The sequence below is a fragment of the Oncorhynchus kisutch genome, linkage group LG22 (genome assembly GCF_002021735.2).
Source record: "Oncorhynchus kisutch isolate 150728-3 linkage group LG22, Okis_V2, whole genome shotgun sequence".
NCBI classification, from domain to species: Eukaryota; Metazoa; Chordata; class Actinopteri; order Salmoniformes; family Salmonidae; genus Oncorhynchus; species Oncorhynchus kisutch.
The window spans coordinates 37,573,693-37,710,864 of NC_034195.2; the positions used below are offsets into that span (position 1 = coordinate 37,573,693).

At 42.5% G+C, this 137,172-nt stretch overlaps 4 protein-coding genes and 1 long non-coding RNA gene across 21 annotated transcripts; 4 read left to right on the top strand and 1 right to left on the bottom strand.

Annotated features, from left to right (window-relative positions):
* Window positions 1-356: 356 nt before the first annotated feature.
* Window positions 357-29,023, bottom strand: slc17a8 (solute carrier family 17 member 8). Its single transcript, XM_020455798.2, has 12 exons — window positions 28,379-29,023; window positions 18,983-19,235; window positions 17,265-17,383; window positions 15,992-16,106; window positions 15,658-15,745; window positions 13,347-13,433; window positions 7,854-7,996; window positions 6,156-6,305; window positions 2,121-2,253; window positions 1,674-1,784; window positions 1,134-1,261; window positions 357-841 (listed from the first exon to the last, which is right to left on the bottom strand). Exons 1-12 carry the CDS (start codon window positions 28,477-28,479, stop codon window positions 500-502), a joined length of 1,770 nt encoding a protein of 589 aa, XP_020311387.1. The 5' UTR covers window positions 28,480-29,023; the 3' UTR covers window positions 357-499.
* LOC116356269 (uncharacterized) lies at window positions 15,630-17,655 on the top strand. The gene is made up of 2 exons (XR_004204753.1): window positions 15,630-15,733; window positions 17,224-17,655. It is a non-coding gene; the product is annotated as an uncharacterized LOC116356269 (long non-coding RNA).
* A 7,647-nt stretch (window positions 29,024-36,670) lies between the features above and the next one.
* On the top strand, window positions 36,671-69,692 carry bmal2 (basic helix-loop-helix ARNT like 2). Of its 3 annotated transcripts, none has more exons than XM_020455792.2 (16): window positions 36,671-37,071; window positions 52,485-52,611; window positions 53,077-53,130; window positions 53,239-53,280; window positions 57,815-57,972; window positions 58,364-58,536; window positions 60,264-60,381; window positions 61,063-61,212; window positions 61,545-61,794; window positions 62,137-62,243; window positions 62,724-62,874; window positions 63,030-63,100; window positions 63,208-63,322; window positions 64,409-64,499; window positions 64,582-64,693; window positions 64,965-69,692. In XM_020455792.2, exons 1-16 carry the CDS (start codon window positions 37,014-37,016, stop codon window positions 65,120-65,122), a joined length of 1,935 nt encoding a protein of 644 aa, XP_020311381.1. In that variant the 5' UTR covers window positions 36,671-37,013; the 3' UTR covers window positions 65,123-69,692. The 3 variants fall into 3 exon arrangements, with proteins under 3 accessions (XP_020311381.1, XP_020311383.1, XP_031657497.1); XM_020455794.2 differs by having other exon boundaries at window positions 36,672-37,071; window positions 52,534-52,611; XM_031801637.1 differs by having other exon boundaries at window positions 36,674-37,071; window positions 53,239-53,329.
* A 2,912-nt stretch (window positions 69,693-72,604) lies between these two features.
* Window positions 72,605-129,114, top strand: ppfibp1b (PPFIA binding protein 1b). Of its 15 annotated transcripts, none has more exons than XM_031801642.1 (28): window positions 72,605-72,692; window positions 99,772-99,856; window positions 101,027-101,238; window positions 103,969-104,058; window positions 107,645-107,758; window positions 107,903-108,022; window positions 108,891-108,983; window positions 109,268-109,360; window positions 110,573-110,690; window positions 111,054-111,098; window positions 112,114-112,175; window positions 112,273-112,354; window positions 112,695-112,840; window positions 113,253-113,365; window positions 113,888-113,944; window positions 114,080-114,140; window positions 116,230-116,428; window positions 120,874-121,033; window positions 121,497-121,634; window positions 122,048-122,198; window positions 122,686-122,797; window positions 123,028-123,116; window positions 123,573-123,695; window positions 123,954-124,079; window positions 124,279-124,467; window positions 124,655-124,819; window positions 125,184-125,249; window positions 127,750-129,114. In XM_031801642.1, the coding sequence occupies exons 2-28, from the start codon at window positions 99,793-99,795 to the stop codon at window positions 127,831-127,833; spliced, it is 3,072 nt and encodes a 1,023-aa protein (XP_031657502.1). In that variant the 5' UTR covers window positions 72,605-72,692; window positions 99,772-99,792; the 3' UTR covers window positions 127,834-129,114. The 15 variants fall into 15 exon arrangements, with proteins under 15 accessions (XP_031657502.1, XP_031657503.1, XP_020311439.1 ...); XM_031801643.1 differs by having other exon boundaries at window positions 72,618-72,658; XM_020455850.2 differs by lacking the exon at window positions 72,605-72,692 and adding an exon at window positions 73,186-73,327.
* A 1,839-nt stretch (window positions 129,115-130,953) lies between these two features.
* Window positions 130,954-135,034, top strand: LOC109866992 (rab15 effector protein-like). The gene is made up of 3 exons (XM_020455912.2): window positions 130,954-130,959; window positions 131,380-131,629; window positions 134,626-135,034. The coding sequence occupies exons 1-3, from the start codon at window positions 130,954-130,956 to the stop codon at window positions 135,021-135,023; spliced, it is 654 nt and encodes a 217-aa protein (XP_020311501.1). The 3' UTR covers window positions 135,024-135,034.
* Window positions 135,035-137,172: the final 2,138 nt, after the last annotated feature.

The window sequence follows — 137,172 nt, forward strand, 5'->3', positions numbered from 1 at the left end:
GGACGTTGACGTGAAGGGGAAGTCCTGCAGTGCTGCTCAAGTGACTGTGCCACCCTATTCCCTGTAGTAGTAGTGCACAGTGAATAGGGGGTCAATAGAGATACTTTTGTGTCCTGGTTCTATAACCTTTTCCAGAAGTGGGCATTTGCACACTCCATGTCATGGATATAAAAGCATAGGATTGGTGTAAGCAATGACTGGAGGGAGTTTCCACCAGAGGAGACATGTGGGTGGAGCTATAGGAGGACAGGTTCATTGTAGGAGTTGGAATGGAATAAATGGAAAGGTATCAAACACATAAAATATATGGAAACCACATGTTTGACTTCGTACCATTCATTGCATTCCAGCCATTACAATGAACCCATCCTCCTATAGCTCCTCCCATTAAGCCTCCTCTGGTCTCCTCAGGCTTTCTATGTGAGAAAGTGTGCAAGTGCACACTCCAGGAAAAATTTGGAGAATCTATACAGCCAATGCCCCTGATTATTAGGGCGCATCACTGAAACTGCTCCTGGTAGTTCCCATTCCCGTGGTGCGAGTTCCCATCATCCTTATCCTCCTGCATGGTGACTCCTCTGTTCTTCTTCCAGCCCTGTTTGCGACCCGATGAGTTCTCTGTGGTTCCATAGCTTTTCTTGGGTACCATGGCAATCTCGCTGTTGAGCTCTGTCTCTTCGGCCAGCTCATCCTCGTCGATAATACCGACCTTATCTTCGCTGGTGCTCTCTTGTTCTGCCCATTCCTGCTTGTCGCCTGAGGCGAAGATAGCATAGAAGATGACCCCTGTGTAGTGCACCATGGCGGCTATCACAAACACGTTCTGCCACTCTAGACGGGTCTACAGGGAAGGGGACAGACATGAGTCAGTGACCAAACTGTCACACACATACTGTAACTTTTTGATGTAACATTTATTATGAGTGACAATGTTGTAAAATAAGTATGTCATAGTCTAGTGCACCAGTCATGTTACTTACATACAATATCCATATTAGGAGGTCCCTTAGGGGGAGTTTTGTCTGACAACTGAGGGACTTCCTAATATGGATGCTGAAGACTTATCCTTGCAAATTTTGCTCATCTCATTGACAGCTGTTAGAATGTATCTGTAATGTTGAATGTTACAATACCTTGTGTTTAGTCAGTGCTCCAACAATAAGGGGGCACACCATTCCAGACAGTGTGCCAACACCATTGGAGATGCCCATTAGGATACTGGCATAGCGAGGAGCAATGTCCAGGTGGTTTACATTGAACCCTGAGGATGCCATAACAAGTACAATATAGAATAAATTGTTTACCCCACTGTAGAAGCATATTTGGGAAAAGCGCTACATGAATCCCAGGTATTATTTATTATTAGATATTGAATACCATACACTATTGATGCTGTCTCTTATTGTCTCTTAATTTGAATTAATAAATAACAATTTAGCCAAACAGTAAAGTAATGCAACAAGTCAGGAGGAAAACCCTAAATATTTGTCTTACTCCTGTATGGGGCAAGTAAGAATAAGAGAAGGATAAAACCCCATACTCAACATTTATTCATGGGCTCAGGACTTTACAACAGAAACACACAAATAACGATGTTTGGAACTTAATTTGACTGAATACGGCATTCCTACATTATAAATACATTTAAATGGTGCTGAACTGAAGCTTTATACCTGAGATGGCAAAGCCACTGAAGCCCACAGCTAGCACCAGGAAGGATATGGCAACCCCACGTGTGTGACTGAACCCCACCACCAGCAGCAGAGTCGCCTCCATTCCAAAACCTGCAGGGGTCACAGGGCAAGGTCAAAGGCCACCTTACCAAATCCTGATTGGGATGCAATGCTTTACTAGCTTTATCAGACCTGATACAGTACCATATCCAGCAAACAGTGAACATTCCTACAGCGTTAGGTAACATTCCAAGGAAGTCTCAATTTTGTTTTCAGCTGAAGTCAGAGATAATATTCCACAAATGTTTTCAAAATGTCAACATTAGGAGAAGGAAATACTATAATTGTTGTAAAAAAGTATGGAGTCACGTTGTATCAGTGCTAGTTTTATGCCCTACCTAAGTACAATGTAAGGGAAATTAAGTCATTCTGTCCTAGGTACTATACCTCCGCAGTTCATGATTTTCCGGACGTTTGTTGTTGACATGATTTTACGACTGCGTAGGAAGTCGGCTAGCTGGCCACCGATGGGCACTACAATGGTCATCACCATGTGAGGCACAGCAGACAGGAGCCCCACCTGTGAGGAGGAACAAGACAACACCCAGAAATAATGGTAAGAGCATCATGCTAGAGGATGAGTTGATTATTTTTATTGGCTGTGTAATGCTAACTCAAAAAACTAAATGTGCACTCCTTGTGCATTATCTACCAAGAGAATTCTCTTTGATTATTATCACAGCCGTGTATATCCCCCCCAAGCAGACACCTCGATGGCCCTGAAAGAACTTCATTCGACTCTAGGTGAACTGGAAACCACATATCCTGAGGATGCATTTATTGTAGCTAGGGATTTTAACAAGGCTAATCTGAAAACAAGGCTCCCTAAATTTTATCAGCATATTGAATGTGCGACCTGGGCTGGTAACATTCTGGATCATTGCTACTCTAACTTCCGCGACGCATACAAAGCCCTCCCTCACCCTCATATTCGGCAAATCTGACCATGACTCCATTTTGTTGCTCCCAGCCTATAGACAGAAACTAAAACAGGAAACGCCCGTGCTCAGGTCTGTTCAACGCTGGTCTGACCAATCTGATTCCACGCTTCAAGATTGCTTCGATCACGTGGCTGGGATATGTTCTGGATAGCATCGGACAACAACATTGATGTATACGCTGATTCGGTGAGCGAGTTTATTAGCAAGTGCATCGGTGATGTTGTACTCACGGTGATTATTAAAACCTTCCCCAACCAGAAACCGTGGATTGATGGCAGCATTCGCACAAAACTGAAACCGCGAACCACTGCTTTTAATCATGGCAAGGTGACCAGAAACATGACCAAATACAAACAGTGTAGCTATTCCCTCCGCAAGGCAATCAAACAAGCTAAGCGTCAGTAAAGAGACAAAGTAGAGTCGCAATTAAACGGCTCAGACACGAGACGTATGTGGCAGGGTCTACAGTCAATCACGGATAACAAAAAGAAAACCAGCCCCGTCGCGGACACCGATGTCTTGCTCCCAGACAAACTAAACAAGTTCTTTGCTCGCTTTGAGGACAATACAGTGCCACTGACACAGCCTGCTACCAAAACGTGCAGACTCTCCTTCACCGCAGCCAACGTGAGTAAAACATTTAAACGCGTTAACCCTCGCAAGGCTGCCGGCCCAGACGGCATCCCTAACCGCGTCCTCAGAGCATGCACAGACCAGCTGGCTGGTGTGTTTATGGACATATTCAATCAATCCCTATCCCAGTCTGCTGTGCTTCAAGAGGGCCACCATTGTTCCTGTTCCCAAGAAAGCTAAGGTAACTGAGCTAAACGACTATCGCCCCGTAGCACTCACTTCTGTCATTATGAAGTGCTTTGAGAGACTAGTCAAGGATCATATCACCTCCACCCTACATGACACCCTAGACCCACTCCAATTTCCAATTTGTCGTCCACAGATGACACAATCACAATCACACTGCACACTGCCCTATCCCATCTGGACAAGAGGAATACCTATGTAAGAATGCTGTTCATCGATTACAGCTCATCATTTAACACCATAGTGCCCTCCAAACTCGTCATTAAGCTCGAGACCCTGTGTCTCGACCCCGCCCTGTGCAACTGGGTCCTGAACTTTCGGACGGGACGCCCCCAGGTGGTGAGAGAAGGAAACAACATCTACACCCCGCTGATCCTCAACACTGGGGCCCCACAAGGGTGCGTTCTCAGCCCTCTTCTGTACTCCCTGTTCACCCATGACTGTTCATGCACGCCTCCAACTCAATCATCAAGTTTGCAGACAACCCTACAGTGGTAGGCTTGATTACCAACAACGACGAGACAGCCTACAGGAAGGAGGTGAGGGCCCTCGGAGTGTGGTGTCAGGAAAATAACCTCACACTCAACGTCAACAAAACAAAGGAGGTGATCGTGGACTTCAGGAATCAGCACAGGGAGCATCCCCCTATCCACATCGACGGGACAGTAGTGGAGAAGGTGGAAAGTTTTAAGTTCCTCTGCGTACACATCACGGAAAAACTGAAATGGTCCATCCACACAGACAGCGTAGTGAAGAAAGCTGAAGAAATTTGGCTTGTCACCAAAAACACTCACAAACTTTTACAGGTGCACAATCGAGAGCATCCTGTTGGGCTGTATCACCACCTGGTACGGCAACTGCTCTGCCCACAACCGTAAGGCTCTCCAGAGGGTAGTGAAGTCTGCACAATGCATCACCGGGGGCAAACTACCTGCCCTCCAGTACACCTACAGCACCCGATGTCACAGGAAGGCCAAAAAAATAATCAAGGACAACAACCACTCGAGCCACTGCCTGTTCACCCCGAAATCATCCAGAAGGCGAGGCCAGTACAGCTGCATCAAAGCTGGGACCCGAGAGACTGAAAAACAGCTTCTATCTCAAGGCCATCAGACTGTTAAACAGCCATCACTAACATTGAGTGGCTGCTGCCAACATATTGACTCATATCTCTAGCCACTTTAATAATTAGAAATTGGATGAAATAAATTAATCACTAGTCACTTTAAACAATGCCACTTTATATAATGTTTACATACCCTACATTACTCATCTCATATGTATATACTGTACTCTATACCATCTACTGCATCTTGCCTATGCCGTTCGGCCATCGCTCATCCATATATTTATATGTACATATTCTTATTCATTCCTTTACACTTGTGTATAAGGTAGTTGTTGTGAAATTGTTAGATTACTTGTTAGATATTACTGCATGGTCGGAACTAGAAGCACAAGCATTTCGCTACACTTGCATTAACATCTGCTAACCATGTGTATGTGACCAATAAAAATTTATTTGATTTATTAATATTATGTTCAGTGTCATGCCAAACATTTCTCTAACATACTGTACTTTCTTTCATGTAAAACATAATCTAGATGTTGAAAATGATGATCCATTTGAGTCTGATGATAATTGATTCCACTTGTACAAGTACTGTATACAATGTGTTGTCCCATTTGCTGAGCTCTTTCAACGTTTATAGGCACCTTTACCGTTTTTTACAATCCATGATCTTGGCTGTCTAACTAATGACAGAGTCGGAGCAGGTCTCTTTGCTGATGAAGCGTTTAACTTTGAATGTGAGTTTGCACGACCTCAGCTCAGCCTGTCAGAAAACCACCCATAATAGATTAGTTTAACTTCTTGATGCACCCATCCCGTTAGCGGGATCAGTTACGTCAACATTCGCTGAATTGCAGCGAGACAAATTCAAATTAAATTCTTAAAAATATTTCATTTTCATGAAATCACAAGTGCAATATAGAAAAACACAGCTTAGCTTGTTGTTAATATGCCTGGCGTGTCAGATTTCAATAAAGCTTTTAGACGAAAGCATACCAAGCGTTTATGTAAGAACATCTCTCTCAGTAGACAAAATATTACAAACAGCTAGCAGCCAAGTAGATTGGTCACGAAAGTCAGAAAAGCAATAAATTAAATCGCTTACCTTTGATGATCTTCAGATGTTTGCACTCACGAAACTCCTAGTTACACAATAAATGTTCCTTTTGTTCCATAAAGATTATTTTATATCCAAAATACCTCCATTTGTTTGGCGCTGTATGTTCAGAAATCCACAGGCTGCAATATCAGTTCTGTTATACTCACAGACAATATTTTGACAGTTTTGGAAACTTTAGAGTGTTTTCTATCATAATCTGACAATTATATGCATATTCTAGATTCTGGGCCTGAGAAATAGGCAGTTAAATTTGGGTACGTTTTTCATCCAAAAATCAAAATACTGCCCCCTACACTCAACAGGTTTTAACAGAGAGACGCAACAATAACGCAATAAAAAACAGGCACATGGACTGCTGGTCAGAATTGCCATTATGTCCAATTCGCCCCTGATTGTGGTCTCATTTTTCATGGACAAAAAATTGCATAGAGACTTAGATCTTTACCACACAGAGTGACTGTGAAACCAACCTTGCCGATGGAGAAGCCAAACACCTCCTCAAAGTAGGCTGGCTGGCTGATGAGGAGCAGATAGAAGGTCCAGCTACGGCAGAAGTTAGCCACGATGATGGCATAGACAGGCATGGAGGTGAAGAAACGGCGCCATGGAGTCTTGAATTTCTGTGTTGGGCCAGAGAAGAGGGACCTGATCTCACTGACTCATGGCTCAATTTCATAGGTCAATTTCAGGGGTCAACCTGGGTTATGTTTTCATTTGTCACCAATTTCAAGGGTCAACTGCACTCAAATGGGTAGGCTGTGCATTACTGTTGTTAAACCTGCTTATGTCTCCATTTATGTTTTCATTTGTCAAGCTTGATAATATCTTATATGGGTGTCATAAAACTTCTCTAAGTACAGTACTTACAAGAACAGAATATTTGAAATAACATAAATGTTATATCTATACTGAACAAAAATATCAACATGCAACAATTTGAAAGACGTTACTGAGTTACAATTCATATAAGGATATCAATCAATTTAAATTAATCAATTAGGATCTAATCTATGGATTTCACATGACTGGAAATACAGATTTGTACATTATCTGTTGGTCACAGATACCTTAAAAAAACTAGGAGCGTAGGTCAGAAAACCAGTCAGTACCTGGTGTGACCACCATTTGCCTCATGCAGCGCAACACATCTCCTTCTCATAGAATTGTTTAGGCTGTTGATTGTGGCCTGTGGAAAATTGTCCCACTACTCTTCAATGGCTGTGCGAAGTTGCTGGATATTGGCGGAAACTGGAACACGCTGATGTACACCTCAATCTAGAGCATCCCAAACATGATCAATGGGTGAAATGTCTGGTGAATATGCAGGCCATTGGAGGAACTGGGACATTTTCAGCTTCCATGAATTGTGTACAGATCCTTGCAACATGGGGCATTGCATTATCATGCTGAAAGATGAGGTGATGGCGGCAGATGAATGTCACGACAATGGGGCTCAGGATCTCATCACGGGATCTCGTATCTCTGTGCATTCAAATTGCCATTGCTAAAATGCAATCATGTCTGTTGTCCATAGCTTATGTCTGCCCATACCATAACCCCACTGCCACCATGGGGCACTCTGTTCACAACATTGCCATCAGCAAACCACTCGTACACATCACGTCATACATGTGATCTGCGGTTATGAGGCCGGTTGGACGTACTGCTAAAATGAATTTACATTTTTCTATTTTTCTTTAAAACGTTGCTTCCAACGTCCTTTTAGAGAAAAATAGAAAAATGTAAATTCAATTATCTGGCAACAGCTCTGGTGGACTTTCCTGCAGTCAGCATGCCAATTGCATGCTTCCTCAAAACTTGAGACATCTGTGACATTGTGTTGTGTGACAAACTGCACATTTCAGAGTGGCCTTTTATTGTCCCCAGCACAAGGTGCACCTGTGTATTGATCATGTTGTTCATTCAAGGTATGCCACACCTGTCAGGTGGATGGATTATCTTGGCAAATTAGAAATGCTCAATAACAATAATGTAAACAAATATGTGCCGGAATTTGAGATAAATTAGCTTTTTTGCAGTTGGAAAATTTCGTGGATCTTTTATTTCAGCTCACACAACACTTTACATGTGGTATTTATATATATTTTTCAGTGTATGATACTCTATACTAATGCATCTGACCACAGCCAGATCGAGCAGAGGCATACCTCAGTGGCGCTCAATATTTTGACACCCACGCCAATGGTGGTCTCTATGTAGATCCTCTCCTCATCGCTTATAGTGGGGTGGGCGGCTGGGCTCCCATAGGCAAGCAGGAGCCAGAAGATGTACCATATAATCCCAAATACACCTGAATGCATATAAATAAAAAATACAGGTTATCATCAATTCTCATATCGTGATATGGATCTAACAAAAAATAGTCTGTGTAACTGACAATTAACCTGTAAGTCTATGTGGTTGTTTTTTGTTTGAATCATTATCGTAGCAACACACCTTTGGAGTGAAGGCAATCCCGTGCTTTGTTAGCTAAATGTTCATGTCTTCGGGTGTAGTTCGTAAAGGTTGAAGTGTGTATGTTAGGATGGTAACGTTATAATAATTAAGGATGAAGAGTGAATTCATGCCAGGAATAATAAGTATGAAACTTTTGATTTCCTCACTTCTGTAATAAGCAGCCAATGAGGTATTTTTCCTTTATTCATGTGTTTAATTTGATACTGTTATAGCGCTAAACTGTTTATGTTGGTAAGCACTTCAGAGTTATACCAAGTCACTCGTAAAACAAGGTTGTAAGAGTGTGCTTAACTGTATTTTTTATTTACTTTATAGTTCTCACGAAAGGTGATAATTGTGACTAAAACTACAGAATAAAGCCGGCAGTTAAAATCAAGGAACGGTTGTGCTCGTGTTTACTGGAGGGAGCTACAGTCTGTTTTCAACAGATTTACAGATTATTTTTCATATTGTAAATGTGAAGAATTTATGGGCGGTTTCCTGGGCACTGTCTAATCATAGTCCTGAACTAAAAAGCATAGTCCTGGACTAAAAAGCATAGTCCTGGACTAAAAAGCATAGTCCTGAACTAAAGAGGGAACACCTCATTCATTGGCTCATCTCTCCTGCTGACATGAATGGAATTATATGATCCCTCCTTATCCACCCCACCAGAAATAGAAATCCTGAAAGTCCTGTAAATTTGGTGAAAGCCTATGTTCTATCAGTGGGTCAAATATAAAAATTCCCCATGATTTAACTTCTAAGTGGTCTATCTGTAAAAATCTGGAAATTGTGTAGATACACGTCATAGCTACATCATTCTCATCACTGGAGATGAGGGATAATACATTTCATAACACTTTTAAAACAGTTACCTGCACTCCATATCGCCAAATTAGCCAATATATGGTATAGGCATACTTGTGTAGAACACATCCATCCGTTATATTGCATAGATGTGCTCAATTTAAACAGTGTACCAAATTATTCAACTCCCCTTCTCCTTCAAGTACTGTACCATATTTCGCTTTGCGCTCTATGTCTGTGTGGAAACAGAGATGTTACAGAAAGGAGAGGGTAATCCCATTGGACAATGAATGGAGAAACGTCCCACCGTACTGACTGTCGACCCATCACATTCATGTTGTCATGCTGCATCACGCGACTGTTAAACTAATCGTCACACAATCCCTTCTCAAAGTCAGGGTATGAGTCGAGAAACCTGCCTATTTTCCGCGAAGGTACGTAATGTCACGATTCCAAAGCTGTATGATATTACAGAGAACAAGTTAATTATCTCAATTCATGGAAAATATTTGCAATGCTGTACTTCTTGTTCACGAAAAACATGCTAATGTTCAGTTTTTGAGCTAGCACCCAATTGATTCCCATTCACTCCTTGAAGGAGAGCTTTCCTTGTCCCAGAATCGCTCAGAATGCATTGCGCGGCCCATTGGCGACGCATGGGCAATGTACACAATGGGCTAATACGATTCTACTGTAGTTTCCCATCTCCTTCAAAGTATCTCTGCGGGAAAGAAACGTACTCTGCTCTCGCTCTGGTCAGAGACGAACTGCAAGTTGGACTCAGTGAGATAGACTCCTAAATTGATTTAGCATTTTTTGTGCTGATTTTACAGGTCGCTAGCTACTTCACATGCTGATAATGACTTTGGTATTATTGTGTGTAGCTTTGTTTTATACCTAGCTAGCTACCCAGCTGCAATAGATTTCCAAAAACAATTTTCACATATTTCACAAGCTTGTTATAACGACACAATGAAACATTTGTTCACAAAATATTGTTTTCACACATTAGTGTTATTTAACACTGTTAATCATAGGAATTAGTGGTTTGGGGTGGATTATCCCTTTAACCCATAGGAAGTCCCACACAGTTGACAACTTTAAAATGATGAAAGCCTTCAGTGGCGTTGCCCATGCTAAACAGGCTTCGTGACAAGTGCGCCCTCTATCCATCTCTATGTAAGTGATACACCAAATCCGTAAACATGGGCACCCTCATAGATATCATCCTAACTAACTCGCCCTCCAAATACACCTCTGCTGTTTTCAATCAAGATCTCAGCGATCACTGCCTCATTGCCTGCATCCAAAATGGGTCTGCAATCAAACGACCACCCGTCATCACTGTCAAACGCTCCCTAAAACACTTCTGCGAGCAGGCCTTTCTAATCGACCTGGCCGGGGTATCCTGGAATGACATTGACCTCATCCCGTCAGTAGAGGATGCCTTGTTATTCTTTAAAAGTGCCTTCTTCACCATCTTAAATAAGCATTCCCCATTCAAAGAATTTAGAACTAAGAATAGATATAGTCCTTGGTTCACTCCAGACCTGTCTGCCCTTGACCAGCACAAAAACATCCTGTGGCGTTCTGCATTAGCATCGAATAGCCCCCGTGATATGCAACTTTTCAGGGAAGTTAGGAATAAATATACACAAGCAGTTAGGAAAGCTAAGGCTAGCTTTTTCAAACAGAAATTTGCATCCTGTAGTACAAACTCAAAAAGGTTGTGGGACACTGTAAAGTCCATGGAGAATAAGAGCACCTCCTCCCAGCTGCCCACTGCTCTGAGGCTAGGAAACACTGTTACCACCGATAAATCCAATATAATTGAGAATTTCAATAAGCATTTCTCTATGGCTGGTCATGCTTTCCACCTGGCTACCCCTACCCCGGTCAACTGCCCGGCACCCTCCACAGCAACCTGCCCAAGCCCCCACCATTTTCCTTCACCCAAATCCCGATAGCTGATGTTCTGAAAGAGCTGCAAAATCTGGACCCCTACAAATCAGCCGGGCTAGACAATCTGGACCCTCTCTTTCTAAAATTATCTGCCAAGATTTTTGCAACCCCTATTATTAACCTGTTGAACCTCTCTTTCATATCTTCTGAGATTCCCAAAGATTGTAAAGCTGCCACAGTCATCCCCCTCTTCAAAGGGGGTGACACTCTAGACCCAAACTGCTACAGACCTATATCTATCCTACCCTGTCTTTCTAAGGTCTTCGAAAGCCAAGTTAACAAACAGATTACCGACCATTTTGAATCCCACCGTACCTTCTCCGCTATGCAATCAGGATTCAGAGCTGGTCGTGGGTGCACCTCAACCACGCTCAAGGTTCTAAACGATATCATAACCGCCATCGATAAGAGACATTACTGTGCAGCCGTATTCATTGACCTGGCCAAGGCATTCGACTCTGTCAATCACCACATTCTTATCGGCAGACTAAACAGCCTTGGTTTCTCAAATGATTGCCTCTCCTGGTTTACCAACTACTGGTGATTCTCTGATCCACCTCTACGCAGACGACACCATTCTGTATACTTCTGGCCCCTCTTTGGACACTGTGTTAACTAACTTCCAGATGAGCTTCAATGCCATACAACTCTCCTTCCGTGGCCTCTAACTAATCTTAAATGCAAGTAAAACTGAATGCATGCTATTCAATCGATCACTGCCCACCCTTCCAGCATCACTACTCTGGACGGCTCTGACTTAGAATACGTGGACAACTACAAATACCTAGGTGTCTGGTTAGACTGTGAACTCTCCTTCCAGACTCACATTAAGCATCTCCAATACCAAATTAAATCTAGAACCGGCTTCCTATATCGCAACAAAGCATCCTTCACTCATGCTGCCAAACATACCCTCGTAAAACTGACCATCTAACCGATCCTCGACTTCGGCGATGTCATCTATAAAATAGCCTCCAACACTCTACTCAACAAATTGGATGCAGTCTATGACAGTGCCATCCGTTTTGTCACCCCAGCCCCATATACTACCCACCATTGCGACCTGTACGCTCTCGTTGGTTGGCCCTCGCTTCATACTCATCGCCAAACCCACTGGCTACAGCTTATCTACAAGTCTCTGCTAGGTAAAGCCCCGCCTTATCTCAGCTCACTGGTCACCATAGCAGCACCCACTCATAGCACGCGCTCCAGCAGGTATATCTCACTGGTCACCCCCAAAGCCAATTCCTCCTTTGGTCGCCTTTCCTTCGAGTTCTCTGCTGCCAATGACTGGAACGAACTGCAAAAATCACTAAAGCTGGAGACACATATCTCCCTCATTAGCTTTAAGCACCAGCTGTCAGAGCAGCTCACAGATCACTGCACCTATACATAGCCCATCTGTAAACAGCCCATCTATCTACCTCATCCCCATACTGCATTTATTTATTTATCTTGCTCCTTTGCACCCCAGTATCTCTACTTGCACTTTCATCTTCTGCACATCTACCATTCCAGTGTTTTTAATGCTATATTGTAATGACTTCGCCACCATGGCCTATTTATTGCCTTAACTCCCTTATCTTACCTCATTTACACTCACTCTATATAGACTTTTTGTTTTCTTTTATGTACTCTATTATTGACTGTATGTTTTGTTTATTCCATGTGTAACTCTGTGTTGTTGTATGTGTCAAATTGCTACGCTTAATCTTGGCCAGGTCGCAGTTGCAAATGAGAACTTGTTCTCAACTAGCCTACCTGGTTAAATAAAGGTGAAATAAAAAAATATGGCAAACTAATTAGAACTGGGCCTTGACCTATTCTAGACCTCAATGATTTTTTATTATTCAAACGAAATGAAAGATTAATTAGGTAGCAATCCCAGACAGGAAAACATTAATTTCAGTCAATTAATCATATGATTAGATCACAACAGAGCTACAGAAGTGATATTGAAATGCAGCAGGCACAAAGAGTCTTATGAGATTGTGCATATATCTTAATCAAATAACAGTTTAGATCAAATGGACAAAACTGATGAAGCAAAACAGAGAACAACCTGAGACTGGTGTAAAACTGACAAATGCCACCTAGTGTAATACATGGAATGCTGCTCAAATGGGAATCACCCACCCACTTTATCATAGTTAGGCCTGGTCTTGTGAATGCTGAAGTCATGTACTATAAGTAATTTGACAGTTTTCCCCCTATCGCTAGTTGGATCATAGACATCTCCCGTCTTACAAAGATTACTATCTTTGGTAATGACATCCATCTGGAGTATCTGAAATTTAGGTGATTGCATTTCAAAGATTGTTCATACCAAAACTCAATATGAAATTCTTGTTCTGCATACCTGTATGAAATAATTGTAAATCACAGCTATTCAATTTAACAATTTGCCTTTATATTGAGTTTTTGTATCTTACCATAGATATAGAAGACCGAGGGCCATCCAACAAACTGAACCAGGACTCCTGCTAAAGGCATGGCAATCACAGCACCTGCATAGGAACCTGGAAACAAGGAAAGGGAAATATGACCATGCCACTGTTGTAGTGCTGTTCTGTCTGGTGTGTAATGGGACTCCATCTAAAGGAAACCCCAATAAAATTATTAAATAGTGATGCCAAGGTATCACAATGATCCGGAGGTAGGTGAAAACACTTTGACTATTAGATTATTATCAGTCTGCTGCCTCTCAGCAACTCTTCTTCAACACAGGACTAGAAAAACATCTCTTAGAAAAAAGGGTCCCAAAAGGGTTCTGTGGCTGTCCCCATAGGAGACCCCTCTGTGGATAGGGTTCTACATGGAATCCAAAAGGGTTCTACCTAGAATCAAAAGGGGTTCTTCAAAGTGTCCTTCTATGAGGACAGCCAAATAATAACAATAATTATAAATAGCACCTTTTTTTCTAAGAGTGTAGAAAAGTATTCCATGTCTCATAGGTCATCTTGGTAAGCGTAAAGATGCAACAGCAACCATATTGGACTCATCAAATTAGGACTCATTGAAACTGTCCTTGGGAGAGGATGTTTTAATGTATATTCTATTATCTGATGGCCTTATAAACACTCTCGATTTGTAGAAACCCGGGAGCATGATTGTGCTTTTGGACAGTAGGCAATATGACACTTCATTTGGGTTGAATGGGAGAGGACCTCCTTCAGAGTGAGCAGGTGAAGCGCGTGAGGGCAGTCTTTCATTCAGTGGTGATGTCAAGAGGGTTTGGAAGCGCCGGTTGTCATGGCACCAGTTTATTCTGAAAGATGGCTGTTTTAATGCATTTTCATGGGGAACAACAGCCGACATCTGCAAAACAAAACAACCTTCCCAGTCCATATTTTCAGCCATTTTACCACAATGCTAAGCATCTCTAGACAGAGAACAATGATATATCTATTCAATGGATTCAGTTAAAGGCCCAGTGCAGCCAAAAACGTGGTTTTCAGTGTTTTGTATGCACTGAGTATACAAAACATGCTCTTTCCATGGCTTACACTGACCAGGTGAATCCAGGTGAAAGCTATGATCCCTTATTGATGTCACTTGTTAAATCCACTTACAGTATATCAGTGTAGATCAGTGGAGGCTGTAGAAGGAAGGATGGCTCATAATAATGGCTGGAACGGAGAAATTGGAATGGCATTGAACAAATGGAAACCAATTAAGATGCCACCAACCTCCTGTGGTGTAGATGAAGAGGAGGAGACAGATTAAATAAGGATTTGTAAGTATTGAAACAATTGAGACATGGATTATGTATGTGTGCCATTCAGAGGGTGAATGGGCAAGGCAAAAATATTTAAGTGCCTTTGAATGGGGTATGGTAGTAGGTGCCAGGCACACTGGTTTGTATTAAGAACTGCAACGCTGCTGGGTTTTTCACGCTCAACAGTTTCCTGCGTGTATCATGAATGGTCCACCACCCCTTGTAGAGTCAACGCCCCGACAAATTAGGCATTCAAATGTAACTAGTACTTTTGGGTGTCAGGGAAAACTTATGGAGTAAAAAGTACATTATTTTCTTTAGGGATGTAGTGAAGTAAGAATTGTCCAAAATATAAATAGGAAAGTACAGATACCCCCCAAAAACGACTCAAGTAGTACTTTAAAGTATTTTTACTTATGTACTTTACACCACTGGAAAAGACCGCCTGAAATTTAAGCTGGTTTTGGTGGGATGGAGGTTTTGACCTGCCTGTGGACATCACCAGACGGCTATTTTGTTAATAGACCAATAAGAGAGTTCCAAACCTCTGCCATTAACCGCTAGTTTTCAGTTTTCCCTCCCCACTCAGACCACTCCGAGACAGTCTGAGCAAAATTCTTGCTTGAATTGCTCTTTACTAAAAATCTATTTTTTAAAATATTTTTTATCATTTTAATTGAAAACCATCACAAGCTAAATACTTGTTACTCAGAAATGATTTGATATTGAGATAAAAATGGATGCATTAGGCCTTTAAACTAATAGGGTTGACTGTGGTTATGGGTTCAACAGAAAGGCAGGCAGGGTATTTTTGAATATCCATTTGATTTACTGAATGAATTACATTTTTTCTTCTACCACATCTTTTCACATGAAAGTTTTGCTATTGTGGAAAATCATCAGCACAATTTCATGAAGCTCAATTGGATTGGAAGAAAAACAGTTGAATGGAAAGAAATTCAATTAACTTTATTTGACTCAAACATTGCACCTTTATTAAGCTTTTCAATTTTCATATCACTTACCACAGAATGAGGTGGTGGCCAGTCGACTTCTCTCCAGGGGAGGGGCCCATTTGGCCCACATCCCATGGCATGCAGGGTAGGTAACACCCTGTACAAGAAACATTATATGGTATCATTATTCTGAAAAATCAACATGAGTAAAGAGATACAGATAAACTTGTGTCTCTGTACTGTCTAGATATGTACTGTATATGAGCTTGGTCAAATGATCAGTCATTATGACGACGACTGTTGACACCTTCAATTGGGCTACATTTAGTAGATTTGGTGAGATTTTGGCTTAGATTCGACCTGAAAGTGTCAATGAAATCTGTCAACACTGAAGACGACTCACCTCCACCAAGCCTTGCAGGATGCGGACTAACATGACACAGCCGTAGTGCCTTCTGGCTGCTGAAGGGATGAACATATTCAGTATGGACGTGAGAAAAATGGCCGCCCCAAACACTCTGTGGAAACATTACATTATAGTGTGACTAGGTTGTAGACAACAATGGCGTAAAAAATGGTAGCATTGCACATTCTTTCAATAATGCATACCACATTACATATGAGCTGAGAATGTAACATAACAGCTACTTAGAGCATTATAAAAGCTTGATGGAACATTCACCAATTGCGACATACAACAACCAAGTCAACAACAACCCATCACATACTGTCATGGTTTGTACTGCTGTAGACTTAAATGTTATAAACAGTCACAGTTGAACCAATGTGAGCACCAAAGACTACCGCCATTAACTCAACACCAATCATCAATGTTCCTGAATTAGTCAGTCCCTCCCAGGTCTCCCCTATGCTCGACTCTAGCCGTTCTAGGAGAATACGGTGTGATCTCTGGCACTACAAGACTAGTTCTCCCCTAACCTGCCCTTCTGGCAGGTGCCAGCTTAAAATGACCAATCCAACATCACACAATATGACAGATCTAATATATCTGCCTTTGAAGGACAGACAGAGATCCCATACGATAATGCTTCATTACCATTGCTCCCCTCTTTCCTCACTCCACCCCTCCCTTTTCCAAAACCGGGTGTAAGTGACACTTGTAATATTCCAGTGGCTGGCGTCTCAGGGAGAAATCAGAGGCAGGATCTTTCATTATTAACTCTGTCAATGGCGTGTCCTCTTTTCCTGTGAAACTTTTATTACAGGACTGCTATCGGCCCCATCAGATCTGCACGCTCACCACACACACGCACACCAGACGGCTTTACCCCTGGCTGCTTTAACCCTTACCTAACACACACACACGTGCACACACACCAGTTTAACCCTTACCACCCACACAAATACTACATGCCTTTTTCACTTAGGCTCTTAAAACGTTTCTCTTATAGCTCTGACTCCACACACTGACTAACAATTCCAAATACACTATCTTTCTGTTCTAAACCTCACCACACACATTGACTGACTGCCTATTTCAGACACCCAATCTGTCTGTTCCTGCCCTCAGCACAAGTATCCATTCCAAACCCACCCGAGTCACCTATTTAACCCTCTGTAGTCCACCCACAAACCTGTTCTATCAAAATACCTTACATTTCCCTTTAATTTCAGAGTCTCAAGGAAGGAGATCATTAGCAGTGGGAAGGCCTAACCTGTTGGCGGCCAGCTTGTTGGAGATGAAGCCTCCAGGGATCTGTGTGACGATGTAACCCCAGAAGAAGGAGCCATGGATCAGTCCCACAGTCTCTGGGTCCCAGTTGAATTGAGCTGGCTGGGGAACAGAGTAATATAATATAGGGTATTTAACTGGTTACGAGTTCTTTCACAGAAAAAAAAGTGTCTGTGTGTGTTGGTGCGTGAGTGTGTGTGCGTGCATGCGTGTGAGTGTGTGTGTGTCGGGTGCTATTGTGTTGTTAGAGATTGAAAATAGAGCCAGAGGACTGTTTGGGTGATTCTGCTGTCCTTCAGAACAACGCTTGAACTTTTCCATCCGAATATCAGCTGTTGAATTACAATGCTACTATAATAAAACATAAAACAACATTCAAGGCTTTGTTCATCTCCTATCTTGTTCCCCTGTTTCAGGAATGGATGATTAATGGAGTTAATTGAGAGGATTAAACTCAAAGATTTTGATATGGAATCTAATTTGGTATTCTGACCTACATTGACGACTGGCTAACAGGTGATGCTAGATTAATCATTGATTATTGACTATTGTCGTCTAAGAAGCCTATTTCACATGCCCATTCACTACTATGGAGTGATATAAAAAAGGTATGTTTGCAAAATTCATTCACTGGCACTGCTGGCACTGATATCATTCTGTGGCGAAGCCACACTAAGCTCGTCTCTCCACTGGTGCACTCTCCAAATTCACACCAATTGATCTAACGCATTGTTTTTGTATTGAAAATGTTTTCTCAAGTTAAACAACATATTTCTTAAATCTATATTCAATATAATCTTACAATAATCGCTATCGTTACATTACTTCATTCCATTGCTGTTTTTTTGCAACATTGTAGACAGCTACCCACTGAGCACAGATGTCAATTCAACGTCTATTCCACATTGGTTCATCGTAATTTCATTGAAATGATGTGGAAACAACGTTGATTCAACTAGTGTGTTTCCTATCTGTTTCATTATGAGGCTGCAGATAGCCAAGCAGTTAGAGCATTGGGCCAGAAACCTAAAGGTCGCTGGTTTGAATACCCGAGCCGACGAGGTGCAAAAGTTGTTGTTGCTTCTGAATATGGAAGTTTGAACTTTGTAAGTAGGCCTTGGAACCACAGCTCCACCTATGAACCTATGCTGCTTCATTGCCCTTATAACTGCTATCCTACAAGGTTCCTATGATACACACCCCATAATGCACAAATAATGCACTATGGATTATTTTTTAAATCATTTTTGGTACATTTACCCCCTTTACTCCCCAATTTGTAGTTACAGTCTTGTCCCAACTCTCCTACGGACTCAGGAGAGATGAAGGTCAAGAGCCATGTGTTCTCCAAAACACGACCCTGCCAAGCCACACTGCTTCTTGACACTCTGCTTGCTTAACCAGCCGCACCAATGTGTCGGAGGAAACACCATCCAACTGGCGACCGGGGTCAGCTTGCAGATGACCGGTCCACCACAAGGAGTCACTAGAGTGCGATGGGACAAGGAAATCCCGGCCGGCCAAACCCTCCCATAACCCGGACGACGCTGGGCCAATTGTGCACCGCCTCTTGGGTCTCCCGGTCATGGGCGGCTGTGACACAGCCTGGGATCAAACCCGGGTCTGTAGTGACGCCACTAGGGAAGCCCCTATGGATCATTTATTTATTTTATGTCAGTGATTTCCGTCTTTCTCTCTCACCTGGAGTACAGGTGTCCCATTGATGTAGACTGTGTTGTTGTTGACCATCTCCACAATGGCCACCCCCAGGTTGCAACGAATGCCAAAGGAGATGCAGAAGCCCAGTCCGCTGAGAATGGCGATGATGTAGCGCTTGGGCAGGCCGCAGCAACCACAGTCAAACAGAGGGGCATTGTGGCGAGGAGCCACCGGTTGCCCGTCCTCCGTGAGCTCCATCTGGTCATCCTCGTCCACATTGGTCCCATCAATTTTTCTGTAACACAAAACATGGGAGTTGAGAAAACAATCAACGTTCCTACAAAGTTCCACAGGATGACATTGGTAAGTGTTTAATGGATGACATTGTCATACTACGCTACACAGGCCTACTACAATCAAGTATGGTGTATACAAAAAGTATTTGTATACCTGATACCCTTGAATGACACTTTACATGAAATCTACTATGATATTTAAAACAGTCTTTAAAAGACAGGAAGGAGAGGAGACTGCCCACTACCCATGAGAGTTACAAGGTGAACTCAGCATGCCATTCTGAAAAGGTCCCTGTGCATCTGATATTTGGCACATTCCCCCTCACCCTCCTCCCCACTTCTGTACACCTGTTCCACTACCCAGCGTCTCTCTCTGCCCTCATCCCGCAGCGAGCAGGAATTGCTTTCATCTGGCCGCTTCAGATCTCCACCTGAGTACCTCTATCTGGGAAGAAATGAATATGGGGGTCTTGTTTTTTATCATGCAGTTGGTCTCCCTAGCACATACAGCCATTGTTATTGAATGGTATGTCCTAAGTATATATATATATATATGTTTTCAATCCCCTTCATATGGACAGCTGTCGTGATACACAGGCAAATACGGTCAGTGTTTGAAGCGTCATCCCATCCATCACAAACAAACTGAATGTGAACAGTATCAGCCTCTTTGTGTTACATTGGGGTGGAGTTCATTTGCACAGCACAAACCCAATGGATGACAGTGTAATAGATATTCTCAACACACCTCCAGGCAGTTTACAGACAGAGTGTTTGATGGAGAAGTGGGCAAAAAGGAGAGTCTTGCAAACTCGTATCCAATCTTTTAAGACACCGTGAAAAAAATCCCTTGTTTGCTACAATTGTTATGTTAAGGGACAGGAAACTGCCCTATAGAGAAGCTGTTGAGGCTTTATTTGCTACCTTTGACCCAACCCATTGAAATGTGTGAGTGAAGCATCTTATCAACTGTCTTCAGCCATAGTGTCCATTGACAGACTGAGTCAGCCATTTTAGAATTTGCACCATAATCAGGTTCCCGAAGTAGCGCATGAGAGTATAGAGCGCTAATTTTATCTGCTGCAGAACCGGTAAAGTGCACCTTAAAAGCACTTAAAAACATTAAAAGTGTTAAAGCTAGGCTTGTAAAGGAAGGGTATATTACCTGAAACTTTTGAAGTTTACCAGTAAACTACCAGAAGCTTTTTAACTTTCAAGGAATATATAGAATTTGATCAGATGACATCTAGTGGCTTTTTTTTGGGTACTTCAATTTATAAGAGGTGTCTGTAATTATCTCTGGCAATCTGTGTGGCCTTCTGATTTTAAAATAAATAAAAAATAAACCTGTATTTAATGTTTAATATGAGGATTTCAACACATTCTATTGTTTTTTACACACTTATTTATTTTTACTATGTCAAAATGTCTTTGTTGTAAATGTTTTGGGGCCAAACTGGTGGCAGTTGTGAAATAAGACAAGAGTTGGAAGAGTTGCAGAGTTAACTGAAAATAATGCCATTGTTGATAGGATGCTTTTTCATTAATTAGGCTATTTTCTCTTGAACCATATGGTCTATATACTAGAAACTCATAGACAATATGGACAGTTGGACACAGATACAAAAAATGAATACTATATATTAATATTTTCTTTTTCAATGATAAATGACCAGAATTGACATAGATTGCCATAGATGACCATAGATTGTTAATTACCATTCTTCCATTAACTTTGGTAAATTACCAGTAGCTTTGCAACCCTAGTCAAAGCATTAGCGGTAGCAAAACATAGAACAACCACAAATGCAATATACAGTGCATTCTGAAAGTATTCAGACCCCTTGACTTTTTCCACATTTTGTTATGTTACAGCCTTATTCTAAAATTTATTAAATTGTTTTCTCCCCCTCATCAATCTACACACAATACCCCATAATGACAAAGCAATAACAGGTTTAGACATGTTTGCAAATTGATAAAAAATACAAAAATTAAATATACATTTACATAAGTATTCAGACCCTTTACTCAGTACTGTGGTTCAATTCCGGGCACTGGCTGGGCCACTCAAGAACATTCAGAGATTTGTCCCAAAGCCAGTCCTGCGTTGTCTTGGCCGTGTGCTTATGGTCGTTGTCCTGTGGGAAGGTGAATGTGGAGCAGGTTTTCATGAAGGATCTCTCTGTACATTTCTCCGTCCATCCTTCCCTCGATCTTGACTAGTCCTCCCAGTCCCTGCTACTGAAAAACATCACCACAGCATGATGCTGCCACCACCATGCTTCACGGTAGGAATTGTGCCAGGTTTTCTCCAGATGTGACGCTTGGCATTCAAGCCAAAGAGTTCAATCTTGGTTTCATCAGACAAGAAAATATTGCTTCTCATTGTCTGAGGGTGCCTTTTCGCAAACTCCAAATGGGCTTTCATGTGCCTTTTACTGGGGAGTGGCTTCCGTCTGGCCACTGTACCATAAAGGCCTGATTGGTGTGGGGCTGCAGAGATGGTTGTCCTTCTGGAAGGTTCTCCCATCTCCACAGAGGAACTCTGGAACTCTGTCAGAGTGACCATTGGGTTCTTGGTCACCTCCCTGACCAAGGTCCTTCTCCACCAATTGCTCAGTTTGGCCGTGCGGCGAGCTCTAGGAGTCTTGGTGGTTCCAAACTTCTTCCATTTAAGAATGATGGAGACCATTGTGTTCTTGGGGACCTTCAATTCTGTAGACATATTTTGGTACCTTTCCCCAGATCTGTGCCTCGACACAATCCCGTCTTGGAGCTCTACGGACAATTCCTTCAACCTGCATTTGGGACAGTGCACTGCGGCAGGTAGCCTAGTGGTTAGAGCGTTGGGACAGTAACCGAAAGGTTGCTAGATCAAGTCCCTGAGCTGACAAGGTAGAAATCTGTCATTCTGCCCTTGAACAAGGCAGTTAACCCACTGCTCCTAGCCTGTCATTGTAAATAATAATTTGTTCTTAACTGACTTGCCTAGTTAAATAAAATATATATAGACAGGTGTGTGCCTTTCCAAATCATGTCCACTCATTTGAATTTACCACAGATGGACTCCAATCATGTTGTAGAAACATCTTAAGGATCATCAATGGAAACTCATTTTCAAGTCTCATAGCAAAGGGTCTGAATACTTATGCAAATAAGGTATTTCTGTTTTTTTTTTATTAGACCTGTGCAAACATTTCTAAAACCCTGGCCTGAAAGTAGTAGCCACTTCAAAGTAGCCACCTTTTGCCTTGATGACAGCTTTGCACACTCTTGGCATTCTCTCAACCAGCTTCAACTGGAATGCTTTTCCAATATTCTTGAAAGAGTTCCCACATATGCTGATAACTTGTTGGCTGCTTTTCCTTCATTATGCTGTCCAACTCATCCCCTACCATCTCAATTGGGTTGAGGTCGGGTGATTGTGGAAGCCATGTCATCTGATGCAGCACTCCATCGCTCTCCTTCTTGGTCAAATAGCCATTACACAGCCTGAAGGCATGTTGGGTCATTGTCCTGTTGATAAACAAATGACGGTCCCACTAAGCATAAACCAGATGGGATGGCGTATTGCTGCAAAATACAGTTGTAACCATGCTGGTTCAGTGTGCCTTGAATTCTAAATAAATCACAGACATTGTCAAGAGCAAAGCAGAACCACCATCACACCTTCTCCTCCATCCTTCACGGTGGGAACCAGACATGCGGAGATCATCCGTTCACCTACTCTGCGCCTCACAAAGACACAGCGGCTGAAACATAAAATCTCAAATTTGGACTCATCAGACCAAAGGACAGATTTCCACCAGTCGGATGTCCATTGTTAGTGTTTCTTGGCTGAAGCAAGTCTCTTCTTCTTATTGCTGATCTTTATTAGTGGTTTCTTTGCAGCAATTCGATCATGAAAGCCTGATTCACACAGTCTCCTCTGAACAGTTGATGTTGAGATGTATCTGTTACTTGAACTCTGTGAAGCATTTATTTTGGCTGCAATTGGAGGTGCAGTTAACTCTAATTAACTTATCCTTCCTGTGGAGTTCCTCATGAGGGCCAGTTTCATCATAGCCCTTGATGGTTTTTGCGACTGCACTTGAAGAAGCATTCAAAGTTCTTGAAATTTTCCTCTTTGACTGACCTTCATGTCTTAAAGTAATGATAGGCTGTTGTTTCTCTTTGCTTATTTGAGCTGTTCTTGCCATAATATGGACGTGGTCTTTTATCAAATAGGGCTATCTTCTGTATACCACACCTACCTTGTCACAACACAACTGATTGTCTCAAACATATTAAGAAGGAAAGAAAGACATTCCACAAGTTAACTTTTAAGAATGCACACCTGTTTATTTAAATGCATTCCAGGTGACTACCTCATGTAGCTGGTTGAGAGAATGCCAAGAGTGTGCAAAGCTGTCATCAAGGCAAAGGGTGGCAAATGTGATGAATCTCAAACATAAAATATATTTTGATTTGTTTAACACTTTTTTGGTTACTTCCTGATTCCATATGTGTTATTTCATAGTTTTGATGTATTCACTATTATTATACAATGTAGACAATAGTACAAATAAAGAAAAACCCTTGAATGAGTAGGTGTGTTTAATCTTTTGACTGGTACTGTGTATATATATATAGTTTTTTTCTAGTCCCCTGCTGTCAAAGATGCTGGGCTCCATTCCTACTCCCATGCACTCTTTAGAGGTCTATAGTATGTACACTATCCAGTCCTCTATTCATTTACAAGTCTTTCATGTCCAAGAACACCTTTATCAGGAGTTGCTTGAAAGGCCCACATTCGTAAATGAACAAAAGCCTGTTTTCTCCCATTAGCTATTAGCAAGCAGAATCTAACTCATCCCTGCCTCCCACAGCCACCCTTGTCTTTCCCCAACTCAACCCTGTCATCCCCAGCCCCTATCCATCTTCCCCAACTCACCCCTGTCATCCCCAGCCCCTATCCATCTTCCCCAACTCACCCCTGTCATCCCCAGCCCCTATCCATCTTCCACAACTCACCTCTTACAGAACATGACATTATTTATTTTGGAACACTTTACATGTGAACACGTTTTCACATGTGTAGTTTCGTGTTATCACATGTTGCTTTGCATGTTGTCACATGTAAAGATCTTGTGAAAATCATCCATTTTTTTCCGTAAGGGACCCCTGCTTTCTCCATCCCTCATCCCTATTTCCCAGCTCACAGATTGTGCGCTCTTTTATCTAAAATAGACTGGACAAATGCTATGAGAATGGTTGATCATTATCAGAAGGAGGAAATGATGCTTGGCTCGCCTCAACACTAATAAAATAGTATTAGTGCCTTTTTAATAAAGTAGTTTCTATCCTCTAAGTAGACCAAATTGATCTCTGATCTACCGAGTGGATAAAAAACATGGAGATAATTATGCCTCAACAGAGAATTGAAAACAATCTCTCTTTCTCAAGAGCTTGTTTTCAATTTCATCATTTTGGTCAAAGCTGCAGTGGCAAGTGGCAACATCAAAAAAAAGGCCAACTGTAACCTATATTGTACTTTCTGACATTCAACTGACATATCATGTCAACTGATGGTATAATAAACAAAGTTGCTTTCCTTGTCAATCTCCTTGTCTTTTAAAGACAAAGAGTATGGATCCCTGTTTAAAATTGATCTGTAAAATCACAAGAACAACATTTAATTGATAATTGTCTTGATAAATCCAAAGTGATTTATTGTTTTCCAGTCAGATGAAAGTTAAGTGTGACATCATCCTGTCTGCATGAGGTCCAGGATGTCATTATGTCTATCCAGTGGTGGAAAAGGTTCCCAATTGTCATACTTGAGTAAAAGTAAAGATACCTTAATAGAAAATGACTCAAGTAAAAGTGAAAGTCACTCAGTAAAATATTACTTTGGTAAAGTCTAAAAGTATCTGGTTTTAAATATACTTTAGTATCAAAACTAAAAGTAAATGCAATAAATCCCTTAAAATTAAATATATTACGTAAACCAGACTGCACAATTTCTTTTCATTTACAGATGGCCAGAAGCACACTCCAACACTCAGACATCATTTACAAATTAAGCATTTGTGTTTAGTGAGTCTGCCAGGTTAGAGGCAGTAGGGATGACTACGTGTTCTCTTGATAAGTACATTCAACCTTTTTCCTGTTCTGAAAAGCTTTCGAAATGAAACAAGTACTTTTGGGTATCAGAGAAAATGTATGAGAGTAAAAAGTACATATTTGCTTCAGGAATGTAGTGAAGTAAAAGTAGTAAAAAAAAAGAATAATTGGAAAGTACAGTCCCCCCCCCCCAAAAAAAAAGACTTATGGAAAAATTATGGGTTCAACAAGGGTTCTCCTAAGATCCTCAAAGTTCTTCGAAAGACCGTAGATTTTCGCACTGAAAATTGCCACAAAAGGTTATTCCAAGAACCCCATACGAGGTGGGGTTCATCGAGGAACCTCCTTAGTTGGTGGGGGGTTCTTTCAGGAACCTAACTGCCCAACTGAAACATTTGGATTTGAAAGGACCGCAGGTGCAGGCACTTAACTGAAATATTTAAAGATCTTCTCAATTTAAGGTAAGGTTTGTCCCTTGTATGATCTAAATTGATATTTTTTTACGATGATACATCAATCTTTTCATATTTGTGCAAATCTTTCTAAAACAGTAAATGAACACAATTCAATGGATATCAATCAAATAGGTAAGAATATGAAGGCTATAAGAATATGTTGTAGGCTAGCTGTATTGGGTGAAGATAACTGAACTGCTTTTGTGTCTGTGTCTGCAGGTATACAGACGAGGAGGCATACAAAGGTATGTCAATTGGTAAGTATGTTATGCAGATCACGTTTACCATCTTCCTCTCTTACCTCTTCAATGAATATCCCATAAGCCTCTACATTATGGACAAGGTATGTGTATGAAAACCATTATCAAAACAGTTTTTTTAATTCACGTTCACCACAAAAATTAAGGTATGAATACTGTTGTGCGCATGTTTTGTTAATCATCTGTATAATTACTATTTTTTGGATTCACAGACTTCGCCCTCCCTAAACCTCTGATGAATATAACAGGAAACCTGTTCGATCACCATGCACTGAAAAATCCTTCTGGCTATGGGTACGGAGAACATCAACACATTAACATCAACACGCCAGAAGAGCATGTACCCATTGGACTTGGGGCTCTGCTGGGAGTTTACTTCATATTTAGATTTCTTAATTCTGCATTGCCGTTAATATAAACACTGACAACTCAAATATTGTGTTATTGTTATGCATATTCATATTTTTGTAAATAATAATAGGGGAGGGGGGGTAGTTTAAAAAAATGAACCCCAAAAATGTTATTCAAAAGGTTATTCGAGTTATTTAAAGGGTTTTTCAAATATGTTATAGTGGTTCCCCCCCCCCCCCCCAGTTTCAATTTGAAGAACCCCTCAAGGATACTCCAGAAACCTTTTCTTTTTAAAGTGTAGTACTTTTACTTACTTTACACCACTGTGTCTATGAAGTTCTATGACTGTTGAGTTGTCACTCAGGTCATACAGAACAGAGGCTGTGTGTTTTATTGTTCAATGTCATTATCTCACAACCTTTTTTGTACCATGGACAGCTGATATTTAAAGAAGCTATTACGAATGTGCTTAAACAGTGTCAGTTAACAGACTGGTCAGCAACTGCAACATTCTAGAGAGACCCTATTGAGAGAACCATGTCATTCCGTGTGATTTTTGTTTTTCAGACAATAAATGACGTCTCATGGGAAAAATTATTTTGCTTTGGTATGATTTTTTTTTTTTTACCATTTAGCGCAGTTGTTTGGTAGGAAATACCTGGTCATTTCTGTACTGTGTCAAATGAAGTGTTAAGTTAATTATTGAATGGAATCATTTTCAAGATGCTCACTTTATAGTCAGGCTATAATTGATTCATAAGGAAAAATTGAAAGAGTGATTAACTGGATCCATAATATATAACTCAATAAATAATGCAGTCTGTCCCAGAGCAATCTGGAATACCCTCTTGAAAAAACAAACAGGTTCCATCTGAAAATGAGATTTAGCCTAATGATTCATTCGGCTCATGCTTAATTCCTCTTTTCCTCTCTTGGTCTCTCTGGATTCACATTTCTATAGTTTCATCTGCTAGTATTGATTTTAGCAGTTTGGTGGAATAGAATTTTCCCACAGCATGGATCCTTGTAGACTTTAATAAAGCACTTCATTCAGCATTTTCCCAGTGTTTGTAAAGTGTTTCAAATTAAACTGATGTAAATGTATGACATGAAATAGAAAGATACAATTGGATACAATTAGAATGAAAACAAATTTTCAGTGTTCTGATATTACAATCCTTATATACTGTACATGATAACTGCTTGTTGGATAAATATGTCCAGTTCACCTTCTTTATACAATTTCATATAGTAGATTCTGAAATAATCAATCAAATGTTCACACTGTTTGGCTTCCTCTTGATCTATTTCATACTGCACAGTGAACATTCTGGCTCTCAACATGCAAAATTCCCTTTCACAGGAAATTGCCCACTTACTTGGTTTATCTATTTTAAGACAACAATCTACCTCATACGTGGAAGTTCCATATTCATCATCCTCCCCTTGTGAAATTTGTATCAGATATGAAATATGTATCATAATGTCTTAAAATAAAACCTTTGATTACATCACTGGGAATGCCTGGCAAGAAAAATAATCAAATATTTAGTTATCTCTGGGATCTCTGGGTACAGTACATGGTGAGCTTCATGTTCTGCCTCTAAGGTTCTTCAACCCTCCTGTCCCCACCACTGGCTTTGTTCATAGATTTAAGAATTTTGACCAAATTATCTACGTTTGGGATTATAGGACCACAATTGTTTAACAGTGTATATACAGATTTTTATATGAAGAACCTAAAATACAATAAGATAACTAAGATACAATACCTACAAGTACTCCAAAATATTATCTTACAACTCACTTATGTGAAATTATTGGATCTATTGCTATAAGTAGATATCAAACCCGCACTGTGCCGTGCTTTCACCCCATTGAGTCACACACATCTCTCAGTCAGAGAGTAGGGATTCACACCTATACAATCACAGATCCCCCATAATTTCCAGACACTCCCAGACTCACCTCTGCAGGTTCCCCAGACTGTCTCCTACTGTATTCTTCACCTCCTCCTTCCCTGGTTTCAGAACCCGCTCCTTCAGCCCCGAAAACCCCCCAAAAGGCATCCTCTTCTGTTTCTCCCTATCCTGTTCCCTCTCTTTATTTCACAGGAGTATGTCTCTCCCCCTATTTCTTGCACACTTTGCTCTGAAAAAGACAAAAAAGATCTGCTAGATGTGGTTGCTCATCTTTCCTGAGTTCTTATGCACCATGGGGCTGGCTCCGCCTTTGTGTGGTTCCACGGGTCCCTCAGACTTCCTCAGATGTGAGATGGGCTTGTGCTGTCTGCCTCTCTCTGGCGTGACCAGGGGATCAGACTGGGAAACAAGGGGATGGTGGGCACAGTGAAGAATGACTAGGTGGAGGTGGAGGGTGTTCTTGTTGAGGCTAAGGGTGTGCAGATGTACACCTCAAGGTCCAAGGCACCAGATAGAACTCCTAGCATGGAATGGGTCACGTCACCTTCAGGGGGTTCAGTGGCAAGAGAGATACATGGAGGGAGGGAGAGAGAGAGAGTGAAAGAGTACAATCCACCACCTCAGTATCTTCGCATGGTGAGCTTTGTGTGGGTGCAGTAGGAGTGAACAGCCCCCTTTGCTTTCCTCGCCTTCTGATAGCTCCACCAGATGTTGCGTGGAGGGGCTGGGGTACCTGTCTGCCTCCCCTCCTAAAGTCCACCCACTGTTCACTCATTAGCTCCCAGCCCTCTAGCCCCACATCCTCAGCCAACCATGTTCATCTGATACCAACCTAGTGGATGAATGATTAAATATTGACAAGCTGCATTCAAAGAGAGACAAGAGTACCATGGCTGCTGTGGTGTAACATAAGACTCAACTATAATCATGTTCCCGGTACACCACTCCCCATTCTTTGGCAGCTTTTCCATAGGACTATCATTTGGATTATCTGTCAGCAGCAACAGAGCTAGCTACCGGTGAGCTATTCAGACAGAGATACTGTAGCTAGCTATCGCCAGTGTCATACTGCTCTGCTGGTATACACTTACCTGCATGTGCATCTATTCAGTCACACCAAATGACACCTTTATGGGGGTTTCCATAACTTCATGCTTATTTAACTGGTACAGGCCCCACCAGCCCACCTTTTTCCAGTGTGACTCTCTGTATTTGCCGGGTCATTAAATATGCATGCGGATATTGAGATTTAAAAATGTATCGGTGGTGCACCGAGCTCTAGACTCTGTTTTACTAACGGGTTGCACCAGAGTGACGGCTTGGGGCAGTGCTGCGCGCACGCGCGTGTCTCTGTGTGTGTTGTGAAAATGCCCTGCACCCACTTTTTCTGCAAGGACCCACTATCCAGACCCTCCAATTCGGTGGAAAGAACATTTAGTCGAAGAGGAAATGAGGGAATTCTGGATTTTGTTTCCTTGAGGTGGAGATGATGCTCTAGGAGTGTAATTCAGTATGGAGTTATCTGGGATGACATGATGATATGTTGGTTGTGGTTTCATATGATGGGTCATTGATAGGGCCATAAAACTAGGGCCTGGTGTGTTGTCTCACATCAGATAGAGCAACGACTCTTCATGTTTGCATTAATGTTCATTTGATATGCGTCACATTAAAATGATGCCCCCTGTCGGAGACAATGGGGTCCGGAGTGTACATTCAACTCCGTTGGGGTTCTTCTCTTTACACTTTCAGGAAAAGCCGTGCCTACCATCTAGTGGTTAGAAGGAGGTACAGGCCTAGACCATATCTATAATGAACTGATTGCTAAGTCTATAACCCCTTTATAGAAGGTGCATAATTTAAAGTGGTTCTCTAACCAATATTGCTTCACCTCTTCTTTGTTAATAATTCCAGAGAGAAAAGAGTGTGTCTATCTATTTAATTTTGATAGTATGTCTGCCTATTTCCACGTTAAAGCCTCAGCCCTCCATACAAGATACCTTAAGTTTAAATCCATCAAAACTTGCGCTGGATGAATGTGGAGGGCATTGGAGCTGTCGATGGTGGGTCATGGACAGCCATAGCTAGAACAATGCCTCACTGTTGAACAGGAGCGTGTCTAGTAATATTCTAATGGGGGGACCAAGAACCAGTCATGGGTGGCCATGGAAATTCTGAAAATTGTATCAGAAATAGCATACAAAGGTGGCCAATAATCTTTCAGGAGGGGCTGGTGCCACCACGGCCCCCCTTCTGTACTGCTGTTGAGTACATAGCTGTATACAGTAGAATAGATCACAAGCTGTAGGCAGTTGTCACTAGTTACCACAGCTACAAAGTCAAGATGGGCTATATTATAATACATTTATGAAAACAAAAATCAGCTTTTTGGACTTAATTTAAGGTTAGGCAAAAGGTTAGCAGTGTGGTTAAGGTTAGGGTTAGGTTTAAAATCAGATAGGCGGGGTTTATGACTTTGTGGCTGTGGTAGTGACGACTGCTGTAGGCTACGTTGACTCTCACAGCTCCGTGAAATCTGCGGCATTAAGCGACATTAATGGGTCTAAATGAGCAAAAAGCTTCAAAATAAAAGTTCTCAGCTTACTTGAACACAAGATAACAAATCGTGGTGTTTGAATGTTAAATGACGAGACAGAAGCATTGATGCGAGTAACCAGTCTTGTTCAGTACATCACAATACATCCGGGTATCTCAAGCACACCGGGAAAACACATGAGTTGCAGTAATGAACATTTACCAACAGATGGCATCACTGTGCCATCTTACATCCATAACATCTTCCCTTTAATAAAATAGGACAGGAGGTGTCAATTCACTAACAAAACAAACCTAGTAATAATTTCCAACATGAACAGTTTAGTATTTTTTTTCCTTTTTTTTTTCTCAGGTAACAACAACACATTTTGATATTCTCTTCACTTCTATCTCTGTCTGTCAACAATCCCTGATGGGAAACCTACAGATTAAGTATTTTTGGTGGCTGGGACAGACGCCCGCAGCGTGAAAAGACAGGGGGCTTGTCTGCGAGGACTGCGGGTTCCCGCACAGGCGTGTCACCTGACTGTCTAAGGGGAGTATTGATGGGCGAAGGAGCGGCAGACCTGTGATCCCCTGGCTCTTCGCCCAGTGCCTCAGGCCCCATGTGACTTGCTGGGGGTCCGTATTTTGTCATGCGACCCCTTTGACCATCAGGGTTGTGAGTAGGTGCTGGCTCAGCAATCCGAAGGTCAACCCTGTTACGACGGTACAGTGATCCATTCACTTAGACCAAGTAGGAGCATGGTGCCACTTTCTGTTCACAGGATCCGAGTCTCCAGAGGCCCGTCCGGTCCCCTGGTAGTGGCTTCATTTGCACCGTTTCACCCACCCTGAGCTCAGGTAAGTCTTTTGCTGATTTGTCATAGATGAACTTGGAGACCTGTCTTCTGTGACGTAGCTTCACCAGCACGTCTGTCACCACACATGGCTCCAGAAGAGTGCTGGCTACTGGCAGAGCTGCTTTTAAGCTATCCATACCTTCTGTCTAGGGTATTGCGCCACTGCAGGATTGCTTTCCAGGCATCTTTTCCCTCTCGCAGAGCCTTTTTACAGAGGTTCTTTGCGATTTTTACTGCGGACTCCACCTTCGCATTAGCTTTTGGGTGTCGTGGTGATGAAGTGACGTGCTCGAATTCCCATCATGCAGCGAATTTTTTGATAGTTTTTGATCGTTGTCTCTGCTGAGAGGTCGGGGAGGAGGTCAATCTCCCAAAAGTCTGAGTAATGATCGACTACCAGCAGAAAGTCTTTGCCACTCTGCTGGAACAGATCTAGACTTACTATCTGCCAGGGGCACATCGGTAGCTCATGGGACATCATCGTCTCTCTCTGTTGCTCAATGGCATATTCATTGCAGATTGTGCATTTACTGACATAGTCTTTGATTTCACTCTGCATTCCTGGCCAATACAGTGTGTCACATGCTTGTCTGTAACAGGCCTCACCTCCTATGTGACTTGAGTGCACTCGCGCCAACATCTCAGGGCGCAGAGACCGGGGAATAACAACTCTCTGACACTTGAATATTACTCCGTTTTGAACACTGAGCTCCTCTTTGACTGGCCAATATTCTCTGACGGCTAAAGCAGTTTCTTCCTTGCAGTCGGGCCAGCCCATCAGAATCACAGACCTCAATGTCTGGAGTTGCTCGTCCCTGTCTGTGTGCTGTCTGATTTGTATAAGGCGCTGATCCGTAACATTGAGGTAGTCAGCCTGGTTGATGTGTTCAACATCCACTTGCTCTGTTTGTAAGCTGCACAATGCTTGTTGTTCATGCATGGAGCGTGTGTGAGTGCCTGATGCAGTAGCCCTGCTGAGCATGTCACTCACATACGTCTCTGGCCCTGGCTTACACACCACCTTGAGGTTGTAGTTTTGTAGGGCCAGTAGCATGCTCTGCAGTCGTTTTGGGGCATTCAGAAGAGGCTTGCTGAATATAGCAATAAGTGGCTTGTGATCTGTCTCTGCGGTAATATTGTGGCACCCGTACAGGTAGTGGTGGAAGCGTTGGCATGCAAACACAATGCTGAGGCACTCCTTCTCTATCTGGGCATAGTTCTGCTCTGTTGGGGTGAGTGCCTTAGAGGCGAATGCCACAGGCTGGCCCTCCTGCATGAGGCAACAGCTAAGTCCATACTGGCTTGAGTCACTCTGAATCGTGACAGGTTTTGACACATTGTAGTATCGCAGTACAGGTGTCTGGGTGACCAGTTATTTTATTTCCCTCACCGCTGCGTCATGTTTTGGGAGGCAATGCCAGATGGTGTCCTTGTCCATGAGCCTCCTTAGTGGCTCACACACTTCAGAGAGCCGCGGTAGGAATTTGGCCAGGTAGGTGACGAATCCGACAAAGCGCTGCACTCCCTTCACGTCAGATGGGTGGGGCATTACCAAGACAACCTTCACTTTATCAGGATCCGCCTTCAATCCGGTGGAGGACAAGATGTGCCCATGAAAGCGGACCTCTGGCACTTTAAATTGAAGCTTTTTTATGCTTAGCCTTAGCTTGACCTGTCTGCATCTGACCATCAGGGCCAGCAGCTTGGCATCATGGTCACATTCTGCCTCCTCATCACTGTCCCCACAGCCCACTACGAGGATGTCATCTACTATGGGTTCCACGCCGCTGAGTCCCATCAACAGCTCATGCTGTTTCTGCTGATACACCTCTGGAGCCACGGAGCCACCAAACGGAAGCTTCAACCAGTTCTTCCTGCCTCATGGTGTCCAAAAGGTGGTCATGCAACTGCTGGGCTCATAGAGCTTGGGAGCTTGTAAAGAACATCCTCCAACGTGGGCATAATGTAATGTCGCAGAGCCCGGTTGAGGTGTTTAGGATCAATGCATATCTGTAGCTTGTCTGGTTTCTTGACGATAACCATATTACTTATCCAGTCTGTAGGCTCGGTGACGGATATGATGTGGCCATCTGCTTTGTATTTGTCAAGCTGAGCCTTCGTAGCTGCTTTCATGGCCACTGGTACATTGCGGGGTACACACTGGACAGGCTGGATTGCTGCGTCCAACTCAAAGTGGACTTCCCCGGGAACTGACTCGACCAGTGCGTTGAAGACATCATGGTACTTGCTTAAGAGTGTCTCCTTGCTCAGGGGCCCAGCCTGGACTTTGTCTATAATGTTAAGATCAGATGGTGAAGTTAATAAGCCCAAGGCGCTCGCATGTAGAACCTGACAGTAATGACTGTTGACTAGCCTTAACTATTTCAAACTCAAGGGTGTGTTTCTGGCCACGTAAAACACACTCTGTCACAAACAGGCCTAAAGAGGTCATGAACTGGCCTGAATACAGTTTAAGCTTGGTGCTACTCTGTGTGAGTTTGTCTCTGGGCGCAAGTCTCCTTTTGTCTTTAAGGCTCATAACGTTGCATGTGGCCCCTGAATCTGGCTGGCATAGCTGTGGTTTATTATTAAGTAGCAGAGTGACAAACCACTTTTGTCCTTTTGCCCTCACTGCCCCTATGCACTCGCTAGCATATACATCCTCTGTGCTACCGTTCCCTTCATCTGTGTCTGTTTCCATGGAGTGCACTTTACCCTCCTTTATCTTGCTTTTCATGCAGACCCTTGCGAAGTGATTAGCTGTACCACAGGATTTGCATATTTTTCCATAGGCTGGGCAGTGTTCTTTTCCTTGTCCATGAGAAATGCCACAATATCGGCATGTATTGGTGTTGTCTACTGCAGAGTTGGCTGTAGTATTAGCATTAGCTGTGGCAAAGGGGAATTTCTTTACTGGCTGCCTGAATGTAGCATTGACATTGTCCATATGTTGCCTTTCTAGCTCCATGGACCTTATTCGTATATCAGTAAGCTCTGCTGCACGGCATGTCTCCACTGCCAAGACCAGCGTCAGGTCACGTTCTCTCAGCAAACGTCTGCGGGTGCCTTCATCAGTTATGCCAAGCACAATCTTATCTCTGATCAGTTCATGTCTTAAAGCACCATAGTCACATGTAGCTGCCTTTTCCCTTAACCTAGTGACAAAGCTGTCAATAGATTCCCAGTCCTCCTGTTTGCAACAACTGAAAACATAACGCTCGTAGATTACGTTCTTTGCTGGCTTAAAGGAATGTCCAAGAGCATCAAGAATAACTGTAGCGTTACCTTGCTGAGCTGCTGTTAGGTTCAGGTTGTGTTTGTATACGTGTCGGCATTCAGTTCCCATTATAGTCCTCAAAGTGGCAGCCACTACCTCATCGTCCTTTTCCAGACGTCCCGTTGCTAGCGCATAGTCCTCCCATTCACCTCGAAACGTATCCCAGTTCGTGCTCCAATCCCCGCTGAGCTTCATAATGGCGATTCCTCAGTTAAAGGCACATGACAGCCCACTTGGATTGGTAGCAGCTAGCAAGCCTGTGACGACGACCACCGAATGCCGCCGGAAAAATGAGAGGCACCAACTTCAGCAGAAGTCGTGACACCGTGAAGCATGTTGATGGCAGCATCCTGCTGTGTGGATGTTTTTCAGCGGCAGGTACTGGGAGACTAGTTAGGATTGATGGAAAGATGAACGGAGCAAAGTACAGAGAGATCCTTGATGAACACCTGCTCCAGAGCGCTCAGGACCTCAGACTGGGGCGAAGGTTCACCTTCCAACAGGACAACAACCCTAAGCACACAGCCAAGACAATGCAGGAGTGGCTTCAGGACAAGTCTCAATGTCCTTGAGTGGCCTAGCCGGAGCCTGGACTTGAACCTGATCGAACATCTCTGGAAAGACCTGAAAATAGCTGTGCAGCGACGCTTCCCATCCAACCTGACAGAGCTTAAGAGGACCTGCAGAGAAGAATGGGAGAAACTTCCCAAATACAGATGTGCAAGCTTGTAGCATCATACCCCAGAAGACTCAAGGCTGTAATCACTGCCAAAGGTGATTCAATAAAGTACTGAGTAAGGGGTCAGAATACCTCTGCGATATGTCAGTTTTTTATTTTTAGATATTTGCAAAATATTCTAAAACCCTGTTTTTACTTTGTCATTATGGGGTATTGTGTGTAGATTGATGAGGGGGGAAACAATTGAATCAGTTTTAGAATAAGGCTGTAACGTAACACATTTTTTTTTTTTACTATTTACAGTGCTTTACTGAAACAAAAGAGCAAGCAATGCATATGCAGAAGCACAGTGGCTAAGAAAAGCTCCTCAGAAGGCAAGAACCTATGAAGGGCAATCTTCGTTTATTTATTTAAATAATATGTTCTTTTTTTTCCTTCAATAAATGTATGCTTTAAAGTCACTTTAAACTATGATTTTGTGATTTTTAATCAGAAACATTTCCTGTAAATTATGTAAAAACAATCCAGGGAAACTTTCATTCTGAAATTTAGCTCATGATCACGTCACCTAAATTTCGTAATATTCACTATAGACCTCGCCAATGGTTCGTTCAGCCACCCCTTTGGAAAAAATGAATGCGAAAAGAATAGGGTTTTGGAATAAACGCAGAAAATAAGGTCCGAGGTTAACACAGGTTTCGGATTGTATATACGTTTTATTCTATGCCATTATACCGTCAGTTAACATGACCTTTATGTGTTTTGTATTATTACATACATTCTTCAAATTTCACAAAAAGCGACATTCGCTCATAAAGATTGTCAAAGAACAAAACGTATCGCCTAAACCTGTGTTTACCACAATCATTAGCTTCGGTGATTATTCCCCCCAAAACTACATTAATTTGCCTTATAGGCTTGGTCCAACGAACCATGGCAGAGTTATCGCGTATAAAAAGGCGCCATTACTATTTATTTCTATGTCCTCTCTCACCCCAATTTAGAAAGAAAATCCGTGAAGAGCCGTGCTTTTTTAATGGGTGATTTGAGTGCAGTGATGCCTAACAAACGAAACCATCTTTGGCCAGACGGTGGATGGACGCTGTGTCTCCACTTCCGCAAGTTCACGGATTTGTAGGTTACGTTGTGTCCCTATTACACCGTGTACTTTCCTTTCACGTTTTTGTCTCCCCGATCGCTCCACCCTTGGAAGAATAAATCAGTCAATTATACAACACACTGCCCCCCTCTTCCCTCCACACTATCCAATACTACCGCCTTATCCACATGCATTGGAGTCTTGGGCCCCGGCGTACCGGCTCCAGCCATGTCGGCAAGGAATGCAGCGGCTGGCGGCGGTGACAGAACGACAGGGGAACAGACAGGTAACTTACATTACAGGACACCCACTATATCTGGTAGCTTCTACTGGTTTCATTTTTTTCGGCCTGTGTCGACTCGCAAGTGATTGCCCGTTCTAAAGTGGCCGCAGAGGGGTATGGGGAACTATGCAAACGTCTCAATGATTGGCCAAAGCTCCTCTGCGCCCTATCCAAAACTAGGTCAGTAGATCAGTCGAGCAATCTTACACTACGGTATTCCTGTTGACAATGTAGCCAAATTAGGTAGCTGGGTAGCTACTATGTATCGCCGTCGAGGTTTATGAATACTGTCGGCAACTGTAGCAAGAACACACGTCTAATAATACATGTTTCCTTGAATAGCTTAGCATAGTGCGCTATAGCCCGACCCACGGTAGGCTATGTTATGCTATGTTATTCCATAGTAGTCTATAGGCCTCTATTGTCAACGTTAGGTCCGAAATCTGCTACAATTCAGACAAAGCGATAAAAAAATGATGTAGGCTTATGATTTGGGTCGAATTTTTCTAAAGATACGCTGCAGCAATGAGAAAGATATGCATGTGGTTGATAAGCTAAAAGTTATACTTTTTATTTGATGGGCCTACATATAGGCCTATGTTATTAATCTTTGCAACGAAAGGCTATACCAAAAACAATAGCCTGATATTTAGGCCATGGCCGTAGCCTAAATGGTCTATTTGTCTTTGATTGCTACAAATGTAGAAAATACAACAGTTTTGGGTTGCATTTTGTGTTTGTTACTTGCACTAAATTGTGTGATTATATCACTGCCATTATTGATAAGTGTTCATTCAAGATGGCCTACTTCGTTTGTTACCGTTAACAAACAGTCCAATAACGAGTGTAACATTTATTTGGCAGAAAAACAACTTTTTCAATCATTATTGTATGCCTGATGACTGTGGTAAAGAGAGAGCCTAGTGGTTGTGCAAGCATAGTGCACTAGTGGCCTACATTGCCCTATACTATAGGCTATTTGTTGATAATACTTGGGGGAAAAAACATATTATTATATTAGGCCTAAACATAAATATGAGGCAACGTTTTCCACATGTTTAAGCCCCTAATAGCTATGAATATACACACAGACTGAACAGCTTCTATCTCAAGGCCATCAGACTGTTAAATAGCCATCACTAGCACAGAGGCTGCTGCCTACATACAGACTTGAAATCATTGGCCACTTTAATAAATGGAATATTAGTCACTTTTTTAATAATGCCACTTTAATAATGTTTACATATCTTGCATTACTCATATAATATGTATATACTGTATTCTATACTATTCTGTATGTTAATTATGCCGCTCTGACATTGCTCATCCATATATCTATTATTATTATTAATTCCATTCCTTGACTTAGATTTGTGTGTATTAGGTATTTGTTGTGAAATTATTAGGTATTACTTGTTAGATATTGCTGCACTGTCGGAACTATAAGCACAAGCATTTGGCTACACCCGCAATAACATCTGCTAAACACGTGTATGTGACCAATACAATTTGATTTGAAATCACCAAAACAAAACAGTTTTTAAGGACTAGAGAAAATAATGATAGCATGGCCTGTATTTGGATTGTATTGACACTGTATGGTTTTTCGTCATCTGTATATTAGAAAAAATTCACTGTGTTCGATCATTTCATAAAGATGTTCCTTGTCTGTGTGTTATGGGCAGGCTGAGTGCTGAGGTGTGACAGTTATACAATAGGCCTATCTAGGTCAAACAGCAACTCTTCTAGGCCTGACTATGTTGTGCTCTCTCTCCCCTCAAGCTAGTCTCAGTAGGTCTCGTGCATTTATTTACAGAACTAAAACATTGTTTATGCTACAATTCTCAACATTCATATGCTCTTAAACTGTAGTTTTGTTGACAAAGTTGTGTGGTGAATATGTTAGATGAAGAGAAATCTGCCACCTTGCCTGTCAGAGTAGCCTACATCATATCAAGACACATGGAGCCATTTTGCCTCCATACAATGGCTCAGAACCGTAATGGATGCTTGCACACACTGCATATGCTTTATCAAACAGCTATAGACACACACAGTCCTTGAGACCTATGGCAAGTGTCAAGCACAAGTTAGTTTGAAATGTTGTCATCTAAAAACTGTCACTCTGGCTTTTTCCAGCCCTAATGCCAGGTTCGCTAATTTACCTATCTAACATCAGCTCACTTCCGCTGAGGTGGGAGGGGTGACAATATTTGAGGTGTGTCCTTAAAAACAAGGGCAAAAGTGACAATTTCATGCCGATCTAATGTGGAGTTATATAAAAAGGTCTCAACGGTAATGCAGTTGATAATGGCATGGATTTTGAGAGCAGAAGCACACAATAGTAGGGGCCGCAATGCAGGTGATTCCTATGGGTACAGGGGAATCACCTGTACCCATAGGAATCACCTGCATTGCGGCCCCTACTATTGTGTGAGTAATGCAGTACCCTGGTGGAGTGAAGAGTGTAGAGAAGCAGTGAAGTGTAGGAACAGTGCTTTCAGAATGTTGAAACGGTCCCATAATTACCAGCACCTGATTCAGAATAAACAAGCACAAGCAGTAGTAAGGAGGGTCGTTAGGACAGCTAAGAGGGCGTATTGGTGCCGGTTCTGTGGAAACATAGGCAGGACCACTCCCGTGGGAGAGGTATAGAGGATGAGTGGGATCAAAAGATATTGGGATCTCCCTGTGCTGAAAAGTGAGGAGTTTATTGCAGTGAGAGATATGGAGAAGTCAGATGTTAGCCCAGGCATTTGTGAAGGTGCACAGCTCAAACAATCTGACAGAAGTGGGGCAGCGTGGGAGAGAGAGGGTAAGAGGAGAACATTCAGGGGTGCTGGATCAGAGCGAGATGGTGGGGGTACAATGAATGGCCCTTTTACGTTGGCTGAGATGAAGAGAGCATTCGCTAAAGTTGGGGTAACATCTCCTGGGAAGGATGATATGTGTTACATCATGATAGCTCATCTCAGTGACAAAACAATGCAGAAAGTATTGGGTCTTTACAATAAGGTGTGGCAGGAAGGGAAGCTGCCTGGAAGTTGGAAGCAGGCGGTAGTGGTGCCAATACTGAAACCTGGGAAAGACCCTACTACTCTTTCAAGCCATAGGCTGATAGTGTTGACATTTCACATACAGTGGGGCAAAAAAGTATTTAGTCAGGTGAGAGAGTTGGGGTTGTATGGCGGGGGAAATTCTTGAATATATTCACAGATGGATCTAAGAACCATAAAACAGGGAGTATAGGAGGAGCTTTTAGTGTTCATGAGTTTATGTTGGCAATGACGAAAAGAGCAACGGATCATTGTTTACACAATGGAGCTGTTGGCAATACTCTAGGTTGTGGAGTGGGTGGAAGAGGTGAGGCCAAACAGGGTAGTCATCTTCCCTGACTCCTGTGCAGCACTGATGAGCTTAAATTCATGTGTCTCAGAGCAGACAGGATGTATTGTATGAGGTTTTGCAGTGTTTGTATAGGGTGAACAGATGGGGGTATTTGTGATGTTCCTCTGGGTACCAGCTCACGTGGGAGTAGAGGGGAATGAGGATGTGGATATTGTTGCCAAGCAGGCTCTTAAACATCCTAATATTGAGATGGAATTGTCAATCAGTAAAGCAGAAGCCAAGGGATTCATAAGAACAGTGGTTAAAAATAAGTGGCAAGAGTTGTGGAACAGGTAGAGTATGGGAAGACACCTGTATTAACGTCCAGGAAAGGAGGGGGCAGGGAGGTCCTCAAGCTGAGAGATAAGGGAGGAAAGTGTAGTCCCAAGGCTGCGACTGGAACACACAAGGCTAAATAGTACATGGAAAGTGGTGGGGAAACATCAGACTGGGAGGTGCGATTGTCAGGGGGAGATGGAGACTGTGGAACATGTTCTATTTCAGTGCCAGAAATATGTTCGAGAAAGGGACTGATTGTGATTAGATTTGGGGAGTATGGGGTTGAAGAGCCAAGCATAAGTGAACTACTGGGGAATTTTTCAGGGGCTGTAGTATTTAGTTATGTATTTTGTTTGCTTAGGGAGATGAGAATATTAGTTAGGATTTAAACATTCACTGTCTCTGGTCCTCACTCCAGTCCAGTTGGTGGCGGTAATACACCTTAAAGTTGGTTGCTAACCGGCAAATAAAATCCACAGAAGAAGAGAGGAAGCACAGCCGATCCAGCAATAACTCGCAGTGCCCATGGAAGGAGAGATGTGCCTTTTGTGCTGGTGAATCTCGTATTTATAAACATTTTTTTTTAAATTACTGGTTTCTCCCCCATTTAGTTTAATTTGATTAAAAACTAAGCATACCCTACCCTCCCCTTAATCAAGATTGGTTTAGCAGCATTGCATAGTTGTATTAGTTGTCTTTTTATCCGGGCCATTTATAGGCAAGTAGCCTATGAATAAAGGGGTTTTAAATGGTCTGAGTGCTTTGAAATACTTTTGGTCATGTAGTGTATGTGGACATCTGCTCGTCCAACATCTCATTCCAAAATCATGGCCGTTAATATGGAGTTGATCCCCCTTTGCTGCTATAACAGCCTCCACTCTTCTTGGAAGATTTCCCACTAGATGTTGGAACATTGCTGCAGGGACATGCTTCCATTCAGCTACAAGCATTAGTGAGATCGGGCACTGATGTTGGGCGATTAGGCCTCGGTCGCAGTTGCCATTCCAATTCATCCCAAAGGTGTTCGATGGGCTCTGTGCAGACCAGTCAAGTTCTTCCACACCGATCTCGACAAACCATTTCTGTATGGACCTTACTTTGTGCACGGGGGCATTGTTATGCTGAAACAGGAAAGGGCCCTCCCCAAACTGTTGGGAAAGCACAGAATCGGTTAGAATGTCAATGTATGTTGTAGCGTTAAGATTACCCTTCACTGGAACTAAGGGGCCTAAACCATTAAAAACAGCCCCAGACAATTATTCCTCCTTCACCAAACTTTACATTTGGCTCTATACATTTGGACAGGTACTGTTCTCCTGGCGTCCGCCAAAACCAGATTTGTCCGTTGAACTGCCAGATGGTGAAGCGTAATTCATCACTCCAGAGAACGCATTTCCACTACTCCAGAGTCCAAGGATGGTTAGCTTTACACCACTCCAGCTGACACTTTGCATTGCGTATGCTGATCTTTGGCTTATGTCGGGCTGCTCGGCAATGGAAACCAGTTTCGTGAAGCTCTCGATGAACAGTTATGTTGCTGAGGTTGCTTCCAGAGGCAGTTTGAAACTCTGTAGTGAGTGTTGCAACCGATGACAGGAAATCTTTACACGCTTTAGCACTCTAGCACTTTAGCACCTGTTTTTGCTCCTAAACTTTTCCACTTCACAATAACAGCACTTAAAGTTGACCAGGGAAACTCTAGCAATGACGTGTTGGAAAGGTGGCATCCTATGATGGTGCCACGTTGAAAGTCACTGAGCTCTTCAGTAAGGCCATTCACTGCCAATGTTTGTCTATGGAGATTGCATGGCTGTGTGCTCAACTTTATACACCTGTCAGCAACCGGTGTGGCAGAAATGGATAAATCCACTAATTTGAAGAGGTGTCAACATACTTTTTTATATATATATAAATTTGAGCTTTTGTGCTCTCATGCTTTATGCACAGTTCACATACCTGCATACTTAATTTTGCTTGTTCAAGTAGGCTGTCATCCCCATTTTCAAAGAGAGTCGCTTGTCTGCTTTACAAATATAGTGCCATATCAACTACAGATTTTTTGGGGGAGAATCTGCCTCACACATTGGCAACAATTGACAGAAGCCTAGTATTTTGTATAAAATATGTTAAGTCAGTGCCTTGAATTGAAAATATATTTAATTCTATAACATATACACCTATTCCTACCTCCATACTTAATTTAGCTTGTTCATGTGTCCATCTCCAAAGAGTGCCTCTCATCCGGTTACCAAAGATGCGTTCTTCCAAACGTATTGATTTTAGAAGTGCGATGCATTGATACGTAGGATAGGCCAGGCTCGTTGAAACCTATTACAACATTGACTGCCAACACTCCAAACATAGGCTATTGAGGTTGTAACTTTTAATTGATGAAGGCCTCTCTTTTAAATTGCATATTCAACAATTTACAAAAAAATTGAGGCTGAAATTGGGATTTTGTTTTAGGAATAAGGCCTGTTTTTCTTTTGAAGCCAGAACGAGGCTAGTATCAGCACCATTTCTGCCTTTATGGGGATATTTTATGTATGAATGCTTCCGCTCAGTATTTGAGATCAATTGACACTCTTTACCATGGCACTTTGAGATTTATTTTAAGCTGCAAAACCCTTACGCACCACTGCACTTTGTATACCAGGGTTGGCTGGCCTTCTAGTCACTCGTAGGCTCAGTCACTTTACAAAGCCATTTTGGGGTTACTACCTTTTTTATTTGTGCATTTTTATTGTTCAGAAATGTTGTGGGTAACTAATTCGTTCACTGGACTTTATCCTGCTAACTGTTCCAAATGTCCGAACTGAATTTGGTAAAAGAGCTTTTATGTACTCTGCGCCATCTTCTTGGAACACCTTACAAAATACTTTTAAACTGGAAGAACTTGTCCCGATTGTTGTTTTTAAATCACTGATGAAGGTTTGAGGCTGATTCCCTGACCTGTCAATGTTTTTATTTAGCTGTTTTATACTCTTGTAAATTCAATGGTTTTTACTAGATTACTTGTAGTTTTTCGTGTTGTCTAATTTTTTTGTAATGACTTGGTGCTGCCTATCTTGGCCAGGGAGCTCTTGAAAAATAGATTTTAATCTCAATGAGCCCTTCCTGGTTAAATAAATATTGCGCAAACTGAAATGTTTTTTTTTTGGGGATGTTACTTGTTAATGTAGCCTATGCTATTTAATAAACTGTAGTATCAATCCACAATGGACCAGGAGGAGAATATTCTGTGCCCCCAGCTGAATTGGTTGATGACAATGCAATGACTGTCAATAACCTAGAGAACTTGAGACATATGCATGCAGTGTTAAGCCATGGGGCGAGTTGATTGGTCAGTGAGTGGCCAAGCCCTCATCACATCTACCCTAACTTGTTTAGTAATCAAAACTCATCCTTTTCTCGCCACCGCCAGCTATTTCCCTTATAACACCGGCTGTGAAAATAGCAAAAATATTTCTGACACCCCCGCACCTAGAGCCCCAGTGCTTAGATTTACCATTATGTTAGGTTTGTTAAAATAGAGCCTGTAATCTTTAGACAAGGTTAAAACGACCCTCTGTCAATAGCTGGTATTGTTTTCATATCCTTACAAAGGCATAATGACAAGGAATACAACTGTAGGTATAAACATAGACTATCTAAGACCTTGGTCCTCTGAATAACTGTGGCTAAAAAAGCTTTTGGTTACGTGACGATTAACCTTTAATAAAAGTAAGTCAAGGGAATTGGGGTGTTTTGCAATTCTTTGTCTCTGGCTATGAAAGCTATGGTATCGTTTTTCATACGCTCTTTCTGGCCGCACTGATGCCCACAGATGGAAACTGAGGGGGCAGTCAGGGTAATTTTCCTAATGAACACGCCCCAGCGAGCCTCCGACTGACCTCAGCCAATGACGTCGTCATATAATAATCTAATATTATTACTCATTTGTTTAAGGCACATTCTAGTTTTGATGTTTCTAAAGTAACAAAATAATTTATCGATCAGTGATCTATAGCCATGTCTATCAAGACCGAGGTCAAGACACTGTTCAGGTTTTCATGTGTGTCAAACACCTTTATTGCTCCTGAAGCATATAGCGAGGAGGATTCCCCATGGCAACTGTCTATTTTGCAGTGCAAGACTTGTTGTGAGACGAATAGAAAAATAATTCAATATAAGTCAATGTAAACTTGGGTGGTTCTAGCGCTGAATGCTGATTGGCTGACAGCCGTGCTATATTTGACCGTACAACCACGGATATTACGAAACATTTATTTTTACTGCTCTAAACGGGTAACCAGTGCAATAACCAGTGCAATAAGGCATGTGATATATGGCAAATATAACGGCTAAGGGCTGTGTTGTGTCGTGCATATGAACAGCCCTATTGCTTCATTAGACCACCCTTGTAGGCCTACACTGTTTTTGCATTAACACATTACCTGCATGTAGATTTATTTAACTAGGCAAGTCAGTGAAGAACAAATTCTTATTTTCAATGACGGCCTAGAAACAGTGTTGTTCAGGGGCAGAACAACCTTGTCAGCTCGGGGATTTGAACTTGCAACCTTTCGGTTACTAGTCCAATATAATATATAACCACTAGGCTACGCTGCCGCCCCGATGATGATGCACTCTTTTTGACCCCCATTTTAGTGGATATACATGTTTTAGCCGCTTAGGATCCTGGCTAATAATTAAATACAGAAAAGCAGTGGAAAGGTTAAATGTTCTGTAACATGGGAGTAATGCTATTTCCCTTGTAAAGAACCTTAGCCTTGTGTTTAAGTCCCAGTGAGGTCAGTACCAGTCGAAAGATTGGACACATCTACTCATTCAAGGATTTTTCTTTATTTGTACTATTTTCTACATCATAGAATAATAGTGAAGACATCACAACTATGAAATAACATGTGGAATCATATAGTAGCCCAAAAAGTGTTAAACAAATCAAAATATATTTTATGTTTGAGATTATTCAAAGTAGCCACTCTTTGCCTTGATGGCAGCTTGGCACACTCTTGGCATTCTCTCAACCAGCTTCATGCGGAATGCTTTTCCAACAGACTTGAAGGAGTTATGCTGAACACTTGTTGGCTGCTTTTCCTTCACTCTTTGGTCCAACTCATCCCAAACCATCTCAATTGGCTTGAGGTCGGTTGATTGTGGAGGCCAGGTCATCTGATGCAGCACTCATCACTCTCCTCCTTGGTCAAATAGCCCTTACACAGCTTGGAGGTGTGTTGAGTCATTGTCCTGTTGAAAACAAATTATATTCCCACTAAGCGCAAACCAAATGGGTTGGCGTATCACTGCAGAATGCTGTGAAAGCCATGCTGGTTAAGCACCATCACACCTCCTCCTCCATGCTTCACGATGGGAACCACACATGCGGAGATCATCCGTTCACCTACTCTGCATCTCACAAAGACACTCGATTGGAACAAAAAATCTCAAATTTGGACTCATCAGACCAAAGGACAGATTTCCACCGGTCTAATGTCCATTGCTCGTGTTTCTTGGCCGAAGCAAGTCTCTCTTTCTTATTGATGTCCTTTAAGTAGTGGTTTCTTTGTAGCAATTCGACCATGAAGGCATGATTCATGCAATCAAATAAAATGTATTTATATAGCCCTTCTTAGATCAGCTGATATATCAAAGAAGTACAGAAACCCAGCCTAAAACCCCAAACAGCAAGTAATGCAGGCGTAGAAGCACGGTGGCTAGGAAAAACTCCCTAGAAAGGCCAAAACCTATGAAGAAACCTAGAGAGGAACCAGGCTATGAGGGGTGGCCAGTCCTCTTCTGGCTGTGCCGGGTGGATATTATGACAGACCATGGCCAAGATGTTTAAATGTTCATAAATGACCAGCAGGGTCAAATAATAATAATCACAGTAGTTGTCGAGGGTGCAACAAGTCAGCACCTCAGGACTAAATGTCAGTTGGCTTTTCAAAGCCGATCATTGAGAGTATCTCTACCGCTCCTGCTGTCTCTAGACTGAAAACAGCAGGTCTGGGACAGGTAACACGTCCGGTGAACAGGTCAGGGTTCCATAGCCGCAGGCAGAACAGTTGAAACTGGAGCAGCAGCACGGTCAGGTAGACTGGGGACAGCAAGGAGTCATCGTGCCAGGTAGTCCTGAGGCATGGTCCTAGGGCTCAGGTCCTCCGAGAGATAGAGAATTAGAGAAAGCATACTTAAATTCACACAGGACACCGGATAAGACAGGATAAATACTCCAGATATAACAGACTGACCCTAGCCCCCCGAGACACAAACTACTGCAGCATAAATACTGGAGGCTGAGACAGGAGGGATCAGGAGACACTGTGGCCCCACCCGATGATCCCCCTGGACAGGGCCAAACAGGCAGGATATAACCCCACCCACTTTGCCAAAAGTATATTCCCACTAAGCGCAAACCAAATGGGTTGGCTTATCACTGCAGAATGCTGTGAAAGCCATGCTGGTTAAGCACCATCACACCTCCTCCTCCATGCTTCACGATGGGATGCTTTCCCCACACCACTAGACGGATATCTTCAACACCAACTTACAATCCTGAGATAAGGCCGAGTATAGCCCACAAAGATCTCCGCCACGGCACAACCCAAGGGGGGGCGCCAACGCAGTCTCCTCTGAACAGTTGATGTTGAGATGTGTCTTACTTGAACTCTGTGAAGCATTTATTTGGGCTGCAGTCTGAGGTGCAGATAAGTTCATTAGAGTTATCCTCTGTAGCAGAGAACTCTGGATCCTCATGAGACAGTGTCATCATAGCGCTTGATGGTTTTTGCGACTGCTCTTGAAGAAACTGTCAAAATTCTTGATTTTCAGCATTGAGTGACCTTCATGCCGTAAAGTAATGATGGACTGTTGTTTCTCTTTGCTTATTTGAGCTGTTCTTGCCATAATATGGACTTGGTCTTTTAACAAAATATACCACCCCTACCTTCTCACAACACATGATTGGCTCAAACACAATCCACAACTTCACTTTTATCAAGGCACACCTGTTAATTGAAATGCATTCCAGGTGACTACCTCATGAGAGAATTGAGAGAATGCCAAGAGTGTGCAAAGCTGTCATCAAGGCTACTTCGAATATTCTCAAATATAAAATATATTTTGTTTTGTTTAACACTTTTTTGGGGTTACTTCCTGATTCCATATGTGTTATTTAATAGTTTTGATGTCTTCATTATTAATCTAGAATGTAGAAAATAGTACAAATAAAGAAAAACCCTTGAATGAGTAGGTGTGTCCGAACTTTTGACTGGTAGTGTGTGTGTATTTCAGCCTCGTGTTATCAATGCGCAGAGACGTCATTGAGTGTTTCCAGCATAGTGCTCAGCTGCGCACTCTCGTTTGTTATTTTTGATTAAAACAACCAATATTCGTTAAATCTAAATACCAAAATGTTTTAACTGACAGGTTTAGGTCTGCTTGACAGAGCCGCTAAGCTGTTAGCTATCAAGCTAACAAAGTTAGTCCAAGATGAGTCTTACACTGTAGCCCTCTTTGTCTGGAGAAGTTAATGAACGGTTCCAGGGCTGCAGGAGCTGCATCTACTACACTTTTTTTTCGTGACAAAATGGATCACTCAGAGTTCCAATGCGGCAATTCTTTGCATGCCAAGGATTATAGGCTTGTGGTGTCTTCCTTGATCACGCAAGTCGTCAGCCTACATAAAGACATTCAACAAGCACAGCACTTACCCAAATGGCTGATTGGATGAGAGAGAATTATGATTTGGTGGGCTGTTTTGTTAGACTATTGTGCGGCTTTTTACATTATCGATCATAGTTGAATGCTGGAAAATGTGTGTTATGGCTTTACATGCCCTGCTTTATTGTGGATAAAGAGTTACCTTGTCTAACAGACCACAGTGTGTCCTTTAATGGAAGGCACTCCAACATAATCCAAGTAGAACCAGGAATTCCTCAGGGTAGCTGTCTAGGCCCCTTACTTTTTTCAATCTTTACTAACCGCATGCCACTGGCCTTGAGTAAAGCCAGTATGGCTATGTATGCGGATGACTCAACACTATACACGTCAGCTACTACAGCGACAGAAATGACTGCAACACTTAACAAATATTTGCATTTAGTTTTAGAATGGGTGGCAAGGAATAATTTGTCCTAAGTATTTCTAAAACTAAAAGCATTGTATTTGAGACAAACCATTCACTAAGCCCTAAACCTCAACTAAATCTTGTAAAAAAAAAAAGTGGAAATTGAGGAAATTAAGTTGACTAAACTGCTTGGAGTAACCCTGGATTGTAAACGGTTATGGTCAAAACATATTGATACAACAGTAGCTGAAATTGGGAGAAGTCTGTTGATAATAAAGCGCTGCTCTACCTTAACAGCACTATCAACAAGGCAGGTCCTACAGGCCCCAGTTGGACTACTGGTCAGTCATGTGGTCAGGTGCCACAAAGAGGGACATTCAAGGGCCAGCACGGCTGGCCCTCGGCTGGATGTGCACAGAGAGCTAACATTAATAATATGCATATCAATCTCTTCTGGCTCAAAGTGTAGGAGAGATTTGATTTCATCACTACTTGAATTTGTGAGAGGTATTGACATGTTGAAATCATTGAGCTCTCTATTTTAAATGACTAGCACATAGCTTAGACACACATGCATACCCCACAAGACATACCACCGGAGGTCTCTTCAGTCACCAAGTGTGGAACAGACTATGGAAGGTGCACTGTACTACATGGAGCCATGACTACATGGAACTCTATTCTCCATTAGGTGACTGACGCAAGCAGTAGAATCAGATTTAAAAAATATGTCAAAAATGCACCTTATTGAACAGCAGGGACTGAAGCAACACAAACATGCATACACACACGGATTATGTGTTGTAGATGTGTGGTTGTGGAGTAGGGGCCTGAGGGCACACACTTAGTGTGTTGTGAAATCTGTTATGAGATGTAATGTTTTTCATTTTGCCAGACCCCAGGAAAAGTAGCTGCTGCCTTATTTGGAAGAGTAGCTTTCAGACTGTTTTGGTGGTAAGGCATTTTGGCCTGTCTGGTGACATCACTAGGCGTTAAATTACCTTTTTGACATTTTAATAATTTAGCAGATGCTCTTATCCAGAGTGACTTACAGGACCTATTAGGGTTAAGTGTCGTTCTCAAGGGCACATCGACAGATTTTTCACCTAGTCTGCTCATGGATTCGAACCAGCAACTTTTCGGTTACTGGCCCAAAATCCAGAAACTTCCAAGTGATTCCATACATTGAAACTAGTTCAGTGTAGTTTGCTCACTTCCCCTTGTCCTCTCAATGGAGTGCTGTACTGAAAAGGCTGAAAAAATGTGTCACTTGACTCGTGACGTTGCTGGATGCGGGCCTCCCTCTACTCTCTTGCCAGTAAATTCGTGATTCAGAAATCTGCAAAGTGTGGAAAAAATAGTTGTATTGAAAGTGTATGGCCAAATGAGCTATTTTTGTCAAAAGTACTATCCGTTTTGAGTCGGAAATGGTGTACTTTTCCACCTAAAACATTTGATTATTTTATGTAGCTGACTGCCATATGGGTAACAACTGCGCATGTGCGCTCATAGGGGAATCCCTGCCGCATAGACTGCACATAATGCCTTTATTCACAAATGCAGGTTTTGTTCAGTGGAGAAGTGAAGACATTGTTCCACATTAGTATTTATTTGAGCCTGAGTATTCGGACGAAGAATTTAGGCAAATTGAGCTTCAGATGGCCGCTGCCGCTCTTGCCACCAAAGCCATAAGTTAGCCGTAGCTGGACCACAGCCTTTTCCCTTGATTTCCTGTATAATATATAGCCGGGACCGAACACCAACTTGCTCTTGCTGCCATCTCTTTTTCCACTTTGCGTAAATAACTTTACCTGTGATATGCCTAATTCAAAAAACTTTAATCTGTTTCATCAAGCTCCATATAAGGGCATGTTGTGACATTTCTACTAGCAGTCTGCCCCACAAGGGCACACATGCAGCAGTTGGGCTACATAAAATAACAGCCTGGTCTCATAGACTAGATCTAACTTATTACATGTAAATCCGGGTTACTGAAATTAGTATGAAATGTTACGTTCGGTATGGTTACGTACCCAAAGGTAGCAAGTTTGAATCTCATCCCTCCCCTTAGGAAGATAATGACATTGACCCTACTTCTAAAATGTTTGGAGATTTGAGAACACATTTGGAGTGGCAATCAATACAGTTACATATCAGGATAATATTTTTTACAATATCGCAATATTTTTGTGCTTGTTTGCTGTACCTGCAATCACTGCAGCTGTTTGACAATTCTCCCGAAGCATTAGAATCCTGTGTTAGTGGGCATGATTGTCTCTCAACTCTGTTTTGGAATATGATGACTTTATGACCAGAATTATCCAACTTTTTGGTCAATTTTGTCAATGGAATAAATGTTTCTGACTAATATCGATGCCACATAGATTGTTTTCTAACAGAGAAGTAGTTTTTTTGAAATTTTAAATTAAACTCTTTATGGAAAAAATATGGATACAGTGAATACAGTGGGGCCTGGGATTAGTGCATCCCTTGATAAAGATGAGCATGCTTCAGTTTGCCTGGCAGCTACCCAAAAAACGAGAAAAAAGCGGCAATAGTAACGTTTGTCTATTTTGAGACGCTGTAGCCTGTACACACTTCTTCTAAGTAGTTATAATTCATCTAAGATAACTCCAGAAATCTCATCAATTTTTATGTTTTGCCGAAGACCTCTTAGTCACGCAATTTTACCTCTAAGATGTTTGGTGCAGTCTTTCTCAATTAAAAACTGTGCATGAAAATGAGTCATCTCTCATTGAATGACAACAAAGACTTTATTGAAGAATCCCTACTGTTGACCAATCACGACAAAGGGGCGTGGACTTCTGCTCCGAACTTCAGCTTGCCTCCAGAAAATAATGTGTGCCCGAACAGCCCCAAAAAAACTCTACAAAGTACAAAAGCCCAAAATCCCTCGCCCTCAAAGACATCACAAAATGTTGTCATAATATATGCATATATTGGGAAGCATGCAGACTCATTTAAGGTCAACAGCATCATGAACTTTACCAAATATTTTTACCCCTTTTTCTCCCCAATTTTGTGGTATCCGATTGTTGTAGTAGCTACTATCTTGTCTCATCGCTACAACTCCCGTACGGGCTCGGGAGAGACGAAGGTTGAAAGTCATGAAAGTCATGCGTCCTCCGATACACAACCAAACCAAGCCGCACTGCTTCTTAACACAGCGCGCATCCAACCCGGAAGCCAGCCGCACCAATGCGCTGGAGGAAACACCGTGCACCTGGCCACCTTGGTTAGCGCACACTGCGCCCAGCCTGCCACAGGAGTCGCTGGTGCGCGATGAGACAAGGACACCCCTACCGACCAAGCCCTCCCTAACCCTGGCGACGCTAGGCCAATTGTGCGTCGCCCGGTTACAACAGAGCCTGGGCGCGAACCCAGGGACTCTGATGGCACAGCTGGCGCTGCAGTACAGCGCCCTTAACCACTGCGCCACCCGGGAGGCCCTCAAATTCTTATTTTCAATGAAGGCCTAGGAACAGTGGGTTAACTGCCTGTTCAGGGGCAGAACGACAGATTTGTACCTTGTCAGCTCAGGGATTCGAACTTGCAACCTTTCGGTTACTAGTCCAACGCTCTAACCACTAGGCTACCCTGCCGTTTACTCAGGTCTTTAATCCATTGTTAATGGATAGTGTGTGTGTGTTGGTTGTAGGGGATGTGTTGGTGGAGGAAAACCAAAGCCATTCTGTCTCTCTGCCCAGCTTGATGACCCCCACCTCAGCCGCTGGCATGACCTCAGGAATGGAACTGCCCCGGAAACGCAAGGGAAGCATGGACATGTAAGTGTGTGTGATTTAAAAAAATATGTATCTGTGCCATTATCACATCCATCTCTTACAAGATTATTGGACACTATTTTCATTTAGTAAATAAAATTACAGTACAAAATTGTACAAATTTGTTAATGTGTGGTGTTTGTGCTTTATGTGCCTGCTTGCGTCTGTTCCCCCCCCCCCCCCCCCCCTAGTGGTTTGATACCTCTCACTGTTTTGGATTTGCTGTGTGTGTGTCTGTGCATGTGGGTGTTTGAGTGAGACATGAGGACAAACCAGTAAAAGTACAGCGCCCTTCATTATCGATGCATCGTGCAAACAACATCTTAACAGCATGTCCAGAGTCTAGACTGAAGTCAGGAGGACTTATGTTTGGTATCAGCCAGGCTAACTAGGCAGAGCAATTGGCTTTTTAAAACAGCAGATGTAATTGGTTTTGAGTTTAAATATAAGCATGCACTTTGTTCCCAGGGAAATCAAATCAGCCTCCAATCTGGTTGCAGATATGAAAGATGAAGAAGACCGGTACTGTTCAACGACTCTCAAGGCTCTGAGCACTTTATTCAACACACTATTAATTCACTAGACTGTAGATGTGATTTAATTTTAATATACTCTGTATCTCTCTTACAGATCTGAAGGGGAGGACTCTCAGGCTAAAATCAAATGCTTCAGGTATCTGGGTTACTCATTGACCACAAACTGGGAACTTTTTTGGTGTTATGTGAGTTTAAGTAAGATAGGATATTCAACTTATACATATAACCTCTATGTAATTATCATGTAATAGGCTAGTAAATGCATGCAGTTATGGATGGATAATAAAAAATGACTATATGGGTGAAATACAGTATATCCAAAAACTTGGTGAATGACCTACAACCAAGGTTTACAGTGCCTTCAGAAATGATTCTCACCCCTTGACTTTTCCACATTTTACAGCCTGAATTTAAAATGGATTAAATTGAGATTTGTTGTCACTGGCCTACACACAGTACCCCATAATGTCAAAGTGGAACTATGTTTTCACATTTGTTTTACTAATTAATTAAACATTTCAATCTGAAATGTCTTGAGTGAGTGAGCATTCAACCCCTTTGCATAAAGCTGAGTCAGTAAATATTCAACCCCTTTGCTTACAGCTGCAGTATGTAACTTTTTTGGTGACGCCACCAAATTTAATTAGAAATGTGAGTTATAGATCTTACATTCTCATTGAAATAAAGTCTAAGAAGCGTTATATTTGTTCTATGTCCACTATTTCTATGCTTCTCATTCTTGAGTTTTGTTTTGTTTCTTTTACTTTCGGTTTTGTACACCAGCTTCCTAACAGCTGAAAATACAATATTTTTGGTTATGGAAAATATTGTACAATGACTATATTATCCTTGCTTCTTTTGTCTCAAACTCAAATTAGCCAAACTATTTGAATTTTAGCAACCTGGAAATGGCGGAGCGATTTCTGCATAGTGCACCTTTTGAACAAGTCACATAAGTTGCATGGACTCACTCTGTGTGCAATAATAGAGTTAAACATGATTTTTGAATGACTACCTAATCTCTGTACTCAACACACATGATTATCTGTAAGGTCCCTCGGTCAAGCAGTGAATTTCAAACACATATTCAACCACAAAGACCAGGGAGGTTTTCCTATTTTTTTTTCTTCTTATTTCACCTTCATTTAACCAGGTAGGCAAGTCGAGAACAAGTTCTCATTAACAATTGCTACCTGGCCAAGATAAAGCAAAGTGGTTCGGCACATACAACAACACATAGTTACACATGGAGTAAAACAAACATACAGTAGAAATATAAGTCTATATACAATGTGAGCAAGTGAGGTGAGAAGGGAGGTAAAGGCAAAAAAAGGCCATGGTGGCGAAGTAAATACAATATAGCAAGTAAAACACTGGAATGGTTGATTTGCAGTGGAAGAATGTGCAAAGTAGAGAAATAATGGGGTGCAAAGGAGCAAAATAAATAAATACAGTAGGGAAAGAGGTAGTTGTTTTTGGCTAAATTATAGATGGGCTATGTACAGGTGCAGTAGTCTGTGAGCTGCTCTGACAGCTGGTGCTTAAAGCTAGTGAGGGAGATAAATGTTTCCAGTTTCAGAGCTTTTTGTAGTTTGTTCCAGTCATTGGCAGCAGAGAACTGGAAGGAGATGCGGCCAAAGGAAGAATTGGTTTTGGGGGTGACCAGAGAGATATACCTGCTGGAGACCGTGCTACAGGTGGGTGCTGCTATGGTGACCAGCGAGCTGAGATAAGGGGCAACTTTACCTAGCAGGGTCTAGTAGATGACCTGGAGCCAGTGGGTTTGGCGACGAGTATGAAGCAAGGGCCAGCCAACGAGAGCGTACAGGTCGCAGTGGTGGGTAGTATGTGGGGCTGGCACTGTGATAGACTGCATCCAATTTATTGAATAGGGTATTGGAGGCTATTTTGTAAATTACATCGCCAAGTCGAGGATTGGTAGGATGGTCAGTTTTAGGGTATGTTTGGCAGCATGAGTGAAGGATGCTTTGTTGCAAAATAGGAAGCCAATTCTAGATTTTACTTTTGGATTGGAGATGTTTGATGTGAGTCTGGAAGGAGAGTTTACAGTCTAACCAGACACCTAGGTATTTGTAGTTGTCCACATATTCTAAGTCCGAGCCTTCCAGAGTAGTGATGTTGGACAGGCGGGCAGGTACTGGCAGCGATCGGTTGAAGAGCATGCATTTAGTTTTACTTGTATTTAATAGCAATTGGAGGCCACAGAAGGAGAGTTGTATGGCATTAAAGCTCACCTGGGGGGTTGTTAACACCGTGTTCAAAGAAGGGCCAGAAGTATACAGAATGGTGTCGTCTGCGTAGAGGTGGATCAGAGACTCACCAGCAGCAAGAGCGACATCATTGATGTATACAGTGCCTTGGTAGATAAAAAAAACTACACTTTGGATGGTTTATCAATACACCGTCACTTCAAAGATACAGGCTTCCTTCCTAAGTCAGTTATCTGAGAGGAAGGACACCGTTAAGGGATTTCACCATGAGGCCAATATTGACTTTAAGACAGTTTGAGTTTAATGGCTGTGATGGGAGAAAACTGAGGACGGATCAACATTCAAATCAAACTTTTTATTTGTCACATGCGCCGAATACAAGTGTAGACCTTACAGTGAAATGCTTACTTACAAGCCCTTAACCAACAGTGCAGTTCAAGGAAGAGTTAAGAAAATATTTACCAAATAAACTAAAGTAAAAAGTAACTACAGCCCCGTCGATGTTAATGGGGACCTGTTCGGCCCAACTTTTCCTGTAGTCTACGATCAGCTCCTTTGTCTTGCTCACATTGAGGGATAGGTCTCTGAACCGCCTCCCTATAGGCGGTCTCATCGTTGTCAGTGATCAGTCCTACCACTGTTGTGTCATCAGCAAACTTAATGATGGTGTTGGGAGTCGTGCTTGGCCATGCAGTCGTGGTTGAACAGGGAGTACAGGAGGGGACTAAGTATACACCCCTGAGGGGCCCCAGTGTTGTTGACTACCCTTACCACCTTGGGGCAGTCCATCAGGATGTCCATGGATCTAGTTGCAGAGGGAGGTGTTTAGTCCCAGGATCCTGAGATTAGTGATGCGCTTCGTAGGCACTATGGTGTTAAACGCTGAGTTGTAGTCAATGAACAGCATTCTCACATGTGTTCCTTTTGTCCAGGTGGGACAAGGCAGTGTGGAGTGCAATAGAGATTGCTTAATCTGTGGATCTGTTGGTACGGTATGAGAATTGGAGTTGGTCTAGGGTATCTGGGAGGATGCTGTTGATGTGAGCCATGGCCAGCCTTACAAAGCACTTCATGGCAACCGACGTGAGTGCCACGGGGCAGTAATTATTTAGGCAGGTTACCTTCACTTCCTTGGGCACAGGGACTATGGTGGTCTGCTTGGAATATGTAGGTATTACAGACTCGATCAGGGAGAGGTTGAAAATGTCAGTGAAGACACTTGCCAGTTGTTCCGTGCATGCTTTGAGTACACGTCCTGGTAATCCGTCTGGCCCCGTGGCTTTGTGAATGTTGACCTGTTTAAATGTCTTGCTCACATCGGCTGCCAAGAGCATTATCACACAGTCGTCCAGATCAGCTGGTGCTCCCATGCATGCTTCATTGTTGCTTGCCTCTGAGCCTACAAGGCATTTTAGCTCATCTGGTAGGCTCGCATCACTGGGCAGCTCGCTTCTGGGTTTCCCATTGTAGTTACTCCAAAATATTAACTTAATTGACAGAGTGAAAAGGAAGTCTGTACAGAATAAATATATTCCAAAACATGAATCCTGTTTGCAACAAGGCACTAAAGTAATACTGCAAATAATGAGGCAAAGCAATTAACTTTTTGTCCTGAATAGAAAGCGTTATGTTTGAGGCAAATACTTCACATTACGGAGTACCACAGTCTACATTTTCAAGCATAGTGGTGGCTGCATCATGTTATGGGTATGCTTGTAATCATAAAGGACTGGGGAGTTTTTCACGATAAAGAACAAACAGAATGGCGCCTAAACAGTCAATCCTAGAGGAAAACCTGCTTGTCTGCTTTTCATCAGGCACTGGGAGATTAAGTCACCTTTCAGCAGGACAATAACGTAAAACACAGAAGTTGCTTACTAGGAAGATGGTGAATGTTCCTGAGTGGCCGAGGTTACAGTTTTGACTTAAATTTACTTGAAAATCTATGGCAAAACCTGAAAATGGTTGTCTAGTAATGATCAACAACCAATTTGTCAGAACTTGAAGAATTTTGGAAAGAATAATTGGAGAATGTTGCAGGTGTGGATAGATCTTAGACTTACCCAGATAGACTCACAGCTGTAATCGCTGCCAAAGGTGCTTCTACAAAGTATTTACTCAGGTGTGAATACTTATGTAAAATCCGATATTTTGTTTTCAATACATTTGCAAAAATGTCTGAACATGTTTTCACCTTGTCATTATGGGGTATTGTGTGTAGATGGGAGTGAGAAAAAAATCTACTTAATCCCATTTCAATTCAGACTGTAACACAACAAAATGTGGAATAAATCAAGGGGTATGAATAATGTAAATGGATAATGTTAGGTTGAATTTTGAGAACACAATCCCATAAAGCCAGACCAAGAAGTAGGGAGGTGTCATGAGAGAAAATGGGTTCACCGCATCTGGTGTCATTGAGTGTCCATCTCTCTCCAGGGAGCCTCACAGCCAGATCGAGAAGCGGCGCCGGGACAAGATGAACAATCTGATCGACGAGCTGTCAGCCATGATTCCCACCTGTAACCCCATGTCCCGCAAGTTGGACAAACTCACCGTGCTCAGGATGGCTGTGCAGCACCTCAAATCCCTCAAAGGTAGCCTACTGTACAGTTGGTTGGCCTGCTCACCCACTTAATACTTTACAAATATGAGGTAGACTTAAGTAATGTGAGTTAATACTGTACTAATACAAGGTAATACTTTATTTGTACTAATACTTTCTTAGGAGACATGGTGATAGCTTAACCACCAACTGTCACCTTGTCTTAGATGGTTTCGGGTAATTTTAAGTCGCAAATTGTTAAGTATATTGTACATTGTATTAACTGTAAAACTGATATTATTTTTATGAAGAAAAGCCCAAGTATATTTTTTACTTCTTTGGCAATGGCTCATAAATATCACACACATTAATATATTGCTTCAATGCCACTTGATAGAAACAACAAATCCTCGTCCTCTCTGACTGCTGTTATACTTACCCAGGTTCCACCTGTTCCTTTGCTGAAGCCAATTATAAGCCTTCATTCCTCCCTGATGACGAGCTCAAACACCTCATTCTCAAGGCTGCAGACGGGTTCCTGTTCGTAGTGGGTTGTGATCGCGGAAAAATAGTCTTTGTCTCAGAGTCCATCAACAAGACACTGAATTACAGCCAGGTGAGAAATCTCACCACTACACACTTTATTAACATTTTCAAATGATTCACACAGTTTCTGTTACAGAATAATAGTTCTGATGTTCTTTGATAGCAAGTTTTAGGTTGCATTGGAACAACGTTAGGTTAGGATTTACTTTGACTACATATCCATAATTCATTTATTACTTATAAGCGTTTCATTAATGTGTTAGAACAGGTCCCAACCGCATTATGTAAAGGAAAATCAATGAACGACCTGGAAGATATGTTTGAGTGGAACTGACCTTCCATGGAGTTGCATTATTTTTCAGAGAACACACAGAGCCCCGAGTTGATTACATTATAGCCATGGTATAAAAGTGATAAACACATTTGCTGGTAGACATGTGTTCAACATCCACTGAAGTAGCTAGATAGCTACAGTAGTTGCCGTGGTAACCAAGCCATCAGTCGTAGCTTGCCATTATGGGAAACAAATTCAACAATGCCCCAAAAAATTTTAATTAGACTTTTGCTTTCAAAAGCAGCTCAAACATGGAACATGTCAAAAAATAACTATAGCCATTGAATTCTGCTGTGCAAATATACTGTGCATTATAAGAAATTATGCACGCTCTGGAATGCACTTCAAATCAATCAGAAACAAGTATTCACTAATGCCAGGGTATAGTAAAGGTTCATGAAATATATCCATAGCATATCTATAGCGCATTCGTGTCAAGCAATGCAATAGGTCATATTTATGTATCTTAATAGATGCATCATTGCAATGACAGCATATTGTCATCATTATGGCTGTTTTCAAAAGTGTGATTTTTATCATACCAGTGTTGGTGAATATGCCCAAAGGTTAAACCCCCGTCTTGAGAATGATGATATACAGCCTGAACTAGCACTATTTCCCCCACCAGCCGGTATCGGCCTGTGACATACCAGAGTGGCAAACTGCGCAGTTAATTACCATGAAGTGCTGAACTTTAAACGCATTATGAATGGGAAAATAGATTTGACTTTACATTGACTGCATGGAATTCATAAATGCAGTGCATTCGGAAAGTATTCAGACCTATTGACTTTTTCCACGTTTTGTTAAGTTACAGCCTTATTCTAAACTGAATGTCCTTGAGTGACCCAGCCATAGCCTGGACTTGAACCTGATCAAACATTTCTGGAGAGACCTGAAAATAAAAACCTGTTTTTGCTTTGTCATTATGTGTAGATTGATGAGGGGGAAACACTATTTAATCCATTTTAGATGAAGGCTGTAACAAAATGTGGAAAACGGCCAGGGGTATGAATACTTTCCAAATTAACTTTAGATCCTTCGTGTGTGTTTATAGACCAGTATGACCAACTTCATTGTGATGTGGAGGAGGGCTGTCAATGAAGTACGAAAGCGTTATGTACCTCAACTACACTATTTAATCTGTAAAATGTACCCTGAGGGTTCAACCCTGTAGGGATCTTCATGCACCATTGACCTCAGTGAGAGGAAGAAGGTAAGTCACAGACCTATACCGGCCAGTGGGGGAAATGGGGCTGGTACAGGCTACATATCAGCATCATTTTCAGAACATGGTTTGTCCTTTTGGCATATTCAGTTAGACTGGTAATGCGGTTAGGACCTGTTATAACACATTCATGAAATGCTTAAAGATATCTAATGAATGTGTTATGGAGATGTAGTCAATGTAAGTCGTTACTTATTATCAGCAAGTGGAGTTGATTAGTTGTTTTTGTTTACAGACGGAACTGATTGGACAGAGTCTCTTTGACTACATTCACCCAAAGGACATGGGGAAAGTAAAGGAGCAGCTCTCAGCTTCTGAGTTATATCCCCGCGAGAGACTAATAGATGCTAAAAGTAAGTATGTGTGACTCTCAGCTGTGTGCGGGGACAGGGTGTGAAATGTAAGGTGTGTGTGTTTTCCATAAGGAAAATGTTGACCACAGCAATGCTGAAATGACACCGTGGTAGGAGGCTGGGTAGTTTCCATAAAAAAGTAGAGCAGTGTTACACCCTAACACATTGGGGTCCTCCCCCAGGAAGTGAGGCAGCAGCCAGTGAAGGAAAGCTCTCAGGAGTGGAGATTAACTTGGCCCATACCATGGAGCATACTGCACTGTGTGAGTGGGTCAGTGGGATGATTGTCTGAGGAGTGGGCAGGACCTTTTGGACTCAAATTGTAAAGCAGTGTCGTACTCATGCCTGACAGTTGTAGTGGAAAACATCAATTTCTGAGAATATCATTTTGACATAGAAAATAACTGTATTGTTACTTGCAATGATGAGTAGTCTCAGCTGATCTATTGTGTGTGTCTACACTATGTTCTGCTAACTGTATGTCATTCTGGATAAGAGCGTCTGCTAAATTACAAAAAATGTACAAATGTAAATGTGAGGTGAATTGCGTTGGCATTGTGTGTGTTTGTGAGTGTGACTGAATCTCCACTGTGTGTCTGAGTGTGTGCGCGTCCGCATGCCTGTGTGTTACTCACTCTACTGTGTATATGCCTCTGTCTAATCAGCCTTTCTTCTCACCAGCGGGCCTGCAGGTCCAGGCTGACCTCCCGGTCGGAGCAGCTCGGCTGTGTCCGGGGGCGCGACGCTCCTTCTTCTGCCGCATGAAGTACCACAAGATCTCAGTCAAACAGGAGGACAAGGAATTCCAGTCCAGCACATCGAAAAAGAAAGGTAGGGGAAAAATCTGTCCCCATTTATAAAGTATGGTCTTCATAAATGTAATGGACATATGGAACCTGTCTGTATAACATTGAGAGAATATTTTCCCCTCTTTAATGTGGATTGGTGTGAAGGAAAATAGTTTCCCATCTTTTCCTTAAGTTTGTGTGTTTGTATAAGGCAGGACTGTCCTTTTCTTTCATAATAAAACATAAAATTAAATGTATTCTCTGGATTGGAGTAGCTGCTAAACAATGAATGTAAATGTGTTCATTAAGATTTAACTGTAATGGAAAAACAAATGGATGTAAAATGTCTACCTGTCGTGCTGTCCCCCCATGTAGAGTCTGAGAAGTACTGCACTGTCCACTGCACAGGCTACATTCGCAGCTGGCCCACCAGTCAGCTGGGGGAGGATGGGGGTGAGGGGGAGACTGACAAGGACAGCTCCCACTTCAGCTGCCTGGTGGCCGTGGGCCGTGTCCACCTCCACGCCGTCTCTCTTGTCAACGGGGCCAACGAGGTCCTGGTCAAAGCAACGGAGTTCGTCACGCGCTACGCCATGGATGGCAAGTTCACCTTCGTCGACCAACGGTGATTGTTTTCCTCTCTTTTTGATTTAATGTTTAGGTTCTTATTACACTCAATGGGAAGGGGCTCAAAGTTCTTCCTCTTGGTCTCCAAGCACTGGGTGGCAAATAAAGTATAATGAAAACTGGATAATGTAATTATCCCATGAGTGTGGATGTGGTGTCTCTAGAGAGTCTGGGTCACTGACTCATATCACTCAGACTCGAGTTGCCTTTAATTGAAGAACAGCACAAATTTGTGCATATCAGACTGTCCTCTTCATAACCACATTGGCTCCTCTGAAGAAGTGATGACTTGAAATCATGTGATTACTAACAATATGTTCTACACCTCTACTCCTTACAGAGCCACCACTGTCCTAGGATACTTACCCCAGGAGCTGCTTGGAACGTCATGCTACGAATACTTCCATCAAGATGACTTGCCACATTTAGCAGAACGACATCGAAAAGGTAGGATCTCGTTGGTTCAGCCAGTGGTTGGTTGCCAAACTAGTTTATGCTGTCGCTTGCACCATGCCTTTCCTGTTACCAACCCGAGAGACAAGAAACATTCAAAGTCTTCCCTAGAATTCCTAGAATGTGGAATCAAATCATAACCCAGGAGCAAAGAGCCAGAGGCTAGCCACAACCCACCAGTAGGGCCTCAAACCACTACATGGGAGAAACGGTCCTACTTTTGAACCATGTTGCTACCCAACTTCAATGTTTTTTCCTAGTTTCAGAATTGCCCCCCAAAAAATCCCCCCCATTGTTTTCTTCCGGTATTCCCCTGAAATGGTAATCAAAAATGGAAATAAAAACATTCCTACTTGCATGCCATAAGCAGCTTTCATGCTATTATTACTCTTGTTCTAACCATACCTAGATGTTAAATGGAATAAAGAATATCTATCTCCTCTAACTTAAACTTTCACACCTTTTTCCTTTCAGTGCTGCGGAGTAAAGAGAAAATAGAGACACATTGCTACAAATTCAAAACGAAACATGGCTCTTTTGTCACACTACAAAGTCGGATGTTTAGTTTCATAAATCCCTGGACCAAAGAAGTAGAATACATAGTGTCAACCAATACTGTCATGTCGTAAGTACAAATCTTTTCCTTTTCCTCCTTAGGATCGTCACTGATCTTTCTGTACTGTCGTTGTAGCTTTGTGACACTGTGTAATTCAACCTTTTTTCTCAAAACTCTTTCCCAAAACGGTTCTCTCATGTGTCCACATTCTCTCACGTCTCCAGCAGTGACCACAGTCCAACAGACAGATCTGGGGACAAAGCAGAACCGTCAAGTAATTCCAAGGCTTCAGAAGGTTAGTTGAGATGTCAACTTGAAAAAGCTGACAATTGGTGTTAGATAAGCATTGAGGTCTATAGCTAAATAGACCTAACCTGCGGCTAATGAATGTTTTCCTCCTAGACGATGGCAATAAGTCTCTTCCCATCATCCCGGGGATCTCCAGTGCTTCCAGTACCATGATCTATGCAGGGAGCATCGGGACCCAGATCGCTAATGAGCTGCTGGACTACAACAGGTGGGTGATGAGGTGTGGTAGCCTATCAGTGAAGATGGACATGTGGCAGAGAAATGGGGTGGTGTGTGTGTGTGTGTGTGTGTGTGTGCGCGCGCATTACCAGTCAAAAGTTTTGGTTGTGCGAAGGGTGGCTACTTTGAAAAATCTAAATATGTTGTGATTTGGTTAACACCTTTTTGGTTACTACATGATTCCATTTGTGTTATTTCATAGTTTTGATGTCTTCACTATTCTACATTGTAGAAAATAGTCCAAATAAAGAATAACCCTGGAAAGACCAGGTGTCTCAACTCTGGTACTGTCATTTATTTATATGTTTATTATTATTGATGGATAATAATGTCATTGGATGCCCATCAACTTGTGAATGAAGAATAGCAGCCTGTGAAGGAATAGCTATAGAACTGGGTTGTGTTCATTGGGGGGTGTATGCTTCCCTGTCTCCTTTGGGGAATCGTGTCAGCTCTGCTAAGACATTTCTATCTGCAACGATCAGTGCTTGGCACCCTCTTGACGAGATTCTGGTGAATCTTTTCAAACTGCAATAAGCTGTCAAAAACATTTGAGAAGTTGTAGGTGTGAAAGGCGCACAAGTTTGGACCAGCGCCTGGAGATGTCAAAATATATTCTTATTTATTTTACCTTTAAGGCAAGTCAGTTAAGAACAAATTCTTATTTTCAATGACTGCCTAGGGGCAGAACGACAGATTTGTACCGTGTCAGCTCGGGGGTTTGAACTTGCAACCTTCTGGTTACTAGTCCAACGCTCTAACCACGAGGCTACCCTGCCGCCCCAATTTATATCACTATGAATTAGGTATGCTGTTCAAGCTATGCTTGAATTTTTACATTTTTATTTTATTTAGCTTTATTTAACTAGGCAAGTCAGTTTAGAACAAATTCTTATTTTCAATGACGGTCTAGGAACAGTGGGTTAACTGCCTGTTCAGAATGTGCGCAATGATATTGTCGGTACCTCACTATATATATTCTGTTTGGCATTGTTGTCACTGTACCAAAGCAGTAAACAAGCTCAGAAATGCCTGAGGTGTGATTGTTGTGATCAGTTTGATCTGTCTGTTTTAGGATGAACTCGTCCCCATCCAGCGGTAATGTCAGCCCCTTCACTGTGCTGAAGGACAAGTCTCCTCTGCAACTTGCACTGTCCAGCAGCAGCGTAAGTCTCTGTGTGTGTTGTGTGTGTGTGTGTGTGTGTGTGTGTGTTACTTTAGTAACTTTTTTCCCCCTGTCTCGTTGAGGTGCCAAATGGAGAGGTGGCAGACCTAGAGATGCCAGGGAAGTCCAGTTCAGAGGAAGGTGAACAACAAGAACTCAAAAGACCACAATTCCCTGCAGGAGAATCACTCATGGGTACATCATCACATCTCATCCCTTTAGCCCATTACAGTCTTGACTAGTTTAGGATTGGTCCTTTGTGATACCGAACAGAGAATTTGATGATGGTACTCTTCTCGCTGAAGATCCATTGTTCAGTCGTAGATTATGTGGTTCTGTGACTGGTTTGTAGTCCTCTTTCACGCCCCCTCTCTCTCTTCCTTGCTCTCTTTCTCTGCCCCACACTCTTTCTGACAATTTTTTTTCTGACCATCTTTTGCTCTCTCTTCCCTCTCTCCTCCCCCAGTGGAAACTTCCCAGCTGGATATGGAGAATATGATGGACCCTGGCCTGGGAGGCCTTAGTAATGACGAGGCGGCCATGGCAGTGATTATGAGCCTGCTGGAGACGGACGCCGATCTGGGCGAGGCGGTGGTCATGGATGAGATCAACTGGTCCCTCTGAACTGGTCCCTCTTTGTCTCATCTCTCCTGAAACTCTCCACGTCTCACTAAAATTGACTGCACTGATCTCTCTGAAACTTGCCACAGCTCACTGAAATTCTAAACCTCTCTGAACCCCCCCCCCCCCCCCCCCCGGCTCTCTGAAACACACTACAGCTCTCAATAACTTGACCCAAACACAGCATTTCCCTCAGTACAGTTTTCTCTATCACCAGGTATCGTCTCCCTTTTTAAAACATATTTTATTTATTTATAAGTTGTTTTAGTTTTTTCCACATAAGCTGTGTAATCTTCAGGTGGCTGTTTACATTTTTTTTAAGACAATGGGATCGAGTGGCGATAAGGGACAACAGCTCTCCACCACTTTCAGTGGGAGGAAGAGAAGAGTCTGAGGCTATGCCTACAAAGCATTTCAGGTGGCCATTTTGACTATTCTTGGCGGCTAATTGTCCGTATCCGCTTTCCTCAGACCTACAGATCACGTTCCCCTGCTCAGACGTTGCATACGTCTACCAATTATTGTGTGCCAAGTCATTGACTGTGTCATCGACTGACAGATTGCTATAACATATGATGTGGTTAGCTGATACGTAAAATACCTATCCAGGGGTTGTAAGATCTGGCATGCATCAGCTACGCCTGGGCAGAGGAACGCGCCCACAGTCTCTCCCCATCGCTGGAGTGGCCTTAGGAGGCGTGGTCTATTTGAGCAGCAGCCTTTTTGTGCCCCCACGTGTCACATCCTATAAGACTATGGCTGAATCCCAAATCACTCCCTTCACCCCTTGACCCTCCAGTTAGCTTTCACGCTTGCCTCCGCCATATGCACAAGTGTCCCAAAGCAGAGGGAGTGAAAATTGTCATAGGTGTGGGGGCTAATTAGACAGCCAAGCAAACAAGGCTGCAGGCTTTAGAGCGAAGTGCTATCCCGACACGCTCCGCGATATGTTTTGAGTTTGCGCATTTTTATTTGAATATACAAGTATTTGAATATTGGAATGCATTTGGCAATACACTTGGAAGGTATTGGCATGTATTTGAAAATAACCAGTATTTATACAAATATTTAAATACTCCCATGCTTTTGAACCCAGGTCTGTTTGGTCCTAGGTTTATTTTAAATAATATATTTGGAAGTAACTATTTGAAAATACTTATGCTTAAATAGTAGGCTATTTTATAGGAAATCATTTGAAAATCCTTCTAATAGAAGTAGTTGATTCGGCACCACATTATTTTAAAATATTTAAATACACAGGTCTGGTTGACATTGACATTGAGAGTCACTGATAGTCCGCTATCAATGTGCCACTTAGAGATTTTCCCACCATCAGAGTAACTGGGCGTGTCACGGCCTAACCACCAACTCTCTGGCACACAGCATTTGGACCGACGTGTGAAGACCTGGTATGGATAAATGCCACATTCACCCACCATCTTGACCCATTCTTAAAAACTGAAATGGAGGTTTAAGGGAATAGACTTAAATTCTATTATTAAAATAGAGATGTATCAAATACCTTATATCAAAATGTACAGTTTATAAATGATCTCTGAATCAGGGATCACTCAGGGAGCAACAGAACAGAAACCACCCCTCATTCCTCCATTTCATGTTTATTCAATCTTTTACACTTTTTTTATCACTTGTAGCAGTATTTTATTTCTCAGGCTATATATCACACACCTATAGTATGTGGGAGTACAGAAGTTGGTATTGTTGTAAAGTGATTTGTTTTCTTTTTACAACGTTTTTCGGCTTTATGACGCCCATGCTTTGACTTAATTTCATGTGTCATAATGCACTGATAGACAACAGTCTTATATGGCTCATTCAGGAGGTGCTACTTCAGAGGTAAACCAAGTAGTTTGTGGTGTGTGGATTCTTTAAGGGACTACTATGCAGAGTGAATGTTCCAGAACATCTATATAGATCTCTGTCTCTCGCTTATTATTCAAACCAGGGGTTGTAACCATAATTATTTTCGTTACATTCCACTGTTCCGCCCAGCAAAATAAAGTTCTGAAGTGGTTCAAAACCCCCCCAAAAAAATGGTTTATATCATTCCTTTCTCTTCCTTTTTAAACCTCTTTAGCTCAACATTAAATGACTTCACCAATCAGTGTGGGTAGAGCAGCTTGCTATGGAGGGGGCAAGCTGTAATAGATGTTTACATGCATTGGACAGACATGTGTAGGGCACAAGATGTGACTGAAATTTTGCAGGTGGGGAGGGAGCGAGCAATAGAGGGTGGAGGAGGCTTGGCTTGAAGCGCTGGGCATTTTGTTATTACATGCATTATCTGAATTAGGATCACAGCATTATACTTGCGGAGGAGCAGATTCAATGAAGGAACTTTGGACGTCTTTGAACTTCCAAGAGTTGGCTTAACTTTGGACCAGAAGCTTTGTGTGTGTGTGCAGAGCGTCACCAGAATTTAAATAAAAACACATTTGACCTTTTTGTAGTTAATAAAGCCAACTTGAAACATGATAAGTATAGTATCCTTAACTAGTATTGTGTACGTTTATCCATTCTTCTCAAATAAAAAAATCTATCTCTAATTTTGGAATAATCACACTAATGTCAGCAGGCCACCACACCCTACATACTCAATAGAGTACATGCCATATACACACTCGAATACGACCCCCACTACCTGTCTGTGTCTATGTTTTGGAGGGCGAGAGATAGGTAGCCTACACACACTGGCAAACATTTTCAGCTGGCAGGCAGACACTGGAATAAGTTTCTGAGGGACAGAGTGAGGGCTTTGCATAGGCACTTTTTTTAAGGAGGGGGGGGGGTACTGGGGGGGGAAAATGCCCTGAAGGTAAAATAACAAATTAACCAGTTTTTTTTTGTGATCAAATTTGTTTTGCTATTGGTAAGACAGGTACACATGGACAAAGAAACAAGTAACAAGACCTGGACAAGACAAAAATAGCCAACTACTTTATTTGTAGTTGCCCATTTTACCATTGCCCCACCAAACTATAAGAAGCTGAAGCTGGATAAGCATACTTTTTAAATGTGGTGGCTCGAGGTCATGTCAGTAAGCCCATCACCTGCCATCCATGGTCACACTGATTGGTCTATGGTCACCATGCTTTGAATGAATAACGGTTTTTGTGAGGTAAGACTAAAGAACTAAAGTCATGACATATCTTTAAAATGATGCTATCTTTAAAATGATGCTGTTTAAACTCCAATGCCTGTGTGCATACTGCTGTTTTAGCCCATCCCGCCACGGTCGTTACTTTTTAAAGTTTGTTCACATTTTGTGCCAGTAATGATTTTGATTCGGTTCTGAGGGTGGGATGGATGGAGGTGTATTGTGAGTTCTGAAGAACACTGTCTCTGGAGCTCCACGTTTGCTTCAATACTAAGGGAGGCACCAATCCACTAGGACCCCCACTACCTGTCTGTGTCTGAAGTGCCTCATGCCATTTCTGCATGGATACCTGAGAAGTATATTACAAACCATCAGTCCCACCTTACCTCTCAACACATTAAATGGTATGGCATTTCCCCTCTCGACTGTTTATTGGATCATGGGATTAATCGGAAGTATGAAACACGATTGGTGGCTGGATTTGACGTGCCAATCACGAGCCTGATCACAGATGATGGCATTCAACAAGCAAGCTGTGAAAGCATGTGCCATAGATACAGGCTGGTCCTATAAAAGGAAAAAAGTTGTATGATTTTAGTTTGTTTTAAGATGTTTTTTTTCTTCTAATATCGTTGTACTGTATTTGTGAATGCCCTGAATTGTGAAACGGTTAAAGTGTACGTTTGTACAGTAGGGCTGCCGCCCACCCTATTGCCATTGTATGGTGGCATTGAGTGGAAGTCGAGTACTGTTCTGTACTTTGGTTAGAGTCAACCTCAACTGCCCCTGTCCCAGTTTGGAATCCTAAACATTATCCAAGGTATAGTTAGATTTAGTGGTTTTTTGGTTCCCTTTATATCCCGCCCAGTTGATCTTATTGCATGCAGCTGCTTTTGTATCCTTTTTTTTAATGCATTTTTTGTTTTCGCCTTTAAAAGACAAACTAGGGTATGAGAGACTGGTATGTGTGTAGGCGTGTGAATGAGTAACCATAAACCATTATCTGTGGACTGATGAGGCTTCAGAAACTGTTTCCCAGACTAGTGCTGTTTCCCAATTAATGCGGATGCCCTAGAATCTAGACAAACCAATGTTTTATTGTGCTTGTGGCACAGGGATCCCAGTTGGCCACAGTTAGCCTTGCCTTTTAGCCTATCCACACACAAGCAAGGCCCTTCTTTACCTGCGGGCTCAGAGAAGAGCTGTTTGTTAGCAGGGGAGGCTAGTCAGTGACGCATTCACAGCTTCAAAATCACCTGTCTGTTTTTTAAAATATACTGTATTTGTTACTAACTGTTAGTGTATCTGTTTTGTTTGTTTTAATAGTGGGCTTAAGAAACACTTAAAGATTCATGGCATTATTGCTGCTTCAACAGGTCTGGTCTATGGCAGAGAGGCTGTCTAAGCTGTCTTGTGAAAAAAGGTTATTCTTAATAAACATTAGTTTCCTTTTAATTCACAGTGGTGTTTTGGTTATGCACACATGTACAGTCTGCGCACACACATACACACTTCATATTAAATCAATGTTGTTTCCTGTCTGTAAAAATGTCCTCTTTCAATCCATAGCCTTACTGCGACACTTTCCCTGTAGAGCTCATAATGAGAACTCATGACTACAGCTGCTTTTTGGTCATTCTATTTAGATCAAACCTGCCCTCTTCCATTTTGCCCCCCTGCTAGGAGAATTACATTTCCATAATTTTACAAATATGATACCACTTGGGTACGTGTGATTAAGTGTGCCCATGGTAAGCTGGTGTAAAGTTCTGTTTTCATAACCAGCACTCCTACTCTGAGATGCTTTCAGGATCAGTTTTGCTTTTCAGATCATAATAATTAAGACTGGGGGAACCTGATTCTATGTCAGCGCTCCTACTCTAAGACGCTTTGTGAATATGGGTTGTGGTGTGTACATAAAGTCTGCAAGGTGGAGGGTCCATTCTGTTGAAGTGACAGTCTGCATCTCTACCCTGTAGGAGAGGGACTACCTACGTCACAGAGCTCTGAGTGCTTTAGGTAAGGTAAGAATTCTATCTGTCATTTCAAAATAATCTTTTTTTTGTTAAGTTAAATATAATATGTCTCTTGTTCACGAATGATAGCAATCAGAAATTGACCATAAAAAATAAATGACATTCAACTTAAAAGCAAAAACCAATCCACTGTATTACACATTGAACCTCCCCCAGGAGTGGGAAGGTGAACGGAAAGGCTCTGGAGCAACGAACCGCCCTTGCTGTCTCTGCCTGGCCGGTTCCCCTCTTTCCACTGGGATTCTCTGCCTCTAACCCTCTTACAGGGGCTGAGTCACTGGCTTACTGGGGCTCTTTCATACCGTCCCTGGGAGGGGTGCGTCACTTGAGTGGGTTGAGTCACTGATGTGATCTTCCTGTCTGGGTTGGCGCCCCCCCCTTTGGGTTGTGCCGTGGCGGAGATCTTTGTGGGCTATACTTGGCCTTGTCTCAGGATGGTAAGTTGGTGGTCGAAGATATCCCTCTAGTGGTGTGGGGGCTGTGCTTTGGCAAAGTGGGTGGGGGTTATATCCTTCCTGTTTGTCCCTGTCCGGGGGTGTCCTCGGATGGGGCCCACAGTGTCTCCTGACCCCTCCAGTATTTATGCTGCAGTAGTTTGTGTCGGGGGGCTAGGGTCAGTTTGTTATATCTGGAGTATTTCTCCTGTCCTATTTGGTGTCCTGTGTGAATTTATGTATGCTCTCTCTAATTCTCTCTTTCTTTCTCTCTCTCGGAGGACCTGAGCCCTAGGACCATGCCTCAGGACTGACTCCTTGCTGTCCTCCTTGCTGTTCTGCCTTATTATTATTATTATTATTATTGGACCATGCTGGTTATTTATGAACATTTAAACATCTTGGCCATGTTCTGTTATAATCTCCACCCGGCACAGCCAGAAGAGGACTGGCCACTCCACATAGCCTGGTTCCTCTCTAGGTTTCTTCCTAGGTTTTGGCCTTTCTAGGGAGTTTTTCCTAGCCACTGTGCTTCTACATCTGCATTGCTTGCTGTTTGGGGTTTTAGGCTGGGTTTCTGTACAGCACTTTGAGATATCAGCTAATGTACGAAGGGCTATATAAATACATGTGATTTGATCTTAAGAAATCCATTTAACTTTTTTGGGACAAAAGTAGGAAAAACTGAGTATGATAACTGAGATAAGCTTCTGTTAGTCTAGCTACCATTGTTTGGGCCATTTTATATCATTCTATGGAACTCTGTCTTTGTGACATACAGTACAAATGTTTCAACCAAGAAACAGCCACTGTAAAGTGGTTTTAAAACCGTTACAAATACAGCTGAATCTATATCATTTTATGTTATTGATTGATTAGATCAACTATAAAATTCTAACTTTAATCTTTTAATTTCAAAATATTTATCTCTGTGTTCTTTTATTTGGTTGTCTATTTGTGCTAGAAAGTTTGTTCCCCGGTGGACTGATCACTCTGCATGAGTTCCGGAGATACTTCTGTAATGGAACTGGGGGCAATGAGTCAGCTACACTGAGCAGACATTCACCACCTTGGATAATAACAGGGTAGGCACCAAAAACGTACTTTTCTTATCTTTAAACAAACTTTTTCCCTTTGTCTTTCCAGTCTTCTCAATACTTTTTCAATGTTAGCCATCCTTAGAACAGACAGCAGCTCTGTATTACTGCACTGTTATTTGCATAATTCTTTACAAAATGCTGTCAATACTTTACATTTTGTTACTCTGCTACTGTTGTAGTATCACCAACTATTATCTAACAAAATTGTACTAATATATTGTCAGTACAGGTAACTACATAGTAGTAGAATTAAGCCTTTTTTACACAAGTGGAATAGGGAACAGGCATTACCACACAGGTATAAGGGCAAATTAAGGCAAAGTGTTACCAGAATATTTAATACTGTGTGAGAGACTGAGGATCTGTGGTTATGCACAGGGTGGGGTTGTTGGTTTACAGGAGTATGTAGAGATACAGTATAATACATTATATTTCATTGTCATCCCAAGGGGTACTGTAGGTGCAATGCATTATGAGGATGAAAATAGAACAATGTTACTGTTCTTTGCCTTGCTCAAATGTCTTTGCTCAAGATCAGATCACTTCTCAGGGAGAATTCAATATAATTGAATCATTAGTGGAATTTGTGTGGGTGCCATGGGAGGCTGGGAACCTACTGGCACTGCGTTGCACTGGCATTGGCACTTGCCCCGGCTGCATTTGTAGCAGATGTTACTGTGCTTGTCATTCACTAGATGGTGCTAAATGTCAAATTTAACAAAGTATATGGTCTCTGATTACACAGGCTGTGTACAAGATGAGTGTGGCAGCCTTGTTCACTAAGCCAAACCCACTTACAGTTGAGGAGCACACCAACAGAATATTTGTAAGACTGGATAAAGACAACAATGGTAAGGATCGCACAGGAACCATTTCAAAACACAGGTAATCCTAATTTAAAGTTACAAAACCTACAGTATCCCAGTCAGCTGGTCAGCTATTGCTGCAGTTCCTCTCTATTCTAATTATCCAGCCCTGCCTTGAACTGTATTTTCTTGTATTTGTGATTGTAACTACATCTTGTGAGTGTGCAGCCAATACAAGGCTGTAAACATATCCTTTTGATCATTCTATTTTATTCTACAACCATTCTATTAACAAGGTCTAAGATGTTTTTTTTACCCCTTATTGTACAAGAAAGGCAATAGAACACTGGAAATTTGAAAAGTAATTATGAAATACATTTCCCAGACTTTCACTTAGGTTACGTGTGTGCCCCCTACAGACCACTTGGGGCCGTCTTGCTTTTTAAAATTGATTGGCAGGCATGTCCCAAACTCTGAAAAGATCAGAGACTTTCCTCTTGCCAAACCAATCCAATCGGGAGCGGGGCGGGATGTGCCTGCCTGCGATGACGTTTCCACTTTCCAACTTCCCATCGTCCCATTTCCGACATGGCGTAGAGAAGAGGCAACGCATCGGGCTGGTATTGTAGCGGAAAAGTTGATAAAGTACAGGGATTTCAGTAGGAGGATATATAAACCGTTGGAAGTTATAAATAGGATTCAAGCAAAGTTTCGGTAAGTGCGACATTTATGCAGATGTTTTGTATCCATCTAATTCAGTCACAGTGAGTAGCGGCTGCTGTGATTTGGCAACAATGACAATGTTGACAGTCGTAATGTTACTTTTATCTAACTCATTCTAATATTAGCACTTTTAATGGCATACTGTTGCAATGTTAGTTTTGCACATTGAGTTCTTTGCAAGGAAAATTATTGACAGCTTTCATTTTGTTCCAGTGAATGAATGTAGCCTACGTACGTCAAATTCGTTCTTTAAAAAGTGAAATGTTATAATAATTACACCTTAACAGATAGCATGTAGCCAGCAACGTGGCTTCTCACTTTAATCTACAGCAGGGGTCTTGCAACGTTTTCTTGCCCAGGGACCCCCGCCCAGGCAAACCGGCGACCCAGGGACCCCAATCATACGTTAACAACAACAAAAATGTCACGTCCTGTCAGGTGAATGATAATGGCAAGGAGAAGTAATCAACATTTTTTTATTTATTAAATAATTGTGTTTTTTAGATAATTTTGACCTCCCCACGTTGTTGGAAGAGGAAGTATAACTCAATAGCAGGGATTTTCAACTAGATAAACTGCGGGACTATTTTTTTTTTTTATTGAGCGATGGTCAGGGGACCCAACCTGGTCTCATTCTGTCTGCTAATCTGAGACACTCGATTTAGTCTGATATGTTGTTACTTTTCGTATGGTATGTATTAATTTGTGGATGTCATCAAATTTATATTTATTTAGGATTGGATGTTAAATGGCTGTCCTGGCTCTCTGTGGTCACTAAAGATCCTACTTATCGTAAGAGTAGGGGTGTTAACCCCTGTGTCCTCGCTAAATTCCCAATCTGGCCCTCATACCGTCACAGTCAACTAATCATCCCCAGTCTAGAATTGGCTCATTCATCCTGGTAAAATAAGGGTTATTTATTATTTTTAAACATGTTACTAATTACAATTTGTATTATATGTTAGGAATTAGCTAAATGTACAATATGTTACAAATCTGAAAAATTGACTATGTTATGAATTTGCAATATGTATGATTTGTTACAATTCTAACTAGGTGACTAATGTTAGCTAGCTGGACGTTTGCGTTATATGCTCACCCATCCACCCCAACTTTTGTTTTTGCCTTAAATAACCATATGTCTTATGTAACCATACCAAACGTAACATACTTTTGGTCATGTAGTGTATGTGGACACCTGCCCGAACATCTCATTCCAAAATCAAGGGCATTCATATGGAGTTGGTCACCCCCTTTGCTGCTATAACAGCCTCCACTCTTCTTGGAAGATTTCCCACTAGATGTTGGCACATTGCTGCAGGGTCTTGCTTCCATTAAGCCATGAGCATTAGTGAGATCAGACACTGATGTTGGGGGATTTAAGCCTGGCTCGCAGTCGCGTTCCAATTCATCCCAAAGGTGTTCGCTGGGGTTGAGGTCAGGGCTCTGTGCAGGCCAATCAAGTTCTTCCACACCGATCTTGACAAACCATTTCTGTATGGACCTCGCTTTGTGCACGGGGGCATTGTCATGCTGAAACAGGAAAGGGACTTTACCAAACTGTTGCCACAAAGTTGGAAGCACAGACTTGTCTAGAATGTCATTATATTCTGTAGTGTTAAGATTTCCCTTCACTGGAATGAAGGAGCCTAAACCATTAAAAACAGCTCCAGAGCATTATTCCTCCTCCACCAAACTTTACAGTTGGCACTATGCATTTGGGCAGGTTGCGTTCTCCTGGTATTTGCCAAACCCAGATTCGTTCTTTGGACTGCCAGATGGGAAACATGATTCATCACTCCAGAGAACACGTTTCCACTGCTCCAGAGTCCAATGATTACCATGCACACTGCCAAGCGTCAGCTGGAGTGGTGTAAAGCTTGCCTGGAGTGATGTAAGTATTGCAACTGAGGACAGACTATTGTTTACTCGCTACGCACTTCAGCACTTGGTGGCAAACTGACTTGTTGGAAAGGTGGCATCCTATGACATTGCCATGTTGAAAGTGTCACTGAGCTCTTCAATAAGGTCAAAAAATGAACTTGGGTGGCCAAGTAAAATAACCTACGGGCCAAATTCGGCCTATGGGCCGCCAATTGGTGAAACCTGTTCTATAGCCTATTAGTTAGAAAGGTACTGTAACTTCAAACCACATTTTCGCGAAGAGCAGCTGTTTAACAAAGGTTAGCCATGTGTTGGCAAAATGTATGTCCAAGTCAAGAAAGCCTTTACATGAGTGCTTTTTCAAAGCCTATGTCAGATACTCCAGTGAGTATAATTGGCACCAATGAGTGTAATTTGCTCAATATTAGGACTTGAAAAATAAATTTGACATAATTTGATATTAGATTCTCTCCTCTGTTAATACTGTAGGTATGTAATTCAAAGTTTGTTTGTTCGGTTGCTAGCGATATTCATAAAAACATGGGGGGGACCAATCCATATTTTAGCGGACCAACTGCAGTACCTCACGGGCCCTAGGGGGCATACCCCTGATCTACAGACAGCTGTGATGCTTTCAAACACTTGCTGCCATTCATCAATATGTTACCGTTTTCGCAACAGTCGTTTTAACAGATGGCCACGAATGTTCTCACCTAGATTCAGGTTGATTCATTGTTTTCGCTAAGATTATAAGGTAGAATTTATTTTGATCCACACACTAGTTGAGTCAACTGTTATGACTTAGAACAAAATATATATATATATTTAGTTCTATTTCTCTAGCACAGGGCTCTCCAACCCTGTTCCTGGAGCGCAACCCTCCTGTAGGTTTTCGTTCCAACTCTAATCTAGCACACCTGATTCTAATAATTCCATGGTTGATTAGCTGAATGAGATTAGTTACAACTGGTTGGATTGAAAACCTACATGAGGGTAGCTCTCCAGGAACAGGGTTGGCGAGCCCTGCTCTAACGTCTTCTGTTAGTTTATATTTCTGCATGAGCTTTTCGATGGAGAATGCTTCTCAAAAGGAGGCTACTGCAGCAAATAGACTTCAAGATGACGACAATTATAATTTTGCCCCTTTTTCAAAGCACTGCTCTCCTTCTGTCTTTTCCACAGATGTGCTGCTACACTGTTTCAAATGTCAGGGAACCCCTTGAGCCCATTTGTCAGAGCTTGCTCTCCTCTCCACTGCACAATAGCAAATATATGCTAAATGGGATCCTTGGGACATCCCTAACTTTAATCCGTTCCTTAACTGTTTTAAATGTCAACTTCAATGGGGTGACGTCAGAGCTGGACATCACCCCATTGCAAGGATCTCACTTAGACTTTTCCGATAGCAAATATCTTTCAGTGAAATAGAAGTGAATGGTAAAATCAGTTTGACTGTTCAATGGAATCATTGGTATGTTCCCTTATCAGGCATATGTTTAATGTCTTTAGTTTAGTGGCTTTTTTTCACCTTTATTTAACCAGGTAGGCCAGTTGAGAACAAGTTCTCATTTACAACTGCGACCTGGCCAAGATAAAGCAAAGCAGTGCGACAAAAACAACGGAGTTACACATTAGATAAGCAAACGTACAGTCAATAACACAATAGAAAATCTGTATACAGTGTGTGCAAATGAAGTAAGGAGGTAAGGCAATAAATAGGCCATAGTGGCAAAGTAATTACAATTTAGCAATTAACACTGGAGTGATAGATGTGCAAGTAGAAATACTGGTGTGCAAAAGAGCAGAAAAAATACAAATATTGGGATGAGGTAGGTAGTTGGTTGGATGGGCTATTTACGGATGGGCTATTTACAGATGGGCTGTGTACAGCTGCAGAGATCGGTAAGCTGCTCTGACAGCCGATGCTTGAAGTTAGTCAGGGAGATAAGTCTCGAACTTCAGTGATTTTTTGCAATTCGTTCCAGTCATTGGCAGCAGAGAACTGGAAGGAATCCAAAGGCATCCAAAGAGGTGTTGGCTTTGGGGATGACCAGTGAAATATACCTGCTGGAGCGTGTGCTACAGGTGGGTGTTATGGTGACCAGTGAGCTGAGATAAAGCGGAGCTTTACCAAGCAATGACTTATAGATGACCTGGATCCAGTGGGTTTGGCGACGAATATGTAGCGAGAACCAGCCAACGAGAGCATACAGGTCGCAATGCTGGGCAGTATATGTGGCTTTGGTGACATTAAATAGCAGGGCTCTAAATTAACATTTTGGGAGTGAGCCTGATCTGCTCTAGAGGTCCAAATTGGAATGCAAATGTTTCTTCATATTTGTGCTTTTGGAATGCTTAAGCACCAAAGCTGAAGAACTGCTTCTCTTACGTTCACTCAGGTGTATAGTCCGAGTAACGTTAGAATGTGTGGTTTATGCCTTCTGAAAGAATAGCAATAGCCTAAGTTCTCCAACCAACTGAACAAAGCATGCATGTAGTGAAAGACACTTAACAACTCCATTAAAAAAAAATGTATTCAGATGCTTGTCATCACATTCAAACTTTTTATCTTAGCTCATAGCAGCCTCTAATTTTCTCGGATACATTATATTTTGTATTTGTGGCTCCTGTCTTGTTGCCTGACTACCCAGTCCTTGCTCCGGCCAAACGATACGCCACTGCTACAGATGTTAGTTTCTTCTCCGCGATGAGTCTGGATCTGAGTATCTACCCACGGATTTCGAGAAAGCAAACACATTCTAACTGTTCAGATTGGTCCCAGAAATCGATGAGTCGGTCCAGAGAAAGAACACGTGGGTAAAGATGTGTTTTGACACTTCGTCGTTGGCTTTGATACTCTGATTAGAAATGATCCAATCGCTGATGACTTTGTTTTGTACATCACCACAATTGACTTTAACAATGGCAGTCAGACTGAAGTATGAAGCAAACATAGATCAGCAGAAGTATTCAGTTCAAGTCATCAGGCAACCTGTCTTGCACCATGTGAATATGAAAATGCCATAGAGAATTGAGTATTTTCACAGTTAACGAAGCATATACATACATACATACATACATACATACATACATACATACATACATACATACAGTTGAAGTCGAAAGTTTACATACACCTTAGCTAAATACATTTAAACTCAGTTTTTCACAATTTCTGACTTTTAATCCAAGTAAAAATTCCTTGTCTTAGGTCAGTTAGGATCACCACTTTATTTTAAGAATATGAAATGTCAGACTAATAGCAGAGAATGATTTATTTCAGCTTTTATTTCTTTCATCACATTCCCAGTGGGTCAGAAGTTTACATACACTCAATTAGTATTTGGAAGCATTGCCTTTAAATTGTTTAACTTGGGTCAAACGTTTCAGGTAGCCCCCCACAAGCTTCCCACAATAAGTTGGGTGAATTTTGGCCCATTCCTCCTGTCAGAGCTGGTGTAACTGAGTCAGGTTTGTAGGCCTCCTTGCTCGCACACGCTTTTTCAGTTCTGCCCACAAATTTTCTATTGCATTGAGGTCAGGGCTTTGTGATGGCCACTCCAATACCTTGACTTTGTTGTACTTGAGCCATTTGCCACAACTTAGGAAGTGTGCTTGGTGTCATGGTCCGTATGGAAGACCCATTTGCGACCAAGATTCAACTTCCTGACTGATGTCTTGAGATGTTGCTTCAATATATCCACATAATTTTCCATCCTCATGATGTCATCTATTTTGTGAAGTGCACCAGTCCCTCCTGCAGCAAAGCACCCCCACATCATGATGCTGCCACCCCCGTGCTTCACAGTTGGTATGGTGTTCTTCGGCTTGTAATCCTCCCCCTTTTTCCTCCAAACATAACGATGGTCATTATTGCCAAACGGTTCTACTTTTGTTTCATCAGACCAGAGGACATTTCTCCAAAAAGTACGTTCTTTGTCCCCATGTGCAATTGTAGTCTGGCTTTTTCTATGGCGGTTTTGGAGCAGTGGCTTTTTCCTTGCTGAGCAGCCTTTCCGGTTATGTCGATATAGAACGTGTTTTACTGTAGATATAGATACTTTTGTACTTGTTTCCTTCTGTATCTCCACAAGGTCCTTTGCTGCTGTTCTGGGATTGATTTGCACTTTTCACACCAAAGTTCTGTCTCCTAGAGATGAACGTACGTGTCTCCTTCCTGAGCGGTATGATGGCTGCGTGGTCCCATGGTGTTTATACTTGCATACTATTGTTTGTACCGATGAACGTGGTACCTTCAGGCGTTTGGAAATTGCTCCTAAGGATGAACCAGACTTGAGGTCGACAAAAAAAAATCTGAGGTCTTGGCTGATTTCTTTTGATTTTCCCATGATGTCAAGCAAAGAGGCACTGAGTTTGAAGGTAGGCCTTGAAACACATCCACAGGTACACCTCCAATTGACTCAAATGATGTCAATTAGCCTATCATAAGCTTCTAAAACCATTACATTTTCTGGAATTTTCCAAGTTGTTTAAAGGCACAGTCAACTTAGTGTATGTAAACTTCTGACCTAATGGAATTGTGATACAGTGAAATAATCTGTCTATAAACAATTGTTAGAACAATTATGTTTCATGCACAAAGTAGATGTCCTCACCGACTTGCCAAAACTATAGTTTAACAAGAAATTTGTGGAGTGGTTGAAACACTTAGGTTGGAGTCAATACAACTCGTTAAAGTTATATATGTGTATATATGTGTATATATATGTATATATGTATGTGTATATATGTGTGTATATATATATATATATATATATATATATATATATATATATATATACAGTGCCTTGCGAAAGTATTCGGCCCCCTTGAACTTTGCGACCTTTTGCCACATTTCAGGCTTCAAACATAAAGATATAAAACTGTATTTTTTTTGTGAAGAATCAACAACAAGTGGGACACAATCATGAAGTGGAACGACATTTATTGGATATTTCAAACTTTTTTAACAAATCAAAAACTGAAAAATTGGGCGTGCAAAATTATTCAGCCCCCTTAAGTTAATACTTTGTAGCGCCACCTTTTGCTGCGATTACAGCTGTAACTCGCTTGGGGTATGTCTCTATCAGTTTTGCACATCGAGAGACTGACATTTTTTCCCATTCCTCCTTGCAAAACAGCTCAAGCTCAGTGAGGTTGGATGGAGAGCATTTGTGAACAGCAGTTTTCAGTTCTTTCCACAGATGCTCGATTGGATTCAGGTCTGGACTTTGACTTGGCCATTCTAACACCTGGATATGTTTATTTTTGAACCATTCCATTGTAGATTTTGCTTTATGTTTTGGATCATTGTCTTGTTGGAAGACAAATCTCCGTCCCAGTCTCAGGTCTTTTGCAGACTCCATCAGGTTTTCTTCCAGAATGGTCCTGTATTTGGCTCCATCCATCTTGCCATCAATTTTAACCATCTTCCCTGTCCCTGCTGAAGAAAAGCAGGCCCAAACCATGATGCTGCCACCACCATGTTTGACAGTGGGTATGGTGTGTTCAGGGTGATGAGCTGTGTTGCTTTTACGCCAAACATAATGTTTTGCATTGTTGCCAAAAAGTTCAATTTTGGTTTCATCTGACCAGAGCACCTTCTTCCACATGTTTGGTGTGTCTCCCAGGTGGCTTGTGGCAAACTTTAAACGACGATATCTTTAAGAAATGGCTTTCTTCTTGCCACTCTTCCATAAAGGCCAGATTTGTGCAATATACGACTGATTGTTGTCCTATGGACAGAGTCTCCCACCTCAGCTGTAGATCTCTGCAGTTCATCCAGAGTGATCATGGGCCTCTTGGCTGCATCTCTGATCAGTCTTCTCCTTGTATGAGCTGAAAGTTTAGAGGGACGGCCAGGTCTTGGTAGATTTGCAGTGGTCTGATACTCCTTCCATTTCAATATTATCGCTTGCACAGTGCTCCTTGGGATGTTTAAAGCTTGGGAAATCTTTTTGTATCCAAATCCGGCTTTAAACTTCTTCACAACAGTATCTCGGACCTGCCTGGTGTGTTCCTTGTTCTTCATGATGCTCTCTGCGCTTTTAACGGACCTCTGAGACTATCACAGTGCAGGTGCATTTATACGGAGACTTGATTACACACAGGTGGATTGTATTTATCATCATTAGTCGTTTAGGTCAACATTGGATCATTCAGAGATCCTCACTGAACTTCTGGAGAGAGTTTGCTGCACTGAAAGTAAAGGGGCTGAATAATTTTGCACGCCCAAGTTTTCAGTTTTTGATTTGTTAAAAAAGTTTGAAATATCCAATAAATGTCTTTCCACTTCATGATTGTGTCCCACTTGTTGTTGATTCTTCACAAAAAAAGACAGTCTTATATCTTTATGTTTGAAGACTGAAATGTTGCAAAAGGTCGCAAAGTTCAAGGGGGCCGAATACTTTCGCAAGGCACTGTATATGTATATATATATATGTATGTTTGTGGGTGTATGTATGTACATTAGAGGTCGACCGATTAATCAGAATGGCCGATTTAATTAGGGCCGATTTCAAGTTATAACAATCGTAAATCATTATTTTTGGACACCGATTTGGCAGTTTAAAAAAATAAAAATATTTTTTACACCTTTATTTAACTAGGCAAGTCGGTTAAGAACACATTCTTATTTTCAATGACGGCCTAGGAACAGTGGGGGAACTGCCTTGTTCAGGGGCAGAACGACCAATTTTTTTTATTTATTTAAAAAAAAATGTTTTTACCTTGTCAGCTCGGTGATTCAATCTTGCAACCTTACGGTTAACTGGTCCAACACTCTAACCACCTGCCTCTCATTGCACTCCACGAGGAGCCTGCCTGTTACGCGAATGCAGTAAGAAGCCAAGGTAAGTTGCTAGCTAGCATTAAACTTATCTTATAAAAAACAATCATTCAATCATAATCACTTGTTAACTACACCCGGTTGATGATATTACTAGTTTATCTAGCGTGTCCTGCGTTGCATAGAAATGATGCGGTGCGCATTTGCGAAAAAGGACTGTCGTTGCTCCAACGTGTATCCAACCATAAACATCGATGCCTTAAAATCAATACACAAGTATATATTTTTAAACCTGCATATTTAGTTAATTTTACCTGCCTCCATGAATTTCTTTTAACTAGGTAAATTGTCACTTCTCTTGCAACGGAGTCAGGGTATGTGCAGCAGTTTGGGCCGCCTGGCTCGTTGCGAACTAATTTGCCAGAATTTTACATAATTATGACATAACATTGAAGGTTGTACAATGTAACAGCAATATTTAGACTTTGGGATGCCACCAATATTCCCAGGTAAGATGTTTTAAGTTGTAGTTATTAAAGGAATTATAGGGATATTTCTCTCTACCATTTGTATTTCATTAACCTTTGACTATTGGATGTTCTTATAGGCACTTTAGTATTGTCAGTGTAACAGTATAGCTCCCGTCCCTCTCCTCGCCCCTACCTGGGCTCGAACCAGGAACACATCGACAACAGCCACCCTCGAAGCAGCGTTACCCATGCAGAGCAAGGGGAACAACCACTCCAAGTCTCAAAGCGAGTGATGTTTGAAACTCATTAGCACGCACCCCGCTAACTAGCTAGCCATTTCACATCGGTTACACCAGCCTACTCTCAGGAGTTGATAGGCTTGAAGTCATAAACAGCTCAATGCTTGAAGCATTGCGAAGAGCTGCTGGCAAAACACTCGAAAGTGCTGTTTGAATGAATTCTTACGAGCCTGCTGGTGCCTACCACCGCTCAGACAGACTGCTCTATCAAATCATATACTTACTTATAACATAACACACAAATACGAGCCTTCGGTCATTAATATGGTCGAATCCGGAAACTATCATCTCGAAAACAAGACGTTTATTCTTTAAGTGAAATACGGAACCTTTACGTATTTTATCTAACGGGTGGCATCCATAAGTCTAAATATTGCTGTTACATTGCACAACCTTCAATGTTATGTCATAATTGTAAAATTCTGGCAATTTAGGCGGCCCAAACTGTTGCATATACACTGAATCTGCGTGCAATGAACGCAAGAGAAGTGACACAATTTCACCTGGTTAATATTGCCTCTAACCTTCTTTTAGCTAAATATGCAGGTTTAAAAATACATACTTCTGTGTATTTATTTTAATAAAGGCATTGATGTTTATGGTTAGGTACACATTGGAGCAACGACAGTCCTTTTTCATGAATACGCACCTCAGCGATTATATGCAACGCAGGACACGCTAGATAAACTAGTAATATCATCAACCATGTGTAGTTAACAAGTGATTTATGATGGATAGATTTTTTTAATATAAGATAAGTTTAATGCTAGCTAGCAACTTACCTTGGCTTACTGCATTCGCGTAACAGGCAGTCTCCTTGTGGAGTGCAATGTAATCAGGTGGTTAGAGCATTGGACTAGTTAACTGTAAGGTTGCAAGATTGAATCCCCCGAGCTGACAAGGTAAAAATCTGTCGTTCTGCCCCTAAACAAGGCAGTTAACCCACCATTCCTAGGCCGTCATTGTAAATAAGAATGAGTTCTTAACTGACTTGCCTAGTTAAGTAAAGATTAAATAAAGGTGTAAAAAAAATGGCCAAATCGGTGTCCATAAATACAGATTTCCGATTGTTATAACTTGAAATCGGCCTGATTAAATCGGCCATTCCGATTAATCGATCGACCTCTATTATAGAGTAAGAAAGCAAGGCTCCGAATGGGTCAAACAGTTTGCATGTTCAGTGTCGTTAATGGGGGGGAAAGGGGTTTAGTCAAGGCATATGAGTCAACTCGAGATCAAATCCTAAAAGGGAAGCAAGTCTTTCTACAGCTCTTTAAATGACCTCTTCGGTAGATCCAGCACTGGCTGAATCAGAGATTTGTATGTTTATGAGTATCTTTAGATTTGGATTTATTTTGCCAACTGGATAAACATTTACTGTCCCTCACTGGCTGTCTGATGCTACACATAGGAATTGGTGCCAACATCGTAAAATCCTCTTTCCTATACAGAGCACTTTCCAGCCAGAGAAACAATGCATCGCAACGCGTCTCAGCTCGATCTCTTGGAAGTCAGAGCCAGCTCCCAGAGTTGCATGGCTGCCATAAATGCTTCTTTTCTTCACAGATAAGTGGCCCTCAGGACAGTATTTTTCTGCAGCTTGTACCAGGAGATTGCCTGCCTAACAGAGAGAAACCAGAGTTCAGCATAGGACAGAGTTTTGTATGTCAGGGTTGTGTTCATCAGGGCACACATCAGAAAACGTTTTAAAACGTTTCTCAACTGAAATGAAAATGAGCATTTCTTATTGGACAAGTCCAAGTTGTCCCTCACTGTTTCAGTCCATTTTCTTCTGTTTGGTGCCTGATTAAATATGACCTGGGAATAGCTTAGTGCTCTGTGCTGTGCAGAGGATGGGTTGTGATTCTTTCTTAGCCTGAAGAGCCCAAAGCTGATGGATCTGAAAAGCCATTAGTGAGAGTCTCTCTCCCTTCTTTCCCTTGAGCTCATTACTCTGCCCCAGTGGATTGCATGCCAGAAGTTTCCTCTTGAGGACAAGAGCGTTTGTGAGTGACTATTGAATAATGTTTTTACTCAGAGTACTGTAGGTCTGAAAAGCATATTCAGTCAGACAGCTGCCATTACTGTGCAGTGTGTTGTGGCTTGGTATTGTCATTGTGATTTTTTTTTTTGCACACTTTCCTGCAGTCTTTGTAAGCTTCTCAGTTCAAACCCCTTTCAGCGTCAACAATGGCTGATTGTGTCTTCTTGCACTTAGTAGAAGTGGCACTTATGGAACGCACAGAGACTTGATGTGTGTGGCAGGGTTTCCATTAGGAAAAAGTACAACGTGCCCGGGAAGCATCCAATAAAACTTCATTTTCAAAATGTTCACATTTTCAAACATTTGACAGTACCTGTCAAAAGTTTGGACAAACTTATTCAAGGGTTTTTCTTAATTTGTACTATTTTCTACTTTGTGGAATAATAGTGAAAACATCAACTTTGAAATAATTCTTTAAAGTTGCCACCCTCATATGCTGAGCACTTGTTAGCTGAGTTTCCTTCACTATGTGGTCCAACTCATCCCAAACCATCTCAATTGGGTTGAGGTCGGGTGATTGTGGAGGCCAGGTCATCTGATGCAGCACTCAGTCACTCTCCTTCTTGGTCAAATATCCCTTACACAGCCTGGAGGTGTGTTTTGGGTCATTGTCCTGTTGAAAAACAAATGATCGTCCCAGTAAGTGCAAACCAGATGGGATGGCGTGGCGTGTCACTGCAGAATGCTGTGGTAGCTATGGTGGTTAAGTGTGCCCTGAATTCTAAATAAATCACTGACAGTGTCACCAGCAAAGCACCCCTACACCATCGCACCTCCTCCGCCATGCTTCACAGTGGGAACCACACATGCGGAGATCATCCGTCCATTGCTTGTGTTTCTTGCCCCAAGCAAGTCTCTTCTTCTTATTGATGTCCTTTCAGTAGTGTTTCCTTTGCAGCAATTTGACCATGAAGGCCTGATTCACGTAGTCTCCTCTGAACAGTTGAGGTGTATGTTACTTGAACTCTGTGAAACATTTATTTGGGCTGCAATTTCTGAGGCTGGTCACTCTAATGAACTTATCCTCTGCAGCAGAGGTAACTCTGGGTCTTCCTATCCTGTGGCGGTCCTCATGAGAGCCAGTTTCATCATAGCGTTTGATGGTATTTGCAACTCCACTTGAAGAAACTTTCAAAGTTTTGGAAATGTTCCACATTCACTGACCTTCATGCCTTAAGGTAATGATGGACTGTTTCTCTTTTCTAATTTTAGCTGTTCTTGCCATAATATGGACTTGGTCTTAGCCCTATTTGGTACATCTTCTGTATACCCACCCCTACCTTGTCACAACACAACTGATTAGCTCAAACGCATTAAGAAGGAATTAAATTGCACAAATTAACTTTTAGCAAGGCACACCTGTTAATTGAAATGCTCTCCAGGTGACTACCTCATGAATGAGAGAATGCCAAGCGTGTGCAAAGCTGTCACCAAGGCAATGGATGGCTACTTTAAATAATTTCACATATAAAATATATTTTGATTCATTTAACACTTTTTTGGTTCCTACATGATTCCATGTGTTATTTCATCGTTTTTATGTCATTATTCTACAATGTAGAAAATAATGAGAAAACCACTATTGAATGAGTAGGTGTGTCCAAACGTTTGACTGGTACTGTCTACACTGAGTGTACAAAACACAAAGCTCCTTCCATGACATGCACAAGCTATGATCATTTATTGATTTCACTTGTCAAATAAAAATGTATTTGTCACATGCGCCACGTCACCCGTAAAACTGAAAGCGTGATCCACCACATTTAACCATGGAAAGAGGTCTGGCGATATGGCTGAATGTGTAAACATTGTAGTTGTTATTTGCTCCGCAAGGCAATCAAACAAGCGAAATGCCGATACAGGGACAAGGTGAAGTCGCAATTCAACGGCTCCGACACATGACGTATGTGGGGCGGCAGGGTAGCCTAGTGGTTAGAGCGTTGGACAGGTAACCGAAAGGTTGCAAGTTCAAATCCCCGAGCTGACTAGGTACAAATCTGTCGTTCTGCCCCTGAACAGGCAGTTAACCCACTGTTCCTAGGTCGTCATTGAAAATAAGAATTTGTTCTTAACTGACTTGCCTAGTAAAATAAAGGTAAAATAAAAATAAAAAATGTGGCAGGGTCTACAGGAAACCACTGAATACAAAAACAGCCACGTCACGGATATCGACATCACTCTTCCAGACACTAAACACCTTCTTTGCCCGCTTTGAGGATAATACAGTGCCACCGTTGTGGATCGCTAACAAAGACTGCAGCCTCCCCTCTCCTCAGTGGCTGAGTAAATCATTTAAACTTGTTAACCCTCGCAAGGCTGCCTGCCCAGACGGCATCCCTAGTCGCGTCCTTAGAGCATCTGCAGCCCAGCTGGCTGGTGTGTTTCCAGACCTATTTAATCGCTCCCTATCTCAGTCTGTTATCCCCACATGCTTCAAGATGGCTACCATTGTTCCTGTACCCAAGAAGGCAAAGATAACTGAACTAAATGATTGCCCCGTGTCATCATGAAGTGCTTTGAGAGGCTTGTCAAGGATCATACCACCGCCACCTTCCCGGCCACCCTAGACCCACTTCAGTTTGCACGGGGCGGTAATCATTTAGTAATCATTTAGTTCAGTTATCTTTGCCTTCTTGGGTACAGGAACAATGGGTACAGGAACAATGGTAGCCATCTTGAAGCATGTGGGGATAACAGACTGAGATACAGATTATTATTAAAGTCAGTGTGTTGGCAGCAGCCACTCAATGTTAGTGGTGGCTGATGGCCTTGAGATAGAAGCTGTTTTTCAGTCTCTCGGTCCCAGCTTTGATGCACCTGTACTGACCTCGCCTTCTGGATGATAGCGGGGTGAACAGGCAGTGGCTCGGGTGGTTGTTGTCCTTGATGATCTTTATGGCCTTCCTGTGACATCGGGTGGTGTAGGTGTCCTGGAGGGCAGGTAGTTTGCCCCCGGTGATGCGTTGTACAGACCTCACTACCCTCTGGAGAGCCTTACGGTTGTGGGCGGAGCAGTTGCCGTACCAGGCGGTGATACAGCCTGACAGGATGCTCTCGATTGTGCATCTAGAAGTTTGTGAGTGCTTTTGGTGACAAGCCGAATTTCTTCAGCCTCCTGAGGTTGAAGAGGCGCTGCTGCGCCTTCTTCACGATGCTGTCTGTGTGGGTGGACCAATTCAGTTTGTCTGTGATGTGTACGCCGAGGAACTTAACTTAATACCCTCTCCACTACTGTTCTATCGATGTGGATAGGGGGGTGTTCCCTCTGCTGTTTCCTGAAGTCCACAATCATCTCCTTAGTTTTGTTGACGTTGAGTGTGAGGTTATTTTCCTGACACCACACTCCGAGGGCCCTCACCTCCTCCCTGATGATTTGAGTTGGAGGCGTGCGTGGCCACGCAGTCGTGGGTGAACAGGGAGTACAGGAGAGGGCTCAGAACGCACCCTTGTGGGGCACCAGTGTTGAGGATCAGCGGGGTGGAAATGTTGTTGCCTACCCTCACCACCTGGGGGCGGCCCGTCAGGAAGTCCAGTACCCAGTTGCACAGGGCGGGGTCGAGACCCTGGGTCTCGAGCTTGATGACGAGCTTGGAGGGCACTATGGTGTTAAATGCCGAGCTGTAGTCGATGAACAGCATTCTCACATAGGTATTCCTCTTGTCCAGATGGGTTAGGGCAGTGTGCAGTGTGGTTGAGATTGCATCGTCTGTGGACCTATTTGGGCGGTAGGCAAATTGGAGTGGGTCTAGGGTGTCAGGTAGGGTGGAGGTGACATGGTCCTTGACCTAGTCTCTCAAAGCACTTCATGATGACGGAAGTGAGTGCTACGGGGCGGTAGTCGTTTAGCTCAGTTACTATAGCTTTCTTGGGAACAGGAACAATGGTGGCCCTCTTGAAGCATGTAGGAACAACAGACTGTGATAGGGATTGATTGAATATGTCCGTAAACACACCAGCCAGCTGGTCTGCGCATGCTCTGAGGGCGCGGCTGGGGATGCCGTCTGGGCCTGCAGCCTTGCGAGTGTTGACAAGTTTAAATGTTTCCCTCACGTCGGCTGCAGTGAAGGAGAGTCCGCATGTTTTCGTTGTGGGCCGTGTCAGTGGCACTGTATTGTCCTCAAAGCGGGCAAAAAAGTTATTTAGTCTGCCTGGGAGCAAGACATCCTGGTCCGTGACGGGGCTGGTTTTCTTTTTGTAATCCGTGATTGACTGTAGACCCTGCCACCTACCTCTTGTGTCTGAGCCATTGAATTGAGATTCTACTTTGTCTCTATACTGACGCTTAGCTTGTTTGATTGCCTTGCGGAGGGAATAGTTACACTGTTTGTATTCGGTCATGTTTCCGGTCAACTTGCCCTGATTAAAAGCAGTGGTTCGGGCTTTCAGTTTCACGCGAATGCTGCCATCAATCCACAATTTCTGGTTTGGGAATGTTTTAATCGTTGCTATGGGAACGACATCTTCAACGCACGTTCTAATGAACTCGCTCACCGAATCAGCGTATTCGTCAGTGTTGTTGTCTGACGCAATACGAAACATATCCCAGTCCACGTGATGGAAGCAGTCTTGGAGTGTGGAATCAGATTGGTCGGACCAGCGTTGAACAGACCTCAGCGCGGGAGCTTCTTGTTTTAGTTTCTGTCTGTAGGCAGGGATCAACAAAATGGAGTCGTGGTCAGCTTTTCCGAAAGGAGGGCGGGGCAGGGCCTTATATGCGTCGCGGAAGTTAGAATAGCAGTGATCCAAGGTTTTTCCAGCCCTGGTTGCGCAATCGATATGCTGATAAAATTTAGGGAGTCTTGTTTTCAGATTAGCCTTGTTAAAATCCCCAGCTACAATGAATGCAGCCTCCGGATAAATGGATTCCAGTTTGCAAAGAGTCAAATAAAGTTCGTTCAGAGCCATCGATGTGTCTGCTTGGGGGGGAATATATATATACGGCTGTGATTATAATCGAAGAGAATTCCCTTGGTAGATAATGCGGTCGACATTTGATTGTGAGGAATTCTAAATCAGGTGAACAGAAGGACTTGAGTACCTGTATGTTGTTATGATCACACCACGTCACGTTAACCATGAAGCATACGCCCCCGCCCCTCTTCTTACCAGAAAGATGTTTGTTTCTGTCTGCACGATGCGTGGAGAAACCAGCTGGCTGCACCGACTCCGATAGCATCTCTCCAGTGAGCCATGTTTCCGTGAAGCAAAGAATGTTAGTCTCTGATGTCCCTCTGGAATGCTACCCTTGCTCGGATTTCATCAACCTTGTTGTCAAGAGACTGGACATTGGCGAGAAGAATGCTAGGGAGTGGTGCACGATGTGCCCGTCTCCGGAGTCTGACCAGTAGACCGCTCCGTTTCCCCCTTTTACGAAGTCGTTTTTTTTGGGTCGCCGGCTGGGATCCATTCCGTTGTCCTGGGTGAAAGGCAGAACACAGGATCCGCTTCGAAAGTTATATTCTTGGTCGTACTGATGGTGAGTTGACGCTGCTCTTATGTTCAGTAGTTCTTCTCGACTGTATGTAATGAAACCTAAGATGACCTGGGGTACCAATGTAAGAAATAACACGTAAAAAAAAACAACGCAAAGCCTTGTGCACATTCGGTAATACCGTATGCCCCGGTATGGTACAGCAATTGTATTATGACGGTATGAAAATCTGGATATTGCCCAAACCTACTTGGGATTATCCTTGTGAATCAACAGACGCTGTGACCCAATGTGTTTTCAGATGTCCTGGGTTCAAATACTATTTGACATCTTTCAAATATGTTTAGTGTTTGCTTTAGCCTGCCAGATGGGTGGGGTTTGCATTTGTGTGACTTCCATTGTACCAGGCAAGCTCTATCCATCCCAGCTGAAGTTTTTGTAATGATTTAAATAGTATTTGAACCCAGATCTGGCTTTCAATGTGTTGTAAATGCTGGCTGCAAACAGTTGTTTATGAGCGATCAGTGGAACATACCTGCAGACTAAGCACCCTACCACTATTCAAGGCCAGCCATGCTCAGCTGGAATAAGCTCTGTGTTTACATACAATGAGACAATGGAGGCATTCCAAGACCAGGGCTGAGTGCTGTGGTTTAATTAAGCATGCTTTGTTAGTTGTCGAGCCGTTGCGTATACAGCACTAACATGTTGAATGCATGGAGGCCTTGAAGGGTGATGCAATGTCCAAACAGCTCAGCTAAAAGTGTTCAGACATGATTTCTAAACCTGTGAACTTACAGTGGATGACAAGTGAGCAGAACTTAAGAGCAGTGAGCACATCTGTTGTGGAGATGCCTGTCTGTTTGAAGTGTGTTGAGGGCAGGTGTCAGCCAGGCATGCCACTATTTGTCTCCAGAGATATGCTGAATATAGGGTTTTGGTGGGAGGGTTGTTGGCGTTGTGCCTTTTTAGTATTTTATTTTTTATTTTATTTCACCTTTATTTAACCAGGTAGACTAGTTGAGAACAAGTTCTCATTTACAACTGCGACCTGGCCAAGATAAAGCATAGCAGTGTGTACAGACAACAACACATAGTTACACTTGGAGTAAACTAAACAAGTCAATAACACAGTAGAAAGAGTCTATATACATTGTGTGCAAAAGTCATGAGGAGGTAGGTGAATAATTACAATTTAGCAGATTAACACTGGAGTGATAAATGATCAGATGGTCATGTGCAGGTAGAGATACTGGTGTGCAAAAGAGCAGAAAAGTAAATAAATAAAAACAGTATGGGGATGAGGTAGGTAAATTGGGTGGGCTATATACCGATGGACTATGTACAGCTGCTCAGATAGCAGATGTTTAAAGTTGGTGAGGGAGATAAGTCTCCAACTAAAGGTATTTATGCAATTCGTTCCAGTCACAGGCAGCAGAGAACTGGAAGGAAAGGTGGCCAAATGAGGTGTTGGCTTTAGGAATGATCAGTGAGATACACCTGCTGGAGCGCGTGCTACGGGTGGGTGTTGCCATCGTGACCAGTGAACTGAGATGAGGTGGAGCTTTACCTAGCATGGACTTGTAGATGACCTGGAGCCAGTGGGTCTGGCAAATATGTAGCGAGGGCCAGCCGACTAGAGCATACAGGTCGCAGTGGTGGGTGGTATTTAAAATAAAATAAAATTATTTAACCTTTATTTAACCAGGTAGGCTAGTTGAGAACAAGTTCTCATTTGCAACTGCGACCTGGCCAAGATAAAGCATAGCAGTGTGAGCAGACAACAAAGAGTTACACATGGAGTAAACAATTAACAAGTCAATAACACAGTAGAAAACAAAGGGGGTGCTTTAGTAACAAAATGGATGGCACTGTGATAAACTGCATCCAGTTTGCTGAGTAGAGTATTGGAAGCTATGTTGTAGATGACATCGATGAGGATCGTCAGTTTAGTAAGTTTGGCGGCGTGAGTGAAGGAGGCTTTGTTGCGGAATAGAAAGCAGACTCTAGATTTGATTTTAGATTGGAGATGTTTGATATGAGTCTGGAAGGAGAGTTTACAGTCTAGCCATACACCTAGGTACTTAGATGTCCACATATTCTAGGTCGGAACCATCCAGGGTGGTGATGCTAGTCGGGCTTGCGGGTGCAGGCAGCGAACGGTTGAAAAGCATGCATTTAGATCATAGCCTTGCTGTAAATCGTCCTCACTCTGTTTTTCCAATGGATTCTCCAGTGCAGTGTTGAGAACCCAGCTATCACCAAGGGTGTTTTAAACTTGGTCCCTTTCAGTCAATTTTTGTGGACTCAGTGCGGTTCGCTTAATATTTTGTGCAGTGTGAACACTCCAAAGGAGTCACACTAGACTACTGCAACACTGTTTCCCCTGCCATAAACCCTCACATTGGTGCCACAATAGAGAGGTGATGTGTAGGTTCACAAAAAACTACTGTTTTTGGATATTGATTAGCGATTGTCAAGGATGCACAAAAATGTTAATGTACTGCTGAAGTCGGAAGTTTATTTACACTTAGGTTGGAGTCATTAACTTGTTTTTCAACCACTCCACAAATGCCTTGTTAATTAACAAACTATAGTTTTGGCAAGTCGGTTAGGACTTTGTGCATGACACAAGTAATTTTTCCAGCAATTTCTTACAGACAGATTATATCACTAATAATTCACTATCACAATTCCAGTGGGTCAGAAGTTGACATACGCTAAGTTGACTGCCTTTAAACAGCTTGAAAAATTCCAGAAAATTATGTCATGGCTTTAGAAGCTTCTGATAGGCTAATTGACATCAGTTGTGTCAATTGGAGGTGTACTTGTGGATATATTTCAAGGCCTACCTTCAAACTCAGTGCTTCTTTTCTTGACGACATGGGAAAATCGAAAGAAATCAGCCAAGACAGAAAATAAATTGTAGTCCTCTACAAGTAGGGTTCATCCTTAGGAACAATTTCCAGACGCCTGAAGGTATCGCGTTCATCTGTAATAGTATGCAAGTATAAACACCATGGGACCACGCAGCCGTCATACCGCTCAGGTAGGAGATGCGTTCTGTCTCCTAGAGATGAACGTACTTTGCGAAAAGTGCAAATCAATCCCAGAACAGCAGCAAAGGACCTTGTGAAGATGCTGGAGGAAACGGGTACAAAAGTATCTATATCCACAGGAAAACGAGTCCTATATTGACATAACCTGAAAGGCCACTCAGCAAGGAAGAAGCCACTGCTCCAAAACCACCATAAAAAGCCAGGCTACGTTTTGCAACTGCATATGGGGTCAAAGATCGTACTTTTTGGAGAAATGTCCTCTGGTCTGATGAAACAAAAATAAAAGGGTGAGGGGTGGGGGAGGCTTGCAAGCCGAAGGACACCATCCCAGCCGTGAAGCACGTGGGTGGCAGCAGCATATTGTGGGGGTGCTTTGCTGCAGGAGGGATTGGTGCACTTCACAAAATAGATGGCATCATGAGGACGGAAAATGATGTGGATATATTGAAGCAACATCTCAAGATATCAGTCAGGAAGTTAAAGCTTGGTTGCGAATGGGTCTTCCAAATGGACAATGATCCCAAGCATACTTCCAAAGTTGTGGCAAAATGGCTCAAGGACCACAAAGTCAAGGTATTGGAGTGGCCATCACAAAGCCCTGACCTCAATGCTATAGAAATTGTGTGCGCAGAACTGAAAAAGCATGTGTGAGCAAGGAGGCCTACGAACCTGACTCAGTTACACCAGCTCTGTCAGGAGGAATAGGCCAAATTCACCCAACTTACTGTGGGAAGCTTGTGGAAGGCCCAAGTTAAACAATTTAAAGGCAACGCTAACAAATACTAATTGAGTGTATGTACACTTCTGACCCACTGGTAGTGTGATGAAAGAAATAAAAGCTGAAATGAATCATTCTCTCTCCTATTATTCCGACATTTCACATTCTTAAAATTAAGTGGTGATCCTAACTGATCTAAAACAGGGTATTTTTTTTACCTGGATTAAATGTCAGGAATTGTGAAAAACTGAGTTCAAATGTATTTGGCTTAGGTGTATATAAACTTCCGACTTCAACTGTATGTGTGGAGTTCAGATTATTTGTTTACTATATGTAATTCATAGGCTAAGAGTGCATCATTAACTGTTAATTCGATTGTGAGATTTAAATAGTGTGAGAAAGCAACAGGGTTGGAAAAATCAATTAAAGGGGCAGTAGGTCTTCCATATAAAACAACTTGTTGCATTCCACTTGTACTAATTTGCATGATATTGATCAAACAAACCAGGCTTAATTTTTTTTAAAGGTAGTCCTACTGTACTTTTATTTTCATATGAGCGGGTTAATCATTCATTTTTGGTAGGCTAACTTTACTTGAAGAAATGCTCTTAGCCACTCTGCTTTTGTCTTGAAGCTAAAATGTAATGAGTGTAGCCAACAGACGAGAAAATAAAGCCTTTAATTGTCTGCACATCTTGCATTATTCATGATTGTAATATAGTTTGGTTGCAGTATTCAATATTATAAACTGGGTTGTTCAGTCCCTGAATGCTGAATGGCTGACAGCCGTTGTTGAACAGGCAGTTAACCCACTGTTCCTAGGCCGTCATTGAAAATAAAAATTGGTTCTTAACTGACTTGCCTAGTTAAATAAAGGTAAAATAAATAAAATAAATATCAGACTGTGTACCATGGGAATGACAAAATATGTATTTCTACTGCTCTAATTACGTTGTTAACCCGTTTTTATAATAGCAATAAGGCTCCTCGTGGTTTGTGGTATATGGCCAATATACCAATGCTAAGGGCTGTATCCAGGCACTCTGCGTTGCGTCGTACATAAGAACAGCCCTTAGCCGTGGTATATTGGCCATATACCACACCCCTCCGTGCCTTATTGCTTAATTATAAACTGGGTGGTTCGAGCCCTGAATGCTGATTGGCTGAATGCCGTGGTATATCAGACCGTATACCATGGGTATGACACAACATTTTATTTTTACTATTCTAGTTACGTTGGTAACCAGTTTGTAATAGCAATAAGGCACTTTGGGTTTTTGGTACTGTATGTGGCCAATATACCACAGCTAAGAGCTGTGTCCAGGCACTCCGCATTGCATGTGCTTAAGAACAGCCCTTCGATGTGCCTTATTTCTTTAAGTGTAATATGTTTAAGAGGAAAGGTTTGTCATTGTTGAATAGTTTGTGTTTACTGGTTACTTTGATATTTATGGTAAATTTGAGCTGCGGACCAAGAATGTCGCATTGCCAGACAACGTAAGGTAAGGATGGAATGTGAACTGAAAAGTAGATCTCTTTCACCACCCCGCTCCTCACTCTCCTTCATATCTCCTAGTGGGAATGGGGCCTAATGGCATATTTCCCTTGGTCTTTTTTTGTATTGTGCTGAGTCAAGTGCAGTCTACTGTGGCTGTCTAACAAGTGAAAAGATTAAATAAAATACTTTTTTTGAGCTGATTTTTGCCGTGAGACACGTCTGTTTCAATCTCCAATCTCTCTGTAACCTTCAATCTCTCTCTGTAACCTTCAATCTCTCTCTGTAATCTTTGAACGTTTTGCAGCTTTCATCAGTGAAGATGCAACTTTTAGAAAGAAAAGCGAATGCCTTTTGTCGTGCTTTATGACAGTTTTGTGTCACTGATGTTCATTGTCTTGGTGACATGATTAGGCTAGTTCTATTTTTGGTCATGAGTTTGGGAATATTTTTACCTTTTGAAATGACTTCAACCAATGGCCTGATACAAATCCAAGCTATTTAGAAAAACAACTGCTTCTGAAAGTTACTAAATAAAGATTTGCCAGGAACTCTGGAATTACATTTCTGGGAGAGAGAAAAGATTAAAGGGTGTTAGAATGGCAACTCTTGAAAGTGTTTAACAGAAATCCTGTTAATGACTTTAAAATGGCTGATTAGCCCCAAAGTATGTATGGAGACCTTTTGGGGGATAGCGTTAGCAGAGCACACATTTTTGTGCTCTTTTTAAAATAGCAGCTAAATACTAATTTACTTAACACAGCTCGCTAAGTTAGTGTGAAGTTAATTTCAGGCCTTCTCTCAAAAACCTAGGCAGAGATTTTTGGTTGTTAGCTACTGTAGCCTAAATCATCTCAACAAAATCTCCAATTTACACACCACAATTTGCGGAAGATATGAATGACTCATAAATCATCTGTTAATGATAAAACAACGTTGTATGATGGTGTTTTCAACAGCATTTTCAACACTGTAAGCAGGGAAAATCCTGATGCATTCATTGCATGTATTTTCCATAAGGAAGATGTTGACCACAGGAATGCTGAAATGACAGTGGTAGGTGGCTGGGTGGTTTCCATAAAAAGTAGAACAGTGTTACACCCTAACACATTGGGGTCCTCCCCCCAGGAAGTGAGTCAGCAGCCAGTGAAGGAAAGCTCTCAGGAGTGGAGTTTACCTTGGCCCATACCATGGAGAACACTGCACTGTGTAAGTGGGTCAGTGGGAAGGGGAAAGGGAGATACCTAGTCAGTTTTACAACTGAATGCATTCAACTGAAATGTGTCTTCCGCATTTATCCCCACCCTTCTGAATCAGAACGGTGTGGGTGGGTGGGCTGTCTCAATCGACCGTGATTGTCTGAGAAGCAGGCAGAACCTTATGGACTCAAATTGTAAAGCAGTGTCGTACTCATGCAAGACCATTGTAGCTCAAAACATAAATTCTCGGAGAATGTAGTTTTGGCATAGAAAAGGCGTGTGTGTGTGTGTGTGTGTGTGTGTGCATCCTTTTGATCAGGACGCTAGACTGAGAGAATGGCCTTGCTGTGCTTTTTGGGGCTTTCTCCAAACTAGGGCCCAGAAGATGTTTCCTCGCTGGTCTCTAAAACAAAGTGTCCAGTGTCCATAGCGGTGGCTCACTCACTGTGCCAATAAATGGGGTAAATGGCTTAATTATTATTCTAAATGTGTGTCCAATGACCCACGCCTGACAGGGTAACCTAGGGAACACAGGAAGGGCTTAAGATTGGCCAACATTTCACCTCAAGCACAAGGAGATAATATTTCTCCTTTGGATGTTCATTTGAACCCCACCGGCTGCCATGTATTAAAAACACGTTCAGGTTCAAATGTTTGCATGTTTAAAAAGAAACAGTGCCAGAGTAGGGAGTAAAGTTGTTCATTTTGATGTTGCCTCACGACACTTTCATGTTTTGCTAAATCCTCCTTATCTTACGGTCTTTCATGGCTCCAGCCAAAACTGTGTGCATGTTTATATATATTTTTTGATGCGTTATGATTCTTAAACTTACGCACCTGTCACACTCTAGTACTAATGGTTATTATGTGCAGTCAAATTGAATCCAGAGTACTTCTTACACTTTTCTTTCTGGCCAAACTGATTTAACAACCAAATGTATAATAAAATATATATATATATAACACATCCTAGCTCTGAATGGATGAAATATTCTTATGAAATACTTTTTTCTTTACATAGTTGAATGTGCTGACAACAAAATCACACACAAATTATCAATGGAAATCAAATTTATCAACCCATGGAGGTCTGGATTTGGAGTCACACTCAAAATTAAAGTGGAAAACCACAATCCAACTTTGATGTAATGTCCTTAAAACAAGTCAAAATGAGGCTCAGTAGTGTGTGTGGCCTCCACGTGCCTGTATGACCTCCCTACAATGCCTGGGCATGCTCCTGATGAGGTGGCGGATGGTCTCCTGAGGGATCTCCTCCTAGACCTGGACTAAAGCATCCGCCAACTCCTGGACAGTCTGTGGTGCAACGTGGCGTTGGTGGATGGAGCGAGACATGATGTCCCAGATGTGCTCAATTGGATTCAGGTCTGGGGAATGGGCGGGCCAGTCCATAGCATCAATGCCTTCCTCTTGCAGGAACTGCTGACACACTCCAGCTACATGAGGTCTAGCATTGGGAGGAACCCAGGGCCAACCGCACCAGCATATGGTCTCACAAGGGGTCTGAGGATCTCATCTCGGTACCTAATGGCAGTCAGGCTACCTCTGGCGAGCCCATGGAGGCCCCCCCAAAAAATGCCACCCCACACCATGACTGACCCACCGCCAAACCGGTCATGCTGGAGGATGTTGTAGGCAGCAGAATGTTCTCCACGGCGTCTCCAGACTCTGTCACGTCTATTATGTGCTTAGTGTGAACCTGCTTTCAGCTGTGAAGAGCACAGGGCGCCAGTGGAGAATTTGCCAATCTTGGTGTTCTCTGGCAAATGCCAAACGTTCTGCACGGTGTTGGGCTGTAAGCACAACCCCCACCTGTGGACGTCGGGCCCTCATACCACCCTCACGGAGTCTGTTTCTGACCGTTTGAGCAGACACATGCACATTTGTGGCCTGCTGGAGGTCATTTTGCAGGGCTCTGGCAGTGCACCTGCTCCTCCTTGCACAAAGGCGGAGGTAGCGGTCCTGCTGCTGGGTTGTTGCCCTACGGCCTCCTCCACATCTCCTGATGTACTGGCCTGTCTCCTGGTAGCGCCTCCATGCTCTGGACACTACGCTGACAGACACAGCAAACCTTCTTGCCACAGCTCGCATTGATGTGCCATCCTGGATGAGCTGCACTACCTGAGCCACTTGTGTGGGTTGTAGACTCCGTCTCATGCTACCACTAGAGTGAAAGCACCGCCAGCATTCAAAAGTGACCAAAACATCAGCCAGGAAGCATAGGAACTGAGAAGTGGTCTGTGGTCACCACCTGCAGAACCACTCCTTTATTGGGGGTGTCTTGCTAATTGCCTATAATTTCCACCTGCTGTCTATTCCATTTGCACAACAGCATGTTAAATGTATTGTCAATCAGTGTTGCTTCCTAAAGTGGGCAGTTTGATTTCACAGAAGTGTGATTGACTTGGAGTTACATTGTGTTGCTTAAGTGTTCCCTTTATTTTTTTGAGCTGATGATAAAGTGTTGCATATTTCTTAGCAGAAATGTCCTCCCCTCACTTCCTACCTTTTCAGACTCCATAGAGTTAGTTTTTAAAATGTGTATGTATTTTTATTTATTTTTTACTTCAAAATCTCATAAAAGCTCTTGCTCTAGTGATGTGGAGATTACATCTAAGTAACTTCAAGCCTATACCTATGGCCAGCAGTTTTTCCCGACCACGGCTCAGTGGGAAAGAGCATGGCACTAGCAATGCCACGGTCATGGGTTCTATCCCACAGGGATCACATACAAAGAATGTATGCACTCACCTCAAAGTAAGTCAGTCAGTGGAGGCTGCTGAGGGAAGGAAATGGCTCAAATGGAATGGCATCAAACACCTGGAAACATATGTTTGTATTTGATTCCATTCCACTGATTCCGCTCCAGTCATTACCATGAGCCCTTCCTCCCCAATTAAGGTGCCACCAACCTCCTGTGAAGTCAATAATAAGTGGCATGTATTGCCTAACCCTCTAGTGGGTCAGGAAAAACTCCTAGCCCTTAATTACATATAGCTCAATGGTTCATTGTCCCGTTTCTTTCTCCCAGGGTGCCCACTGAGTGTTGAAGATGATGTCTGATGCCAGTGACATGTTGGCAGCAGCCTTGGAGCAGATGGATGGGATAATAGCAGGTAAGAATCTCTGTCACTGCTGCGTTGGCATGCTGAAGAACAACGACTGATCTCTCAGCATCACATTCACTGGCGCAACACTATCGGAGTTGGATAGTTAGACCTGGGACTGTGTTAACAAAGAGTCTGAGTAGGAGTGCTGATTCGGGATCAGTTTTGCCTTTTGGATAATAATGATTAAGATTATACGGACGGGGGCGGAGAGCTGATCCTAGAGCAGCACTCTTCCTCTGAGACACTTGATGCATACAGAAATTAATTTCCAGTACAATATGCCTTTCTCAATACTCACTGAAGGATTAATGGTCATACCTGGCCCAACCAGTGTAGCTCTGCAACACACATTTCAAGAGGCAGAAGAACATTTTTAGACTGGCTAATTAACTGTGAATACCAGATCATTATGATGATCACACTCTCAGGCTAGTTTGAGCATGTACTATCCCCTCATGTCGCTATCGCTATCGCTAAAAAAAATCTTCAAGAAGTGGACATTTCCCATTGTGGTTTGATAGAGGAATTCAACATGTGGCAGTTAAATGTAGTACTGTAGCTGATGGGGATAAATGTGAAGCCCATCTCAGTACTTCGGTATGGCTGTATTAGTATAGTAATGTTAATGCACAGAGTCAGCACAGACGAGCTTTAAGGCTAATCTTATTTTATGCATTGGGTTAATTATAGGCCTGACATTTCAGTTAACTGTCCGATGACATGATGTCTACGTTTCCCAAGTAACTCTAGCCTTTCTGTCCTCATTCAAGCTCTTTCTCTCTCTCTTGTTCTCTCTTTCTGTCTCTCTTTTGCTATCCCACTCTTTCTCTGCCTGTAGCTGGGTTTCCCTGTAGAGTCTTGTGTGTAAATTAGCTAGATTTCCTCACTTGTCGGGTCGGCTAGTTCCTGTAATGAGGAGCAGTGACGTAATGGTATAACCGAGAGTTATTTTCACTCTACTCTAGAAATGCAGGGCTGTTGTGAACCTGTTGTACATTGCACAGAATGTCCTCTTTCTTGGGCTAAAATACAACATAGTCATTTGATGAAGTTGTACCATTTAATATACCTTATAAATGACTGAACTTCTTTCATGGGGAGGCTAACGGCAAATAGAGAATCGTTCTCCATCTTTAAAGTATGGAAACTGTTTAATTGAGTGCCCCCCCCCCCCAGGCTCCAAGGCTATGGACTACTCTAACGGGCTGTTTGACTGCCAGTCGCCCACCTCTCCCTTCATGGGCAGCCTGCGGGCGCTGAACCTGCTGGAGGACCTCCGGGGCGTGCTGGAGCTAATGGACACAGAGGAGAGGGAGGGCCTGCGCTGCCAGATCCCTGACGCCACCGCAGACAGCCTGGTGGACTGGCTGCAGCAGGGACACCTGATGGTGAGACCAGTCAAAAGTAGTGCACTATATAAGGAATAGGGTGCTGTTTCAGATGCATCCACCCATGATGTTGATGATAAATCTCTGATTGAATGTGCTGTATCACAGTGTAGGGACTGCAAAGTCTTCCTGGTTTCGCTGGTGCTAAAACGTACTTTATCTAGAACCTTCTCAAAGCCATGTGTATGAAATCCTTTGTCACATCTAGTGACTTGGGAGAGACACACAAATCTGTGATGAGAGGACTAAGAGATGTCAGACGTACTGTAAACCGACATGGGAAACGACTGTTGCATTAATTTAAAGTTCATGTTCAGCGCCGATGACATCCCTCATCACATTAGTCTCCACGGCGGTGTCGTGTTACGGCTGGTGTTTGCCCAGACATGTCACGGAATGTGTAAATATAGGCCTGCTGTGGTGATTAACGGTGTGATAAGGTTAGATCCACAAAGGGGACATTTGTTGTTGTGGTGATTTACGGTGTGATAAGGTTAGATCCACAAAGGGGACATCTGTTGTTGTTGTGTCCCTCGTGTTATTCCCTCGTGTTATTCCCTCCTGTGTCACTACAAAAACAACATGTCTGAGACTCGTCTGGTGGGGAATCTGGGATGGTACGTTGAAGAGCTCTACTGCGGTGTCTGTGTGACGCCCTGACCTGAGATCTGTTTTCTTTATATTTTGGTTAGGTCAGGGTGTGACTAGGGTGGGTACACTAGTTTTGTATTGTCTAGGGTTTTTGTATTGTCTAGGGTTTTTGTAATTCTATGTTGGCCTGATATGGTTCCCAATCAAAAACAGCTGTTTATTGTTGTCTCTGATTAGGGATCATATTTAGGTAGCCATTTCCCTTTGGTGTTTGTGGGATATTGTTCTATGTTTAGTTGCCTGTCTGCACAATTCGTAAAGCTTCACGTTTCGTTTGTGCTTGTTTATTTTGCTTTGCTCAGTTTCGGTTTTATTAAAAACATGTGGAACTCTACTCATGCTGCGCCTTGGTCTCATTTTTATAACGAACGTGACCGTATGAGGGTTAAAGGAGAAGTATGGTATAAGGGGGTACATTATCACAGACATTTCCTGGTCAGTTTTAGCACCAGAGTAGTAATATATAAACCCTCTAAATATGGATGAGGGGAAATGTTGGTTGGGGTTGAAGCTCCATTGGGCAGCTAGAGGATCTTGCTGTAGATCAACCAGCCAGCACACCCATATCAAAGGCAGCTGGTTAAAACGTTGATTATTTGTGCCGACTAATAGTATATGAATGATTAAGCCTATATATTTTGCTCTCTGTGTGTGCTCTTCGTTCCATTCTGTTTTGTAGCTGTTTTACAGCAGGAATGTTTCTGGAACACTGAGTTCAAACTAACTATGTGAAGCCCATCTGGCCATTGATCATCTTGTTCGCAGTTCTTCAGCCTGTCCTCGCTTTGAATGTTACAAGAACACCTCTAATTTGAGTCTCCAATGTCCACGAACAGGTCCTAGGAGTTTACAAAGCAAACATCTCCCTGAACTCTTAGAGTATGCTGTAGTCAGTAAGATAAAAGCCAGCGTTTGTGACAGACCGCTGTGAGGAACAACCCACTGATGTGGTGGGAACCAACTGCTTGCTGCAGAGACTACTGGGATCTAGGATCTGGGCCACGGGAAATGCCAGAGGCTGTGTGTACACTAGTAACTCTCTGCTGAAACCCACTCTGTGTGTACACTAGTAACTCTCTGCTGAAACCCACTCTGTGTGTACACTAGTAACTCTTTGCTGAAACCCACTCTGTGTGTACACTAGTAACTCTCTGCTGAAACCCACTCTGTGTGTACACTAGTAACTCTCTGCTGAAACCCACTCTGTGTGTACACCAGTAACTCTCTGCTGAAACACACTCTGTGTGTACACCAGTAACTCTGCTGAAACCCACTCTGTGTGTACACCAGTAACTCTCTGCTGAAACCCACTCTGTGTGTACACCAGTAACTCTCTGCTGAAACCCACTCTGTGTGTACACTAGTAACTCTCTGCTGAAACTCACTCTGTGTGTACACCAGTAACTCTCTGCTGAAACCCACTCTGTGTGTACACCAGTAACTCTCTGCTGAAACCCACTCTGTGTGTACACCAGTAACTCTCTGCTGAAACCCACTCTGTGTGTACACCAGTAACTCTCTGCTGAAACCCACTCTGTGTGTACACCAGTAACTCTCTGCTGAAACCCACTCTGTGTGTACACCAGTAACTCTCTGCTGAAACCCACTCTGTGTGTACACCAGTAACTCTCTGCTGAAACCCACTCTGTGTGTACACCAGTAACTCTCTGCTGAAACCCACTCTGTGTGTACACCAGTAACTCTCTGCTGAAACCCACTCTGTGTGTACACCAGTAACTCTCTGCTGAAACCCACTCTGTGTGTACACCAGTAACTCTCTGCTGAAACCCACTCTGTGTGTACACTAGTCTCTTCGACCATTTAAGGTGTTGCAGGCAAAGGAAAGGGAAAATGCAACATCAATCACACAAAGCTGTCACTCGAAAGACTCTTGTGCGATTTGTTGTCTTATAATTGTCCGTGTTTAAGGCACTTCCAGCTACTCAGACCGTTAAACATAAATGTTCATCAAGTTATATCACAAAATACTATTGGAGGATGTATATTAACACTCACAGACCAATCCCAAGTGCCACTCTTTCACTGACTCTTCATGTTGTCTTCTGTGCCTGCCTGCAGTCCAATGGTCACCACATCTCCATGGGTGGGGACCTCTACCAGGAGAGACTGTCTCGGCTGGAGGGTGACAAGGAATCCCTGGTGCTTCAGGTAGTGTCCAGTACACAACAATGTCATAGCTAGTAGCCATCTTACCAAGGCAGCCTAAATGGCTCATTTTAAAGGGCTTTACAACCAAATAAAATTTTCAGCCAGTTACCTTTTTATTGTAATGAACTTAGCTTTGTCCCAGAACTGATTGCGCTCACAATAGCCAACTTACAAAAATGTTTGGCATATGACAATGACCATAACCTGCTACCAAAACCTGCGGGCTCTCCTTCACCGCAACCAATGTGAGTAAAACATTTAAACGTGTTAACCCTCGCAAGGCTGCCAGCCCAGACAGCATCCATAGCCGCGTCCTCAGAGCATGCGCAGACCAGCTGGCTGGTGTGTTTACGGACACATTCAATCGCTCCCTATCCCAGTCTGCTGTTCCTACATGCTTCAAGAGGGCCACCATTGTTCCTGTACCCAAGAAATCTAAGGTAACTTAGCTAAACGACTATTGCCCTGTAGCACTCACTCCCGTCATCATGAAGTGCTTTGAGAGACTAGTCAAGGACCATATCACCTCCACCCTACCTGACACCCTTGACCCACTTCAATTTCCTTACCGCCCGAATAGGTCCACATACAACGCAATCGCAATCACACTGCCCTAAGCCATCTGGACTAGAGGAATACCTACAGTGCCTTGCGAAAGTATTCGGCCCCCTTGAACTTTGCGACCTTTTGCCACATTTCAGGCTTCAAACATAAAGATATAAAACTGTATTTTTTTTGTGAAGAATCAACAACAAGTGGGACACAATCATGAAGTGGAACGACATTTATTGGATATTTCAAACTTTTTTAACAAATCAAAAACTGAAAAATTGGGGGTGCAAAATTATTCAGCCCCTTTACTTTCAGTGCAGCAAACTCTCTCCAGAAGTTCAGTGAGGATCTCTGAATGATCCAATGTTGACCTAAATGACTAATGATGATAAATACAATCCACCTGTGTGTAATCAAGTCTCCGTATAAATGCACCTGCACTGTGATAGTCTCAGAGGTCCGTTAAAAGCGCAGAGAGCATCATGAAGAACAAGGAACACACCAGGCAGGTCCGAGATACTGTTGTGAAGAAGTTTAAAGCCGGATTTGGATACAAAAAGATTTCCCAAGCTTTAAACATCCCAAGGAGCACTGTGCAAGCGATAATATTGAAATAGAAGGAGTATCAGACCACTGCAAATCTACCAAGACCTGGCCGTCCCTCTAAACTTTCAGCTCATACAAGGAGAAGACTGATCAGAGATGCAGCCAAGAGGCCCATGATCACTCTGGATGAACTGCAGAGATCTACAGCTGAGGTGGGAGACTCTGTCCATAGGACAACAATCAGTCTTATATTGCACAAATCTGGCCTTTATGGAAGAGTGGCAAGAAGAAAGCCATTTCTTAAAGATATCCATAAAAAGTGTCGTTTAAAGTTTGCCACAAGCCACCTGGGAGACACACCAAACATGTGGAAGAAGGTGCTCTGGTCAGATGAAACCAAAATTGAACTTTTTGGCAACAATGCAAAACGTTATGTTTGGCGTAAAAGCAACACAGCTTATCACCCTGAACACACTATCCCCACTGTCAAACATGGTGGTGGCAGCATCATGGTTTGGGCCTGCTTTTCTTCAGCAGGGACAGGGAAGATGGATGGAGCCAAATACAGGACCGTTCTGGAAGAAAACCTGATGGAGTCTGCAAAAGACCTGAGACTGGGACGGAGATTTGTCTTCCAACAAGACAATGATCCAAAACATAAAGCAAAATCTATAATGGAATGATTCAAAAATAAACATATCCAGGTGTTAGAATGGCCAAGTCAAAGTCCAGACCTGAATCCAATCGAGAATCTGTGGAAAGAACTGAAAACTGCTGTTCACAAATGCTCTCCATCCAACCTCACTGAGCTCGAGCTGTTTTGCAAGGAGGAATGGAAAAAAATGTCAGTCTCTCGATGTGCAAAACTGATAGACATACCCCAAGGGATTTACAGCTGTAATCGCATCAAAAGGTGGCGCTACAAAGTGTAAACTTAAGAGGGCTGAATAATTTTGCACGCCCAATTTTTCAGTTTTTGATTTGTTCAAAAATTTGAAATATCCAATAAATGTCGTTCCACTTCATGATTGTGTCCCACTTGTTGTTGATTCTTCACAAAAAATACAGTTTTATATCTTTGTTTGAAGCCTGAAATGTGGCAAAAGGTCGCAAAGTTCAAGGGGGCCGAATACTTTCGCAAGGCACTGTATGTAAGAATGCTGTTCATCGATTACAGCTCAGCATTTAAAACCATAGCACTCTCCAAACCCTTCATTAAGCTTGAGACCCTGGGTCTCGACCCCACCCTGTGCAACTGGGTCCTGGACTTTCTGACGGGATGCTCCCAGGTGGTGAGGGTAGGAAACATCTCCACCCCGCTGATCCTCAACACTGGGGCCCCACAAGGGTGTGTTCTGAGCCCTCTCCTGTACTCCCTGTACTCCTCCCACGACTGCGTGGCCATGCACGCCTCCAACTCAATCATCAAGTTTGCAGACGACACTACAGTGGTAGGCTTGATTACCAACAACGACGAGACGGCCTACAGGGTGGAGGTGAGGGCCCTCGGAGTGTGGTGTCAGAAAAATAACCTCACACTCAACGTCAACAAAACAATGGAGATGATTGTGTACTTCAGGAAACAGCAGAGGGAGCACCCCCCTATCCACATCGATGGGACAGTAGTGGAGAGGGTAGTAAGTTTTAAGTTCCTTTGGCGTACACATCACAGACAAACTGAATTGGTCCACCCACACAGACAGCATCGTGAAGAAGGCGCAACAGCGCCTCTTCAACCTCATGAGGCTGAAGAAATTTGGCTTGTCACCAAAAACACTCACAAACTGTTACAGATGCACAATCGAGAGCATCCTGTCGGGCTGTATCACAGCCTGGTACGGCAACTGCACCGCCTTCAACCATAAGGCTCTCTAGAGGCTAGTGAGGTCTGCACAACGCATCACCAGGGGCAAACTACCTGCCCTCTAGAGTGGCTGCTGCCAACATACTGACTCAAATCTCTAGCCACTTTAATAATTAGAAATTGGATTTAATAAATGTATCTCTAGTCACTTTAAACAAAGCCACTTTTATATAATGTTTACATACCCTACACTGCTCATCTCATATGTATATACTGTACTCTATACCATCTACTGCATCTGGCCTATGCCGTTCATCTGTCGCTCATCCATATATTTATATGTACATATTCTTATTCATTCCTTTATACTTGTGTGTATAAGGTAGTTGTTTTGAAAATGTTAGATTACTTTTTAGATATTACTGCATGGTTGGAACTAGAAGCACAAGCATTTCGCTACACTCACATTAACATCCGCTAACCATGTGTATGTGACAAATAAAATTTGATTTGAGGAATTGGATATACAGCACATACACATATCTGGGACCAGGCTTTAATGAACTTGGTGTAGTAACTCAACTCCATTACTATGCACCATAATAATGTTTGTTAATATTGTAATTACTGTCTTACTACACAGGTATAAGAGCAACTTAGTCTTACCCATGTGTTCCTGTGCAGGTGAGTGTGTTGACAGACCAGGTAGAGGCGCAGGGGGAGAAGATAAGGGACTTGGACATGTGTCTGGATGAACACCGGGAGAAACTGAACGCTACTGAGGAGATGCTGCAACAGGTCAGTTTGGAGGAGAACGGCCCCTGAACACGGGGCTCTGTTGAAGTTATATTATTGTCACCACTGCTGAACAGCAAAACCAAGCAAGGCAAACTCTGAGTGTGTGTGTTGTCTATATTTAGTCTGTGTTTTGTGGTTTCGCAGGAACTCCTGTGCAGAACGGCTCTAGAGACTCAGAAACAGGACCTGATGGCCGAGGTGTCCAACCTGAAGCTGAACTCATTTAAGAAGGACAGACTGCACTTTGACTTCAGCGACAATGAGGTATGGAATGGGAGGCCTCCACTTTAGGATTCATCCTTCTTGCAGTCTTTTTCCTCTCCCTCGCGCTCTTTCACACACACACACACACACACACACACACACACACACACACACACACACACACACACACCCTTTCTTGCTGCCCGAAAACTGTGTGGGGAGGGGAGGCTTATATCATCATGTGTTCAAAGCCGCAGTGTGTTGGGGCAAGTAAAGACACTGTTCACTGCCAAGAGAATGCCAGTTACCATGGCCAGGGGCACTGTGCCTTGTTTGAAGATATGCATGAGTTGCTCTCACTCAAATGTCTGGCATTAGGGTTTTGATAATGGGGAAATGTGAAGATTTGGCTTAACTCTGGTTGTATGGTTGCCAACAAAGACCTAAAAGGTTGTTCATATCTTGTTTACACGGCAGTTCGGAGCAAAGCAGAACAGCTCTGGGATTTCTACTGTGCCTGGAAACTAGTCCCTCATCACATGATATGGTCTCCGTAGGGATCAGTAGTTGGCCTTGGAGTATGTGGGAGAAAATTCTCTGTATAGGCTTCTTTTGATAAGAAAAAGCAAAGCTGTTCACGCGAATCGCTCCGATGTGATAAGTCTAATAAGCCGACAGCAAAGCTGCCTCCTTCAGGGTTCAAAATATTTATTTTGATAAAATGAAAACCATGGCCATGTTTTGACGTATCTTAAGTAGCGCATGAGGAACAAGCAATCTTACCATATGGTTTATCAAGCCATTGGGCTGACTGATCTAGGACTCCTTTTACTTTGGAGAAATTCTCTGATTGAACAAGCATGTTGTATGCAGCTTCCCTCCTTCCCCAGTACACTGTGGGTCATGCGGTCTTTCTCTCCCCTATCAGGACATGGTTCTGGAGATGAATGAACTGAGGTACAGAGTGACTGAGATGGAGAGTGAAAGAGTACAGTATGAGAAGAAACTGAAATCCACTAAGGTGAGTTATCATGTGGTTCCTGTGGAGTAGGCCTTATACACTGCAATATGTAAGATATGAATGATTCATTCTGCTAAAAGAAATCTACTTCCAGAAGGAAAACTTTTCCCTATAGCCCATTTCTTCTTTACACTTATATCCTCTCTTCTTTCTTTGTATATTTTTCAAATCTTGAGTATCCCTCTTCTCCTCCCTCTTCTCCTCCCCCTTTTGCTGTCTTTCTTTTATAACATCTCTCTTTTCTCTCTCTTTCCTTGGCTTACCTCTTTCTCTACCGCTACTAGTCATTAATGGCCAAGCTTTCTAGCCTGAAAATCAAAGTGGGCCAGATGCAGTATGAAAAACAGAGGAAGGAAAACAAACTGCAGGCCCTGAAGGTTGGCTTCTCCCAGGGTTTCTGCTTGTTGCCATCTGATATGGGGTTATGTGTGTTCAGTTTTTTTTCGTTTTTACATATTTCTAGCCAAGATTAAAGGTGTGTTAGCAGACAAAGACCAGCTCAACTGACTTATCATAAAAAACAATTGAATGATCCAAATGGTCAAATGTATGTGTTTTTCTGGTGCAGGTGCAAAAAGCTAAGCACTTATACATACAAATGTAAACATCCTTGTGGATGTGGCGACATCCACAAGACCCTAATTTAAGCATATAGCATATTTAATGTAAACCACAGGTATGTCTTCATTTTGGTCTTTTGTGACCTCTTTCGGAAGTCTGTTTTGCAGTTTCTTTCATTTTTCCCCTCCCTCCCTCTTTCTTATGGATGAAATGCATGTTCTCTGTTTTTGTTTTGAAATCATTCATGCTTGATGTTCTGTCCCATGACATTTTGACACTAGCCTGGTCCAAGATCTGTTTATGTTGTTTTGCCAACACCTGTAGTCAATGGATTTGGCAAGACCGCACAAACAGGCCTGCGACCAGGCTATTATGACGCTGCCATGTAAAATGGCTCCTCCAACACTTGATGAGACATCAACCACCCCAGACCCCCGCACTAACCCCCACATCCCCACCTCCTCCCTTAGTCACACCTGTTCTGTGTGTGTGTGTATCATTGTCTCTGCCTGTCAAGTCAGCATCTGAATGTTTGTGTTGTGGTTTGTTTGTTTGAAGGTGGGTGTTTGGTAAGGATGGAGGTGGGAAAGGGGGCGTTAAGTCAGTGGCCATGTTCCTGGCTGACTACATTGCAGAAGCCTGCCAGATCTCACAACACCTGGAGAAATGGTGAACATATCGGTTAACCACACCATAGTTATTGGGTGCGTTCCTCTGCCCAGGTGTTGCTGATGCATGCCAGAATTGACATGCCCTGGATAGGTATTTTATATCAGCTAACCACATATGTTATAGCAATCTGGTGACTGACGGCACAGTCGATGACATGGCACACAACCATTGGTTGATGCAATGCAAGGTCAAAGCAGGGGAACACGACCATTCTCTTGCTCAACTGCGCAGTCGATGACGTGGCACACAACCATTTGTTGATGCAATGCTGCAGTACGTCTGCAATGTAGTTGGCCTGGAATGCAACCAGTGTTTTTTGTGAGGATGTCGCTGACTAACTGTTCTGTGTTGAGCAGGAGGAGCTGGCAATGCTGAAGAGGCATCTGGAGGGAAGGGACGGAGAGCTGAGGAGGTTACACGACGAGACTGGGTTCAGAGGCATCACACCGGTTGGAATGGACAGTGGAGACAGAGGTGACATCATAGGCCGCAGTTGACTTTCTATCTGTGTCTTTACTCAATGGGCCGGTTTCCCGGACACAGATTAGGCCTAGTTCTACACTAAAAGGTCTGTCCAATGGAGATCTGTGACACATGTTCCATTAAGCAAAGATAACATTTTGGTTACACTTTACTGAAAGCAGACGGGTATAATGCGTTATAACGTGTTATAAGCATGTATGAGCATTTGTCTTATTATTATGCTTATAATATATTATGTCTCTGATATTGCAGTTTGTCATACTTTGTAACCAATCAACATGATTTAAAAGAATACAGTCTTGATGAAACTGAAGTCGTCAGAAACTGAAGCCAGTAATTCTGTGTCCTGTTTAGTCTCTCACCCAGATGAAACTCTTAAATTGAGGCTGAAAGAGAAACGTAAGGTTATGCGTTTTATCAATTCTTGTATTTATTATTATTTGCTCTTGCTCATCTGTCCCCTGTTTGCATGTATGGGCATGAATGGCCCATCTGAACTTTGCTTGTCCATAACCCATTGGAAAGCTACTTAATACTGTGTATATACTCTGTGAAATCATTTTATCAGTTCAGCCACCGATATTTTAGAACTCAAATAAGTGAATGAAAAGATATCAGTGGTTTGTATTGCAGAAAGGTTTTTTGTCTTTATGTACTGTAAGAATGATAAAGTTAGTTGACTTAAATATCTTAAAGGTGCATTCTGTTAGTTCTCTGTCCTCCATGGCAACTAGATGAAGTTGAAATGTAAACGTGTGAAACACAACCTATACACAACAAGAAATATGTTGTTCAAATTTATTCACCTGCTCTTCTTTGGTATTGTATTGCATATTGCAACGGTCCCAAAAGCTCTCTACACAACATATTGATTACAATGTAAATCTAATTTATGGATTGTGCCTTTAAGACTGCCCTAGGCATTTATAAATATATACGATAATAGACCGTCTCATGTCAAAACATCCCTTCCTCTCATCCGTTATGGTATAGATGCCCGCCCGCTCGCTCACTGTTCAGTCTGTTCTCCCATCTTCCTGCTTTCTCCTTCAACCACAGACCTCTCCTTCTCACCCTTTCCTTACTCTTCTCTCCTCTCACCACTTGCTCTCTCCATCAACACCCAGCGTGCTGTCTGCTAACCCTCATCGTCAGTCCATCATCCTTGTCATCTTCATGTCTTTATTGTGACAGCTATAGACTACATGGATAGAGAGTCAAAATGTCCCCCAGGAGGTCTCCCTGACTGTTTAGGTAGTGCTGTTGGATACTAATATATATTAGTATCTAAATAATGTACTGTTGTACCATAGATCACAATGGATGAGTTAGTCAGAGGACCCCAGACATACCTGTACCCGGAGTTGACCCAGCTGAATATTCTCTAGCAAAAATCTATTTCTTTTCCCTTCAGATGTGGAAGTGCAGAGAATGAAAAAAGCAGTGGAATCACTGATGGCAGCCAATGAGGAGAAGGTACAGTAAACTACAGTTGACCCCACCGCCCTCCATCATGATTCTTAGATGGTTAGTTTTGTCAAGTTTGATCTTTGTGACCTCTCTGCCCCTGTAGGATTGTAAAATTGAGGAGTTGAGGCAGTCGCTGCTGCGCTACAAGAAGGTCCAGGACAGGAGTTCAATGCAAGGGAAGAAAGGTTTGAGAAACCATGTTCTCTCTCTAAAACAATGTGCTATTACCATGTTCGTTTTCTAGGCGAGAAATGCTCTTATCATACTGTAGTTTGTTTGTTCAAGATCAAAGTAACACTACAAACAATGCTGAGTGACCTTGTGAATGATCAGTCGGATGCAGTTTAATGTTAGCAGTGATTTGTAAGAGCAGATACAAATCTTCTTGGGGTAAATATTTAAAAAATTTGAACGTCAAAGCCTCATATCTGGCAGTGGGCTCCAATAGAATGGCCAACTCTGAACTCTCTCTCTGGGCTACATAAATACCTGCCTGATAAAAATAACTTTCATATTCCATTCCAGAGAAAACCCAAGACGGCGAGAGTGACGAGAGTAACAGCGACAGCTCCCTCTCCGTGATGTCAACGACAACCACCCTGGTTGCCATGGAGTCGGAGAGGCACGCTCTAGCCGGAGACGAGGAAGTAGCAGGGAAAAGCCCAGACGAGGTACAAGATGACATGTCATAACTACTAAGCTTCATGCATAGAAATATATTGACTAGAACGGGTCAAGGCCCTCTGATCACAGAACAGATGATATTTCTATGAATGTCCTCAGAAAACCTCAAAGCCTTCAGATGTCCTCCAACCAATAAAACAGCTAGTTACACATTTTTGAATGAGGTGTTGAGTCACTGTCACTTCGTCAAATTAGGTTGATAACATTCAATATCACTTTGCAGTGACACTTTTGATGGTTGTCTGTTTTGAATTATGACAAGCACTATCTTTACTGCTCGTTACCCTTAATCTACTAAATTGTGACAACACTGACACAAGAAAGGTAAACTCTGGCATTTTTGGCGGTTGTACTTTACTAAATGTTCTTTCCCGTTTGGTCCTCTGCTTCATTGTGAAGCTGGAGATGCACTATGGAGCTACTGAAGTGTCTTCGCCCACACCCAGCCCTTCAGTCCAGTCAGCATGCGATCCAAAAAGGGGGCCAGAGCTGGACCAACCTGAACCAGAGAGGTGAGCTGAACTAGAAATAATAATGTTCTATAATCCTCGAAACAACAGGCTTTGTTTAAACCTGTGGGACAATTTCCAAATTTTTTCCAGAACAACATGGTGTGTCTGTCCAGTGCTGGGGTGTTTTCGCTAGGAACCAAACAGGAATGGACCTACCTGAATTTCCCCAATTCTTACTTTAGTCAACTTTTGTTTTTGCTATGGTGTAGACCTACTTCCTGAAATGAGACTGGCCTTGGAAAAGGTCAATATCTAGGCAAGCTTTCATGCTTCATCTCGCCCTTAGCATGATAAATGCGGCATAAGTGATGACATGTCGATACCACAAGGTCCAATGTGTCTCATAAGGGTGTATAAATCCGCTTGAATGAGTAATAAGGCTTCCTTGGACAAATATTTATGGCCTCCACACCCAGGTTTGACCACAGCCAGTAAACAGTATAGCGTGCAGCAGACTGCTCGCAGCTTGTCCATATTCGCATCGGGTTAGCATCCCAACACTTGTCTGTTTATCCCCTGCAGCGAGGCAGGGGGCCAGGATGAGTCACAGGAGGCCCCCCTTTCATGTGATACTCTACAGTGAGTATATCTATGGTGTGAAGCTGCATGTCATGTACGCTTCAAGCTTCTGTCAGAATTCCTTCCTCCCAAAGGTCAGCACATATGTTGGCCAGATGTTGTTAATGTTCACTGTGATGAGCTTTGTCATTTCAGGACCCTGGATAGCCCCAATTCAGGGAGTCAGGACAACTTGTATGTCAGCAACAGCGAAAAGGTAAAGAGATTTCTATTTTTTTAAATATATATATTTTTACATTTTACCCCCCTTTTTTCTCCACAATTTCATGGTATCCAATTGTTAGTAGCTACTATCTTGTCTCATCGCTACAACTCCCATATGGGCTCGGGAGAGACGAAGGTTGAAAGTCATGCGTCCTCCTATACACAACACAACCAAGCCGCACTGCTTCTTAACACAGCGCGCATCCTAATCCGGAAGCCAGCCGCAGCAATATGTCGGAGGAAACACCATGCACCTGGCAACCTTGGTTAGCGTGCACTGCGCCCGGCCCGCCACAGGAGTCGCTGGTGGGCGATGAGACAAGGATATCCCAACAGCCAATCCCTCCCTAACCCGGACGGCGCTATGCCACCGGACGGCGCTCGCCCCACTGACCTTACGACAGAGCCTGGGCGCGAACCCAGAGTCTGTTAAATACCCCTGGCCTAGGTTATAACCCACCTAAACATGGACAGGATCCACATGGAAAATATGCAAAAACATTACCGGTAGGTTGATCAAGCAGAGCGTATTTTCATCAGAATCATTAAGCATATGCATACTCCCCAAACATACAATGGGTGTCTTGACTGGAAATAAGAGCATTTTGTCTGCTAAATGAACAAACAAGGCTATGCCATTGTACAGCCATAGGCTTCTACAAGCTAGCGCCACTACCTCATTTATTTCATTTTATTTTATTGAATATCCAAAACATATAATGTACTTGTAGTGAGGCCGCTCAACGACTACATCATACCAGTCATCCAACAGACTCCCATTCAGAGTGACACACAGAAGCATCCAGGGTCAATGCCCTGCTCAAGGGCACGTCGACAGATCTCCCACAAGGTCAAAACCGGGGACCCGAATCCGCCAATATTTCCCCTCCCCCACAGTTCCCCAAGAGCCACCCCTCAACCATCCAAGACCCCTCCCACAGTCGTCATAACAGCAAGGCCAACTGTATATGTTTGAGTGCATGCCTGGCACTATTTACATGTGTATGTGTGTATTTGAATGAGTGTGTGTGTTTATGCATGTGTACAAACACCTGCACGGCATCAGCCTCAGGCAAACCGGCATTAGCTGTAAAAACACTGCCTTTCAGGATCATTCAAACTTTTTAAATATGTTTTATTTTGACTTTTTATTTTGTATACTTTTATCTTTGACCATCATTCAATCCCCCGCCCAGCAACTCCTCTCCCAACCCTCAGCTTCCCTCAGCCCATCTCTGCTCATCTCCACTACGGAGGCTACTGCCTTTTGGAAGATTGTGTTCCACAATGTTATATAACCAGTTGATATTACAGTTTCAATAAATTAATCTTAAATGGTACTTTCTTTTTTATTGACTGAATATACAGTATATGGGGCAATTAGGATGTGTTATCTGTAATGGTTCTGATAAATTAGGCATTGTTCCGACCTGTTGGGGCGGCAGGTAGCCTAGTGGTTAGAGCGTTGGACCAGTTACCGAAAGATTGCAGGATCAAATCCCCGAGCTGACAAGGTAAACATCTGTCGTTTTTTGCCCCTGAATAAGGCAGTTAACCAACTGTTCCTAGGCCGTCATTGTAAATAAGAATTTGTTCTTAACAGACTTGCCTGGTTAAATAAAAATGCATATATAAATGCGCAGAGAGAAATTCCATTGCGTGTTACAAATAAAATAAAATAAATTACATTTATTAATTTGAGTACTTTAAATCAAATCTGAGTACTCTCGAACAGCAAAAAAATGTTTTATTCCGATCCGTGTGTCACCTTGGTTTCGTTGCATGCGTTTGATTGCCTTTTATCACATTCAATTGAAATGTATGACTTTACACTTTAAGCCAACTCTGCACTGTATGGTATTTTCAAATCCAATTTCCCATAGATTGTTTTATGTTACTGCGTGTTTGTGACATGGTTCTGGCGTTGTGTGCACTGATTTGGCAGATAGCGGCTATTTTGAAGAATAATTTGACTTGCAATGATTGTCATGTGTTTGTTTCCTTAGTTGAATGCACTGATTGTAAGTTGCTCTGGATAAGAACGTCTGCTAAATGACTGAAATGTAAATTTGATCTGTCAGCTCTTTTCTGCTACTGTTCAGAATAAGGCTGTGGAGGAGATCAGTAAGATCAGCGAGCGCCCGCCCAAGTCTCCCTCATCGTCTCACCCCGTGACCACGGAGGATGACCGCTTCGGTAACAAGAAGGCTCGCTCCTCCTTTGGCCGGGGCTTCTTCAAGATCAAGGGAGGCAAGAGGACAGCCAGCACCCCTAACCTGGGTAAGAGATGGATGGCCTGGTGTGGGTGGATGAGCTCTGGGTCTCAGGTGGAAGCTTTGTGGTAACAGATCCCATATTCACAAAGCGTATCAGACCACGAGTGCTGATCTAGGATCCGGTCCTCCCCACCCGTATAATCTTATTCATTAAGATCAAAAAGGCCAAACTGATCCTAGTTTAGCACTCCTACTCTGAGATGCTTTATGAATTAGGCCCAGATACTGTATAACACTGCTACTCACTGGTTTCTGCCTGCTAACTCTGCTTCTTTTGTGCTATTTTCACTTGTATGATGTGGTATCTTGTGCATTTTGTCCAATTCATGTTAGGTATGATTAGATTTGTGAGATGGTAGTCTTTTTCTTTTTTTTCTTAAAAAAATAACTTCATTACCAAAAGTATGTGGGCATCTGCTCTTCGAACATCTTATTCGAAAATCATGGGCATTAATATGGATTTGATCCCCCTTTGCTGCTATAACAACCTCCACTCTTCTGATAGGGCTTTCCACTAGATGTTGGAACATTGCTGTGGGGACTTGCTTCCATTCAGCCACAAGAGCATTAGTGAAGTTGGGCACTGATGTTAGGCGTGTAGGCCTGGCTCAGTCTTTGTTCCAATTCAGTCGGCGTTCGATGGAGTGGAGGTCAGGGATCTGTGCAGGCCAGTCAAGTTCTTCCACACCGATCTCAACAAACAATTTCTGTATGGACCTTTTTGTGCACGGGGGCATTGTCATGCTGAAACAGGAAAACTTCCCCAAACTGTTACCACAGAGTTGGAAGCACAGAATCATCTAGAATGTCATTGTATGCTATAGCATTAAGATTACCCTTCACTGGAACAAAGGAGCCAAAACCATTAAAAACAGCCCCAGACCATTATTCCTCCTCCACCAAACTTTACAGTTGGCACTATCCATTAGGGCAGGTAGCGTTCTCCTGGCATCCTCAAAGTCCAGATTCGTCCGTCGGACTGACAGATGGTGAAGCGTGAAAATCTATCCACTGCTCTTGAGTCCAATGGCGGAGAGCTTTACACCACTCCAGCCGAAGCTTGGCATTGCGCATGTGAACTTAGGCTTGTGTGCGGCTGCTTGGCCATGGAAACCCATTTCATGAAGCTCCCGACTAACAGTTCTTGTGCTGACATTGCTTCCAGAGGCAGTTTGGAACTCGGTAGTGATTGTTGCAACCAATGACAGATGTTTTTTTACGCGCTTCAGGGGTCCTGTTCTGTGAGCTTGTGTGGCCTACCACTTAGCGGCTGAGCCGTTGTTGCTCCTAGACATTTTCACTTCACAATAACAGCACTTCCAGTTGACCGGGGCAGCTGTAGCAGGGCAGACATTTGACGAACGGACTTGTTGGAAAAGTGACATCTTATGACGGTGCCACATTGAAAGTCATTGAGCTCCTCAGTAAGGCCATTCTACTGCCAATGGTTGTCTCTGGAGATTTTATGGCTTTGTGCTCGATTTGATACACCTGTCAGCAATGGGTGTAGCCAAATAGCCAAATCCACTATTTTGAAGGGATGTCCACATACTTTCGTGTATATATATTTTTGGTGTTTCTGCCACTTAATTCAGACAGTAAGGAACTTAGAGGGGTAGACAGGCAAGTGAGAGAAATGGTGGAAACAGTGTCGTATGTGACGTGCTGGAGAATGTTACCATTACAGCGCTGCACAGCCTTTTGGGTTATTCTAAAGTCTGAGCGGTTCTTAACAAAGAGCTTGGTTTTTCTATGCAGCTTTTAATGTTTTTTATTTATTTATTTTTTATGTTCTCCAAAACCACACCCATAGTTAAAATACAAACGAACACCCTAATGACTAGTCCCAGAAACTTCTCCCAGTCTAATTATGAAAATTTAGCCTACAGTGTGTGCGCTTTGTAGTTGTGTTATATATGTATCTTATCTGTCTCCTCCTCCTACCGTTATACTGTGACTCTCCCCTGTTGTTTTTTCCCTTCGGTAACCTTTGACCTCTGTCTTGTTCCTCTCATGTCATGTCTGCTTTCTGTAACACATTGTGAAGATCGTAGCCGGAGTGCGCCTATGCTAGGTACAGTATAATGGAGCCATCATGTCCTCAGGGCAAGGCAGGGCAGGGCAGCAGTATGGCCTCGCTGGGGGAATTACCACTACTGGATATGACCCTTGACCTCATAACATTCCCTCCGTCCCCTTCCTTCCCAAACCCTCTCAACCAACTCCTCAACCAACTGTTGAATTTCTACTTTCACTTAACTCACAAACGTTATGTGAGCTGAACTGTCTTTTGTCATTTAATTTCATAAATCATGATTCTCCCCAGACTTAGTTAAAAAAAATTACAATTTCTTTCTTTGTTGGGTGATCGCTTTATATGGAATATGAGTTGAAGGTGACTTCTACATATTCTTTAAGCATATATATATATATATAAAAATGAATGATTAACCCAAGTCTTATGCTAGGTGTTGGTGGTGACCTTGTTATTTCAAGACTTAATGAAGCTCATGTAGATATAACTTGGGAGTTCTCACACAGGTTTGAATTTCCACTCTAAACATTTGAAAAGAGGTAACTTACTCTCTGGCAACCATTAGCCCATGGCAAGGCATTATCGTTGCTGCTATTTTGGTATATAATTCTACAGTAGCTACAGTAGACATCCTCACATGCAACCACACCCATGTTACCAGCAATTGTTCAGAGGCAAACAGCTTTGCAACATGGCTGGATAACATCAAAGATCAGAGCCTTTTTTTGTATGTTTTGTTCTGTGTGTCGGCAAACTGCTTGTATATGCTCATTTCTATTTCTGTTCAAACTCCCCTCGCAACAAACCATATCCCGGTTTTATAACCAGATGTCATCTGCAGTGATGTTCCCTGATAGTCTTCATGAAGTACATTTCTTTATTTTAATGTTATGTTCTTCCTGATGTTTTGGCTCTTATCAGTTGATATGGTGTTCACTATTCCTGAAAGCTAAATTCAACTCCAAATATTCAAATAACCTTTTTCTTAAACCCACTAAATACAGTTAGATACTGATTATGTTGTGGTTTCCTAACTTAGACCACCTCACTCTCCCATGTACAAGTTGAGTTCAGTGAAGCGGTCATGCATGCTGTAACCAGAGGCCTAGTGAGTCTCATTTAGGAATATGTGTATGTGCATGAATTACACTTTTTAGCTCCCGAGTGGCGCAGCTGTCTAAGGCACTCCATCTCCGTGATAGAGGAGTCAGTACAGACCCTGGTTCGATTCCGGGCTGTATCACAACTGGCCGTGATCGGTTACACAACCGGCCCTGATCGATTGTGATACACAACCGGCCCTGATCGGTTGTTATGCACAATTGACCCAGCGCCGTCCGGGTTAGGGGAGGGTTTGACCTGGGAGTGGCCGTCATTGTAAAATAATAATTTGTTCTTAACTGACTTGCCTAGTTAAATAAAGGTTCAATAAATAAACACTCTGTTCAAGATTTAGGATACCTCCAATATCTCTTCAAGTATAATATTGACATTTGAATTGTATGCATGTTTTGCCTATACACCCGTGGACAACTAGTCTTTGACTGCAACTAAAATAAAATAACTCTTTAGTGCATCAGGAGTCTCCACTCCATTGCATGCAGATAACAGATTCAAATCAAACTTTATTTGCCACGTGCTGAATACAACAAGTGTAGACCTTACTGTGAAATGCTTACTTACAAGCCCTTAACCAACAGTGCAGTTCAAGGAAGAGTTAAGAAAATATTTACCAAATAAACTAAAGTAACACAATAAAATAACAATAATGAGGCTATATACAGGGGCACCGGTACTGAGTCAGTGTGTGTGGGGGTACAGGTTAGTTGAGGTAATTTGTACATGTAGGTGGGGGTGAAGTGACTATGCATAGATAATAAAAAGTGAGTAGCATTGCCTGGGTATTAGTGTTATACCATCCCTATGATTTCTCTTTCTGGGAGTTGTGTAGCTGGCTATAGGGTGTTTCTGGGCCACCGCCTCTGGCCCTGAGATGCAGATATCTGTGCATGGCTGCATCTGAAATGACATCCTATTCCCTACAGGTGAGGAATCTTTGACCGGTTTTCACAGCAAGAAAGTAATCCTGCAGCAACAGTAAATGTGGATTATAATGAATGGATATTTTTGTAGGGGTCGATACATTTTTATTTGGGGCAAATCAAGTCTAACATTTTAAAGTGAAAATTACACATTTAGAATCCTTTTTAAACCTACAAGTTTGCATTTCCTGCTGTGCAGAACATTTCCTACAACAACAGGAAGATCAATTTAAGATCCTACACCTGATTTATATTGCACTACTTTTGACCAGAGCCAAAAGGATGCTATTTTGGATGCACCCCATGACTGTCACCATGGTGACATGGCGGTGCTGATGCCCTGTTGTCATTGCTGATGTCCTGTTTCTACAGCTGACACAGAGCGAGAGGAGGGCACTGACCATCTGGACCTGGCCGGTCTACCCCAGAGGTCAGCCAACAGCGACAGCACCAACACACTGACCAGTGTGACCTCCACTACATCCCCTGAGTGCAAGAAGAAGTCCAAGGGAATCAAGGGGCTCTTTGGAAAGTAAGTGTTAAAGTTGTTTGGTACAGAACTCTTGATGACACTCTCCTGTAAGACATCAATATTGAGTTTTGGGTGCCTGGGTCATTTTCATTAGGCACCAAAACAGAAGGAAACTGATGGGGAGGAAGTACTTGAACTTGTTCAATACAAAATGCTTATTTTTTTGTTTTCTGTTGCAAAACATTTAGCTACGGTGTGCCCTAATGAATACAACCCTGGTTAATATTGATCTGATTTAAAACTCTGAATTAAGTCTTGACTAATCAAAAAACTAAGCTGGCAATATAAGGAAGAGTAACATGTTTTGTGTATTCTTTTATAATAATTTTTAAAAAATGCTTTTAGCTATGCTAACCCCACCGCAACCATGGTATATTCATTTGGAGTCATAAGTGCTTAACTTTCAACCATGACCAGACTTGAATTTAAAATGTATTTGAATTTTTTGTAAAAACAAATTAAGGCTGAGGAGAAGTCAGTCCACCACGTTCAACCTGGATGACAACCTATCAGAGGCGGTCGAGTTCAAGAGAGGCGGAGTCCGAGCCACAGCAGGTCCCAGACTGGGCTGGTCCCGTGACCTACAGCGATTACCCAAGAAGTTAGTGTGCACTGTGATTTCACCTTGAATTAAAGAGTAACAAGTTTTTGTGCTCAGTGCACTCCCGTTGAGCACTGAGAAACATAATCTGCGTCACTTGGCTTTCCTTTAGCTTTCTGTGTGCTGAAATACACAGAGGAAAAACAATGCTAGAAATGACTTTCTGTTACACTACTGTTATCCAATCATGTAGCCTGGTCCCAGATTTGTTGGTGATTTCTTGCCAACTCCTACAGGCATAGAGAGCCTAGCCAGATCTGGGACCAGGCTATGTGATGAAAAGGAAGTTGAATCTAAACTAGTCCGGTTTTGCGTCCTACCACGGTCAAGTCATTGTTAGAAGGCAATACTGTCTTCCTTTATGAACTGGTGGCCCACGTTAAGCCAGCATGTCCTCATTCTTTCGCTCGTAGTGACCTGGACACCCCGTTTGCCCGCTGGTCCAAGGAGCAGGTGTGTGACTGGCTGCAGGAGCAGGGACTGGGGCTCTACCTGAACATGGCCCGCGTGTGGATCTCTTCTGGACAGACTCTGCTGCAGGGCTCACAGCAGGACCTAGAGAGGGTGAGCACTGAGCAGGAGAGATTGTATCTCAATGTGACTAACCTGTATGAATAAAAACACTTGGACTCCGCAGTACAGCCAGATGTCATTTGTATTGATCCCCAATGAGGCAATTCGCCCCATTAGGGTTGTGGTTGACGCTACCGAGGTGTAAAACATTTATTGATGTATTCATTCTACTGTATGTTAAGGACCTTAAATATGTGTCAAATAATCCTGTACGGGATGGGTTCAAATAATCCTGTACGGGATGGGTTCAAATAATCCTGTACGGGATGGGTCACTAAGGGTGACTTTACACATAAATGAAAATATTATTCATTCAGCACTTTATGGTTAACCTAGGCACTGCCTCTCTTTATACTCTGGCCAACAATACTGTACTCTATGACCGGAGAAAGTGGATGGTACTAATCCCCTGTTCTGTCCTGGGGGTGTGGCTCTGGCTGGTTGGTTGGTGTGTGTGTGTGTGTGTTTGTTTGTTTAGGAGCTGGGCATTAAACACCCGCTGCACAGGAAGAAGCTCCAACTGGCCCTGCAGGCCCTGGGCTCTGAGGAGGATGACAACAAGGGCAAACTGGACTACAACTGGGTGACCAGTGAGTAAATGAATGGGAGTCATGGTTAATACTGGGGTTTTACTATGCTTAACATCTCATGTTGTCAATTATATGGTGGGCGTTTCAAATTAATTGTAGTCCTGAATTTGATTCAAGTGCTCTCGAGATGTACGTTTTGATTATTTGATTTCTAATGTGGAAATTGACTGGCAGGTTGACAGATCCCCCCCCCCCCCCCCCCTCTCTCTCTCTCTCATCTCCTCCCATAGGGTGGCTGGATGACATTGGCCTGCCTCAGTATAAGACCCAGTTTGATGAAGGGAGGGTGGACGGCCGCATGCTACACTACATGACAGTAGTGAGTGTCGAAGAGAGAGACGCACACACTGACACTCCTGTCCTCAGGCCATGCATGGATAGGCCTGATCAGATTCAGAGCCACAGATTGAGATACCGTATGGCTCTAGGCCTAATGATCACACTGCCAGTTCACATTAAGCTGAACAGACTGTACAGCATGGACTACAGAGTGTGATTAGTAACACTGGAGGCCTAGTCTCACCGTCTGTGGATGCAATGACTACACAATGGCTTGAAACAAGACGGCAAAAACAAACACTAGCCATATACCACACTACTATTAGTACAATCAAATAGAATCTCATCAGATTGTTGGACCTTACCTGCTGGGAAATAGTTTTTTCTTTGCGCAATGGTAAAATCCTCCCTAACTCAATGTAGGAGTCCTCCTGCTAACTATTTCCATCTGACCTGACATTCTTTTTAACATTCTTGCACCTGTGTCCTCTGTCAGGATGACCTGCTATCTCTGAAGGTGGGCAGTGTGCTCCACCACCTCAGCATCAAGAGAGCCATTCAGGTGCTGCGCCTCAACAACTACGAGCCCAACTGCCTGCGCCGACGGCCCTCTGACGAGGTAGGTCCACTGGTTGTTTTCAGTAGTCCCCAAATAGAAGAAAACGGGCACATTTTTGCTTTCTGTTGCAAATGTTTTAAATAGTTTTCTGGTGTGTGCCCTAATGAAGACAACCCTGGTTCCAGGAATACATGAACACTAGTCACTTTTTGTTATGTACTTCTTCAAGCTAAACAAGTATTTAACAAATATTGGCGTACAATCATTTGGTCTGTTGATAAACACATTATTTTCTCTCTCTGTCTCCTGATTGGTCAGAACAACATCACGCCAGCAGAGATCTCCCAGTGGACCAATCACAGAGTGATGGAGTGGCTGAGATCAGTGGACCTGGCGGAGTATGCCCCCAACCTGAGGGGCAGCGGCGTTCACGGGGGACTCATGGTGAGAGAGAATTATCAGAGAGCCTGTGATCAGGTTTAATGTGGCCCACGGTGGTCTTGGTAAATAAAATAAGACCAATGTTTTTTTGTTGTTTTTGAAAAATGACTAAATGCCTAAAACCAGTTGGAGATGACATAGAAATGACAATGGGATGCGTCTCAACCTAGCTCACATCTCATAATGTTCCCTCTTCCCCCAGGTGCTGGAGCCACGGTTCAACGTGGAGACTATGGCCCTGCTGCTGAACATTCCCCCCAACAAGACCCTGCTGCGGAGGCATCTGGCCACCCACTTCAACCTGCTGGTGGGCTCTGAGGCCCAGGGGCTCAAACAGGATTGTCTGGAGAATCCCGACTACACCCTGCTCACCGCCACCGCCAAGGTCAAGGTAGGGGTCAAAAGTAATGCACAATATAGGGAATAGGGTGCATTTTGGATGCAAGCATGGCTTTTGGCAAGGAGTAATGAAGATGTGTGTTTGGGTGTGGTAAGATTGTTTTCAAGTGTTTGACACTGGTTTTGGTTATGAGCTGTGGTCTCAATTTATAATCATTTGAGAAATGTGTTCCCACCAGCCGAGGAAGATGTCGTTCGGGAGCTTCGGCAGCCTGAGGAAGAAGAGGCAGGATGACAGTGAGGAGTATGTCTGCCCCATGGACGTGGAGATGCCAAAGGGACGTAGCTTCCAGAAAGGCTATGAGCTTCAACTCTACGAGGACGACATTGACCGGCTAGAGCAGGTAAACTTTTTAGTCGGGTCCTAAGTCTGTTTGTGCTGTCTTGCCACCTCCTATGGTCGTTGTCAGACCAAGCATTTTGGCAAAGTATTTCTCTGTAAAGGTTGCATGGTGCTCAGTACACACTTAATAAGTTCTCCAAGTAATTAGTAAGTCATCTCATCAATACTAAGATTCAACCTCCACCTTTTAGATTGTTCTCTATTCGATGTTTCCAGTCTGCCTGTATTACATACAGACCTTTTTGGTTGTTCACTGCCGTAACAGGAGATGGCAGCACTGCCTAGTTTCTATATTCACTCAGAGCAGCTGCACAGACAGGTCTTCTTAGTAATGGTGTTGTGTCAAACCATATCTGTTGTTGCAGATGGAGGACTCAGAGGGAACTGTGAGGCAGATAGGAGCTTTCTCCGAGGGCATCCAAAACTTGACGGTAAGAAGGAATCTTTTATTTTTTTCTGTTTTAATTGTGCTTAAGTGTTATGTTGATATGGTTTGTGGATAACAATATTTAGGGTATAAGCGCTACGGTGCCTTCAGGAAGTATTCATACCACTTGATGTATTACAAAAGAATGTACAGCCTGAATTCAAAATTGGTGAAAAAATGTTTTCATCTACACACTACCCCATAATGCCAAAGTGAAAACATGTTTTTATTTTAGCAAATGTATTGAAAATGAAATCAAGATTTCTCATTTAAATAAGTATTCACACCCCTATGCTATGACATTCCAAATTGAGCTCCTGTGCATCCGTTGTCTTTTGATCATCGTTGAGATGTCACGAGAACTTGGTTGGAGTCCACCTGTGGCCAATTCAGTTGGCCATGATTTAGAAAGAAACACCTTTCTAGAAAAGGTCCCAAAGTTGTCAGAGCAGAAACTATACCATGAAGTCCAAGGAACTAGAATTGTGACGAGGCATATTTCATTTTCAATACAATTGCAAACATTCTTATTTTTTTTTACTGTCATTATTGAGTATTGTGTGTAAATAGGTGAGCTAAAAGCATCTATTAAATCAATTTTAAATTGTGGAATAAGTCTAGGCGTATGAATACTTTCTAAAGGCACGGTATAAACATATAAGGCATTTGTGACATAAATATAGGTTCTAGAGGTCAGGCCGATTATGATTTTTCAGCGCCGATACCGATTATTGGAGGACCGAAAAGAGCCGATACCTATTAATCGGCCTCCTTTTTTTTAAATTTTACTTGATTTGTAATAATGACAATTACAAGAATACTGAATGAACACTTATTTGAACTTAATATAATACATCAATAAAAATCCATTTAGCCTCAAATAAATAATGAAACATGTTCAATTTGGTTTAAATAATGCAAAAACAAAGTGTTGGAGAAGTGAAAGTGCAATATGTGCCATGTAAAAAAGCTAACGTTTGAGTTCCTTGCTCAGAACATGAGAACATATGAAAGTTGGTGGTTACTTTTAACATGAGACTTCAATATTCCAAGGTAAGAGGTTTTAGGTTGTAGTTAATATAGTATTTATAGAACTATTTCTTTCTATGCCATTTGTATATCATATACCTTCTTATAGGCACTATAGTATTGTCAGTGTAACAGTATAGCTTCTGTCCCTCTCCTCGCCCATACCTGGCCTCGAACCAGGAACACATTGACAACAGCCACACTCGAAGCAGCATTACCCATCGCTCCACAAAAGCCGCGGCCCTTGCAGGGGAATAACTAGTCCAAGTCTCAGAGCGAGTGACGTTTGAAACGCTATTAGTGCGCACCCCGCTAACTAGCTAGCCATTTCACATCAGTTACACTAGCCATTAGGCTGATAGGCTTGAAGTCATAAACAGCGCTGTGCTTGCGAAGAGCTGCTGGCAAAACGCACGAAAGTGCTGTTTGAATGAATGCTTACGAGCCTGCTGCTGCCTACCATCGCTCAGTCAGAATGCTCTATCAAGTCATAGACTTAATTATAACATAACACACAGAAATACGAGGCTTTGGTCATTTAATATGGTAGAATCCGGAAACTATCATTTCAAAAAGAAAACGTTTATTATTTCAGTGAAATATGGAACCGTTCGGTATTTTATCTAACGGGTGGCATCCCTAAGTCAAAATATTCTTGTTACATTGCACAACCTTCAACGTTATGTCATAATTACGGAAAATTCTGGCAAATTAGTTCGCAATGAGCCAGGCTGCCCAAACTGTTGCATATACCCTGACTATGCGTGCAATGAACGCAAGAAAAGTGACAAAATTTCACCTGGTTAATATTGCCTGCTAACCTGGATTTCTTTTAGCTAAATATGCAGGTTTAAAAATATATACTTCTGTGTATTGATTTTAAGAAAGGTATTGGTGTTTATGGTTAGGTACAGTCGTCCAACGATTGTGCTTTTTTCGCAAATGCGCTTTTGTTAAATCATCCGCCAGGGTTGCATCGTTTATATGCAACGCAGGACACGCTAGATAAACTAGTAATATCATCAACCGTGTGTTGTTAACAAGTGATTATGATTGATTGATTGTTTTTTATAAGTGTAATGCTAGCTAGCAACTTAACTTGGCTTCTACTGCATTCGGGTAACAGGCAGGCTCCTCGTGGAGTGCAATGAGAGGCAGGTGGTTAGAGCGTTGGACTAGTTAACTGTAAGGTTGCAAGATTGGATCCCCCGAGCTGACAAGGTGATAATCTGTCGTTCTGCCCCTGAACAAGGCAGTTAACCCACCGTTCCTAGGCCGTCATTGAAAATAAGAATGAGTTCTTAACTGACTTGCCTAGTTAAATAAAGGTTTTTTATTTTTTTATCTGATTTTTATGACAACTTGAAATCGGCCCTAATCAATCGGCTATTCCTGTTAATTGGTCTACCTCTAAGTTCTTATTTCTTCTCCAGTATTAATTTCTTATTTCATGCATTGTATCCCTGTGTTTCCAGAGCATGCTGAAAGACGATGAATTTTTCAAGGAGATCTCCAACTCACCTAACCCCAGCATAACAGATGACGATTCCAACATGTGACGCTGACCGTCGCCATGTGACGCTGTTCCCTAGTGCCGTTGTGAACGAAACAGTCTCCACTAGCAGACCAGGATTCAAATACTATTTGAAATCATTTCAAATACTTCAGCTGTGCCTGGTTGATCTTGCCTGTTGGAATACAATGGGAATAGAAAAGTCTGCCCATCTAGCACTCAAGGCAGGCGAAAGCAAACGCGGGTCTTCCACTAGCACACACTCCAGACTCCACCGTAACCCCTACAACCCTCGCAGAGCAAGCACCAGATCTCCTTTTAGTATTTTAGATGAGGTATAAAAAAAAATCTAGATTTTCAAGTAATGCAAGACTATGTCTGATGTCATGTGAACTGACACACTCCTCTGTTTTTGTAAGGTGCCAATCCATTTTAACTGACCTATTGGGAGAGGATGTATTTCAAAGCAATACGCCACCATAGTTTGCCTACCAGCTGGATACTGGAGACATTTGTAATCCTTGTTTGTATACTGGCCATCTTTCTGTGGAATTAAGTATTAATATCAATATCTGATACACTTTTTTTTACAGTAAGATGTGGACTATTGCAAAATCTAATATATCATTTTAAAGAATATATTTGGCTTTTGAACAAAGTTACTGTCAACAGAAAAATAACGGTATATGCTGTGCAGATTTGCCCAAGTTAAGTGGTATGCCCCAAAACAGTTGATATGGTTTATGCAGAAAACCAGACTATTCGCTGCATAATTACTATACATTCATCATATCGTGCCATATCCTAGACACTCCCAGTAATGGTGTTTCTTTGCATGCATTGGCACCAATACCGTACTGTATGCATTTTAGTACAATACACAGTTCAATGCATTTGATTCCTGTTAAGTGTCATCATTGCATGTTATTGAAGCCTTTCTTGTAGCCAAAATGTTGCACACCTGCCAACAGAAGACAGACTTTGTTTTATCATTGTACTGAGAACTATTCTTAAAAATGGCCAAATAGCATAGTTATTTTCTGAGTATTGTAGCTAGCCTGGGTGCCTGTCTGTTTCTGCTCTCTTGCCAACTCCTAATGGAATTGTCATGCCAAACATATTGTTTGGAGTGACAAAGAGTTGACAGAGTAGAAACTGACTGTCACCCAGGCTACGTTGTAGCATGTTGAGAGAGCTGAAGCAATGCAAGAATGTCTCAAAAGCAAAGATACTATTATGGAACGCCCTAACCACATGAGAAGAAAGTATACTGTGTACTGGTTGAGGTTTTACCCATTTCTAGGGTTAATAAAGTAATTTAAACCAAGTGATGTATTTCAATGCTCAAGTAGGAGGCTTGGAAATGTAGAACATAAAGTGTATGGGTACATTTTGCTCCGCAGTGCAGATTCAATACCCATCCATGTTCGTACAGACCCATATTTTTGTCAACACGTACAGACCCTTATATATGTTAGTAGTTGCCCAAATTGAACAATGTGTACACTGTATCCTACCCATTGTGTGCACTTTAAATTAAAGGTTTGACAAGCTATTATTTGCAGCATGATGGACATGAACACATTTACGCGCATTAAAAATAAAATACATTAGGGGCAGGAGCATTGCTCCTCCAGTTCTGTTCAGGCAGAAGTAAAGTATGCTATTCATGTGAAACCATAACTGAGCCACCTCATTCACAGCTGGCTGCTATTGATGTAGTCTGAACAATGTGTTTTGCATGGAAATCCTCTTGATCTTCCAGCATGATATATTGGTGCTGAGCTGAACCTTGGATAATACTGTGACTCCATAATGAAGGAATGACTAGAGGTTTCATTGAAGGAAAATAACACAACTAGTCTAAGAGTCTTGTAAATGGTTTTAGTATTTTTGATTGTCTTTAAATTTTTGTCTCTGGTGTGGGAAATACTTTTTCATTGGCTCTACAGTCGTGGGCAAAAGTGTTGAGAATGACACAAATATTAATTTTCACAAATTCTGCTGCCTCAGTTTGTATGATGTCAATTTGCATATACTCCAGAATGTTATGAGTGATCAGATGAATTGCAATTAATTGCAAAGTCCCCCTTTGCCTTGCAAATGAACTGAATCCCCAAAAAAACATTTCCACTGCATTTCAGCCCTGCCACAAAAGGACCAGCTGACATTGTGTCAGTGATTCTCTCGTTAACACAGGTGTGAGTGTTGACGAGGACAAGGCTGGAGATCACTCTGTCATGCTGATTGAGTTCGAATAACAGACTGGAAGCTTCAAAAGGAGGGTGGTGTTTGGAATCATTGTTCTTCCTCTGTCAACCATGGTTACCTGCAAGGAAACACGTGCCGTCATCATTGCTTTGCACAAAAAGGGCTTCACAGGCAAGGATATTGCTGCCAGTAAGATTACACCTAAATCAACCATTTATCGGATCATCAAGAACTTCAAGGAGAGCAGTTCAATTGTGAAGAAAGCTTCAGGGCGCCCATGAAACTCCAGCAAGAGCCAGGACCGTCTCCTAAAGTTGATACAGCTGCGGGATCGGGGCACCACCAGTACAGAGCTCGCTCAGGAATGGCAGCAGGCAGGTGTGAGTGCATCTGCATGCACAGTGAGGTGAAGACTTTTGGAGGATGGCCTGGTGTCAAGAAGGGCAGCAAAGCAGCCATTTCTCTCGAGGAAAAACATCAGGGACAGACTGATATTCTGCAAAAGGTACAGGGATTGGAGTGCTGAGGACTAGGGTAAAGTCATTTTCTCTGATGAATCCCCTTTCCGATTGTTTGGGGCATCCGGAAAAAAGCTTGTCTGGAGAAGACAAGGCGAGCGCTACCATCAGTCCTGTGTCATGCCAACAGTAAAGCATCCTGAGACCATTGATGTGTGGGATTGCTTCACAGCCAAGGGGGCTCACTCACAATTTTGCCTAAGAACACAGCCATGAATAAAGAATGGTACCAACACATCCTGCGAGAGTAACTTCTCCCAACCATCCAGGAACAGTTTGGTGATGCACAATGCCTTTTCCAGCATGATGGAGCACCTTGTCATAAGGCAAAAGTGATAACTAAGTGGCTCGGGGAACAAAACATTGATATTTTGGCTCCATGGCCAGGAAACTCCCCAGACTTTAATCCCATTGAGAACTTGTTGTCAATCCTCAAGATGCAGGTGGACAAACAAAAACACACAAATTCTGACAAACTCCAAGCATTGATTATGCAAGAATGGGCTGCCATCAGTCAGGATGTGGCCCAGAAGTTAATTGACAGCATGCCAGGGTGGATTGCAGAGGTCTTGAAAAAGAAGGGTCAACACTGCCATTATTGACTCTTTACATCAACTTCATGTAATTGTCAATAAAAGACTTTGACACTTGTGAAATGCTTGCAATTATACTTCAATATTCCATAGTAACATCTGACAAAAATATCTATAGACACTGAAGCAGCAAACTTTGTGGAAATTAATATTTGTGTCATTCTCAACTTTTGGCCACGACTGTAGACTAAAATGTTTGCTCTAGGTTAAATTTGAGATTTCAGTAGAATAGGTTGATGATTGCTACCAACATGGGCCTGGGAAACTCAGGAGCTGGCTGAGGAGATCCTGAGGCAGAGGGACATCAAGTCTGAGGTCTTGTCCCAGGCATCGCTCTATGTAGCCGGCCAGTTGAGGAACTCCCTGGATTTCCAGGACCCCCAGAACCAGCTACAACCCAGCCTGGGCACCCCCAATGACATCTTCCTGGTCCAGTTCATCTTTTCCTGCATAGAGCGGGGTCTCTACAACTGTATTGTCACCAGCAAGATGACCTTAACAGCAGAGCCTGTTGCTGGGGGTGAACTGGCTCTGGGGGGGGGGTCCTTTTATTTTATTTTAATTTCACCTTTATTTAACCAGGTAGGCAAGTTGAGAACAAGTTCTCATTTACAACTGCAACCTGGCCATGAAAAAGCAAAGCAGTGAGATAAAAACAACAGCAGAGTTACACATGGGACAAACAAATGTACAGTCAATAACACAATAGAACAATCTATGTACAGTGTGTGCAAATGTAGAAGATTAGGGTAATAAATAGGCCATAGAAGTGACATAATTACAATTTAGCATTAACACTGGAGTGATAGATGTGCAGATGATGATGTGCAAGTAGAGCTACTGGGGTGCAAAATAGCAAGAACATAAATTATATGGGGATGAGGTAGTTGGGTGTGCTATTTACAGATTGGTTGTGTACAGGTTCAGTGATCAGTAAGCTGCTCTGACAGCTGATGCTTAAAGTTTGAGAGGAAGATATGAGTCCAGCTTCAGAGATTTTTACAATTCATTCCAGTCATTGGCAGCAGAGAACTGGAAGGAAAGGCGGCAAAAGGAAGTGTTGGCTTTGGGGATGACCAGTGAAATATACCTGCTGCAGTGGGTTTGGCAACGAATATGTAGCAATGGCCAGCCAACGAGAGCATACAGGTCACAGTGGTGTGTAGTATATGGGGCTTTGGTGACAAAACGGATGGCACTGTGATAGACTATATCCAATTTGCAGTGTAGAGTGTTGGTGGCTAATTTGTAAATGACATCGCCGAAGTCAAGGATCGGTAGGATAGTCAGTTTTACGAGGGTAGTTTGGCAGCATGAGTGAAGGAGGCTTTGTTGCGAAATAGGAAGCCGATTCTTGATTTAATTTTGGATTGAAGATGTTTGATGTGAGTCTGGAAGGAGAGTTTACAGTCTAACCAGACACCTAAGTATATTCTAAGTCCGAACCGTCCAGAGTAGTGATGTTAGTTGGGCGGGTGGATGCTGGCAGCAATCGGAAAGAAAAGCATGCATTTAGTTTTACATGCTCTTAAAAGTAGTTTGAGGCCACGGAAGGAGTGTTGTATAGCATTGAAGCTCGTTTGGAGGTTTGTTAGCACAGTGTCCAAAGAAAGACCAGATGTATAAAGAATGGTGTCATCTGCATAGAGGTGGATCAGAGAATCACCGGCAGCAATATCGACATCATTGATATATACAGAGAAAAGAGTCAGTCTGAGAATTGAACCCTGTGGCCCCCCCATAGAGACTACCAGAGGCCCGGACAACAGGCCCTCCGATTTGACACACTGACTCTATCTGAGTAGTAGTTGGTGAACCAGGCAAGGCAGTCATTTGAGAAACCAAGGCTGTTGAGTCTGCCGATAAGAATGTGATGATTGACAGTCGAAAGTATTGGCCAGGTCAATGAAGACGCAGTACTGTCTTTTATCGAAAGCGGTAATGATCTCGTTTAGGACCTTTGAGCGTGGCTGAGGTGCACCCGTGACCAGATTGTATAGTGGAGAAGGTACGGTGGGATTCGAAATGGTTGGTGATCTGTTTGTTCCCTTGGCTTTCGAAGATTTTAGAAAGGCAGGGCAGGATGGATATAGGTCTATAACAGTTTGGGTCTAGACTGTCTCCCCCTTTGAAGAGGGGGATGACCGTGGCAGCTTTCCAATCTTTGGGGATCTCAGACGATACAAAAGAGAGGTTGAACAGGCTAGTAATAGGGGTTGTAAATATTTCGGCTGAACATTTTAGAAAGAGAGGGTCCAGATTGTCTAGCCCAGCTGATTTGGAGGGATCCAGATTTTGGAGCTCTTTCAGAACATCAGCTGTCTGGATTTGGGTGAAGGAGAAGCGGAGGGGGCTTGGGCAAAATGCTGCAGGGGGTGCAGAGCTGTTGGCCGGGGTAGGGGTAGCCAGGTGGAAAGCATGGCCAGCCGTAGTAAAATGCTTATTGAAATTATCGATAATCGTAGATTTATCGGTGGTGACATTGTTTCCTAGCCTTAGTGCAGTGGGCAGCTAGGAGGAGGTGCTCTTATTCTCCATGGACTTTACAGTGTCCCAAAACCTTTTGGAATTAGTGTTACAGGATAAGCATTTCTGTTTGAAAAAGCTAGGCTTAGCTTTCCTAACTGACTGTGTGTATTGGTTTCTGACTTCCCTGAAAAGTTGCATATCGCAGGGGCTATTCAATGCTAATGCAGAACGCCACAGGATGTTGTTGTGCTGGTCAAGGGCAGTCAAGTCTGGGGGGATCCAAGGGCTATATCTGTTCTTAGTTCTACGTTTTTTGAAAGGAATGCTTATTTAAGATGGTGAGGAAAGCACTCATAAAGGGCATCCAGGCATCCTCTACTGATGGGATGAGGTCAATATCCTTCCAGGATACCCGGGCCAGGTCGATTAGAAAGGCCTGCTCGCTGAAGTGTTTTAGGGAGTGTTTGACAGTGATGAGGGGTGGTTGTTTGACCGGGTACCCATTACAGATGGGTGGCCGGGGTGTTAAGCATATCCCAGTTTAGGTCACCTAACAGTATGAACTATGAAGATAGATGGGGGGGAAATCAATTCACATATGGTGTCCAGGGCACAGCTGGGGGCTGAGGGGGGTCTATAACAAGCAGCAATGGTGAAAGACTTGTTTCTGGAAAGGTGGATTTTTAAAAGTAGAAGCTCGAATTGTTTGGGCACAGACCTGGATAGTATATCAGAACTCTGCAGGCTATCTCTGCAGTAGATTGCAACTTCTCCCCTTTTGGCATTTCTATCTTGTCGGAAAATGTTGTAGTTGGATTTTTGGTGGCCTTCCTAAGCCAGGATTCAGACACGGCTAGGACAACAGGGTTGGCGGAGTGTGCTAAAGCAGTGAATAAAACAAACTTAGGGACGAGGCTTTTGATGTTAACATGCATGAACCCAAGGCTTTTACGGTTACAGAAGTCAACAAATGAGAGCACCTGAGGAATGGGAATGGTGCTGGGGGCTGCCTAGTCCAGTTCCCAGTGTAGACCTGGCAGCTGTCAGACCAGGCAAGGCCCATGCTTTCAGAGGCCAGGTTGAAGGCTGAGAGGCTGGGGAGGAGCATCAGGGAGAGGGTGGCCACCAATGCTCTTTTCTGGAACATGAGTCATCTGGAGGAGTTCTGTGGACTAGTGGAGAGGGATTGTTTGGGGATGTTGCTGGTGTTCAGCCTCCTCTGGAGACCCATGGACATCAGGAGGGTAATGCTGAGGTCCCTGACGACATGGGCAACTCAAAGACTGCCTCTGGATGGAGAAAGGCTGCTCAGGGACTTCTTTCAGAATACAACCTCTTCCCTGTCTGTCACAGAGATGCTGGAACTCTGCATGGACAAGAGAGATGTAGGGAATGTTTATATTAGATTTATGCAGGAGCTGTCTGATAGTGCCTTCTTTGACTGATGCTAACATGTACCATAAGTAACTATTCTTCCTTTTGATATCTCATTTGACATACTTTGGATAAAATGTATATTAAAATGTTTCAACAGAAAAACAGACATTTAACATTGATTCATTAAATGAATGTTTGAGTGGTCTGTCCTCTTATTTAATTTGGAAATAGTGGAATGCAAGGATGTAATTTAGTGGTGGAGATCAGGCATTTATACCTGTACTGTAATTTAGTGGTGGAGATCAGGATTTATACCTGTACTGTAATTTAGTGGTGGAGATCAGGATTTATACCTGTACTGTAATTTAGTGGTGGAGATCAGGATTTATACCTGTACTGTAATTTAGTGGTGGAGATCAGGATTTATACCTGTACTGTAATTTAGTGGTGGAGATCAGGATTTATACCTGTACTGTAATTTAGTGGTGGAGATCAGGATTTATACCTGTACTGTAATTTCGTGGTGGAGATCAGGATTTATACCTGTACTGTAATTTAGTGGTGGAGATCAGGATTTATACCTGTACTGTAATTTAGTGGTGGAGATCAGGATTTATACCTGTACTGTAATTTAGTGGTGGAGATCAGGATTTATACCTGTACTGTAATTTAGTGGTGGAGATCAGGCATTTATACCTGTACTGTAATTTAGTGGTGGAGATCAGGCATTTATACCTGTACTGTAATTTAGTGGTGGAGATCAGGCATTTATACCTGTACTGTAATTTAGTGGTGGAGATCAGGCATTTATACCTGTACTGTAATTTAGTGGTGGAGATCAGGCATTTATACCTGTACTGTAATTTAGTGGTGGAGATCAGGCATTTATACCTGTACTGTAATTTAGTGGTGGAGATCAGGCATTTATACCTGTACTGTAATTTAGTGGTGGAGATCAGGATTTATACCTGTACTGTAATTTAGTGGTGGAGATCAGGATTTATACCTGTACTGTAATTTAGTGGTGGAGATCAGGATTTATACCTGTACTGTATTTTAGTGGTGGAGATCAGGATTTATACCTGTACTGTAATTTAGTGGTGGAGATCAGGCATTTGCCTTGCATTTGAACAGTTGTTGACTATTTAATTTAATTTACTGGAGTTGATGTGTTATTATTAGTGCCCTAAATAAAGCATTTAATTTACTTATATGATCTGATTCAGTGTATGTTGTCCCTAATTTGTACAGAATTCATTAAAGCTGCAATACGTAACTTTTTGGGCAACCTGAAATCAAATCAAATTGTATTTGTCACACGCGCTGAATACAACAGGTGTAGAGCTTACTGTGAATTGCTTACTTACAAGCCTTTTAACCAACAATGCAGTTTTAAGAAATAAGAGTTAAGAAAACATTTACTAAATAAACTAAAGTAAAAAAGAATACAATTATATATATTTTTTAAAATATTACAAATATGACGCTACATTACCGGTCCAAAGTTTTTGAACACCTACTCACTCAGGGGTTTTTCTTTATTCTTACTATTTTTTACATTGCAAAATAATGGTGAAGACATCAAAACTGTGAAATCATGTAGTAATCAAAAAAGTGTCAGTATATATTTTATACTTAAGATTCTTCAAATAGGCACGCTTTACCTTCATGAAAACTTTGCACACTCTTGGCATTCTCTCAACCAGCTTCATGAGGTAGTCACCTGGAATGCATTTCAATTAACAGGTGTACCTTCTTAAAAGTTAATTTGTGGAATTTCTTTCATTTGTGCCAATCAGTTGTGTTGTAACAAGGTAGTGGGGATATACAGAAGATAGCCCTATTTGGTAAAAGACCAAGTCCATATTATGGCAAGAACAGCTCAATAAAGCGAAGAGAAACGACAGTCCATCATTACTTTAAGACATGAAGGTCAGTCAACACAGAACATTTCAAGAACTTTGAAAGTTTCTTCAAGTGCAAAAACGATAAAGCTCTATGACGCAACTGGCACTTATGAGGACTGCCACAGGAAAAGAAGACCCAGAGTTACCTCTGCTGCAGAGGATAAATTCATTAGAATTACCAGCCTCAGAAATTGCAGCCCAAATAAATGCTCTACAGAGTTCATCTCAACATCAACTGTTCAGAGGAGACTGTGTGAATCAGGCTTTCATGGTTGAATTGCTGTAAAGAAACCACTACTAAAGGACAACA

Coding starts and splice junctions, on each gene's coding strand:
- slc17a8 (XM_020455798.2), bottom strand. CDS start 28,479: ATGCCTTTTGGGGGGTTTTCGGGGCTGAAGGAGCGGGTTCTGAAACCA. Junction 1,785..2,120: donor GAAAATCATGAACTGCGGAG/GTATAGTACCTA, acceptor TGACCCCTGCAG/GTTTTGGAATGGAGGCGACT. Junction 842..1,133: donor GAGCACTGACTAAACACAAG/GTATTGTAACAT, acceptor CCTTCCCTGTAG/ACCCGTCTAGAGTGGCAGAA.
- bmal2 (XM_020455792.2), top strand. CDS start 37,014: ATGTCGGCAAGGAATGCAGCGGCTGGCGGCGGTGACAGAACGACAGGG. Junction 57,973..58,363: donor GCACCTCAAATCCCTCAAAG/GTAGCCTACTGT, acceptor ATACTTACCCAG/GTTCCACCTGTTCCTTTGCT. Junction 61,795..62,136: donor TTCACCTTCGTCGACCAACG/GTGATTGTTTTC, acceptor TACTCCTTACAG/AGCCACCACTGTCCTAGGAT.
- ppfibp1b (XM_031801642.1), top strand. CDS start 99,793: ATGATGTCTGATGCCAGTGACATGTTGGCAGCAGCCTTGGAGCAGATG. Junction 114,141..116,229: donor ATGTCAGCAACAGCGAAAAG/GTAAAGAGATTT, acceptor TTGATCTGTCAG/CTCTTTTCTGCTACTGTTCA. Junction 123,117..123,572: donor TGCTACACTACATGACAGTA/GTGAGTGTCGAA, acceptor GTCCTCTGTCAG/GATGACCTGCTATCTCTGAA.
- LOC109866992 (XM_020455912.2), top strand. Junction 131,630..134,625: donor AGCAGAGCCTGTTGCTGGGG/GTGAACTGGCTC, acceptor GGCAGCTGTCAG/ACCAGGCAAGGCCCATGCTT.